Source organism: Onychomys torridus, chromosome 1, assembly GCF_903995425.1.
Source record: "Onychomys torridus chromosome 1, mOncTor1.1, whole genome shotgun sequence".
NCBI lineage: Eukaryota > Metazoa > Chordata > Mammalia > Rodentia > Cricetidae > Onychomys > Onychomys torridus.
This window is the reverse complement of record NC_050443.1, coordinates 46,944,556-47,077,228: the sequence shown is the minus strand read 5'-3', so window position 1 is coordinate 47,077,228 and position 132,673 is coordinate 46,944,556. Positions and strand designations below refer to the sequence as shown.

At 44.1% G+C, this 132,673-nt stretch overlaps 2 protein-coding genes across 7 annotated transcripts; one reads left to right on the top strand and one right to left on the bottom strand.

Moving 5' to 3' along the window:
- Window positions 1-10,987: 10,987 nt before the first annotated feature.
- Window positions 10,988-34,925, bottom strand: Lins1 (lines homolog 1). 6 transcript variants are annotated; one of them, XM_036175510.1, is made up of 10 exons: window positions 34,827-34,925; window positions 20,800-21,062; window positions 18,731-19,068; window positions 18,221-18,420; window positions 17,305-17,733; window positions 17,128-17,217; window positions 16,343-16,484; window positions 15,031-15,618; window positions 13,712-13,883; window positions 10,988-11,929 (listed from the first exon to the last, which is right to left on the bottom strand). In XM_036175510.1, exons 4-10 carry the CDS (start codon window positions 18,296-18,298, stop codon window positions 11,062-11,064), a joined length of 2,367 nt encoding a protein of 788 aa, XP_036031403.1. In that variant the 5' UTR covers window positions 18,299-18,420; window positions 18,731-19,068; window positions 20,800-21,062; window positions 34,827-34,925; the 3' UTR covers window positions 10,988-11,061. The 6 variants fall into 6 exon arrangements, with proteins under 6 accessions (XP_036031403.1, XP_036031416.1, XP_036031410.1 ...); XM_036175523.1 differs by lacking the exon at window positions 18,731-19,068 and having other exon boundaries at window positions 34,811-34,925; XM_036175517.1 differs by lacking the exon at window positions 18,731-19,068 and having other exon boundaries at window positions 18,221-18,431.
- A 343-nt stretch (window positions 34,926-35,268) lies between these two features.
- On the top strand, window positions 35,269-76,967 carry Asb7 (ankyrin repeat and SOCS box containing 7). Its single transcript, XM_036200974.1, has 6 exons — window positions 35,269-35,752; window positions 35,932-36,029; window positions 42,676-42,790; window positions 45,075-45,336; window positions 63,135-63,740; window positions 76,132-76,967. The coding sequence occupies exons 4-6, from the start codon at window positions 45,126-45,128 to the stop codon at window positions 76,269-76,271; spliced, it is 957 nt and encodes a 318-aa protein (XP_036056867.1). The 5' UTR covers window positions 35,269-35,752; window positions 35,932-36,029; window positions 42,676-42,790; window positions 45,075-45,125; the 3' UTR covers window positions 76,272-76,967.
- The last annotated feature ends 55,706 nt before the right edge of the window (window positions 76,968-132,673 follow it).

Sequence of the window (132,673 nt, the reverse complement as noted above, 5' to 3'; positions counted from 1 at the left end):
TGAGCAACATGAAAATGTGTTGAAGCTGGTATGCATCCCAAAGCCTTAGTTAGCCAAGATTTCTTTATTATGTGTGTGGATGTGTGTGTATAGGTACATGCGTGTGTGTGTGTGTGTGTGTGTGTGTGTGTGTGTGTGTGTGTGTGTGTGTGTGTGTATGTGTGTGTGTATGTGTATGTGTGTGTATGTGTGTGTGTGCGCACACACGTGCGCCCATGTGCGTGTGCAAGGAGAACAGAGGTCGGTGCTGGGTGTCTTCCTCAACCACTCTTTGTTGTGATTCCTGAGCCAGGGGGCCAAGGCCTTCCACTGAACCTAAAGTCCTGGGTTTGGGGATCCACCTGCCTTCACCTTCTCCGTTCTGGGATTATAGACACATACTACCATGCCTGGCTCTTCCGTGGGTGCTTAAGCTAGGCTAGGACTGGGGTTCTCAAGCTGCATGACCAACCGCCTTACTAATTGATCCATCTCCCAGCCCCCAGTAGCTATTTATATAGAAATAAACATGCACAGTCATCTCATTTACATCTGTCTTCAATAGATGGTAAAAACACATACACACCAAAGAATTCTTTAAAAATGTTTTTGATTTGTTATCAGTAAATATGTGATTTGTATACCTATTTTGTACACCTGTATATTCAGAATTGCATAAACATTTCTTGGGTGAAAAGGGGCTATGAGTAAAGAACTCTTAAGAAGTTTAAGAACCCTGGTCTATGAGAAAGAATAAGCTCCTTGTTGTTGTTTGAGTACTGGGGATTGCACATGCTAGATAAGCATTCTACCACTGAGGTACACCACCTGTCTCAAACATGGTTTGTTTTTGAAAACATATAAAAAAGGAATAATTTATTGCTGTGGGATGATCCTTCTGTTCTCTGTGAATATGCATTACTCTCATTGGCTGTAATAAAGCTGTTTGGCCTAGAGCAAAGCAGGATAAAGTTAGGCAGGACAATCAAACCAAGGACTGGGATGAAGAAGGGCAGAGTTGGGAGAGACTCAAGCCAGCTGCCCAAGAAACAAGATGCCAGAGGACTGGTAAAGCCACAGGTCATATGGCAATACATAGATTTATAGACATGGGTTAATTTAAAAGTAATAGCTAGTTAATACTAGGCCTGAGCTATTGGCCAAGCATTTTGTAATTAGTATAAGCTTTTGTGCATTTATTTGGGACCAGGAGGTCAGGACAGAAAAATTCTGCTTGCAATGTATACAGTTCAAAATAGTTAAATGTGTTTTCCCAAACTCCCACGGCTCCTTGGGTGTAAAGGCAGTGGGATTGGGGGAAGGGTGAAGTGCTCAGCTTTCGCTCATGCTAACAGCTCAGCCTTGGAGTAAGAGACAGCGTGTATTTGCAAAATGCTTCACTTTCGTCATTTTCCTCTTCAGGTAGCAAGCATGTCATTTACAACCAGAAACAAATTAGCAGTCTAGACACATGTAAAGATAGATAATAATTCAATGAAATATTTTTTGATTGTGCTTATAATATAAAATGGGTTTATTATATAAAAAGGGTTTATCAACTATTTCTCCTAAATGATCAGACCAGAGAAATCATACCAAGACATTTAGATTGAAGGTGGTAGGCTAGGGACATAGTTCAGTGTTAGAGTACTTGCCTAGCAGGCATAGGGCTGGAGGTTTAATATATAGTACTATAAATTCGTTAAATAGATAACTGTGATATAATGTACTGCAGAATCTCAACACTTCACCCTGGATTATCTTGAGGCCTTCTTTAGACACCACAGTGTCTCTCCCCTTCCTCCCAGCCCAAAGATGACTCACAACCCAAGCTGTACAGCTTGTATCCATCCATTATGTTAGGCTGGGTCTCCACCACCACCTGCTTTGCATGTCACTATTTCAAATGGCATGCTAGTGCACTTATGAAGGCAGCCTCCTACAGTAGGTGTGCCACCCCACTCATCTGTGACAACTGTGATGACCCATTGTCTCTGGAGGTGGCAGACTATTAAAGAATGAAATAAGCAACAATGTTTACTTGCTTTGGATATGGAATCTTGGTGACCCATCCAGGAACTCGGCGCTCTTTTTGAATCAGTTCCCTAACCTAAAACCAAAAAGGCAGGCTCTTTGGCTCATGCATACCCTTTAGAGTCTTGGGCTGTTGCGACCACTTTCAAACATCCCCCTGACTCAATTATTAATCTGCAATAGACGTCACCAACCAAGGGGAGAATGGTTTACACCTATCTTACCATCGCTGTGCACATAAAAGTGAGACACAGGAGGACATATGCCAAGACCTAAGATGTGGCTTAAGGGGAGCACTTGTCTGCAAGGTACAAACCCTTGAGTTCAATATCTAGTGTGTTCATCCCAAGAAAAAAATTAAATAGGTCAATCCAAGCAAAGACTACCACTTGAAAGCAGAAGTCAGCCAACCCACCAACAACTCACTAGGAAACCTTTAGTTTTATTATGCAGAAAAGCAGCAAAATGAGAAAAAAAAAAGTGAAGAAATGTTCTATACAAGTATTCATTTGTGGTTCATAGAAGGAATTAAACAAACAAAGATATCCAGAGAGTCAGAGACAGAGAAACCTGTCCTTTCTTGTAATTTATTGTATAACTTTTTAAAACCGTCCCTAGCAATCCCAAATGGGCTGGGCTTCAAGACAGAGTAAGACATTTAAACACGTAGCCACTCCAACAGTGCAGATACGTCCATCCGTCCATCCATCCATACATACATACGTATCTTTGTTAGGCTTGGTGCTACATTCCTGTAATCCCAGTATGTAGGAGTCACAGATTCAAGGACTATGAGTTCCAGGCCAGCCTAGACTACACAGTGAGGCAAGTTCCTGTCTCAATAAAATCAAACTAAACCAACCAAAAAATAAGTCACAGATAAGCCCATCAGCATTCTTAATTTACAGTGTTTTTCCTGCAACTCATACTTGGAACCCTACCACCTGATGCTCTCTTCTGGCCTTTGTGGACACAGGTACTTACATGGTATTCATACACACACACACACACACACACACACACACACACACACACACACACACACACACACCAATAAAAATAAATATTAAAAAAAACCCACCCCAACTACCCAACTTTCTCATGATGGAAAGGAAGTTGAGTACAGAGCACACACTGTTTTCAATGCTTCTGTTTAAACACCAGAGACCTAAAGTTTAAAAATAAAGCCAAATTCCTGCAAAGAAGAAACACAGGCAATCTACGGTCTTCATAAACATCCATTTCATCCCATATGGAAACTGGGCAACAGTTAAGTCCAATAACTTCATAAAGCCCAACATCAACTGCAAATTTCAACAGGGGCTATTGTTGGCTTTTATTGTACTTAAACAGTAAATACACCCATGGGAGCTTGGCAGTGATATGGGGAACACATGGCTTTAGTCATAAAGGCCTTGGTCTGAGTTCAGCTCCATCATCCTGAGAATCAGAACATTTAAAATTAGTTTGCTATTCTGATCTGACAATAGAATCAAGAAAGGTATTATTTTTCCCAGTGGAAGAGGGGAAGGAAGGATTGTAGGAGCCAGAGAGGTAAAGGACATCACAAGAAAAGCCACAGAATCAACTAACCAGGGCTCATAGGTGTGGTGGTATTATATTCCCCAAAATATTGTGCATCCTAATAAATTTATCTGGGATAAGAGAACAGAGTAGCTACTAGATATAGAGACCAGAAAATGGTGGCACACATGCCTTTAATCCTGTCACTTGGGAGGCAGAGATCCATCTGGATCTCTGTGAGTTTAAAGTCACAATGGAAACAGCCAGGCATGGTGACTCACGCCTTTAATCCCAAAAAGTGAGCCTTTAATCCCAAGAAGTGAGGGCAGACGGCAGAAAGGTATATAAGTCATGAGAACCAAGAACTAGGCTGGTTAAGTTTTTAGACTTTTGAGCAACAGTTCAGCTGAAATCCATTTGGATGAGGACTCAGAGGCTTCCAGTCTAAGGAAACAGGATCAGCTGAGGAACTGGTGAGGTGAGGAAGCTGTGACTTGTTCTGCTTCTTTGATCTTCCAGCATTCACCCTAATACCAGGCTTCAGGTTTGTTTTTATTAATAAGAAATGGTCTTATTAATAAATGTAAGAATCTTAAGTGTAAGATTCCTGCTACACATAGGGGCTCACAGAGACTGAACCAACAACCAGAGAGTCTGTGTGAGCCTGACCTAGGTCCTCTGCATATATGTTATGGTTGTGTAGCTTGGAGTTCTTGTGGGACTCCTAACAGTGAGAGTGGGGGTGTCTCTGAGTCTTTTGCTAGCTTTTGGGATCCTTTTCCACCTTCTGGGTTGCCTTGTCCAGCCTTAATATGAGGGCTTGTGTCTAGTCTTATTGCAACATGATATGCCATGTCATGTTTGGTTGATATCCCTGGGAGGTCAGCCCTTTTCTGAAGGGAAATGGAGGAGGAGTAGATTGGGAGAAGGGGGTTCGGGAGGAGGAACTGGGATGAGAGGAGAGAAGGGAGGGGAAACTGTGGTTGGGATGTAATCTAAGAGAGAAGATATACATACATACATACATACATACATACATACATACATACATACATACATACATGTTTCACTGGGTATGGCAGTGCATGCTTTTAATACCAGCACTTAGGAGAAGCACTAAATTTATATAATTAAAAAAAAAAAAAAGCCCGTGTGGGACATGGTGGTATATGCCTTTAATCCCAGCACTTGGGAGGCAGAGGAAGGAGGATCTCTGTGAGTTTGAGGTCAGCCTGGTCTACAAAGCAAGTTCCAAGACAGCCAGGACTGTTACAGAGAAAAACCCTGTTTTGAAGAACCATAAATAAATAAATAAATAAATAGATAGAGAGATAGATAGATAAATAAATAAATAAATAAATAAATAGTTTGCTATTCTGATCTATGACAATAGTCAAGAAAGGCATTTTTTTTCACCCAGCTCAATTTGCAAATGGCCATTTCTGTAAAGTGACTTCACATGCTGTCATGAATGAGGCCAGTCATAGCTCAATATGTGGGTCACATTTCAAAATACCTGTGTCTCACAGGCCTGATGAATGGAGCCCCAGTGGGTTGTGTCACACAATGTGGGGTATGGGCCCCAATCATCAGAGGAAGAGGTGGGAAGAAGGACGGCAAGGTAAAGTCAGTGACCAGGGTGATGTCAGCGGACTAGAATTTCCCTTTCAGTGACAGAGTTAAACTGTTTCAGATTTGGATGGCATGTTCCAAGCCTGTTATTCTAAGGTTGCTATTCAAGATTCCAGTATTCATTGGGTTGGGGATGTAGCTCAGTGGTAGAGCACTTGCCTAGCAAGCACAAGGCCCTGGGTTTGGTTCTTAGGTATGGGGGTAGGGGGCGATTCCAGTATTCAGATGACACAGAAAACACAAAAAAGTTGAAAAACACTGTTCTGTGTAGACTGCCCTGTATACTTGGGTCTCACTAAATTGGCTTCCTCAAATGTACCAATAACTTTAAATAATTTTGAACTAATTTTTAATCCTGTTTTTCCACCCCTACTCCTGTATATCTCCCATTTAGCCCTCCTTCTAAAGATTTTCGTGTCTTTTTTTGTGTATGTATGTGACCAATGACTTTAATTAGGTTTACTTAAGAGAATGAACAACTTATTAGTGGCTACACCACACACACACAAAAAAAATGTCTCCCTCTGCAGAAGCCAATAACCAGCTATCAAACCCTGGGGAAGGGATCTTGTGAGCCCCTCCTCCTAGTAAACATTAAACCAAGAATGTTTGTGTATTGAGTGTTTATGTGTCCTTGAATGCTCCTGTGACTATGGAGGTCAGAGATCAGCTTCAGACATCATTTTTGTCAGCTTTCCACCATATTGTTTGTGACATGGCCTCTCCCTGATCCTGGGGTTCTCCGATTCAGCTAGGCTGGCCAGAGAGTGAACCTCCGGGACCCTCCTATCTCTGTCTCCCAAGCGCTAGGGTTACAGGCTTGAACCATTATGCCTAGCTCTTCAGGTGAGTGCTGGGAATTGGACTCAGGCTCACATGCTTGCATGGCAAGCACCTGACTGAGCCTTCTCTCCACTATCCCAGGAGCTTCTTAGTGATCCAGACATCTAGCAGCCGGACTCTTCTTAGGCTCTTCATCCCTGCCCCTGAACTCCATGTGCAGTTCCTCCCGAAGCCCTCCCTGCCCAAGCTCTTGTTTCCCCTCCTTCCCTCCTACGTAGACCCTCCACACCCCTTTCTCTGTTGTCTCTGAGTGTCCTCAGGGCAAGCATATCTTCTACAAATGTCCTATCTGCATGTAAACAGCTCCCATACCTTGTTCTAATGGCGCTCTTCTGCTCCTCAGTAGAGGGGTTCATCTGCAGACCATCATCTTGTGCTGATGACAATGCCAAAAGTCATAGGTGAAACTGCAGCTCATTGTTTTCTTCACAGGAGTTATTCTTCATTTAATTAATCGTCATCATCATCATCATCATCATCATCACCACCATTACCACCACCTCCATTATCACCACCACCATCACCACTGCTATCACCATCATCACCACCTCTATCATCATCACCACCACCTCTATTATCACCACCACCATCACCCCCCCCCACCATCATCATCATCACCATCACCAGGACCATCACCACCACCACCACCACCACTACCATCATCACCACCACCTCTATCATCACCTCCACCCCCACTTCCATCATCATCACTACCACCACCACCACCACCATCATTACTCCCACCCCCCACCATCATCACCACCACCATCATCACCACCACCATCACCACCACTTCCATTATCACCCCCATCATCACCATCGCCACCATCACTACCACCTCCATCACCACCATCACAACCTCCACCATCACCAGCATCATCACCACCACCACCACAACCATCACCACCACCTCCATTATCACCACCACCACCACCATCATCAACCCCATCGTCATCACCACTAGCACTATTATCATCAGCAGCCCCAGCAGGGGAACAGCAGAGCCATGTATTAACTTGTTGCAGGTGGATCTTCTTGGCCATTGTTTAGACTTCATCTCCCAGTCCTAACACTTTTCCTGAATTCTTTAGCACTTTTCTTTCCCAGTTCTTTTTAGTCCCCTTTCTTCTGTGTCCAGAGGTCTCTTAGTGCTTTTTTTGCTGGCATAGACTCATTGTACATTATTCTAGTTTCATGAGGTTATTTTGTACATCTATATCGAATACTTTTACCCTATCCCCTTCCCTTTCTCATCTTTTCAAATTTGCACTCCATTTAGTTCAACTCTGAACCTCGAGAACCAGTCTTCAGATGGTAACAGTGTCTCTGCCCTGGTTTCCAATTTCTTTGCCCCTCTGCTTTTAAGATTTCAAGTTAAGATCCTATAGATTTCTCCTGAATTTTTCAGTTTCTGTTATTGTTTTAAAAGGATTTATTTTCTGCTACTTATCTTTAAGTGTCATGGTGCTTACACTTGGATGCTATTGCATCAACTTCCTCCTCATTTAATGTTGCATTAGCTTTGGCTTCCACTTTTGCTGTCACTCTTCCCAGGGGCCTGATGGTTGGGCTGTCCATGCCTGTGGGCGGGGTGCTTGCCTGCCCACTGGAATCTCTGTATGCGGGGAGAGGTTTCCCACTGTGGTGGAGGCCTTTCTTCTGGTGAGCGTCTCCACTGTCAATCTGTTCAGATACTCTTTCTGCCTTAGATTCCTCCAGAAAAGTCTCTTCTAGTTTCCTGCTTGAGTTACAGGTTCCTGGGAGTGGATGTGGAGACAAAAGCTGGGATGGAGAGAGTGGTTTTCAACACTAAGTAAGTCTTTGAGTGCAAGTGTTCCTCTGTCAGCCACACTCAGTGTCCTCCAGTTTAAAGCTACTCCCTCTAGAACACAAACCCCCACTCTGCTAGCAATGGTTAAAACAGTGTCTTAGAGTCATGGAATGACTGCCACAGAATTTACTTGCGTTTAGTCAAAAGCCTAGTCAGCTCTCCATTGCCTACAGAGACTACTCAAATTCCTCAGCTCAGCACCCGGGGTCATCTGACTTGAATGCAATTTTGTAGTCCTTATCACACCACCACCGCCACCCATACTCACAGCTACAGTAATTTGCATTTCCCCCACATCCATGACCCTGTGTCTCAAGGACAGGAAACTAATCACAGAGAGGCAGGAGAGGATGTTGGGACAAGATTACTGGATGCCTCCACTCAGCTCAGCCAACCACTTTTCCAGCCGGTGATCTTGCAAGTGACTTTATCTGCCAATCAGTACCCTCCATTACCTCTGGGAGATGAAGAGCACTTTGCCAAGGAGCTGGCACCCAGGGAGTGCACATAAGCTCCAAGTTCTGATTCTCTACACATCTGTCTTCCCCAGGACATTCCCCAGCTCCTGGGGAGGAATCTCCTCTCGTTTGTGGTGTCTATGAGGTGATAGTTGCTGGACACTGGGGATGATATAAAAAGAACTCAAAGGATGGAAAGAGTGTAAAGTGACAAATGCTATCTTAGGGAAGAGTCAAGTGCAGTGAACACAGGGCCAGCCAGAACGAGTGGTCCAGAACGACCACCGGGACAGTTCCCAGACCTCTCACCTGAGGCCCCTGCCAACAAAACAAAACCAAAACATGTAAGGGCAAGCAGCTGAGTGGGTAACAGTGAGTAGGGAGGCTGTTAATGAGCCTGGGCCTCACAAGGCTTTACACAGCCTGCTTGAACTCTATGCATTGCTGTGTGATCAGTGTACACCAAACTAATCAACCTAGCATGCTAGGTGTACTAGATAATTATGAGGCACCAAAGCAACTGTTACTAAAAATTACTGCAATGTGGCTACTTGGCAGTTGATTACATTTCCAGGGGCAGGCAAAAGGCTGCAGAAACAAAATGCTTTTTTGTTCTGTATGGTCCCGAAAATGATCTAAAATAGCCATGCTTTTGGTCTGAATGACTTTGTTAAATATACAGCAAGCAAAAAGAATAAATAGTGAGTAGCAGATAGATAGCACAACATCAACCAGACACTCAAAACATCCTGCAGAAACCACTGGAAATGCCCAACTAAGTGTACAAAGAAAAGTTAATGCCATCAAATCAGGGCCTATCAACATCCAGGAGAAACTGGGGAAGCTGAGCAGGAGTTCCTGAGTGAGAGTCCAGGCAGAATGTCTCCTTCAGTGAAGCTTCCAATCGAAAGAACAAAGAGCGATAATCTCAGCAAATCTGGGACTCAAAACAGCCAGCAGAGGCTGGAGAAGCTGGAGCAGTTGGCTGGTGTTCCCCACTGGGCCTTCACTCCATCACCCCACTTCAGACTGCTTTCCCACTGCAGGCACCTTTATACCATGGGACAAACCAGTTACCTCTGATGGAAATGGTTCACTTTCTGCTATTTTGCCCTCTTGACTGTTAGAGAGACCAGGCCATCTTCAGAGAAGAGATGTTTTGAGACAAACACGCTTAGGCTTGGGGATGGAGAGGTGGCAAACTTCTCATTGAGCTCATATACTACCTGACAGTAAATACATTTAGCTACTGAGCCATCTCCTAGCCCAATATATGTCATAAGAATTAAAGAGGCAAGTGGCACGGTGGTAGACACTGCCAGCATGCATCCTGGCCAGCAATGGCTCACTGCACTTTTGGACATCCGCACTTCTATATGACCGCTATCTTACCATCAACTTGTTTTGATTACTACAGGTAATCCAATATTTGCATCTTGTGTGTATGGTGCACGAGTATATAGGTGTATGCACCCGAGCACATGCACGTAGAGGCCAGAGCAGAGTATCTGGCCTCGTCCTCCAGCACTCGGTGCTTTTCTGCCTTGAGATAGGGTTTCTTCCTAAACTAGAAACTGACTCCTTGGCCAGGCAAACCAGCAACAAGGAGAAGTGTTCGATGTCGAGAATCAGGGCACTGTACATCAAAACTACAATAAGATAGTGTTACTCCAACTGGAAAGCTACGTTCAAAACACAAGGCAAAAATAACCAAAGTAACAAGCAGTGCACAGGATGCAGAAATGGAGATGGGATCCTGGGTAGGATGTGCAGGGGTAAAGTTGTGGGACATAAACAATGTGAAGGTCCCCCGAACTGAGAAGAAAAGGGCCATCCTCCAGCAACCCATTTACTGAGTAAACACCCAAGAGAAACTGGTAATATTTTGAGGAGCTAGACATACTAATCGTCACAATCACTGAATATTAGATACACATAGCAAATTACTAAAGCCCACAAATAAACAAAAATATGTCAATTAACCTTATTTTTGAGGTGTGACCTAATTCTCAGCTCAGCATGGCCTTGAATCCATCTGCTGCCTCCATCCTCTAAGTGCTGAGATTATAGGCACTGGGGAGGCCAAGGCAGAAGGATAGAAAGCTCAGGGCCACCCTGGGCTACATAGCAAGCTTGGGATACACACTGAGATCCCAGCTCACAAAGTTTTTCTCTTACACATCACTATATGTAAATATTCCAAAGAAATAAAACTGAACTGGGCTAGTGTCTCCCTCATTCATGTCCATCTGCAACCAGGGACTGTGGCCTTACTTGGAATATGAGGTCTCTGCAGGTGTAAAGATGAGGTCCTCCAGGATTCTGACAAAGTAGACAGACAGGAACAATGGACAATGCCACATGAAGCGGTCGCTGGAGTGACAGGGTTACAAGGCAAGGGGCATTCAGTACTGTGGTGACTATCAGAAGCAGCAAGGAGGACATCCAGCCTCCCTGGTATCTTGGTTTAGGCTTCTGGCCTCCATAGCTGAGAGGAGACATCTCACTTGTTTTAGGTTACGGAATATGCAGTCACCTGGCATGGCCAGTTCTGTGCAGTCTGAACCAGGATGGACTTCCAGCTGTGGCCCAGCTGCACCAGGTAACCTGTCATAGAATGAACCTTTCTCAGGCTGCTCCAGAAAGCAAAGACTCAGAAAACCATTTCGGCAGCTTTGGTTTGTTTTTATTTATCTCAGACATGCAATTTATATCAACAAAAACAAACCCTGAGGACAAATGCTGGGAGTCACCCCATGCTCACACTTTATCACACTTCACCTCCACCCCTTTCAACAACTTCAGAAGAGCTGCTGGGTTATAGGGGAAAAGGCTTTTCTCCTGCAAACGGTGGATAGCACCCTGGAGCTCCTTAAGGCATTTCGCTGTTCTAAACAACACTCCCACTTCCCAGACAGCCCCACTGGGAGCAACATCCCCTGCAGCAACGAAGGGAGGGCCAGACTCTTGGGGAAGCCTCAGGTGAGGCTCCCGGCGGCTAAGTTTGTTTTGATTCTTACGGGTCCTAGGCAAGCCTTGGATTTCCCTGCTCATTTCTTGACATAAAGGTGCCTGTTTGCTGCTTGCTAAATGCTGATTTGTGGCTTCTTCATCAGAATCTTCTGAGCTGCCATAATCTACCAGACTCAGTGGTGTCTGGGAAGGTGGGCCATGAGCTGGCACTCTGTGAGTTTCCCTGGGCATCACAAGCCGGCTGTGGGGTTCAGAGGAGGCACCAGAAGCCCAGGGGACCCGTGGGCAAGCATTTCTGAGGCCAACAGGAGAAGCCAGAGCATGAGGTACTGTGTGGCTACTGCTCCTGTCCTGGACAAGAGAGGAGACAGGACCTTGAGTATTTACTCCACGTTGTGATTCAGCTGCATCAAAAAACTTGCAGATGTACAGGAAATGACCCCAGTCTTTCTGCAGTAATTTTAAATATTTAACAAAATATTCAAGGAAACAGGTTTCGGAGGAAATCAAGAAGTCAAGAAGAACTGTAGAATCGAACACTATGTTCTTTAATAAGAACAAGAAAATACAGTGAGGATTACAGCCATTTCTATGTGTGTAGTGGATCCATGCTTCATTTTCTTGGGTCAGGCTTCCAGAAGCATCGTCCCCTCCTCTGAAAACACAGATAAGGGAGAGCTCAGAATGACAGGGCTTTACAGACAAGTTCTAGCACTCACTTACCATATTACTTTAAAAGGAAATCAAAATTGAACCTGCTTACAATCAACTAGTTTCAATTTTTGTCTGTACAAAAGATTCTGTCCTTTACTCAATATCAGAAGCCCTTCTCCTTGAGGGCAACTTATCCCATGTTTACAGTGGAGCTCAAGACCACCACATCAGGGATACATGTGACCCCCAACTGACCAATGAGAACATGGCCTCATGACCCAAGCGAGTTAATCCTATCTTCCCTGAGATATCTCTATGGCTAAGAAAATTTACGACCATAAGATTGATAAAAAGAAAGGATGAAGCTTCTGGTGGTCAGGCCTGAGAATTAATCAGCCTGTGAGATCATAAACAGGAAATAATGGCTGGCGTGATTTGAGAACACACAGACAGACACACAGAAAGACACACACACACACACAGAGACACACACCATATAGTCACACATGAACACAGAGAGACACAGACACACAAACAGAAAGACACACACACACTCCACACACAGCTATATCTGATGCCAATTTGATACCCTTAAAACTCTCAACTGGCTGGGTAGTGGTGGTATACATCTTTAATCTCAGCACTGGGGAGGCAGAGGCAGGCAGATCTCTTTGAGTTTGAGGCCAGCCTGGTCTATAGAGCGAGTTCCAGAACAGCCAAGGCTACACAGAGAAATCTTTTCTTGAAAAACAAAACAAAAGACAAAGAAAGACTCTCAACCTGGCCTCAAAAAATTCTATTTTTGCTTAAAATAGTTTGTGGTTTCTGTCATTTACAAATAAGAAAACCTGAAAAGGATGACATTTTTTAGGCATCTATGGCACAGAAACCTGCCTCTCTGGACACAGCCAACCAAAGCAGAGGCGGTGAGACTCTCAGGAAGTCGAGATGTAAGAAGGCAGTGCTGAGTGGATCAACGCATACTCTGGAGTTTTAGTCTAAGGCTGTATTTCACTATTTTTGAGCCTAACTCAAATCACATGCAGGAATTCTGTTTCTTGAGCAGAGCCTTTTGAAAACTGGCCCCAAACACTCACAGATGAAAAGCAGCCATTGCCAGCTGGGCCCTAACGTAATAGGCACAGGGCTGCAGTGCCAATCATTAGTGAGGAAGCCCTTCTCCTCCCAGGCCAAGGGAGAGGGAGAGGGAGAGGGAGCATGTACTTGAGGGTTTTAATGAAGCAGAGTAGAAATAAGGGGAGGGGTCATCGGTTGTCAGCCTCAGAAGCAATTCCTGATGCTGCTACAAGTACAAAGCAGAAACGGAAGTGGGCCCAAGTGTTCCAGCCATGGCCTCCCGAGAGAGCAGCCTGAGTGAGCCCCGCTGGTTATGTCCATTTGTATTCTCTCTGAAAAGGTGAAGGTCACCATCTAGGAGCTTGATTCAAACAAGTACGTCTTGGAGGTTTTAAGAAAAATGGTTCTTAACCATCAGCTGCAGTTCCAAGAAGGCACTGGCTTACTTTGACCCCCACAGGAAACACACTGGGGCCCAGGGGTTCTGGCCTTGCTTCATTCACTATCCCTGATCTGCTCATCCAGCCAGCGTCTCAGGATAAGGCAAAGAGCATCCATTTTCATGTAAGGCAGAGTTAAAATGGGAGGAGAGCACAAGATATTTCTGCCCAAGTAGAAAAGAAGTAACGCACGAGGTAGAGACACGTTTTCTGACATGTGTGTCTCCTGACTTGGAGGCAGTCCACGTTACTTGAAATACACAGACCTTGTCAACTGCAGGTAGATGCTCAGGGATGCTTTGGCGGCCTCCAGCATATCATCGTCCTGCTCTATAAAGACCCTGGACAGCCATTCACATGGGTTGTGTAATTGTAGAGAAGGCTGAAGGTGAGGCTTTAAGAAGGTCAGTAACTCTGCCATGAACTTCTGCAAGTCAACTTCAAACAACAGAAATTTCAAAGTGCAGGTAATGTTCATGAACACCCAAATAATATCTTGTCTGTATGCAAATTTGTAAGTGCATTTTCGTAATCCACACTTTGGGGTCCTAGAGCAGGGTTAGCTGTTTCACAAATGAAGAACTGAGAACAGCAATGTGACTCACGGAGGAGCCTTCACTTAAAATGTATAGTCAGGTGTCCATCTGCCAAAAAACTAGCTACAGTTTGTCTAAGAAATAAACAGGATTTCAGTATGAAAGCATGTTAACTGAGTGGGCAACAGTCTCCTTATTGGTAACCACAGCTTTCTGTTAGCTAGAGACTGCTCAGCCATAAAGAAAAATGGCTTCAAAACAACAGAAAAATCTTCCTTTAGCTTGTTAAAGAACTAAAAGAAAGTACCGCAAAAACCCAGACAAGATCTGGGAGTTTAAGGGCAACTCAAACTTCTGACTTATGTAACAGATGCCATCTAGTGTTATAAACTGTAATTGTGGTAATGAGAACATCTTAAAAATGATACCTAGGTCAGCCTGAGAGCTCACTCACTGAGGAGTCACACTTTCTTTGGAGCCACAGACTACTTGCTGCAGACAGCCACTGTTCCTCCTCTTCTAGTGAAATGGAAGACATATCCTCTCTAATACCCACACAGTCGCTCTCTCAGGCACTTTGAACTCTCTAATACCCACACAGTCGCTCTCTCAGGCACTTTGAACCTGGACTCCTCACCTTCAAGTTATGTGCGACAATCCCTTTATCAATAGAACTTCCTGTAGTAAGTAGTTTTAACAAAACTTCTAATTATCAGTAACGAACATACATAGTCACAGTACTTTTGTGAATAATATAATTAAGTATGAAGTGACTTCCATTTGCTTGGTAGTGACTCAAGGGCAATTATTTTTGAATTCATTATCCTAGGCATATTAATTGTACACAAAAAGCTGACAAGCTTCTTAAAATTCCAGTCCCCCACAGCCGCCCTCCCTTTGAAAAAGTATTTACTAAACTGAATCAAGAAAATATAACTAAATTAATGAAATGACACTAGCCTTCATGCTCAATAATCATGAGTCACTTTTCTTAAGTGAACAATTAATTGCATAGTACTTGGAATAAAAAGATGAGTCTGGAGAATTACCTTTCATTTCGGTTGCTGAGGAACAATTCTGGAACTTGATTTCTAAGGATTTCACTGTAATTAAGCTTGCTGCTCTCAGGGTCACGTGATCAGGCCCTGACCTGGGTTGGCATCCAGGTTGAACTTCATCCCCTCCAAAGCAGGACGGCTTTCCAGGCACAGACAATTCCTTCCACAACCCCAGATGCACAGCATGCAGAAGTGCATCGGCTAAGGCCAACGTGTCACTGTCCAGAAGATGGTCTGGTGACATCAGGGCAGGCACTGAACCACGGCAGAGGTCTTCCCCCATTTTACCAAGAAGGCACTTTTTGATGACTATGACCAATTTCCTTTTAACAAAAGCTGGAACAGGCCAGGCAAGACTATCTAGAGCATGGGGTTTCAAAAACAGCATCCTCTGGCTCCGAAAGTGCACTTTCAGGTGGATTCTGGAGGCTATGAGAAGTTCAAGCAGCTCTAGGAAGCACATCAGACTATTGACTATGTTAGAGGGATTCTGGAAGTTTACAAAATGCTGAGAGAATATGGAACTGTAGAACACTTCAAAAGTAATGTCAAAAGGCGTCAAGAGTTGCTTTAGAATTTCTGTAATTATAAAAATAGTAGTTATAAGCAACAGGAAAAACAAAAGCTTTCCTACAACAAAATTTTACAATTCAATTTGTATATATATCACTTTGTAAGATAAAAAATAGGTTTAAGAACAGTTACTTCTAATAAGACCAACTGAGCACACACAGATTAACATCTAATTATTAAAAGTTAACTTTTGCTTTATAAATATGGGCAGTATCACACTATATAAGAGATATTTAATGATTAAGTTTTAATTTTTTTCTAAAAAGGTAATCTTCAGTGCTGGGAGATAGTTCATACAGTAAAGTGCTTGCTGCACAAGCTTGAGGGCCTGGACTAGGATCCCTAGCACCCATGTAGAAGCCAGACAAAGCGGCTCACATCTGGAACCCCATCTGCGGAGGTAGAGATGGAGCTCACTGGCCAGCCAGCCTAGCCCAGCTGATGAGCTCTAGGTTCAGTGAGGGATCTTATCTCAACAAACAAGGTGGGAAGCAGTTGAGGAAGATGCCCAGCATTGACTTCTGCCCTCTACAAGCATACACACGAACACACATATCCACATGTGCATGTCCACACACCAAGGTTCTGTCCAATAAAAAATTCAGGGGAGAGATTTCTTGCATTTTTCCATACTTCAGGAGAGATGAGGAATAACATACATGTTATTCTTCATTATAAACACAATGCTCGTGAGAGAGTGATGGTCATTTATGGATAGTGTCATCTCTACCTGCTTGTCTTGAATGTGTATCTCTAAAGATTTCTTTTATGACAGCTGTAAGAATCCAGAGGCAATGTACTGCTTCACTGCTCCCAGAGGATTCAGAGAGATGCTTTTGGCAAAAAGTGATCCAGGGATTACTTAATGTCATCTATAAATAAAAAAAAAAAAAACCAAAAGGGTAGTTATAATTATTTTGTTTATAATTAAAAGTTACTTGCTATACAACACAATACTATGAAGTGTTGTTTACTTGAAAAAAGTATGGTAATACTTGACAAAACAAGGAACAAAAATATTCTAATATTTTTTAAGGCAGGAAAGTCAACATACCATAGACGTGAAGGATCAAAAAGAACCTTGAAAACATCCATGTTATTTATAAATGGTATAGTAATGTGTAAGTCTTTCTTTTTTTAATACTCTATTTTACTTTCCAAATATTCCACTTCCAAATAAACAACTTTCATATTTAAAGAGTTATTTTCAAAACAAGCAATTGGAGCACAAAGTCAATAGACGTTGGAGCTGTGTGTGTTTGCAAGCCCCTGTATATCACATGTGTGTGTGAGTACACCAGGCACCAGAGGCTGAAGCCAGGTGTCTGCTCAGTCACTTTCCTCTTTATTTTTTGAGATAGGATCTTATTTTATTATTATGCTTTTCAATTTGTGCATTATTGTGGGTGCAAGTATCTTAATTCAACTTTTTGAAGGAGTCAAATCAATGCCAATGAGCAGCAACTTTAAAACTGCAAGAAATAACTATGAAGATAGAAATCCGATTTATCCGACCTTCTCTCTCAGTTGGAAGTAGAGGAGCGATGAGAGGCACTTAGCAGCCATGTGAGATAACAACTTGCCAGAATTCTGGAGCATCCAGACCTAGAGCAAAACAGACACAGTTCATCACACTGCTGAAGCCTTAAACACCTTTAACTTCGTATCTAAATCATTTAAAAAGTTGTTTACCAATTTTGAATCGACTTCAGCTGACTGCAAAAGGACTTTAATCAGCTCTCTGTACCCCTCCTTTGCGTGGGTCTCAGTTTCAGCAGACAGCACTCGGCTCAGTATCACGTCGATCACTGTTAACTGAAGGAGCTTCACCTCCCAGGCTGCGCTCATCTCCAAGTGTCTCTTTGCACACTCCCGTGCTTCAGGAAGGGTGGTGGGCTCACTGGAGGATGGCCCATGCTGGCCTGGCACACCATCAAGTGTACCATTGACATTAGATGGAGCTAAAGAGGGAGTTGTATACCCAGCTTGTTCTGAGAGGTCTGGGTTGAGATAACAGATGTAACCATGGACATCATCTTCAAGGGTGGCTCCAAGAAGTACTTTCTTGTATAAATGGTCCAAAATATCTTGGACACTTTCCATTTTGATTCCAAAATGTATCTGTAAGAGAGTCAACAGCCCCAAGGTATAAATATTGAAGGCTTAGAAATACAATGACTCTCTAAGATGTTGCCTCAGTGAAGCCTGAAATAGAAAAAGTGATTTGTAATTCTGAGTGTTAAAGCTGCATTATAAGTGAAAGAACACCGTGTTCACTTAGTAAGTCTCAAGTTAGAGATGTTAGTTGCTGAACTCGTCAAATGAATATTATAGTAACACTTTGAAATCACAATGATGAAATGTATGTCTTATATGCAAATATAAGAGCATACAACTTTCTGTAGTGTTGTTTTGCTTTTGTTTGTTTTGGTGTGTGTGTGTGTGTGTGTGTGTGTGTGTGTGTGTGTGTGTATCTTACTAAGAGCTGAATCCCAGATCTTGGTCATGCGAAGCAAGTACTCTACCTCTGAGCTTGATCCCCAGCCCTGTCTTTTATTTTTTATTTTGGGATGAGGTCTCTATTAGCTGCCTATAGTGGTAAGCTCACCTTGATCTCACTCTGTAGCTCAGGGAGACCTTGAACTTGTGATCCTCCTGCCTCAGACAAGCAAGTCTCTGGGATCATGGGCTGGCATCACCAGGCCTAGCTGAAAAACACCAGCTTTCTTCTAACAGTTCTAGGTAGCTGCCTGTTTCCTCAGACTTGGTACTGTTGAAAGTGGAGCCAGACTCCTCTGTATGGGGGAGCTGCAAGAACACTGTAAGCTGGTAAGCAACCCCCACTCAACCCCACCTCACCCCACCCAAACCTCTACCCTCTCCCAGCCAAATGCTCCCAGTATCATCCATCAGATTCTGATGACTAGAAATGTCTGCAGACATTGTTAGATGTCCCAGTTCAAAAACACTGAGTTAAATCAAATTCTTTAACCTTCACTACAAGTTTGTCCACTTTAAATTGAGAAATACGTCTTCAGAGACAGTCAGATGCCTCAGAGGGTGAAAGCAATGTTACTTTTCTCCTGCTGCGATAAACCCCATGATGAAGGGAACTTACAGAAGAAAGTGTTTACAGTTCCAGAGGGTTAACAGCCCTTCACGGCAAGAAAGCTTGGCAGCAGGCTGCAGAAACGACAGCTGGAGCGGAAGCTGAGGGCTCACATGCTGAACCCCAAGCAGGAAGCGGAGAGCACACTCAAAATGGTGCAAGTCTTTACGCTCTCAGCGCTTGCTCCCAGTGACAGACTTCCTTCAACAGGGCTACACCTCCTAAACCTATGTGAACTCTGGACCAAGGATCCAAGCATCTGATGGACGGGCGGACAGAACGCGTTCGAAGAATCACAGGCATTTGCTACAGGTGCTACTGGCAAGCAAGGATTCAGTTCTCGGGTCCTACAGGTGGAAGGAGAGAACTGACTCCCACGGGTTGTTCTGTGACGTAATGTATGCATGCATACACACAAATAAATACAACAATAATAGAATGGTTGGGAAATGAAGCTCAGGAGTGGGGCATTTACTACGTATGGGTGAGGTCCTGGGTTCAATCCCCTCTTCTCCCCCCCACTGCCCATAAATAAATGAATATTCAGAAAATAACAAAACAAAACAAAGACATCACAAATACTCAGGGAACAGGCAAGACACAACTGACTGACAACAGCTGGGTGCTGGGGTGCTTCTCCTGGGGCCTGGCACAAAACTTCAACTGCACTTAGAACATGATTCATGGTGATTCAATACACACAGTACACCCTATGATAAATGTCTGTAGGTGGCCTGTTAAAAATTGAAAACTAGGGTTGGGGATTTAGCTCAGTGGTAGAGCACTTACCTAGCAAGCGCAAGGCCCTGGGTTCGATCCTCAGCTCAAAACAAAAACAAAAACAAAAACAAAATTGAAAACTACTAAAGAAAATCCACTGCTCCACCCCAGAAAAACACTGGATTAAAGGGAAGGGAAATCTGAGAAAGCAGACTAGGGGACCAAGTGGCCGTACCATAGCCCTCAAGGGATTGCTTATGGCTGGTTCACTGCAAACTGAAATGCCACGTGGCTTGGAAAGGTATGTACCATTCAGAGGCCATGACTGTTAAAATGAGGTCACAGCTGGCTGTCTAGTACATATGCAGCGATGCTTTGAAACACCTATACAGAGTCTACAAGGGAGGCAACTACCATGGAAAAGAAATATTTGGAGATGTCTAGTCAGGACATGGACATAAAGAAATTATTTCTTAGATGATCTCTACTGACAACTGGTACATTTTTTCTGCTGTTTAAAAAAAAAAAAATTATCCGCTGGGCAGTGGTGTCACACACCTTTAATCCCAGCACTTGGGGAGGCAGAGGCAAGCGGATCTTTGTGAGTTCGAGGCCAGCCTGGTCTATAGAGCAAGATCCAGGAAAGGTGCAAAGCTACACACAGAAACCATGTCTCAAAAAAAAAAAAAAAAAAAAATTATCCTTTTAGAAAAAGATGTAATAAAAAATCCAGCTGGGTGGTGGTGGCACTTGCCTTTAATCCCAGCACTTGGGAGGCAGAGGCAGGCGGATCTCTGTGAGTTCGAGGCCAGCCTGGGCTACAGAGTGAGTTCCAGGAAAGGCGCAAAGCTACACAGAGAAATCCTGTCTTGAAAAACCAATAAACAAACAAACAAACAAATAAATAAAACCTTGGGATCAAAAACCTTGGCCTCTTCCCAAAGCATGGTACATAAAGCAAAAATTGATATGTTAAACTTCGACAAAATTAAAATATTTTCTCTCTATAAAATTCCACCAAGAAGCTGAAAGATTGCTGGGGGACATAGCTCAGTGGTAGAGTCCTTGATCAACATGCATGAGGTTTGAGATTCAGTCCCGGTAGAGGGGAGAAAAGAAACAGAAAAGACAAGCTATCAAGCGTTAGGACCATAAAACTCTCAAAACTCAGGACTGACTAATGCTACAAGCCCTGCTTTGGAACGCCAGTTCTTCAAAGGCAACCAGATGGTTCTAACAACTGAGAGGTGACGCAAAGAAACTGACATTGAGTGTCACCAGATATGCAGAAGCAGGACCAGATCCCTAGCAGCCTCACCTCCCCTGCAAATGGGGAGCAGAAATTCACTGGTGCTCACCTGTCTTGGAATCTGCAGAAACTAGAGGAACAAATTAGATAAAGGTGGACACAGTAGCACGTGGACTGCGTAGCTGAAGGAGGACACTGCACAGAGCAGGGCACAGAAAGGTCTCGCATGGAGGCTGCTGCCCTTGGCTCCCAAGGTGTTGCCTAATCATGAGTGTAGAGCTGGGATTTGCTGCTTTGCAGGCACCATCATTTGCTCCTTGTGTCCACACCAGTCATCCTGGAATCCCCTCGCTGACTCACCAGTGCTGGGCTCTGGAGGACAGAACAGAAAAACAAGTCAACTGTGATACAGAGGAGAAGAGCTGGGCAGATGCTGGTTTTGATGTCAAAGATTCCCGAGGAATCCCAAGCAGGTTGCAAAGAGGTTTATTCTGCATACTTAAAAACCAAGGTTGCAAGCTGACCAGAAAAGGGGATTATCCTTGAGCAAGAAGCTTCAGGAAGCATTAGAGAAGCCCCCCTGGAGGTCAGCAGTACACACCAATGCCTCTTTCCTGGCTGTCACCCTTAGCTACTTTTACCTGAATCTTATCTGAGTCACTGAGAGTGTTCCTTAAACAGATAAAAACTATGGCTTTGGGATGAATCTCCCAACTGCACTTAGGTCAGTAATTACAGAAAAATGTCATCCAAGGTGAGGTAGTGTATATATATAACCCAGTGCTGTCATTTTTAAGTGTCCTCTCTACTCAGCTCCACAACAGGAAACAAACAAAACCATGCAAGAACAACAGAAATGACTATAGAGTACCACTCTCAGAACAGCTGCAGTGACTCCCAGACACCAAACGCTGGCGAAGGTGTGCAGAAACTAGATCCCGCGCAGAGAGCTACTCTGCAAATCAATCTGCAGTCTCTTAAAAAGCTCAACATCTAGTCACCAGATGACCCAGCAACTGTGAAGCTGGCATTTGTGCCAGAAAGATAAAGCCATTCACACAAACACTTGGACAAGATGTCCTTCATTGGGTGTGCGGTTAAACAAAGTGGCACAGCCACACCATGAAATACTTCTTCTCATCCACAACAAACACCCTACTGCTTCATGAGATGACTTAGATGCTCTCAAAGGGATAGTGCTGAGGGCAGAAGGCAACCTGGGAGGCCGGCCCGCATGTTAGTTCTGTTCCTGAGGAGCAAATAGAGACGCAAGTCAGCCGCTGGCTGAGGGCCTCACCTCCTTAGTAGGCGGGGCTATGAAGGATAACAGGAGGCGGGGCTATGAAGGATAACAGGAGGCGGGGCTATGAAGGATAACAGGTGTGGGTGCTAACAAATGGATAGGGGACAGTAAGTAACCTATATATGACAAAATCACACAGAGCTAAGCACACATTCAAATAAATGCATCCAGATAAAGAGGGAAATCTGAAGGAGGCTGGTGGGCTGTGTCGATCAAGATCCTGGGCTGTGAGAAATGAGGAAAAGGCTACATAGTGTCTTATTGTATTTTCCTCAAACTGCTTGTGAATCTACAATGACCTCAAAGTAAAAGAAGCTTTAAAAGAAACCCCAGTAATTTTAGCCAGTTAGGACAGCACATCCCTACAATCCCAGCTACTCAGGAGGCTGAGCCAGTAAGACTGAAAGTTCAAGTCCTGTCTTGGAAACTTAAGGCAGGAGAGGAGGGAAGACTGGAGACACAGCTTAGTGGTCGAATGCTTGCCCAATATCAACTTCCAGAACCACAAAAACAAACAAACAAGACTCCCCTCAATTTCATGCAGGGTTATAGTCTTTCCATATATATAGATTTTATTCACATCCACTAGATGCTATTAAAATCACATTAGGTTTTTTTTTTTTGTGTGTGTGTGTGTGGGGGGGGGGTTAGTATCTTAATTTGTAGCCCAGGATTTCCTTGAATGTATACTGAAAATGTTCTCTTAAAATATTTTTAGAAACTAACCGGGCATAGTGGTGCATGCTTTCAATCCTAGCATTTGGGAGGCAGAAGCAGGAGGATCTCTGTGAGTTCAAGGCTAGCCTGGTCTGTCCACACAGTTAAGTTTCAAACCAGTCAGAGCTACATAGTGAGACCCTATCTCAAAAACAGACAGACAGACAGACAGACAAACAAACAAACCTAGAAGCTGAGTGTGATGGTCATGTTTGTATCCCAGCACTTGAGGGTTTGGGGGATACACAGGAGGAAGAGGAGCACAGGAACACCCTTGGGTGCCAGTACGATGGCTCAGCTGGTCAGGGTGTATGCCATAAAGCCTAACGGCGAGAATCTGACCCCTGGAGCCCACATGGTGAAAAGAACCACCTCTCACAAGTTTCCTCTGATCCTCATATGTGCAAGGGTGTCCACACAATCAAATGAGTGTAAAAGGTCAGCCTGAGCTTTTACAACAGCCAGATCCTGTCTCTAAATAAATATCTTAAGCAGTAGTAACAATAACACATCTTTGGTACACAGTGAGTTTGAGGTCAGCCTGGGCTACAGAAGAACCTGATGCAAAAACAAACAAACGAACCAAAAAACCTAAACCAAACAACAAAGCAAAAAACCAACCCCAAAATTTCCATGATATAGATAGAACTTTGAAGCCTTTATAGCCAATATTATAAAAAGTAAAACATTGACTTTTTTTTTTTTTTTTACAAATATACTAGAGTTTGCCAAGAGATTCAGGATTAAGCCTCAGCTTAAGTCAACAACAGCTCAACTTCAGTGACTGCCCAAGCAGCTACATAGTTCAGATGCTGAAGTACTCCAAGCAAAAGCTGTCTTCCAGGATTCTGGTTCTGTCCCCATTGAGACATCACAAACTGTGAGTGAGTGGCACATAGGAATGACTTATCAAAATTAAGCAGGCCCAGCCCAGAGGGAACACCGACCAATCAGAACTACCCTCATTTGCATACCACACTCCACCTTCTTGAGGCAGGTTCTGTCCTTGCCCAGCTCACTGCTTCCTTGAAATGTTTGTAAGGCTATCTTTTTTTTTTACTCTGATATGGATTGGTGAATTCTTTTTACCATGCATGAATCTGACCCACATCACATTTGTCTGAATGGACTCTGGGCACATCAACGACCTGCTTCCATTCCTCATGATCCTTGGTAAGCTCCGTAAGTGCTTGGAGAGGGCCGACAGCCTCTACTTGGGACAACTCCCCAGTAGGACCAGGTTTCCATGTTCCAGGGCATGGTCCTCTGTTGTTGGGGGTGAGGGACTAGAGTTCCTCTGCGAGTCTTCTCTCTGCCTCGGACCCCTGAACAATTCCACTGAAGAATGAGGACAGCTGGAGATTCCTTGCTGGGACCAGTCCCTGTGGAACAAAGGCCTGCCTCCCTTCTCTCACACTCCACAGCTGTCTTCCACCTTTCAACATTAGATCTCTCCTCCTGTGGTATCCGACAGTCTCCAGCTAAGGACAAATCTGGTGGAACTGAAGGCTTGGGACAGAGTCTGTAAGGAAGGACTATTTTCTGTTTCTCCTCATTCCCTGTTCTCAGTGCTCAGTGCAGCAGGCCACGGCAGCTCTCCCTGGGTGACTCTGCATAGATTGTGGTGAATACTTCTGGAGGCCATACAGTTTCTCTTTCCTTCCTTTCTGCCTCTCCTGAGAATGACTCCATTCATCTGAGGAGTCTTCTGACGTCAGACTGTAGAACCTGGACCGGGTACCCAGTGTCCCTGAACTTTTAACTGTTGGGTCTAGTGCCCAGACATACTTTTAGTAAGTTAAATGTCCTCTTTGACATCTGCACCTCAGGTCCCTTGTGGACATCTTCTCAGGAAGTCCTTTAGTAAGGCAAGCTATCCCTTTTTGAAAGTGCACAACAAGTGTCTTGAACCTAAGGCCCTTTTCCCTGGAAGGGTGTCTGTTAGGGTAGGGAACTGATCTCCCCATCATGAGACAGTCACCTCCTCTCCCCTCAGATTCACCCCCAGGGGTGGAAGTGAGGGACATTTGGAAAAAAAAAAACTGGAGAAAATATTACTCCCCAGACTCTGAACCATTTGTGTCCCTTTGTCTCATGGCTTGGCCCTGGGACAAAGAGGCAAGGTCCCTAATCAGTCCTCCCAACTGCAGTGCTGGTCTTCTGTTTGCTTCGTTCTCTTACAACCTTTGGAAGTGATTTTGTGTTCACCATAGCCACACTATCACACCCCTTTCTCCAGCTCCAAATCTGTGACAAACCCACTGTGGGTGCCTGGCCAGGTTCTTAGGGTCCTTGGAAGGACAGCTGTCCACCTCATCCTACTGATCACTATCCACACCCACCTTCCCAGTAGCTCTCCCCCCATATCTGGAGGCCCCGACACTCTCTCCCTCTGGCACACCTACATGGGGGATACCTCCCACTGGACAGAATAAGCCTAATAGCTCTTCTGTGAGGTGCCAGCAGAGAACTGGAAACCATCCGGGTCTATGTGTTCTTTCCCACGCTTGACTCTACCCTCCCTGGAACTGAATGGCTCTTTTAATCAAGACCCCTCCACTTCAGTAAAGAATTTCATATACTATATAAACTGTCTCCTTGACTTAGTTAGGGCTTCTATTGCTGTGAAGAGACATCATCCATGACTACGGCAACTCTCATAAAGGAAAACATTTAATTGGGCCAGTGTGGGTCATGCCATCCTGGGAAGGAGATCCTGGGAAAGCAGTCTGAGCTACTGATAGGAAACCAAGCCAGGAAGTGCATTCCTCTGTGGCCTCTGCTTCACTTCCTACCTCCAGGATCCTGTCCTGACTTCTCTTCGTGATGGACTGCCAGGTGTTAAGTCTGAAATACCCTTTCCTCCCCAAGTTGCTTTTAGTCATGGTCTTTACCAGAGCAATAGAAACCATACTCAGGCACCACAGAAGCCCCTCCTGAGGAAGAAGCAGTTTCCAAACAGGCCATGGGTGGACTTACCCAGATAAGGCTCTAGAAAGGGAGTCATAAATACCTGTGCTCACGGGTAACAGAAGATATGAAAAAGGCCACAAGGAAACCTATTGACTCTATTAAATTGAAAGAAAGTCAGAGATCCACTGAGAACCAGTTTTGCTTCATTCCAGATTGGCCATGAGGACACAAACACATACTAACCTGGACAGAGAGTCCCAAAGGCCTTGCCATTCTCAATGCCCATTTCATCAGCCAAGCTTCCTTAGGTATCAGACAAAAACTTCAGGAACTAGACGGACCCCAATTCCCTTGTCCTACTTTACTAGATACAGCCTTTAAGATATCTACTGATTAGGGGGCACCTTCAAGGGCCAAGAAGGAAAGGCAGTGTGACAAGCAATAGGCCCAGTACACTAGAGCAGTCATAGACCATGCTGATACCAGGGCAGCCCTAGGTACCTTCCCGGCATAGTCCCATCCTGTATGCTAAAAGCCCAAGTTGATTAAAACTTTTTCTCCTGACTCACAGGAACCCTCACCAGGCTGTTACAACTGCTGCCATAGGATACATCATTTAAAACTATCAAAATCCATGTGCCTACCACCTTACCCATAACTGGAATTACAGGACACTGAAAAGGGGACTGACCTTCTCTTGCCCAGAAGGGGGAGAGGGGGTCATCTCAACAACACAAGTCCACAAGGCTCTCTGGCCAGAGGGACTGACCGTTGTCTTTGATTCTGTTCCTTTATTATAAGCCCACCATGGAAAGGAGCCATTTCAGCTTGACTGGTAAGAGTCCAGAGGCTGTACAGGCTCCCAGATTTTCTGTCTCTATGGAAGAGCCTTGAATGACAGTTTTGTTCTTGGGAGCTGGATCAGGGGCATGGTAGTATTTAATACAAGCTGCAGTTCTCCAGAGGCTAACTCTTTCTAACGCACCACAGACAGACTGGGCATTAGAATAGTTGTGAGCTGGAGTGCAGCTCAGTGGTGGGGCATGTGTCTAGTATGTGTGAGCTCCTGGGTTTCAGCCCCAGAAGCACCACTACCTGTCATTTTAGCATCAGAAGAATCTTGAATATGATCTAGACAATACTCTCAAATTCTAGCATCAGAATGCCCCAGGAGGCTTGCTAGAACATGGGCAATAATACCCCTCTACCTCAGATTCTGATTTTGTGGGTCTGGGAAGGCTCAAGAATTGTATCAAAGATGACACTAAAATTTTATGCTCAATTTATTTAATTTTACTGATAAGAAAGCTGAGTTCCCTAGATTGATATCACACTGTGCTAAGCATTTCCTAAAAATGGAACATCTTATTAATATTAAAAGTGGTGGTTTTCTACTCTTAGTTACTCAAGATTAAGCAGTCCTTCAGAAATCAAATCTTTCCTGGGAAAGATTCACCGCTCTTTACCACCCCATGTCCTGTTAAGGGTCCCTCATTTCAGCATCCTGTTTGCTGGGCCAGTGAGACCAGCATCTACAATGCAATTTCTCTACTCACCCTACCTTTCTTTCTGCCAGGTACAGCTGGACTATGGCTACAAGGATGTCACTGGGTGACATCTGGTCTATTGTGATCCTATCCATAATCGCCAGGTCCCTACACAGTTCCACTCAGAATGATGCCCATCATCCAGAGCACCAGCTACTCTTTTTCTCTACTACCAACTGCTTTAGAGGCTATACACGGCTTACAGGGCTGTGGTCATACATGGAAGACAGCATAAATAGTTAGGAGAAATTTCTAAGCCCCTGATTCTAGAGACCAACTAAATCATAGTTGCTACATTTGGGGTTGGGACTTCCTCCGATGAGTCACTATTTAAGCTGGGCAGTGGTGGCTCACGCCTTTAATCCCAGCACTCGGGAAGTAGAGCCAGGCAAATCTCTGTGAGTTCGAGGCCAGCCTGGTCTACAGAGTGAGATCCAGGACAGGCACCAAAACTACACAGAGAAACCCTGGCTCGAAAAACAAAATAAAACAAAACAAAAATTCTTTGAGTATTTAACCATTAACAACAACAACAAAACCATGTTGTTTTATATGTTAGACCCATCAGTGGTTTTTTTTTTATTCTTTTATGAATAAACGAAACAACACACACACACACACACACACACACACACACACACCACACACACAGGTGTGCACATACAAACATTTGTATGTGCCTGTGTCACGTGTTCAGGAGCCTGCAGAGGCCAGAAGAGAACATCAGATCTCATGGAGTTGGTGTTACAGGTAGTTGTAAAACCTCTAATGTGGGTAAGGAACCGAACTTGGGTCCTTTGAGGAGCACTGGGTGCACTTGAGGAGAAGAGGAGAAAGCTGGGGGTGGTGGTAGGGGTGTGCGTTTGTAACCCCAGCACCGGGGAGACAGAGATAGGAAGATTTCTGAGGTGCACTACCAGTCAGCCTAACTGCTGAGCTCCAAGCCAATGAAGGACCATGATTCAAATGAGGTTGTGATGTTTCTGATACCCAAGGTTGTCCTATAGTCTCCATGCACACAAGCACATGTATAAACCGACACATATGTAACCACATACACATGTATATACACACAGAGAGACACAGAGACACACCCCCCCCACAACAAACTGGCTTCTGTAGGCCACCTGCCTGAAAGATTACATGGGAATAGTCAAACAAACCTGGTTAGTTCCTGGGACCGCTTCACTGAGGACAGAAAGGCCATCATTTAAGATAGGGTGAGAAACCTCAGGACAAAGAAACAACAGCCCATGTTTTGCTCAGCAAGAATTGGAGCTCAGTGCAGTGGACCTGTGGCTTATCTGGTGAAGAAAGATCCTGGGGTTGCCTGCCTACTCTAGCCAGCAGTTTGCAGGAATAACAATATGCCTGACTTGGCACCCCATAGATGTGCTATCCCCATGAAGTCATCGCTTAAAAGCAAATCTAAGAACATGCAACCTTGTTTAAATTGCCTTTGGGTAATAAAAGACAGGTCTGGGTCCGAACAATCACAGAAACATGATTTTAAAGCAACAACTCAATGGACTTCAGAAGTAGGAAAACCATTTTACCGGTAATACAGTTAAGGGTGTAGAGGTTTCTCTACCACACCTGCATCAAGAAGTGCTACCTACTAAGGAGCACTGTGTTCCTCACACATCCCAGGCTGTAAGATTCTTAAGAGTGTCTCCTGATATCTGTAAATGATGGAAGAAGAAAAATCATTTCCTCTTATTTAAAGCCATATAATAATCCAGGCCAGAGAGAAGGCTTGGTGATTAAGAGCACTAGCTGCTCTTGCAGACCTGAGTTCAGTTCCCAGCACCTACAAGGTGCTCTATCTCCAGTTCGAGGGGATCTGACACCCTCTTCTGGTCTCAGCACCAACACAGAAGTGGTACACAGACATACACACAGACAAACACTCATTCCCATAAAACAGAAACAAATAGATCTTAGAAAGTAAAGTGCTATATTGAAACCCTAACTACCTACTTCACATCAAAGTGCAAAAACACTCCAGAAGAGTGGCTTCCACATCAGTGAGGTTAGAGCGCACCCAGAGGCTGTCTGCCTTTGCTGCATGTAGGACCCATTCACCTATTCGGTTATTACTTAAGAACTGGGCTAACATGATCCTGTATAAGAATATCACTTACACTGAAAAATAAGATAGGGCTTACTACTAGGAACTAGAAAGACCAATCATTAATTTTTATTTTTTAAAATAAAACTTAAATATATGCAGTTATTGTACAATGTTGACAAAATCTTGAAAGTTTAAAACACAGTAAATAATCAACATTAAAATATTTTGCCCACACTAATATTGTAAATAAAATGTCTTACTATTAATAAGCCAATGTATTGTAATACCAGTATCTCTTACACACAACACACACACACACACACACACACACACACACACACACACACACACACACACGAGAATGGGCTGGCAAGATGGCTTAGTGGATAAAGGGGCTTTCCTCCAAAGGCTGACAACCTGAGTTTGATCTCTGGGACCTACCAGGTAGAAGGTGAGAAGAACTGCTGAAAGTTGTCCTCTGACCTCCATGTGCGTGCATCCATACATTCAAAATAAACACATGTAAAAAAAAGGTTGCTTTTTTAAATTAAAAACTAACCATGCTACAGTAAGATTAAAATCATGAAATGAAATCAAGGTTTCTTGTTGAAATAAATTTACTATTTTTAAATTTTGAAAATATTTATAGTCTGATTTTTGGGGTCAGAAGTTTTATATTGTGTTTATATGCAAACACTGCCCTTATCCTCAAATAAACAAAATGGTAAATAGGTATTTGTATAGATGCTTAACTGCGGATATGCATGGAGTTGGCTAGTTTAAATTCACTTTTGTAATATAGAGCAAATTTTCTAACTATTTCTAAAATAAATTATAATATTATGCAATCTAAGGCTGGGGTGTAGCTCAGTGTCACAGCATCTGCCTAGCAGGCGTGAGTCCTTGGGTTTGATCCCCAACACTGGAAAAAAAAAAAAAAAAGCAACCTCCAACCACTCCAAGCTCCAAAGCTCAGCACTCTAAACAGCTTTGAAGTCAAAGAATTATAATGTAAGAATTAGCAAATCTGCTAGCTGAAGTCAATAAAGAATTTTGGGTTCTCCAGTAGCACACCCTGTGAGATTCTGGCTATCTGATGTTCCTCCTGTTATCTCTACATCTTTTGAAAAATTGCTGCAATTCATATGTGGGATTTTAACAGGCAGATGGCCGAGCTAGCCATGCGGAGAGAGCATGGTGACCCTCACAAGGGTGCTGCCAGACCTCCCTGTCCCCAAAGCAGCCGCATCTGGCTTGAGCTGTGAGTACTCTGCCACTGTAGGACAGTGTCTTCTCCATACCTTACGCACTGATTCCCCTTCTCTCTCTTGTCCCTTCTTCATGGAGTTTGAAACCATCTGATTCTATACTCAGCAAATGTCCCACAAACTAAATTGTAACGTACATCTGAACTATTAGAAAATAAAACTTAAACAAATGTAAAGATCTAATGGGTTTTTTCAATCAGTGATTCACTAATTAGGTAATGTCTCATTTAATGATTATTCTCTTATTCTTTCTTCCTTTTTTCTTTTTTGCTCTAACACTCAGGATTAACCCCAACGCTTTGCACATGCGAGGTAAGTACTCTACTCCTGAGCCAAACTCCAAACATCAACACATAAAGATGTAGAAAAGGCATTCTACAGTGGAGCTGTGCTCTATAAGCAGAAAAACAAAAGACAATCACTTCTGAGTCACTTTCTTTCTAGGAATGACAGGGGACATCCTTCCAAGTTGGCTCAAGTACACTGGATTCCAATGAATCCCTGCTGTACAGTTCTTGTGAGCTTTTCCTTTTTTATCATTATCTAAAAAAGTGGCTTATATTAAAGTTCAGTTTGATTACCTCTGCTTAGTACAACTGACTGTTCTGGTTTGGTCTAGCTGTTGGGCCTGATACGAAAGTCAAGGCCTCCAACAGGTTTCTTCCACATTATCATAAACAGTGACAAGCCACTGCAAGAACACCTGAGAAGCCTTGGACTAGATTATTGCTTGTAATTTTCAAATCCCATAACCCCAAGAGCACTGGAGACCTCACACAGGGCCTTATGGGGAATCCCTTCAGTTATAATCACTTTAGGCAGAAATGACTAAGCCTAGACTAACTTGTAAGTGGATTGGTGCTTTAAATGCATTGAAAGGTAAAGAGCTAGGCTAAAGGCAAGGTATTCTGGTCTCCAAACTGTCTGAGACAATCCTTTGTTTTTAGAGTAAATCACTGTAGAGAGAAAAGATTGAAACATGGCATTGATCGTCCTTGATATAGCTGGTTTCTAATTATACGCCAGGCATTCATTTTAAAGAGAAACTTCAGTGTTTGAAATTACAAGATGACTGACAGGGAGCATGAAGGATAAAACTGAGGCTAGAAAGGCTTTGGGAAACATGTGGAACCCTCCAGAATAGTTTGCTTCATTGTTGCTGGGCTTTTTTGGTTGCTTGTTTGTTGGAATTCTGAACCTGCTTGCAGAGTAGCACATATTCCTAGGAGTATACAGTTACATAGCTGTAGGTTCTATACAAGTTGATCTAATTAATAGTCAGAATGTGATTTAAAATGTCTCTTACTGGAAAAACAATCCATTTTCTAATCTAAGTAAAGGGTTATTAAAGATCCCCTCCTAAGCTGGCTAAATGGTCCAGTGGGTAAAGCACCTTGCTGCGAGGCCGGATGACGACCTGAGTTTGATCCTTGGAACCCACATATTGTAGAGAGAGAACATCCTTCAAGCTCCTACAGATGGGCAATCATCCTACTGATCTCCACAGGTAACCCGTACATGTACATCCCACACATACACAATAAACAGAGAAGTGTAAAAACATGTACAGAAGCTCTGAGAACCTGTATTTTCTGGAAAGCTTCCTACTGAAGGAGGGGAAGAAATCTGTGGGGCTCACCAAGGGAACTAGTAAGTTAATCATTAGCCCATATTGGCCACATGCCTTCATGCCTGGGATGCTACCTTGAAAACAAAGCCTTGCACTAACTACTCTTCCTTACAATCTTCATACACGCTTTCCACTTAAGATTTTATCACTCTGTCTCCTGGCCAAAGGGACAGATTCTCTAAAGGGATTGTAGGCCTGTGTCTGTTTTCCCATTTAAAAAAAAAAAAAAAAGTGCCTTCTTTTTCTAAAAACACACTGACTTTTGGCAAGGCAATCTGGGTTGCAGCTCCTTCTCCCTCTCTGGAAAGTCTGTCTCTATCACCCTCTCTGCATCCTCTTCCTCTCCTGGTGTCTCACTGTCAGGACCTCTGAGAGCTCGGCCCTCCCCAACCCCTCTCTCAGAGTAATTCCATGGACTTTTACGTCTTCAATTTTCCTTCTACAAGTTAGGGGTTAGCTCCTTTCTGGGGTGTGAACAGATACTCCTTGACTTATCATGGGGCTACATTCCAGTAAACACAGCATAAGCAGAACACCCACTTCTAACCTAACTTACTGACCACTCAACATTAGCTTACAGATGGGTAGACTTCATCTAATAGAAACCCATTTTATGACGAAGTACTGAATCTCCCATGTCCTTTATTAAGTACTGTACTACAAGGGAGAAACCATAGCTGTATGTGTATAGGAGACACAGTGAAGCCTGCTATAGACCTATATAGGGGATGTAAAAACACAATAACCAACAATACTGGAAACACAGTACACTCTAGAGCACTGGCTGTTTTCCCCAGTGATCCCTGGTGATCGTGCAGCTGCCTGGGAGCCATGGCTAGCCACCAATGCCCAGCATCTTATCGGATTGTATATCATTACTCCAAGAAACATTTACAATTCAAAATGTGGAGTTTGGCTTCCACTGAACACAAACAGTGAGTCTGTGTGTAAGTACTCACATGCCTCCTGCAGAACTCCACTTGGAGATCCCACAGGTACTCACACAGTAAACTCAACTCAACTCATTCCATGCCCTTCAAACTCACTTTTTTTCTCCCATACTCCTCCTCAGCTGAGTGTATGGAGTCCATATCAGTTACTTAGGGAGGCTAGAAGCCTTGCATTTTCAACCCTTTTTACTGCATTTCACCCTGCCCTCACCGACACTGCTTGAGTGAACCACTTCTAACCTTTCTCAGAGACAATGGATTGATTCCTAAGTAGTTTTACCTTGGCTCACCCTACATCCATCCACATCCTGAAAAAAACAAAAAACAAAAAAACAACAACCGATTTTTCTTAGGCTAATGTCCCAAACTCCAAAAACACATGGCCTAGCAGAGCCTTTAAGAGCTGCCTATTTGGATCTCTTTACTTCTATGCCCACAAACTAATTTGTAGGCTTTTTATGAGGTTCCCCAAAGACTCTACAATTGGAAAGTACTCAGGCTTTCACTAACCCCTCTCTGATGAAATCATATTCAGCAGTCTCCCAACTACTCTCACCTTTTAACTGAGAATCTAACTAGTCCCTAGAAACATCGTATATATTGAAGTCAGGAGGAGGCAGCCTGACCACGGTATTTATTTCACTGTATTGTCCTCAGATGTTTTTTTCAGCATTGGTCCTTCCGGACTCCCCACCCCTGATTATGGCCTTTCCTGGGAATGAGTGAACCTAGTTTGCCCACATAAGAGGTAATGCCTGTGGAAGACACCAAAGGAGTACTTTTGAATAAATGATTAACAGCCTCGAAGAACCAGAGGCCAATTGAACACTTTGACTCCCATCTGCAACAAAATATCTCAGTAGGTTAGAACATCTGCAGTGATCCAGTACCCCATAACAGCTCTTTCTACTGAGTGATCATTGCAAAACATAGTGACTATAATCCTTCTGGCATGACCAATAAAGTCCTGCAAAATCTGCAGCCTGCCCACACCCCGTAATCTCATTTCCATCTTTCTCCCTTTCACTCTGCTTCGGCCACAGAGCTTTCCTTCCATACCTCTAAATAGCAAAGCTAATTCCAGTACCAAAGGTTTTGTGCTGCTGAAAAACTCTACCTCCAACGCTCTTCCCTCAGATCTTTGTTGGGCTAGCTTTTTGTCTTCAAGTGCGCAAATGTCATTCTCTAGGAGACCTTGCCTACCAATCTAAAAGAGCCCATCACAGCCTACTTAAACAGGATCCCATTACTTTTTTTTCCTAATCATTTTGAGGTTTCATCTTTTCTTGTTAAGATAAAAGCAAAAGATGGCTCACAAAGTCTCCCCAACAACTAGAGCAGTAAACACTTGCTAAACGAATAAATGCACTTAAAACACGTATCCATGTGGCCACTTTGAATCCCCCGCCCCCGCTCGTTTCATTCACAGGAAACCGCGAGGACCGCTATCCTCGCAGGAGAGCCCTTGAATCCTCCCCGCGATCCCAAAGAGCGTGCTCCCTCTCCCAGGCTGGGCGAGGCGTCCGCAGCAGCCTGGAAGCTAACCGGGTCTCAGAGACCGACAGATGCACCCAGGACCCGCCGCTCGCTTCCAAGAAGCGCTGCGGAGCGGAGCGGAGCGGCGGCGAGTCAGGCCCTCCTCGCTTGCCCTCGGCCCTGCCGCCTCGCCCGTCGCCCAACCGGCCGCTCACACGCCGCCCCCCGCCGCCCAACTCAACCTGGGCTCGGGGATACCTGGCCGCCAGCCGGCCGGGCCGCGCCGCCATCACCCCTCCAGTCGCGTCCACAGCTGCGCCCTCCGGGCCACCGTACTCCGCGGCGGGCCTCGCCGGCCCCTCCCTCAGCGTGCGTAGAAGTCCTATTCGTAGTACAGTGTCTCTTAGCAACCGCTTCGAGTCTCCAGGCCGGGGGGGTGGAGCCTCGGAAACCCCCGCGGGGAAGCGGAGGGGCGAAGCGAGGGCGACCAATCGGAGACGAGTTCCAGCCCCTCCCGGCCCGCCTCCTCCAACTGTCGCGAATCCGCAGGCAGCTTTACGGCAGCCAGGGGGTGGGGGCCTCTGGGTGAGGAGAAGGAAGCAACCAACCAACCAAGTCGCCCCCACCCCCTACCCCCACCCCCACCCGCCGCGGATCTGGTTTACGGCTTGGAGCGCAGGCTCCAGTGCGGCCGCTGATTGGTCGCCGAAGGCTTGGTCCCATCCCAGTGACCCCAAAGTGCTGGAAGGAGGGGGCGGGGGTGGCCCAGTGCAAAGTGCATCCCGAAAGCCCCCTGTCGGGACACCCCGCTGCTGACACTTCGGACCCGGTACGATTTGGGGGTCTCCCTGTCCCCAGACCTCTGGAGTCCCTCGGTAGCTGGAAGCCTCCGGCCCGGCGCGCGGCAGACCCCTGGTCTGAGCCCCTGGACCGGGACTGCCCCCCCACCCCCAACCCGAGCGGGCACTTCCTCCCTGCACCCCTTCCCGGAGGTTGCTCCGAGGCCAAGACCGGCACCTCCAGCCGGATCGGCTATCTGGATGCTCTCTGGGCTGGGGCCGTGAAGCACCGAGGAGGATCAGGAACACGGTGTCCGGCCCTGCCTGGGGTGTTTCTTCAATGGAGAAGTTGGTGAATGTGGAGGAGGCTGAAAGGAGGGAGAGGAGCTGCAGCTGAGGAGACAGGTAAAGTCAATTACCTCTCCCCTGAGGGGAAGGGGCTGGCTGGGTGTGGGAGGAAGGAGAAACCCTGCTTTCGCCTGCCTGCCCTTGCCACTCGCCAGCCTTTCTTAGCTTCCCCCGGTCCTCAGAGCCCTCTCCTCGCCCCTGGGTCACTGCACCACTCATTGGTTTCTGTTTTCCAGGTTTGAGCTGGCTGGGGGACACTCGTGAGCAGAAGGGGTCTGCCCGCCCACCAGAGAAGCAGTAGGGAGAGTGCTTTGGCTCAGCATCCTCTCTAAAGGTAAAGACCAGACCTCCCCTCCCCCATTGTTTATTCCTGGCCCCTACCTCATTAAGCAATACTTTATTTTCAGGGTGGTTGCCTGGGAATGCAAGCTTTCCTGGACCTTAGTTTCCTAGCAAAAAGAGAAACACTGCCCTTGCCTGATCCTTAACATCTCTCAATAACTTCTCTACCCCAGAAGCATCTTCTGGTTCCCTTTCAGAATGTTTCCGTGTTTCGCATTATCTTTTGGTACACCGTGTCATTTACTCTGCTCTGAGGCTTTGAGACCTTTTTGTAGCTCCCCGCCTTCCTTATTCTCCTAGGAATTCCTCAATTCCATGTTAATTGCTTGTTAATTCTGAATGATGCTGCTTTTAATTAAACCACAATTTACTGTTTTCCCCATGTACGGTTTTCTCTCAGCCTCCAGCTGTAGAGTTACCTCACTGAGAATGCTTAGTGGCAGAAGGTGAACTGGAGGACCGAAACTTAGGGGTTTGAAGAAAAGAATTTGATTTGGTTTTCCTGGAAAAAGTGAATGTGTGTAGCTAAAGAATGGGAACTGTAAAAAAGCAATATTAGCCCCGGAAACAAAGTATATAGTTTACTCTTTGGGTTTTTGTGTGTGACAAAATGGATGGACACTAGAGTTGTTATAAAGTGATACTAATATTTGTTACATCGCTGGTGTTCTAAGTGAACTTACAAAATTTTACATTGTATCTCCTTGACAATAGCAGCATAGTCAGGAATTTTAAAACACAGTAGACTTTTGATGTGTTTAGCTATCTGGGACTTAGTTTTGGCAGTGGTCACTCTTGTTTTCTCATTTTAAAACCCTTACAGAGAATTTGCTAGATTGAAATGTAAGCACCTAGTTCATGTGGTTAGATTTCTGCTGCCTATTTTGTTGCTGCCTCTGAAAATGCCCTAAAGGTAAGTTTAGCATGGGAATGTAAAAAGAGAATACATACAAACGAGCACAGAGAGAGAAATTATGCAAAGGACAACACAGAGATTGCCTAATGAATAACTCACTACCACAACTAAAAAGTGTCTCATTTATTTTAGTAACTCAAATGTTTTTGGAACTTTAAGTAAAAAGAAGTATTTAAAATGGTAGACTTTTTACTTTAGATTTCCTGTCTTGCACACATACAAAAAATAATTCCTTTTGAGTCTACTGATCCTTAAGACATAACGATAATTTTAAGGAACTCTGAAGGCTTGGATATTTTTAAGACTTGAAATTAGATGCCAAAGAATGAAATTTAAAAGTAGTGTGTATTAGCTCCATGTGATGGGGCCCTCTCTGTAATTACTATACTTATTTTATTTGTTTGCTTTTTGAAACAGGGTTTCTCTGTGTAGCCCTTGCTGTCCTGGAACTCACTCTGTAGACCAGGCTGGCCCCGAACTCAGAGATCTGCCTGCCTCTACCTTCTTAGTGCCGGGATTAAAGTCATGCACCACCACTGCCTGGCTGTAATTGCTATTCTGTCATGGCTGAGGCAGGAGGATGGAGACTTTAAAGACAACCTGGGCTGGCTGCAGAGTGAGACATAGTTTGAAAGGACCTAGCGAAAGAAAGAAAGAAGGAGAAGAAAAACAAAAAACAACTAATATTCATCAGTGACAGTACTATGGAGAAAATTTAGGGTAGCATTCATATACATATATATGAGAATTAAGGAAAGGTCTCTCAAGTTAAAGGGTAGTTGATATTTAAATACAGAACTCAGGACTGGAGAGGTTCCACAGTTAAATATAGAACTCAGTAGTATGAGGCCTTCTGAGTACTTTATACTTTTCTTAAAAATGATAATAAAATATTTGAAGTATGTTTCAAACATAAAATGTAGTATATATTTTGTAGTCTAGCCTCCTCATTGGGGGGGGGGGTGGGATATTTTTAGAGTTGACCTTAGCATGCATTTGCTAGGGTTCCTAAGTGAGGGATATGTTTACCTGAGGTTATAAATGAGGAGCCCTAGTCACACTTGTAAAGATGGACATTCCTCTATCCTGGTTTCCAGCCAGGCCATTATTGCTGCTTAAATAATAGTACATATCTGCTCAGCTGGCAGTGGTTTTCCTAAGATTAAGGGATAAATATGCACGCGCGCGCGCGCACACACACACACACACACACACACACACTCACACATGGGAGTTTGTAGTAATTAGCATGGATGAGAATGTTTGCTCTAGGTTATGTCAAACATTTAAATTTATTTAATTTGGACATTTACTTAACAGCCAGCTAGACAGTGTATATTTCTATGTCTGGCAGTCAATATGGTATTCATTTTATTATGAGTGACATGGGGGTACTAATCTGAGTATTTGGTAACTGAATACAGATTTATATCACAAAAGAATAATTGAAGCTATGTAAGTGCTATATCTTTAGTATGTTATGACCACTTTTATCTCTAAAATGAAGGCATTAACAATTAATTCTATTAGATTATATGTGTGCATTATATATAAAATAAAAATATAATGTTTTATTTTGTTCATGTGTGTGTGTATGTGTGTGTGTGTGTGTGTAGTCTTTAGTTTGTTCATATTTGGTGTGTGGGTAGTCTTTGTTCACATGTCGCCGTAGTGATTCTATTCTTAGAATGGGTAAGTAGAGTCAGATCTAGTCTGTATACCTGAAACTGGGCCTTCAGTCTTTCATGCTCATGTGAATGCACTCCCTTGGTGTACTGTCTGGCAGACTTCTGAGACATTGACCTGGGGCTGCTGAGTTTGACTTGGCATGCCCGCATTAATAGGACGCATTGACAGAGCATCTCTAATACCTGTGGTACAAGCTTGGAGTTGGGTCTGGATGAATGATTCTAAACTTTTCTGTCACTTCATCTGCATTTTGTGAAAATCACTGGGTTTTCTCGTAGAACCTGTGTGAGTCCTAGGTAAGCTGTACTTGATAATAAATCTTGGTGTCCCACAGAGGTCCAGTCATTTGGAGGAAATCCGATATCTTTCTTTAGGGACATAAACACTATGGTATGTAGAGTGATCCTAAAATGACACCTGCTTTATTTTGGGCGTCAGGCCCTTGAGTGTGTAAGTGGAGCTCGGCAGGCTGCCTGTTGGCCATGTTGTGTCCTTTGATGGGACAGAATATATTTCTGTCGATGGCTTCCCTCTGGGGTCTGATGAGCCATTGGTGGATTTTTAGTTTTTGTCCTCAAAACCAATATCTTTGAAGCTGCTGATTTTCTTTCCCTATCTTGGTTTACTCTGCAAAGAAATGCACTTGTCCTTTCTTGAGTCAGCAACTATTACCTTAATTCTTGTTGGTTTGAGACCAGGAAACTGAGTTCCCACTTGTCTCACTTCATGAAAAGTTGCAGAAGCAGGCAGCAGGCCTGCAGTCCTACCACTTGGGAGGCTGAGGCAGGAGGATCCCAGGTTTCCAGCCAGCTTGCAATACCTGGGAGGCCTGGTGTCTCAGCCTAACAAAACCAAAAACCATGGAATAAAAGAATACTCAGAAGTCATTAATATCTCGTCTTGTGCCAAAGGAAATTATAGAGACATCAGATTTGTTGAAGGCTATGTATTCTTGGGCAAATTTCAAACATCCCTTGATTTGTGAGTATATTCTAATTCAGTCTGTTATCTCAGTATAGATTTTCTTTTCACTATGTGAGGACATTTTGATCTTAGCTGAATGGATTTCACTTGTCCACTTGTAAAGAAATTAGGCAGTAAAAGTTTGTAGTATTCACTGTGGTCAACTGTATAGAAGCTTAGAGACCTAGGTGTTATCTTTTGACTTTCTTACAGTAGAAAAAATGATTTAGCAAAATGTAAACATAGTATTAACATTAAGCAATAAAACTACTTTAAAAACTGATGCTTATTGGAAAAATGATTCATTTTGACACTCCCAAAGTCTTCCATATTTATTTATTATTTACCTGTTTTTTTCTCCTGAAACCTAGAATGTACTTTCTAGAGGTGAGTCTGGAATCAGTAGTTGCTGGAGTCCACAACCATCATTAATTTAAGAGAACCTCCCATTGAATATGTATTATTTAGAACATTGCTCTTCTGTCATGAGTCCTGTTTTATAGGTGATTTATTTCTGTGAGCCATGAGAATTTTGAACTTGTGTTCCCTGCAGAAAGCTAGGCTTTCCCACCTGTGGCTTTTCTTGACGGATTTTTTTATAGGCTGCTGAAGTTGTATTTGTTTTTAAGGTCCATGGTGCTTTCCCCCCATCTATATATACCTGAGTGCCCATAAAATAACACCAAGAGAAAATTAATTACTAGTTGGATACCTCAGCCTTTGGAGCTACTTTGATAATAAATCATTGCCCTTTATAATTCACAATGGTGCAAACAACAGAGATCACATGTACATGGTACACCATGTGTGTGTTCTCCTCTGTGATGCAGCACATGTATGTAAGGAGTGACTTTTCAGTTTAAAATCTGTCATGATTTATAGTCCTTGGTATTATCAGAAAAAAAATTCTAAAATATCTAATATTTTTAAAACTTATTTTAAGGGGTTCTTGGAGAAATGGCTCATTATTTAAGAATTATTCTCTTACAGAGAACCCAGGTTCAGTTCTCAACCTCAGAGTTACTCACAACTGCCTATAACTCCAGTTCCAGGGTATCTGAAGCCTTCTTCTAGTCTCCTCAAGCACCAAGCATGCATGTGGTGTACATACTTACATACATGCAGACAGACAGACAGACAGACAGACACATACACACACAAAATTAAAAATCTTTTTTAAAATATCATTTTAAATGTACAGGACTATCTATTTTAGGAAGTCTTGAGCTGTGCTGAGAACACATCAGGCACTTGCTAGCCATCTATTTGTCCCATTAAAGTCACTTACAGGGAACTGTACATTTTTATCTTTCTTGCAAGGAGAAATAATTTGATCCTTTTATTTTTTAACACCCAGCCTTTCTGTGATATTATGCATAAATACGATTTCATGCTTTCTTCAATACCTACCTCCCATGTTTCCTCTCTGTCATACCCAACTGTCTCCGTGAAAGTGGTGATGGGCATTTGGAGGCCAGTGAGAATCTGCAAGGACTCGTAAGGCTTGAAGCATGCTGGGACATTTTTATGTCTCTAGGGAGACGGAATACTGAAGACACACTTGGAAATAGGGTGTTTGATAACATTTATTCTTTTTGGTTTTCATTTTTAGAAATTAAGTTTGTTCTTTGGCAATTTCATACCTGTATATATTGCCTTCTGTCTGCTCTCTCTGCCCACCTCTCCTCTCCCTACCACCTCCTTGCCTGCCGGTTTTGTCCCCCACCTTGATTTTAACCAGGATTGTCTGTGTGACCTCAGCCAGGATTGTAGCAATCCACTGGACCCTGGTGGCTTAGTGCTGGGTACGCTTCTTAACATGTAGATGCCATCAGAGTGAAAAGTAATCAGTGGTCTCTGCTTGTCGAGAGCCTGATGCTGCGCTGGCTTTCCCCTGGCTTTCTTTGAGCACTTCCTTGCCTTCAGGCACTGTAAGATGCTCCAGGCTCACCCTGGAGACTTCCTGCCTCAGTCTTCACCCATTTCTGCAAGGCTTGTTCTGTGGTATTTGTACTTTGCTTTGAAGGAGTTGTTCTGACCATGTCTACTGCGTTTATTTGGGAATAATAGGCACAGGTTGCACTCAGGTTTTAGTTCTATGTGCATGCAAACATTTAACTGTCCCAAAAGACTCCAGGCGAGGACAAATAAAACATGAAGAGAACAAAAACAACTGCCACTAGTCCCCTCACATGTCAGGTTGGCAGATGGCCTGTCCCTCTCCTTGTCTGAAAGTTCAAGTGATAAAGGCTCAGCAGCCACCACCCCCCAGCAGGGGTGGCAGGTCTCCCAATAGGCTAATTCCTAGAGTGGTCTCCTTGTGATGTTGTGGAGAGTCTGATGTCCTTAACGTGAATGGAATGTACAGAACTGGGATTCAGTGGGTATGGAGAAAGAGTCTTTTAATTACGTAGAGAGAAAGAGGTTGGGTTTTTATTTTATCTTATTTTATTTATTTATTTATTTTTTTTAAGAATTAATATGGAGAAGCTAGCAAAAACTCTGGCTAGTTAATTGTTTTAAGTAGCTTGTTGTATGCCGTAAATGTTATTGACTGGATGCCTTTAAGGCCTGTGAAGAGCCACCATTCAAAGGCATAATCTCCTTTTACTTATCATGGTTTACATTTGGTCCTGGGCAGCTGCTGTATTGAATGCACACATTTTTCCTTTTAGTCCTGTTTAAAAAGAGCAGGTGACTGATGGTGTCCTTAAAAAGTAATTGAAAGGAAGCAGGCCTGAAGATACATTCTCAGTAGAAAAGACAAGACCCTCAGCTTGCATCCAGATTCCAAATGTGTGATTTGTTATTTTCCTTATTTACTCCTTTTCAAGCAGCTGGGGGGTGGGGGGAGAAGGGGACAGAATGCCAAAAATAAATCATACTTGATTGCTTCTTGGAGATTGTTGTAAGTAGCAAGATCATTTTCTCCCAAACCTTCTCTGAGTTCTGTCGTCTTGTTATAAACTCCTGAAACAAAGTCATCAAAAAGTAGAACGCACAGATAGATAGCTGTGGTTCTTCACTGGTTTAGAAAACTTCCCGTGATTGTTATTTGATTTGTCTTTAGGTGAAGAATTGCTTTGAGGCCTGGACACACTGGGAACCCCTTCCCCATGATGCTGCTTGGACACAATGGTCATTAGGCAACCTGTGTACCAAGAGAAGAGGCATTCTTCTGTAAGGTAAGGTGACGCAGGGCCAGCAGTCCCCTGTGCTATTTTGAGGAAAACACCATCTAACTGTTACTTTCGCCTTGAACACGGCTCGTGAGTTGGGTGAGGCTGCAGCTTCAGTAATAGAGGATATGCTTAGAGGCTTAAGGCTCTAGGTTTAGGCTCTAGCATGAATGGAATAGAGTTGAGCAGAAATGAATGAGTAAAATTGTAACATAAAGAATAAACTAATGTATCTACAGTGCAGCAGGCACGGAAAGAAAAACCTCAGTTTATTTGTTTCAGTCTTTTTCCTACATAGCAGACCTCTTTCAAGTGCCAAGATAATCTCCTATTTAAAAACACTCTTTGGGAGCTGGGGAAAGGGCTTAGTGGGTAAAGTGCTTGAGCGCAGGAGTGAAGACTGAAGTGTGGATCCCCATTGACTCACATAAAAGCTGAGCATGGAAATGCACACTTGTAACTCCAGCACCAGAGTGCAGAGACAAGGAGGATCATGGCGGCTAGATAGCCAGCCAGGCTAGCAGAAATGGTGGGGTCAAGGTTTGGTGGTGGACCCTGTCTCAAAAAATACGGTGGAGAACTGTAGAGAAGACACCCTAAGTGTGTGCGTATGCACATGTACCCACAGAACTCACTCAGAGCCAATGTGGTGGCACACACCTGCAATCTCAACGCTCGGGGGAGGATCAAGATCTCAGGGCTAGCCTAGGCTACATAGCAAGTTGGGAGGGCAACCTGAGCTCAATGAGACTGACTCAAAAACAATAGTAAAGTAAAAACAATTTCAAAAGCATTCTGTTAAAGATGATGGTCTGAGTAGACAGTAAGAGCTTCCATTAACCTATTCTGGTGAGTTTCGGTATTGTCTCTCATAGCTCTGAAACTAATATGAAACCTATTCTGAAAGGTATTTTTTATGTTAAATTTCTAAGCCAAGAGACTGAATTTCAAGGAAGTAATTAAGTGAAGAAAGAAAAGGAAACTTCCTTATTAAGAGAACAGATTATCAAGAAATTTTCCATTTCCCAATTTTCTTTGAGGAAACAGCTATTTGAGGTAATAGCTTGATATTTTTAAATTACATCACTTAGTGATACTGCTGAGACTGTAATGATGTCACTTTTATGTGTAAAAGCACATCAGATGTTTGTGGTCTGAACCTGTGTTGGTTCCACCAAGCTAGGTGGTAGCAAAATTATCCTGAGATGTCTAACCTACATATGAGAACAGAATATTTTCAGAGGGCTTTATCACATTTTTTTCATTCAAGCAAATTTACTTAGAGAATTGGACGATAGTAACCAGGAGGTTAGGCTAATTGCCTCTTTCAAATCAGCCCAGTTGGAATGTCTTCCCAGGAGCTTGTCAGTCTAGGTGTCTGTGTGTATTTGATGGTTGGAAGCACACAGACAGGCCTGTACCCCCACATGAGAAGTAACCGTTTTACTTTGGACTCCCCTGTGTATCTGGGTGAGCTCATACATGACCTACAGAGGCTGTGGAATCCTCAGCACTGTTGTTCACTCAAGTCATTTTATCTTGTGGTTAACCAGCAGACCATTTATCATGCTACTTTGAGTGTTTATAAAGTAAAACTTGTGGTACAGAAATTAGAAAAATGTTCCAAAAGAATGGGACAGCAAAAGAGGGGACAGAGCATCATGTTCAAAGAGCCTGAGATGGGAAAACCAAGAAAAAGGGACGCGCACGCGTGCACACACATGTACACGTGTACGTACATATGATCTATTTTACTCTAGCTTAGTTTGCTCAGCCTGCTTCGCCCTTTTAACTGCATCAACAATAAGATACTGTTGGACTACTTCAGACACTCAGCCTTTCTTTTTCCTCGTCATAGGCTTTAGTCTATGGGCTGTTTTTTCTAACTTGTGATAGAATCTTTGAGTAGTTTGTGACTTAAATCTGGATGGTGCGTCATAGAAATCAGACTCTCCAAGACTGATACCACTCTGGCCCTGCCATCTTAATCTCTGGATGCCACCTCTATTTTGCCTCACATAGAGCCATCATGGTCAAATGTAGTTTCAAGTTTTCGGAAGAGAATTTTTCTGTTAATTCAGGGATTTCTGTGTGGCTTTCTCTTTCAATTAATTTGTGTCCTTAATGCAACTATTGAAAGTTTTGGTCTTAGGAGATGCATGTTAGCCAGGAATATGGCTGCCATTAATTACTGTACTGATTTAGGAAGTGAACATTCCTGTGGTAGTCAGTGGGCACAGTGTGAAGAGCCACATATTCTAAATGTCACATGTTCTACCTTTCCTGAAAGGCTGACCCCTTTGACCTAATGACTGGTTGGTGAAAAGTGGACTCTGCTAGGATGTTACACCACCACTGTCGGAGGAACCCTGAGCTCCAGGAAGAATTGCAGATTCAGGCTGCAGTAGCTGCCGGGGATGTTCACACAGTACGGAAGATGCTGGAACAAGGCTATTCCCCAAATGGCCGGGATGCCAACGGCTGGACCTTGCTCCATTTCTCTGCAGCAAGAGGAAAGGAGAGATGTGTTCGGGTGTTTCTAGAACATGGAGGTGAGTTTACTAGATGCAAGGAGAAACTTGTGATAATATGTTGAGTTGACAGTGCATCCATGCATGCTTACATTCACTTGCGTTAATGTTCAGTATCTTTTTTTCCCTCTTTGCAAAGATTTTTGTGAACTAAACACTGAGTTTCGTTTCAAACCAGATTACCGAGTGAGCTTTACCCTGGCATGTGTGATTTCTGCAGGGAGGCAAGCTAACCCAGGTTTTCAACTCAGAGCCTTTATTGGAGCTGGTAGCGGGTTTCAGAAGCAAAACTGGCTTCTACCACTGGGAGTTGCCCAGGTTCCCCCTTGTGGAAATTGCTCAAGCAGAGGAACCTAGCACAGGTCCTGTGAAACATCTCAGCCTCCCCGTGCCTTAGACTATAGATGTACTTCCCTTTCCTCCTGTCCCTTGGAGCTCTTGCCTTTTCCAGAACTTACAGGGGATTAAGAACACCAGAAGAGGGCTGCTTCTCTGAGGGTTTCTGTAGACATGCATGGTCAGTGACTACATTTGCCATTTGGTAGATCTGCTTCAGAAAACTGGCCGTTTCTACAAGGCTTGGAAACTAATGCCCTCCATTGACTCCTCTCCAGTGAATTTCAACTTCATTCTTACCCCGGCAATAGGAGGCGGAGGGGGTGTGTGTCCATTTATAGACATCATTTGTGTCTACACTGTCTATATATTAGGGTGCAAAACAGCTTGTCTGGGCTCTTCTAGGCCGTCAGCAGTGCTTTGTTTCATTCCGAGAGTGTGCTATGGGATGTGCACTAGCTAAAAGACTGGCCAGGCTTGCTTGCCTTCTGAAGCACAGGAAAGGTTAGACGTTCCACAGCTCTCACGTCCGCCATATGAATTAGTGACTGTACAAATGCTAAGGCTCCGAGCCTAGGCTGACTGCAGGGGAAGGCTAAATCCAAGTCACAGAGTAGTCATGTGTCCCAGCGGTCCACAATAGGAATGATATGCCCCAGCTCATTGACTGTGGACAGAGTCCAGAAGTTCACGGGCCTGTGCCCACTCGTGGCCATCCTCCATGTCATTTCACCTTCTAACTTACAGACCTCAGTTCTGCAGTTAATGAAGGGGGGTGTAAGTGGAATGCCTGAACAAAGAGGATCAGAACGAATTCTGCCCATACTTGGTAAAATTAAGACTAAGATCATAACTCATATTTGCTTATTTTACCTAGTTCTGTGCCTTCCAGCTCTGTCACGCTTGCTTAATACAGAATAAGTTCACATAGTCAGTTAATGCATGGATACTATCTCCTTAAAACAAAGCACATCCTCAGATACATTACACACAGGAGCCAAACCCTGCTTGACCTACCCAGCTCCTGCGTGCCACTACTCAGAAGTGTCCCTGGCATGAGTGACTCTGGGTGCTGAGCCCTCTAGCTACTTCTTAACACACTTGTAGAAATTGCCGTTCCATGTAGGTTTGTTGGTGGTGGTTGTTTTTTGTTTTTTTGTTTTTTGTTTTTTTCTTTTTTTTTTTTTTTTTTTTTTTTTTTTTTTCGAGACAGGGTTTCTCTGTAGCTTTGGAGCCTATCCTGGACTAGCTCTGTAGACCAGGCTGGCCTCAAACTCACAAAGATCCACCTGCCTCTGCCTCCTGAGTGCTGGGATTACAGGCGTGCGCCGCCACCACCGCCTGGCCCATGTTGTTTTTAAACTAAACCGAATACTGACTTACTGCTCTGCTACAGTTGTTTTTCACTTAACTTCATGGAACATTTTTTTTTTCTTAACTCTGAGGTCTGCTGTTGTAATGTGTGGATGTGATATGACATGGAAAACATGTCATAGCTGTGACTGTGTGCCAGCTGGACTTTTTCTTTAAGTCAATGGGTGATGAGGGTTAAAAGGAAAAGCTAATGATGAGTCGGATTTAACTTGTAGGCTGCAGCTCCTAAACCTCTCTCTCTCTCCTCCACCCCTCAGATGACAATTTACAAGGTCGAGGGGGGCTGTGTGGTGGAGTGTGTATCTAGTATATCCGAAGCCTAGAGTTCAAGACTTCAAGTCTTAACACTGCACAGAAAGAAAAGTGTGTATGTGCATGTGCACGTGTGTGTGTTTGAGTGTGTGTTTGTGTGTATGTGACAAACTGCAGTTCATGAACCCACACTGCACAGTGTATTGCAATTTAGTGCATTTGTGGAGTTGGGTGTCCAGCACCACAATTAATCTCTAACGTAATTGTTCCTAGACAGTGATTCTCTTAGTAATGCATTGAGATTTACCCTGCTCCCTTCAGTGTAGTATTCGTTCATATAAATGTGCTACCATTGGGTTATACTTTCAACTTTGTTCCTTTTAGTTTGTTCAGAAAGCGTGACATTGGCTCAGCAGACTTTTGAGAAGGTAGTACATAGTACACCTGCTTAAAACCCAGATTAGTGTGCCCTGGGCTGTGCAGGGAGGTGGCCACTAACTGCTCTTGACTACCAGACTCCCCTCCGAAGCCGTGGCCTTCACTGGCTCCTGCTGCCGCTGAAGAAATAGCCTGTGCACCGAGCCCAGCGGCCCCCAGCCCTTCCTTCTAGCCCACTCCTCTTTTCAATGCTCTCTTGACTAACTGGACTTTTGTCACAGAACAGCTTTGCCATGATGGTTCCCTGTCAGTGCCCAGTTCAGCCTCAGATTCCACTGTTCAGGTAGGATTGATTGACACTTAACTCCAGTTGTGGGACATTTGAAGTTTGAATTTTTCTGCTAGGGCCAGTATTGCAGGGAACGTCCTTGATTGTTTTTTTGTTTTGTTTTGTTTTGTTTTGTTTTGTTTTTCTTTTTTTAACCTTTGTCAGAGTTTTTTTTTCCCTTAATTCCTAGACGTACTTGCCAAATCAAACAGTATTTTATGAATGCTGACACACTGCCCTCCAAAGAGCCTGCAGTTGCCTATGCCCTCCCTGCCTGGGTGTGACAGTGGCCAGTCTCCACTTGGCCCAGCAGCATATTGCCAGATGGCTGGCTCTTCCTTGTGTGACATGTTTGCCCCCTCCCAAGATGTCATAGGAGTATCAAACTGACAAGACTGAGCTCGTCAGGCTCATCCTCACTTTTGGCTTGTTCAGGTGCCCTCCTTTGTCAGTTCCAGGTAGAAACCTTTTCCCAGCTTGAGGGGATTCCACGTTCCTATTGCCCTCACTATAAACTGGGCACATTCTGTTTTGCCTTTGCCTGGCTTGTGTCTCTTGGGCCTTGGTTAGTAAATACTTCATCCTGCAGGGTCATTATTTGCCTGCATTTTCTTCTCAAGATTTTGTGGCACTTGGATCCCCAGTCTGCCCAGAATTGGCATTCGTGCATGAGAGAGATGTATTGGTACAATATCACCGCTCTTCCCCCCAAGGTTGTCTAAACTTCCCTTCTTTCCTCATGACATTGCTGGGTCACACACAGGGGTTTAACATTTGTGCTTCTACTTCTGAGTTCTTATTTAGTGCTCAGGACCAGGGTGATGCTGTTTGTATTGTTCTATTAGAACATTGCTGCAGTCAAAAGACATTTGGAGAATGCACCCCCCGCTGCAAATTATAAACGAGTTTGAAAAGGTTAGTTAAGAAGGAAATGCATAACTCCCCACCCCCTTGGCCATGGTCATGCAGGAGGCTTCGATACATATGCACATCCTCCATGTAGTGTCCCGGCACACTGTAAATGGCCCTGCCTAGGAGTGCCATGCAGAAAGGCTACAGACTGTGTTAGGCACCTGTGTCCTCACCTGTGATGTGGCCAGTTGCTTGATCTTCTGAATTTTTTCTTCTCTGATTAACTGTCTCTTTTCTTCACTTCTTTTCATGAAGCCGCTGTGCCACCCCTCAGCAGGGAAACCTCTTTCCTCATCAGGACTGTGGATCGATTTCCTTCACCACCACATTATATTGCCCTGTCCCAACCCAGTCTCCAAATAATGAGACACTTCTAAGTAGAAGTGGAAATTAAATGCAGTAGGGGCTTCTTATTTCCCTGCACAAAATCTTCTCAGTCCGTCATGTGCTCAGCACAGCAGTAGATCCTCTGATCCCTGCAGCTGCAGCTGCAGCTCTGTGCAGCAGCCCTTCCCCCTTCTGGGGGGTCTCTGAGCTCGGAGGTGTAGTCACAGAGGTCATTGCAAAGCTCCTCCCACCATGGTCTCCTTTACTTTGCATGTACCTGCTTCCATTTTAAGTCTTCTGAGCACTTCTCGGGGCTACCCCCTCCTTCCAGTTGACTAGGTTAGGCGAGAACTTCATTTTTGCCCATTTGATGCCGCTGGGCCCTGGATGATGCTCTTTCTCCCCGGTGGGATACTGTCCCCTGGACCTTATTGCTGCCCCAGTCATAAGCATGCTGAAGGGCTTTAGCTTCCTGTTCAATGTCTGCAGCTTTAGTTCACCTGAAGGTGCCTGAAGGCAGAACCACATACATGTTTGTTCCCCGTGAGAAAGAGAGCAGACACTGGTAATCCAAAATGATTGGTTCCTAACCTTGTGAGGGAAAACTGATCTTGGAAAGAAGTTTAAAAAGGTGGGACCATCACTGGGTCAGGGTCAGGAGCTGCCTAAGTCATGACGCTGCTCTTCCAGAGTCATCAGCTAGAGGAGGGAGGGAGGACTTGGAAGGAGCGAGGCAGTCCACTTGGCCCTCTGCATCCCTTCCCTTCTCTGCTGACTCTGGGGGAGGGACAGGGCTCTGAGGCGGGTGAGGTGGCTGTTTGGCTCCTGAGAAAGCACTCACTCATATTCAGAAAATGCTGCTGAGCACCTAGCCTATGCAGGCCCTGCTTTGGGCATGGCCGCAGTGGTAACTGTCTGCTGTTTCCCGGCCCAGCAGCTGGATGGGTCGGTAGCAATGTTCCCTGTCACTGAGGATGTATTTCAAGTTCTTAAGAGGGTGATGCGTTTAGCTTACCCATTGGAAAGTAAGGCACAGAAGCCAAAGCAATTCAGATACCCCCGTCTTCCACCATGATGACAGCGGAGCTAGGCTTCAAACCATTGTCTACACTGGTTCTGGATTGCCTAGAAAAGAAGCTAGGCATTTCCAAGAGAGTGAAGTGCCATGTGTAACAAGGCCCCTCTGTGTGTGAGGTGTGAGAGTCCAGGATCTCTCCAGAATGCAGGGCTTGGGTGGGGTTCTTAAAAGGTGTGAAGCAGGAAGGGCTGGAAACTTGGTGGAGTGGAATATTCTACATGTGTGGGACATCAACCGTGGGGGTTTGAAGGAAAGGAGCATGTGTGATTTTAAGGACTGAAATAGTTGAGTCTGATTGGAGCATGCCCACCCGTGTAGGGATGTTGGGGAGCCATCAGAGGCTTGCTAGGGAGAGGCTTGCTAGGAGAAGTGGACAGGGCTGTAGGAAGTTCTCTGGTTACCGTTTCTGAGTTTATCAGAAAGGCCTAAGACCTAAGGCAAGAAGGGCAGGTGGGCTAGGCAGTGAGAAAACTCAAAAGCAACTGCAGTTTTCCGTTAAGAGTAAGCGAGAACTGTCACCACTTACTAGGAGAAAGGGACAGCCAGATGGAAGATGAGAAAGAAGACAGGAATCTAAGCCACTTACATAGCCAGAAATTGTTTATTTAAACATTCACACATGAAGGGATACAATGAAAAAATACAGTTCTTCCTATCAAGTCCACACAGCCACGTGGTAATGCCAGCCAATGAATGATCGATCCCACAGAGCTAGCAAGCTCAGGACCTAGAGTGACATAACCCCGGGAAGAAGCCTGCTGGGAAACAGCTGTGCTGCTGCCACGAGAGAGATCCAAGTTTGCATAAACGGCATCAAAGCTGTGGTTGAGTTGTGTAACACAAAATTGGGGTGTGGGCACATGGCCCCCACTCTCTAGTTTAACTAAGCCTGTGCTATCTGCAGTATGAGAGGCTGTTGCATTTCAGTGAAACTAGACAGACTGAATCCTTAGTTTTAGAACTGGCCACCATCTAAGTGCGTAGTAGCCACACGAGCTGAGTGGCAGAGCGTGAGTAAGGGACGTTTTGTTGCCTTACATACTGCTTCAAAAGAGTGAAAACTTCGACTTTTCAAGTGTCTAAAAACTTGACATTTTCAACACAAATAGCTCTATATTATCATACCTCTGTACAAATTCTGGAAGTTGGGCCAGTGAGATAGCCCAGCAGTAAAGACACTTGCATACAAGCTGTCAGCCGAGTCCAGCCCTCAGAACCCATGCAAACGTGTAGGTAGAGAAGTTACTCCACAGAGTTGCCCTCTGACCCCCACATTTGGCAGGGGTATGTACATGGCAACAGTAATAGTCAATAAAGATGTGGTAGTCTTCCTAAGAAGGTAGCAAGCTCTTGGATTAAGAGTCTCTTACAGAGGCCGGGTGCCCTCAGGAGAGCAGGCAGTGTCCTCTGGGTAGACACATGGAAATAAGTGAGAGAGCAGGTAGCATTACACACGGGGTGCAGCTCTGTAGAAACGAAAGGGTTTGCGATAGTCCCAGGCATAGTACAAATAAACAAAGGATGGATGTGGGATTTGTGGAAACACTTTCGGAAAGGAACTTGATAGTGTATATTAGGGCCTTCAAAGTGGTAGATGCTTTTGCCCAGTAAACCTATTAAACTTGGTTGTATAATAACTAAGGTTTATTATAAAGGTAGAGTCTTAAAAGCAGGAAATATTTTCTACATAAAAATGCCACACTTCTTTCTCTCTCTCATTTGTCTTTGTTTGTTTGTTTGTTTTTGTTTTTGTTTATTTCATCATTGGCAATGGCATAAAACAAAAATGTTTAGACTTACTATTTGGCTTTGGTGTGGTGTGTGTGTGTGTGTGTGTGTGTGTGTGTGTCCCCATCTGTCTGTCTGTGTCTGATAGCACAGGGTAAGGAGGTTATATTAAAATAGTTTTTAAGTTACCAGATAAACCTACAGTGAAAGTAGGAATGAAGTAAAGGAAAAACAGAACCTCCCCACCCAACCTCCTCCAGAGCCTGGTCAGTCTCCCTGACCCTTCCCACCCATACTTCATCCCCAGCCTGTCAGATCCAGTCTGAGTACTATATCCAGTGGCCCAGCCTGGTCTGCGCCCCACCCCCCCCCCCCCCCGTCTGTGCCATAACCAATTTCTAGTCTTCTTCAGGACCTTACCTACCTAATCCCCAATCCAAAGCCCACACCACATCCAGCCTTTCCACCCAGCCAGATCTACTACCCCCACACTCCAGGCTGGACCAGGAGGTACATCTTGAACACCACCCCAGTCCCTTCTGTCCACTCAAGCCATTTCCAGCCTCTAGACCCAACCTGTGTGTACATCTGCTCTTCTTCCCCAACCTGCTCTGTCCATCAAACTTACAAGTCCATATGCCCAGATCTCATCACAAAAACATCAACAATGGAAGATCAGGTCAGTATCTTCTCTCCTCAGCCGACCAGTCCTATCGAAGTGTTTGCCAATGAGAATTACCTAGATGAACACCAGGACACAGAATTTAAAAGAATATTCATAAACTTCATCAAAGAATTCAAATATTTTTAAAAGCTACAAACAGCACACTGAAATCAAGGAAAAAGACCTTAAGGAAAATAAATACCTGAATGACACCCAGGAAAACACAAACGTAAAGCTGATGGAAATGATGAGTACAATCCAGGACTGGAGGACAGAATTCAGTAAGGAGTTAGAAACACTGAGGAGGACTCAGGCCGAAATGATGATAGAATTGAATAACCTGAACAACTCAACAAGAAAACCCTGAGGAAAGCTTACAAGCAGAGTGACACAAGCAGATGATACCGTATCAGGACTTGGGGACAAAGCAGAGGATCTAGACGGAATGTGCAAGGAGTATGACAAATTCAAACAAACAGAATACCAGAAAAGGAGCATACAGGAAACGTGGGACACCATGAAAAAAAACAACAAGCCTTTGAATTGTAGGCATAGGTGAGGGAGAAAACCTTCAACAAGGTCATAAAAGAAAATGTCTCCAAAGTAAAGAAGACACACCCATATGGATACAAGAAGCTCACAATTCTTTACAAATTAAAAAAAGATTGAATCCTATCTGATCAAAATCCTTGTGTCTTATCTGATCAAAATGTAGTAAGACTGACAGCAAACAGGTCTAGAAAATGTATAAACTCGTGGAGATTAAACCCCTTATTACTGGATGATGGAAGTGTCAAAGAAGAAATCAAGAAAAACACAAGTATCTGCAACTAAATGAAAACAAAAACACAGCCCAGCAAAGTTTCTGGGCACATTCAAAGCAGCCCTGCAGGGAAACTTATGGTTCTGTGTGCCTACATCAAAATCATCTGGGTACAAATAAATGACTTAATGATGCAACTCAAAAGTCTGGGAAAACAAAAATAAACTGAATCCAAACCCAGTCAACATCAAGAAATAATAGGAATCAGAACAGAAATCAGTGAAATGGAAGCAAAAAAAAAAAAATGTGTAAAGAATCAACTTATCTAAGAGTTGGTTCTTTGAGAAAATAATGGAAAATCTAAAAGAAATGGATTTCTAGATTCAATCAAACCACCAAAATTAAACCAAGAAGACACCTATAACAAATGGGATTGTAATAGTAATAAAAAGCCTTCTAGCTTAAAACAAACAAACAAATAAAACCAAAGCCAGATGTATTCACTGCAGAATTCTACCAGACATTCAAAGAAGATCTGCATCCAATCCTTCTTGAAATATTCAAAAGATAGAGGAGCACTCCCAAACTCCTTCTATGAAGCCAGTGTCACTCCAGTGCTAAAACCAGGTAAAGATGCAACAAAAGCAACTTCAGGCCCATATCCCTGATGAACATAGTCTCACTAAAGCTCAGTGAGATACTTGATAACAGAGTACAGACACACGGCAAATGTTATCCTCCATGACCAAGTTGGCTTTATGCTGAATGCAAGGATGGCTCAGCATGAGCCAGGTTAATAAACATGATAAACTACATAAATGAACTTAAAAATCACATGATCATCTCAATAGACACAAAAGTGCTTTTGGCAAAATCCAACATGCTTTTTTTATGAAAGTCCTAGAGAATGTAGGGCTAGAGGGAACACACCTCAACATAATAAATCTATATACAAGAAACCCACAGCAAACAACATCCTAAATGGAGAAAAGTGTGAAGCAATCCCAGGGAAGTCAAGAATAAGACGTGGGTGCCCCATTCTCACACTTTTTCAACATGTGCAGAGTCCTAACTGGAGCAGTTATGCAAGAAAAGGAAAGAAAGGGGCACAAATAGAGAGTCAAAGTATCCCTATTGTAGATGGCATGATACTACATATAAGAGATCCTAAAAATTCTACCAGAAAATTTCTAGAAATGATGAATAAATTCAGCAATGAAGCAGAATACGGAATCATTTACACAAATTAGTAGCTTTTCCATATACCAGCAGTAAACATAAAGAGCTCATGGATACACTTCCATTCACAATAGTCTGAAAGAAAATAAGACATCTAGGAATAAACCTTAACCAAGGAAGTGAAAAGCCTCTAACAGTGAAAGCTGTAAAGCTCTGAAGAGATAGAAAGGCTAGAAAATTGAAAGAACGTCCAAGTTCATGCATCAGTGAAACTAATATTGTAAAAATGCCTTTAACAAAAAAGCTTTTCAGATTCAATGCAATCCCAATGAAAATCCCCATTTCATTCTTTGCAGAAATAGAAAAAAAAAACTACCCTAAAGTTTATATGGAATTATATAGCCTAAACAATCCAGAAAAATGTACAGTCAATTATCATCCCAGATCTTAAGATTATATTACAGAGCCATAGTAATAAAAACAGTGTGGTACTGGCACAAAAACAGACATGGAAACTGATGGAATAAAATCACAGACCTCTATGATTAGTATATGTAACTTCAGACATTTAATATTTGACAAAGATGTCAAAAACATATACAGGAGAAGCGATGTTGAGGAAACTGGGTGTCCATATGCAGAAAGGTTAAATTAGGCCTATATCTATTGTCCTACACAAAATCTAGCTCCAGGTGGATCAAAGATCTAAACACTGAACTAGCTATAATACCCTACATGATACAGGTATAAGAAAAGGTTTTCTGAATAGCATTCCATTTGTCTAATAACAAAGGTCAACAATTGACATGCAAGATTTTATAAAACTAAAAAGTTCTGCACAGCTAAAGAAACAGTCAACTGGCTGGACACAGTGCCACAAGCACTTGTGAGGCCAGCCTGGTCTACAGAGAGTTTTAGGACAGCCAGGGCTGTTATCCTGAGAAACCCTATCTTGAAAAACAAAACAAACAAACAAAAGTGAAGAAACAGTCAACCAGGTGAATAGGAAGCCTGCAGAATGGGAAAGAATCTTTGCTAGCTATACTTCTGACAGAGGATTAATACCCAGAATATACAAAAAACTCACAAAATTAAAAAAAAAAAAATCAAGCCTATTTGAAAAATGTGCCTGCGGCTTGGAGTTCTCAAAGGAAGAAAAATATGGCTAAGAAATCAAAAGTGTTGACTGTCCGTAGCAGTTAGGGAACTGTTGATCAGAGTGACTTGGAGGTTTCATCTTAGCCCAGTCAGAATGGCCAAGGTCAACAAAACAACTGACAACAGGCGCTGGAGGAGAGGCCGGGAAGAGAACCTCCCTCACCATTGGCGGGATTACAACTGGTGCAGCCATCATGCAAGTCAGTGTGGAGAATCCTTTAAAGCTAAAACTAAAGCCACCATATGACCCAGCTGTACCAGTCCTTGGCACATGCCCAAAAGACTGGACATCCTACTCTATACATACTTGCTCAGCCATGTTCAGCGCTGCACTATTCACAATAGCCAGGAAATGGAAACACATAAATGTCCTTTAACCCATGAATGGATAATGAAAATATGGTAGTAAATATACCCTATGGAATGCTATTCATATGTAAAGAAAATTGACATCATGAACATTGTAGGTAAATGAATGAAACTAAAAAAGTTCTTTTTGAGTGAGGTAACCCAGACTCAGAAAGACAATGTCACATGTTCTCTGTTATTGGAGGCTCCTACCACCAAATCTACAGATGTGCATATAGATCCTGTAATAAATGCAGAAACCAAGAAAGTGAATTGGGGAATTGGGAGTATAGAGGCACGTTACAGAGGAGAATAGCAGGAGACAAATGATTTGAATAGGGAAAAGGGGGCTCTACATAGGGGAAGAGAGATAAATACAGAAGAAGGATGGTAAAATAACAAGTCTATAAAAGTCATAATGAATCATGCTATTAACTATCTACCTAAAAAATAAAAAAAAACTAATACATAAAGGTCTGTGTATTAATATGCATAGATATTTTGACTGAAATTTACTCATCTGGGCTAACAGTACTCTTTTCACAACACCAGGCATGAGAAGCCCTCTTTTGAGTTGTTGGTCAGGGTTGTCCAAGAGACACTCAAAACACCACAGCTGTTGCTATTACCCTTGGTTGCTCCCCAGAGGGAAGTCTTATTGATGAAGAAGACACCATGTACTTCAGACCCAGTGCCCAGAAGCCCTGATCTGGAACTGACCCAAAAGCCTCCTCTCTAAGGACTAGCTCTCATGGTACCAGAAGGTATCATGCAAGTCTCTAAAGGAAGGAAGCAACCAACAGTCCTTATCCTGCTATGATGCCTATGAACCACAACAACCAGCATGGTGTGAGAACCCTAGGCGCAGTAGTGGTACCCGGACCTTGGTGGTAACCAACAGCTCTCTAAATGGTCTTAAGACCCTCTCAACAAAGAGGAAGCTCGTGCCTGGTTCTGGAAACCTAGCCAACTAGCTAGGCCTAGTGAACTTACGATCTTGGAGGAGAACCTACAACTGCCGCTTTACTAGTCCAGCACGGCTCTAAACAGCACTCTTAAACATTGTCCTCATACCCACAGGCGAGTGTAAGCTAGTCCTCACCCCTCATCAAGAACTTCTCTTGCAACAGACAAGTTGGGGACCCCACTTCGAATGGCTACATCTCCAATGTAACTCCCCCTCCTATGGCTTAGCGAGTCTTGAACAGGGGCTGAAAGATTCCAAGAGCCAGAGGGTCAGGAGTTTGCTGTAAGACTGTATCTCTTAGTGGCATCAGAAGTCATACCTTCAAATGTCACCAACATGAGCTAAACAAGGCCAGCAGTAGACATGCCAAAGTGGACAACAAAACCACCAGGCCTCAACCCTGCACGAAGAGCTCCAGGTAACCAAGGAATGCTGAGGTTGGGAGAAGTCGCCTTCCCCAGGGATGAGCACACCAATAGGTTGTCCACTACCAAATGGTCAGCCCTGAGCACACACATACAAGTAACATGACATAGACTGAGCAGGTTATACTTAGAAATATCCATGTAGTTAATGCATTAAGAAACATTAATGGGGAAAAAAGAGGCCGTGAATTTGAAAGAGAGCAAGGAGGGTAAATGGGAGAGTTTGGAGGAAGGATAGGGACAGAGAAAATGACATGATTGCACTAAAAATAAAAGATACTTTAAAAAGAGAAAAAGAAAAAACAGTGTAATAGAAAGGGAGCAAGTTGATGGAGCTGAAAGAAAAAAAAGTAATTCTTTGAAAAGATCAATTAAATTGAAAAATCTGTAGCCAGACTGAAAACGAGAAAAGACAACCCGTTTCAGGACTGGGTAACAGACACTGCCCCGATCCTATAGATGTTAAAAAACAAAAAATAAGCCGGGCAGTGTTGGCGCACGCCTTTAATCCCAGCACTCGGGAGGCAGAGCCAGGCGGATCTCTGTGAGTTCGAGGCCAGCCTGGTCTCCAAAGCGAGTTCCACGAAAGGCACAAAGCTACACAGAGAAACCCTGTCTCAAAAAAACAAAACAAAACAAAATAAAAAACCACCACCAACAAAAAACAAGACACAGAATACCATGAGCTTCTTGTCATGGAGAAGAATCCCATTCCTTGAAAGACACAAATTGCAGAACTAACACATAGGAAAGGAATGATTTCATCATTGTAGAGTTGAAAAATTAAGTTCCTCATTAAATGTCTACCAAGAAAGCTACGGGCCCAGCCGGCGTTGCTCTTGTTTTCGTGTATTCCTGAGACAAATAGTAATCCAGCACACATTCTTTAGAGGAGGCAGTGCTTCCCAGTTCATGGTGCAGTACACTGTGCATCTCCTGCTGCACAACCAAAGACACAGGCGGAAAAGAAACTGCCGAGCAATAGCCTTTATGACAGCAGACACAAAGAGCCTACCTGAATACTAACTAAAATGGTCCAGCAGTAGCATTTTAAAAAGGATGGTACAGTGTGGCTATGTGGTATGTATGTCAGGATTCAAGGCTTGTTCAGCATCCACAAACCTTCAAATTGTTTGACGGGTTAATAGGATCAAAGATAAGTGCCAGAGGATCACTTCAGAGCCCGTGACAGTGCTGCCCATTCAGGGCGACTGAGCAAGCCAGAAGGCAACTCAACCTGAGCAAAGGGACAGAAGCTGCAGCTTTCTTTGTACCAGCTGAACTGAATGCTTCTCTTCTAAACACCTTTAGAAGGGTGTGCATGCTTTTGCTATTTTGATACAGCATTCTCCTGGAGGTTCTAGCCACTGGAGTAAAAGAACAGCAAACTAATTGGAAAGGAACAAGTCAAACTTGGCCAGCAAAATGGCTGAGCAGGTAAAAGCCCTTGCTGTATAAGCCTGATGATCTGAATTTGATCCCTGAAAGGAAAAAATGGACTTCTGAAAGTTGGCCTCCAGAGGCATACCTGGGCATATGTGTCCCCCAATATCACACACACTAATAATAACAAAAGGTTAAGTAAAACTATCTTCATTGTATGTAATATGTCTACAAGTGTGTGTGTGTGTGTGTGTGTGTGTGTGTGTCGGGGTGTGCATGTAGCCATCAGAGGCAAGCTACAGGTGTCTGTTTTCCTCCTCAATGGGACCTGAGAATAGAATGCAGGTCACTGGGCTCTTGTCACAAGCACCTTCATCTGATGAACCATCACTGCCCCCATCCTCCCTGTTTTGTAAAGAAAGTGTTTTTACAAATGCTGCCAAAACACGTGGACAGCTATATGGCAAATGATGACCTTTGATCTTACTTTATACCATACACAAATATTAACTGGTAGTAGATCATTGACCTAAATGTAAGGGTTTAAAGTACAAAATATCTAGAAAAAAAGAAAATGTGTCATGTGGTGTTGGGCAAAGTTTTCTTCAGCAGAACAAAATTCTAGTGAATGCTTAAAAGAAGACAGTGATCATAGATGGAGTCAAGAACAAAGAGCTGAGTGCAGATCAGTGGTAGAGTGCTTGCTCTATTTCAGTCTGTAGCATTGCAAACACAAATCAGTAAATAAGCCTACTCCATTTGATTCATCTGCAGAACACACAAAGAATTTCTACAACTCCACAATCAGACAGCTCAGCAAAAATGAGCAAACACTGTGACAGATAACTCACAAAGAAGGTGTACAAGTAAGCCAGCCCCCTAGTCACCTGGAATGTAAAGGAACAGGACAGGGAGTCATCACTTACTCTTTTAATGAGCAAAGTTAAAAGTGGTGGTGACACAGATGGGGGCATCCGCAGCTGTGGTACATGGCTGGCGAGGACAGAGGGCAGGGCAGTCGTGGGCAGCCGCTGGCAGCTGCTTAGGAAGTTAAACAGTAGCTAGCCTCAGTCCGCAGTTCTTTCCTGTTACAAAGCAAAATGAAAATGGAGAGGAATGTGATAGCGTCGTTCAGATAGCCTCAGATGAGTGAGCCCTGCTTGCACATGGGTAGAAGTGGTATCCGAGAATCTCAGAAGCAGCATGCTAAGTGAAGTGAGACAGTCACAGGGATCTGCAGATGACCCTTTGTTGTGACATCCTAAGAGAAGCAAAGCTTTGTCTTTATTGTCTAGTGGGTTGCCTGGGTCCCAGAATCTAGGTAGGAAATTGGTTGTAAAGAGACATGAAGGAACTCTGAGGTGACAAAATATTCTGAATTTTAACTGCCTTTTAGTTAACATGACTTTGTACCAGTTCTTGGAGCTTATCAGTCTGTACTTAATGAACAGTTTCCACTTCCACTTGACAAAGCTCTTAGAAAACAAGCCACATGTGGCATAGTATGTTCCTTTGTTTTAAATGTGTTGTGTTTCTGTGTGTGTAGATTAGATTATGCTACTGATTGTTTAAAATGGTCTCACTTGTGGGTGAAGTATCTGGTAAGGAGACAGAAGAAGCTTGGGGGCTGTTATTTTATTTGTTTGTTTATTTATTTTGGTTTTTTGAGACAAGGTTTCTCTGTGTAGCTCTGGTTGTCCTGGAACTCACTCTGTATGTAAACCAGGCTGACCTTGAGCTCAGAGATCCACCTGCCTCTGCCTCTGGGGTATTAGGATTAAAGGCATGTGCCACCTCTAAGCAGGGTTGTTATTTTAAAGCACTCAGGGAAGTCACTGATAAAGAGAACTTGTACAGATACTGTTAAAGAAAGTCAGGAAAATTCAGCCAAGTGGATTTCACACGTCTACTGAACTTGCCATTGTTCTGTATCTACAATGCTCACTGGCATTGCAAGTGAGCTCTTCTGTTGTGTTCACTGACCCTGACCCTTTAGTACATCTCATGTGCTGTTATCTCACCCTGTTACTTTTTCTTAAGGACAGTAGCTACAGTTTGTATGCATTTTTGTAGCTCTTGGTCCTGTGCTTTGCTCTCAAGATGCAGTCAGTTAGTTGGTTTGAATGCTTTTGGCTGAGATGAGTCGGGTCACTGCTCTGTGTGTTAATCTGTGTTTTCTTAATTCAGTTTAGCATTAGAATGTAAATGGAACTTTACATAGACCCACAGTGAAAACCAGCCATGCAGGAGCAACTTTGTGTAACAGCATTTTAGCCTGACTTGTCAAATAGAACAACTGTAGGGTGTGAGGATGCTGGCACCCTTAAGATAGATAGCCCTGGTGGACGAAAGGTGGGAGAGGCTTCACTGACAGATCAAGAGGGATTATCTGGAAACAGGTGACTGAAGAGAAGTGTGGTCATTCATCTCTCCTGCCTATCTTCATTTCGTCTGTTCTACTTATGTGTTCATTTATTTCTAAATCTTTACTTGTGTGTGTGTGTGTGGAGAGAGAGAGAGAGAGAGAGAGAGAGAGAGAGAGAGAGAGAGAGAGAGAGAGAGAGAGAGAGAGAGAGAATGGTTTTATGTGCATGCATGTAGAGTCCAGGAGAGGGTGTTGTATGCCCTGAATCTGAAGAAGCAGGTGTTTGTGAGCTGCCTGCTGTGGGTGCTGGGAATTGAACTCAGGTTCTCTGAGAGAACAGCAAGAACTCTTAACACTTCATCTATTTTAGATATGAGCAAGGATCTGTAAGACCCATCAGTTTGGTCTGGGAGCTCAGTCACCTGCCAAAGTGTAAGCGGACTAGTGCATGTTCAGCCTCTTCCAGTAGGTGGCAGCAGAGGGCTTTGCTTCTGTGTTCTAGCCTGTCTTGAGGGTTACATAGTCCTAGGTACTGAATATTCTTTTAGTTAAGGTTGATGCCTATTTTTTTTTTTTTTTTAGACAGATCAAAGTGATACCGTGGTGGTTAGCTGTCACTTTACATCAGATATTATGAGGAGCTAAAATAATAGTTTACTTTGTATAGGTTTTATTTGCTAACAACTCTTTAACTGCAATTTTCACCCACTACAGTATTATTAATATTTCAACATATCATTTTCTGCCTCACAGCCTCTTATAGAGAACCCAGCTGTTATAGTCTGGAACTAAATAAGATCTTATTAAGTAGTACATAAGCATTTCATCATGTAGCTTTGGGGGCATTCTGTATCTGTGAAAAACATTCACAGATTTTTCCTTTTGTAAACAAACTCAAGGCTGAGTTGCACAAGAAGCATTGTAATGCTTGTAGTTAGGTCGAGGTGGTTTTTCTTCCTCGTTGCTTTACTTGCTTCCAGGAAGCAGTGTCTGTACTGTGGGGAAGCAACTCTCCTCTCTGTCCAACTCCTGCTCAGGGATGGCAGTGTGATGTGAACTACAAGGTCCTGGCTTTGAGAAGGCCTGAGCGGCCAGTAAAGTCTGTAGCCGGAAGAGTCGCTTAGCAGATCATTCTTACAAGGTTTTCTCCCCGGGAATCTGTTCGTTCAGGAGAGAGCTTTAAAACTGTTTTGTTTTGTTTTAAAACAATGTAGTCCTGAGGTTTCTTCCTTTTTTTTTTTTTTTTTTTTTAACATAAAGTGCTTGCTAATTCTTATAAACTTGCAGACCATCTATAGCCAGGTGAGGAGTCCTGTCTTATCCACACACACATGCTTCATCATGGTCATGTCGCTCACATGTGTCTCACCTGCCTCTTTCATGGGGCACAGGGACTATGTCCGACTCTTTGCCTGCACCCTCACCCCAACCCTATGAAACTCTAAAACAAGTCTGGCCAGACACTAATTCAGAGCAGCGGATTGCTACACACGCTTCTCCTTAAGGAAGCCAAGAAGCAGTACAAGAACAAATAGAGCAGATAGCTGAAAACAGGAGAAATATGGACTTAGGCTGTGATGAGAGCACCGAGCAGACCTCACTTCACTCAGCAGCAGGGGTGAGGTAACACTATTGCTCTTATCCCCCTCCTTCTGCTGACTCGGGCTGGACAACTTCCTACTAAAATGCATTTGCCACTGAGATCCAACTTCTGCTACCCTGGGGAAAGTCCTCGGGCTTATTCATAGTGTTTAACCCTCCATAGTCTGTGATAACTGGCTGGACCATACTCTGCCCTCATAGAGTTGCTTTGTCTCAGCAGCCACTGATGTTTTCATTTTGGTTTAACCCTAGCTGATCCTACGGTTAAGGACTTAATCGGAGGCTTCACCGCTCTGCATTACGCAGCCATGCATGGCCGGGCCCGGATTGCACGCCTGATGTTAGAGTCTGAATACAGGAGTGACATTATTAATGCAAAAAGCAATGATGGCTGGACTCCTCTCCACGTGGCTGCCCACTACGGTAGGGACTCATTCGTCCGGCTCCTTCTGGAGTTCAAGGCTGAGGTCGACCCACTTAGTGATAAAGGTACAACGCCCCTTCAGCTCGCCATCATCCGAGAGAGATCAAGCTGTGTGAAAATCCTCCTGGACCACAATGCCAACATCGACATTCAGAATGGATTCCTGCTGCGCTATGCTGTAATCAAAAGCAATCACTCTTACTGCCGCATGTTTCTTCAGAGAGGGGCAGACACAAACTTGGGGCGCCTAGAAGACGGACAGACTCCTTTGCACTTGTCTGCCCTCCGTGATGACGTGCTCTGTGCACGGATGTTGTATAACTATGGAGCAGACACGAACACAAGGAACTATGAAGGTCAGACCCCACTGGCCGTTTCAATAAGTATTTCAGGAAGTAGTCGGCCGTGTTTGGATTTCTTACAAGAAGTCACAAGTATGTAACATAATTACTACTCTTATTGCATCTTTTCCTCTTAATTCGCACCTTCTGAATTGCTTGAGATATTTCTGTAATACGAGATGACTAGACATTAATCATTCTTAGAAGTCCTGCTTGGTAAGTAATACTCATTCATCCAAAACCCAGTTGTGTTCCTGAAAGTGGACAGTAAAGTTTAGAGGAAAAGACAGACCTTTTTTAGGATGAACAAATTTGGATGTTAGAGGAAGGTAGTTCCCACCGCTCCAAACAGTAGTCTGTCTAATACCGTGTGCAATTCAGGTTGAGGAGTTAGAAGGAGATTGGGGGTCTAGATCCCTTAGCTATAGAGATGGTCTAGATCTTGCACTTTATCACTAAGTTCCAGTGAAAGGAATGCCCTCTACCTTATTTAGATTCCCTAGTAATGGAGGTTAAGGACACTAGAAATGGTTGTGAGAAAACTGAGAAATTAGGCCACACAGCTTCCATGGATGCCTGCCCAGTTTCCGAGAGATACTTTCTTTACACCTCCAAGTGTCTGGTTCGTCTAACGCAGGGTAATGGTGTCCACATTGCTTTCTGGGGGCGGTGTCAGTTTGTGTGGCCCTTGTTAGCTTTTCTTGCCGTGCTCCCCTACTGGCCAAGTGTATGCACCAGAGGCTAGTGTGTGAGCCAAGAAGCTGAGGGCTGTGAGCACCATTCATTTACTCTGCTGGACTGTCCAGTGCCCAGCTGCCTTCCCCCCACAATCTTGGTTACAGAAGAAAGGCCAGCATCTGATTATGTGGCATTTATGAGAGGCCAATTTTAGTTTTGAGTTTTTAAGTTTGGAAGCCAGGGGGCGGTGCCAGTAAACAAAAAGGACGTAGAGCCTGGAGTCCATGGAGGTGTGTCGAATGACAAGTTGGCATGGTTGTGAGGACAGCGGCAGAATCCTACGGAGATGAACTGCCCTTCCCCTATGGAAAGCCAGGCTAGAACTGGGTAGAGTTTGTAGGATTACACCACATGGACACCATTGGGTGTGTGGACCTGTGGGGCAGGGTTCCAGCTCTCTGAAGAGGAAAGCAGGTTATGGAAGTGCTTACACCTAAGGGAAAAGGTGGATCGATTTATACAAAAGACAAACAAGGGCAAGCTGTGGAAAGAGGGTTGAAGTGGTGGTACCATTTATAACTTTCTGAAAATATCTAAGTATAGTGTAACCTGAGGGGATGGCGAGCTACTAATGGAACCCACCAGAGAACTGGTTATAATTTAGTTGATTTTCTTATCATCTTCCCTCACAGTGTAAAGTTCTCTAGATACTCGATAACTACAGACTACAGAGTTGTTCAGAGCATTGAATATGTTTAAAAACGTATTTATTTCCACTCAGTGTGGATGGGTGTTTTGCCTACCTATATGTCTGTGCCTCATGTGTGTATAGTATCCAAGGAAGCCAGAAGAGGGCATTGGGTCTGAGAGTTAAAGGAGATTGTTAGCTGTCATGAGGATGCTGGGAACTGAACCCAGGTCCTCTACAAGAGCTGTGCTGCTGAGCCAGAATGTAAAATCTTCCGAGAAAGACAGAAATATCATGAGAGGGCTTAACCTCGGGTAGTGACTAACAAGGACTTTGATATTAAAAGATGAGATTTTAACTAATTCATGCCTGGTATTTCATTCACAGAGAAACTGTAGTATTGGCAATGGCCCATCTAGAAATACTCACGTGTGGATTACAGACTAGATGACTGGGCACAAGCCTCTGTGCTACACCAGCCGCTCCCGCATCCGGGAAGTGGAAGTGTCGGAAGAGATATGGTGGTGCACACCTGTAATCCTAGCACTCGGGGAGGCTGAGACAAGGGACTTTGGGTTCGAGGCCAGCCTGGCTGTGTTAGAATGGGCGACAGTCACAAGAATCTGACTCCAGAAAGCAAAACAAAGAGCTGGTGACCTGCAGTCGTCTGTGCTTACAGTCTGGAAAGCAGCTAGAGTGCAGTATCTGAAGGGGGCTGGCCGCCTCTGCATTTGGTTGATAAAATTACCTCGGGGCCTTTGCTTGTGAATGTGTCCCCTTGGGTAAGAGAGGGCCATGTTCAGAAGACAAAGCAGAGTCAAAGTTGGGGCCAGGCAGGGGAGTCAGGACTTTTCTGGGGCATCTGACCTCCTGGTCCTCACTCATTTTATCACATCCATATCTGCCCTGTGTGGGAACTCAGCTCTGCAGAACTGCTGCTTCATTAGAACATCAGTCAGGATTTCCCTCGCTCTAATGCTTTTGTTAGGCTGAAATGAATAATCATAGTTACTCTAAGTTCTCTGGCTTACCGTAATTACAACATCTGTGTCACATCGAAGTCTGGTTCTGACGCTAGCTCTGCCTCTCTGGCTGCTTTTCTCTTTATCCTGCCTAGCGTGCTATGTAACTTCTATTTTTAAGTTGAAGCTAGGCATGATGTGGAGAACAGCAAGAACTCAGGTGATAGTGAATGCCCCTACCACCACCTGTTTTTCTGTTTTGTCCCTTTTGAGACCATCTTGGCTTTATAGCTCTGCCTGGTCTGTGACTTGCTGTGTAGACCAGGCTGTCTGCAAACCTGCAACGAATTCCTCTGCCTATGCCTTCCTAGTGCTGGGGTTATATGTGTGAGCCAGCATGCCCCACTTCTAATAGTCTTCATGTAAGGCTTCCTATAATCTGGCTAGGCATGGGGTTGTGTTGATATCACTACAGATAGCTGGATGCACAGAGTTCTCCAGTGCTCTTGTCTCTCCCTCACTGCACACCCACCCTCTCTCTTGACTCTTCCTCAGTCCGTCGGCTATAGCCCACTGTTACTGCACTGGAACCTGTGGGTGTAGTTGTAAGGTGTGGTGGTAGGCCACCCCTCTAATCTTCTGGTTCAGTTGCAGGTTTTTAAGTGGGCCTGTGTCCCCAGGCAGGAATCATCATGTGTTTTCCCTTAGGTAGGCTTTTTCCTCCAGTCCTGTAATGTAAGGGAGGAAGGCCAAGCCTGAGAAGGGTCTGTTCCCTGGGTGAGCCTTTTCCTTTGGAGAGCAGCCTTAGTTATGGAGCGGCTTGGGGTGCCAGTTGTGCATACCCTTCCCTGCCATAGCCATCAGGGTCTTTATTGGTCTTCACCTTGAGGACCTGGCAGGGCTTCCTCAGACTGGCTCTTGATGTTCTGACCATCCATGGTCTCCAGTGTTTCTGTTTGTGGGCCTGCTGGCTTCTGCTCAGGTAAGCATGGGTCAGAATCAGTGCTCAGGGTCTATCTTAATCTCCAGAGCTTTTGATAAAAGTGCTCTGCTTGCCTGCAGCTTCAGTCTTTTTGATAGCTCCAAGGTAATTACGTCTTAGTTTTTAAAGTTGTGCAAGTTTGTCTTCTTTCAAGAACTCAGGAGTGATGATGTCTAAGCTCTACACATGCTAGGGTTGTAATGGGACAGCCATCTGGTTCTATCATTATTTTTCATTTGAAGTGTGAAAGCATCCTCGCTGTGGTTCTTTGAGCTGAGGAGGGTTTCGCACACAGGGTCAGAAGCTCCTTTCTCTTCGTCATCACAGACCCTCAGCTGTGTCCATATCACATGCTGTTAAGCCAGCAAAATGGGGTGGTGCAGAGTGCCACAAATGACTTAACCTACTTACCTTGGGCAAGAGCTTCAGCCCCTAGCTCCACCCCACAGAGCTTGGTACCGTCCTCGAAAAATGGGGGGAACTGGACCCAACTCTTGCCAGCACCTACTACTTTTAAAGGCAATGGTTTTCTATTACTTGGGAAAGAAGGAGGGAGGGAGGGAGGGAGGGAGGGAGGGAGGGAGGGAGGGAGGGAAGGAAAAGAGATGAAGGGGAGGAGGAGAGAGAGGGAAGGAGGCAGGGAAAGAGGATTGTGTAGAACTGATTTTGTTTATTTGTTGTTTTATTCCCATGGCCTTAGGTGGCCATGAGGTTCAGTTGCATAGCTGTAGCACTTGCTCTTTACACTGTGGTGACCTTGGGGCTGGGGATGTATGAGCTCTGGAGGAAAACTGCTTCCAGGTTAGCATGACAGACAGACTGCCTGGCTGTGTGGTGCTGATAATGACTGTTTTCTTCATTGCCAGGCAACTTCAGTCATGAGTATTCCAACCCGTTTCCAAGTCTGTGACAAAGCAGTAAACATAACTGAATTAAACCTTGTCCCTTTGTGCACATACCTTTTAAATGCTGCGCAGACGGAAATGGCTGAGTGGAGGAGAAGTGACAGGTTGGTTTGAGCTGCACCAGTAGCTTTTTTCATGGAGATCCCTTTTTCCTTGAAAGAGTGACTGACAGTCACAGTATTCCATTTAATCATGGGCACTTAGCAGGCAGTTTCTTGGAAATGACCACTGTATTGATGACCAGGCAGATCTTAAGCTTTGAAAAGAGTGGTTTTGAAAACTTGTATTTACCATTGTGAAAGTCCTATTATATAATGATTTTTTTTTCTGAGATCAGTAGAAATATTAAGAAAAGAAAAGTAGGTTGTTTTTTTTTTTTTGTATCATATAATGAAATTGGCTAACAATTTGAAGACAAGCATATCCTAGTATGCCATGTATTTCTGATAACTAGTTTACATTACTCTGTGTATGGGTAAATGGTCCACTAAAAAAAATAATAATAAAAAAAAAAAATAAATTTCAAGACAGGGTTTCTCTGTATAGCTTTGTGCCTTTCCTGGAACTCACTCTGTAGCCCAGGCTGACCTTAAACTCAGAGATCCACCTGCTTCTGCCTCCTGAGTGCTGGGATTAAAGGTGTGCACCAGCAGTCCACCAAAATGTTAAGATATACCAATGGACTATAATCTAAAAGTACAAACATCATCAGTGTGTTTTCAGATTCTGTATCACAGCTGTCAGGGCTGGGGAGATGGCTCAGTTGGTAGTGTTTGCCAAGGAGGCATGAAGACATCATTTGAATACCCAGCACCACATACAAAGCTGGACATGGTAGCATGTTTTTGTAACCCCAGCACTGGGGGAATGAAGGCAGGAGGGTCTCTGGGGCCTTCTGGCCAGCTTCCAGCCAGTTGGTGAGCTTCAGGTTCTGTGAGGGACCCTGTCTCAAAAAATAAAGTGAGGGAGCAATTGAGGAAGATAGTGTTTAATGCTGGCCTCCACACACACATGCTCCTACATATGTATGCAACACACACACACACACACACACACACACACACACACACACACACACACACCAAAATTAAAAAGAAAAAAGTCCCTTATCCCATTTTAAGAGAGTTTCATGGAGTATCCCAGGTTGTCTGGAAAAGGCTATTCTAAGTATTCCTTGCTTTCTTTGTAACATATCTGAGTGAAGAAACTAGCTCAGTCTTTCTCCACTTTCCTGATGCTGTGACCCTTTAATACAGCTTCTCTTGTGGTGACCTCCAACGATAAAATTAGTTCATTGCTACTTCATAACTGTAATTTTGTTACTGTTACAGATCATAATGCAAATTTCTGTGTTTTTGATGGTCTTAGGAGACCCATGTGAAAGGGTTGTGTCATGACCCCACAGGTTGAGAATGCTGAGCTAGACTTCTTTGGTCCTTTAGTCAGGATATCACATAGACTGAAATAAGAATAGACAGAAGGCAGACATCAAGAGACATTTGCAGGAAAGGAGAAACGGGGGCACAGCCTCCTTGTTTCAGAAAATGACACCGATTTTTGTTTGTTTTCATAAAAATTATTTCGCTGATGAACTGATCACTGCTATTTTTAAACAAGAAAAAAAAGAAGTGGAAACCAAGCAATGTGTAGTTTCCACATTTTCAGTGCTAAGGATCAAAGTCAAGGCCATGGCATACTAGGTAATCGATCATTCTGCCACAAGCTATATTTCCAACCTTACATTCAGGGTTTGTTAGGGGCACCCTATCAGCCTGGTGTTTTAGAATGTGAAGAATCCTTAATGTATTTTTGGTTGAAGTTAAAATCTGTGGGTAAGCTGAGAGCTTGCCTCCTGCTTGCCTGTTTATGGCTCAGGATCTAGAGAGGTCCCTTACTCCTGGACGTTGCTTAGAAAATTGTGGCTTTGCTGACTTGGGACAAATGGTTCCTATCAGTTGGGGATTTTAGTTCCTTGGATCCTGGGGGCAGTTTTCAGAGACTGGTCATGCATAGAGCATGTCAGAAATGCCAGGTCCTCAAGTAAATCCACCATCCACCTTGCTGGTGTGGGCTGCTCCTAGCACGCTTATGTACAACATCTTTTATTCTTCAGCTCTGGGCTAGACTATTCTTAGGTTGGTTGAGTTTATTAAGTTTATGTTTAATATCCTGAGCTATCTGAGCTGAGGCAGTGCCATGTGTTCCAGAAACACCATTCAAAGACTAGAATCACCAATCAGTATGCATTCAGGGCTATATAAATGGTAGGCTTTGGTGGATTTTGATTTGTGTGTTTTAAGGAATTGAATAGCTCATAATGCTAAAAGGAAAAGTTGAAGTAGCTGGGAATTGAGTTGTGTAAACTCTTTCACAGGAGACTTAATCTGTCAAGTACTTAAGATATTTGCTTGCTGGAACAGTAATCACAGATGTTTAAAAAAATACTATTTTATAAATATCGAAGGAACCAGAAATATGTTTTTGTTTCGATTTCAGTAATGGTCAAGTACTATGTTACTTAAAAAACAAAAAAACTAAAGTACTATGTTTACAGAAATAAGATTTGAAACTAAAAGTTTAAAAAAAAGGGAAAAAAATAAAAACCTGAGGGTGTGTGTGTGTGTGTGTGTGTGTGTGTGTGTGTGTGTGTGTGTGTGTGTGTAGGGGGTGTGTGGTTCAGTGGTCCTGCATTGGAGTACATGCTTAGTGTGTGTAAGGCCCTGGGCTCAATCCCTGGCACCACCAACATACACAAGCAACAAACCTTTAAAAACTACAGGCTCCTCTGTTTTTCTAAATTTTAAGGAAGTGAAACAGGCTGTGACTTTCTCAGCTAAATCCAGCACAGGGATTTGTGAGCTGATTTACCCCCCAAATGACGAGGGTGTCCACAGCCCTGGCCTACTGTGCCCCTTCCCAGTGCCTCCATTGTTACTTTGTGGGGTGACTCTCTCTATGAAGAAATCCATGCAACACATTTTAACCAAGGATTTTAGGGTTTTTTCCTAATGAGTTGGAGTTTTTTTGCCAGACCATCGGCATTAGACTCTTACAGGGGTTTTTATTTCTAACTTATTAAAAACTGTTTCAGAAAACAACAGTACAGTCTTGGCATTCGGATTTTTAAGTTCTTTGACATAGCAAACATCTTTTTAATACATCAGTTTATTCTAACTAACCAGAAAGTACCTTATTCTGTACCTTCTTGTAGTGTTTTTAGTCCCTACTTTTAATGTTGGCATCTATAGATGTCTTGACATTTGTGAGTAAATCATGTATGATTTTTGCTTGACTTTGTAACTTGTCTGTCACAATGACAAAAGACCATGACCAAGGCAATTTATAGAAGAAAGGGTTTATTTGGGCTATGGTTCCAGAGGACGAAAGTCCATGATGGCAGAGCAAAGGCATGGGGGCAGAAGCCACGAGCGCCAGGCAGAGAGAGCACACTAGGAACGGCAGGAGCCTTTAAACTCTGCAAACCCATCCCCAGTGATGTATTTCCTCCAGCAAGCCCACACCTCCTAAGCCACCCTAAAGAGCACCACCAACTGGAGACAAGCATGTGTATGCTCAGAATTATGGGGGATGTCTCATTCAGAGGACGAGTGCCCAGCTGCCCAAGGAGAAATGTAACCAGTGGACTTATGTGAGAAAGCTGATACTGTGTCTATTTGAAGTGTAAGTGAATACTGTGGTTGTTACTTTAAGGGAGCTAGAACCTGCCACTGGACCTATAAAGTAAGAGTTGTTTACCCCACTTTCTACCTAGTCCTGGTGAGAAGACTTCAGAAGCAAAAGACTAATGTATGATTGGCCAGACATGGTGGCACTTGAAATCCTAGCACTTGAAAGGCAAAGGCAAGTGGATCTCTGTGAATTGTAGACCAGCCTGATACATACAGTAAGTTCCAGGCTGGCTGGGGCTAGATAGTGAGACCCTGTCTTTAAAAAAAAAAAAAAAGTATGCTTATGGTAGAATTTTAAAATAGCAATTAAACAGAAAGATTAGGAGATCATTCTGGATGCTTATGGAGTTGGAGAGGTTCTTTAGGGATTGACAGACTGAAGCAATCCAAAGGAGGGGCTCCCTCCCCTCCCCCCTCTGTGTCACTGTCTGCCACCACAAAGAAGCCCAAGACTCGTCTCTTCGTGGTTTGCCTTTGACTGGTTGAAACATGAGTCTTTGTCTACCTTTATGAATATGAGTAAGTTTTAAAGATTTATTTTTAATTATGTATGGGTGTTGATGTACATGGGCACAGGTGTCCACAGAGACTGAAGGCATTGATCGGATCCTCTGGAACTGGAGTGACAGATAGTTTGTGAGCAGTCGACATGGGTGCTGGAATCAGGTCCTCTAGAAGACAGCCATCTTTCCAGGCCTCGGGTCCAGATACCTTGATCCCAAGAAAGAAATCAGGTCTCCCTCATAAAAAGCCACAAGGGGAGGTGCTTTGGGACAGTTAATTTTCTAAGTTATACCCTTGCCCAGGCTTTTTATTTACACTAAACTGGGCCCTTCAGAAGCAGATTTCCTATTCTGTGCCAACCTGGTTATTAGTAATGACAGGCCTCTCCACAGCCTGGCAAGGTTAACCCTTTGAACTCTTGTGTAAGCCCACTGTGCTTCATTAGTCTGAACACCTTGTAGTTCTTGCTGCATCCCCCGGTGTTTATAATTCCATAAATTACAGTCTGTGAGGAGCTGTCCCTCCAGCTTGCCTGTTACAAGCCCACAGTGGAGCAGCACTTACTCGTTTCCCATGATGCCTGGTGGGTGGGATAAGCATTTCTGCTGACCCTCACCCCCATTCTTTTTCTTCCTTCCCCTCTGCTCCTCTTCTCTTTTTTGTCCCTCTATTCTTTGGACACTGCACTGCTAAGTGTGTAGTAGGTGCTCAGGAAATGCTTTTATGTGGTCTGTTAACAAGAGATAAAAACTCAACCTTTTATCATAATCTTCTGGTCCCAAGATGCTGTCCCTGAAGAAAGACTCCCAAGATGTCTGTGGAGAACAGTAATGCTGAGCTGCCCTTCTGCCCGCTGTATTTAGCCTGCTGTTGAATCTGCATGCTGACAAGCAGGCGAGATTCCAGTTTATTTCCTGGTGTGAGCAGAGGGGGCTCGTCTCCAGCCCTTTGGGGTCATATGGGCGATGTCTTAGAGGACACTCCACAGTTGCCCAGCTCCTCCATGCTAGTGGGTACTACTTGTCCCTTCTAACCATCTTCATACCAGGGAGATGAAGACCACCTTCCAAGGATGGCCTTCTAGTTTCCTGAAAATGAGCAGAAATATCCCTTAACTAATGCTTTTAGAATTGAGTTTCCAGTTTGCATTGTACTGTTCTGAACACTTTGTCACAGTGAATGTTTTTAATTCTTATAAAACCTTTGAGGTGGGTGCTATTAGGAGCAAACTAAGGCAGCAGGCTAAATACCTAGATCATGTGGGTGGTGAGTAGTAGAGCCAGGAGCCTGTGTATTCTGCCTCCAGGACTATTGAGTTTAACTACCACAATATGCCCTTATCACTCAAGGCAGTTCTGTACTCAGGAGTTACATATGACTAAAATATCTTTAAAAGGCCATATTCTTCCAAAATATTAAAGGGTGTTGTACATGGCATGTTGCTTAAGCAAAAAGAAAAATAACAAACTGAGAAAAACATTCCAATATACTTAGGTCTAGGACTTCACTGAGGAGCATTCCAGAATGTGCAGGCCCGGATGGTGGTGGCTGAGCTCCCAGTGGCCACAGCGCTAACCCACTAGCCACTGAGTGAGTGAGCTATTTTGCAATAGAATCCCTAGTCAAGCTGCTCCCGAAACACTGCATGGAGCAAACAAATAACATAATGGAGTGTTGTCTTTAAGGTCAAATGTCAGGGGAACTCAGTTAAGATGAAAATGTGATGAAGAACCTGACCATGTCTTTTCGATGAAGGGCTGCTTTGCATCAGCCTGGAAAATAGAGGACATGTGAACTGTCTAGAGACAGACCAGTATGTGCGTGTGCCACTTGCTTGCATGTGTCCTTCTGCGTACACATGCAGTGACTCCTAGGAGACTGCGAGGGTGGTACTCTTGGAAAGCAGTGTGTTCATCCAGGCCTTTGCGGAGCCAAGCCTTCAGTCTCTTATTTCCCTTCCTCTTTTGGGATGCTGGGAATGGAACCTGGAGCCTTGCACTCACTAGGGAAGTGCTGTCCTGCTGAGCACCAGTGTCAACCTGGAGGGCTAAGTCTTATGGAGCTCTTTTCACTGAGGAGGAGTGAGCTACTTTTGCACCAGCACTCTAAAAGCAATGCAAGCAAGAGATAAAGTACTCAGAAGAGTGGTGCTTATGCAGGTACGTCCGAGACCATCCTTGGGCGGTCAGAGTGATCTCACAGCAGCAGCATGGAGCTCTCAGCCCTCTCCACGTCCCTGCTCTCCTGAGACTATATGGTGTGGTGTTTTTTAGTTTCAACAGACTAAATGCAAATGTGCCCAAGAAATGTTCAGCTATCCTCTAGAAAGCTGGGCATTGGAAAGCGTGACAGACTGTGGGGGTGGGGGTGGGCGGGTGCTATTTCCTGTTCACCATTTTGTTTCATTTTGGAAAATGGGGTTTTCATCATAAGTTGTTCATTTTAATGTGCAATAAATGAATTAACATGTATTTATAAAATTTCTGTTGTAGCTTCAGATGTGGTTATCGCCATCGATACTGCCCACATCAAAAGTTCTTTCATATCCTCAGTAATTTTTGAAAGCATAATGGGATTTGAGACTAAGTGTTTGATAGCCACTGAAATATGCTGTCTCCTTGACTTCAGAAGTTGTTACTTAATCTCTCGGAGACTGCAGTAAAATGGAGTGCTGCTTCGTCTACCCCACTTGTAAAAGGATTCCAGGACTCCATACATTCAGGAGCTTCTGCTGTCCATGGAGCAGCAGGCATTGGATACGGGATAGCCCTCTCACATGTTAGTCCTGTGTGACTCCAGACACCTACTGAGGCGTTGTTAGAGAAGTGTTCCTTGGGTCAGTATGATCAGTATTGTTAAGGCATAAAAACAAAGTTGTTGAGAGAAACAGAACTGGATCTCATCGCTTTTGTTTTGGTCAGTGACAACAGTGGTTACTTGCCAGTGATCAGGGTATGGATTATGAAGTAAGCGAGAGATACAGACTAGCTTAAGCTGCCTTTCAAACTCCTGTGCTGCTGGACCACCCAGCCCTCATCCCTTATCCAGGGTCTGCTCTGCCCTGGTGACAGTGGCCAGGCAGGCAGACATCATTGCAGAGCACCATAGAGGTGGTGCTATGTTGAGGCTCCAGCATCTCAGCCTTGGAGTCGAAACAGGCCACCTTAGCGAGCATCACATTCAGCCCGTGCTTTTCTTGTGAAGAGACTGAGGCCCAGAGAAACTATTTCCGCACAGATACTCACCCTCGTATTAGAGTCTCATCAGGACAGACCCACAATTCCTTAATTTATAGTAGAAGGATACCCAGGCTTGGAATCAAAAAGACTGTCCTTAGAATTATTCTACGCTACAATTGGTTGTCCCAACAGCGGCCAGTATACTCAAATCTCTCCTCCTGAGGACTTATTTGTAAAGCAGAGATGGAGGCATTTACCTGGTAGTTGCTTGTTGATCCATAGTGACTCAGTTACCTGACATAGGCCACTTAGAAGAAGAGAGGTTTTGTTTGTTTGTTTGTTTGTTTGTTTTTAGAGACAGGGTTTCTCATTGTCATTTTGGTGCCTGTCCTGGATCTCACTCTGTAGCCCAGGCTGGCCTCCAACTCACAGAGATCCATCTGCATCTGCCTCCAGAGTGCTGGGATTAAAGGTGTGTACCACTTCCACCCGGTTTGAAGAGAGATTCTTTTGGACTACAGTTTGGGAGGGCTCGGTCCACAGTTGACAGCTGTCATGTGTTTGGGCAGGAAGTCATGGAGGCTGTTCCTGTCACAGTAGATAGAGAAGGGGGAACAAGACAGGACACAATCCAGGGATAATAAACTCCCAATGCCCCACTCCAGGTAACTTGTAGCCTCTAACTAGGTCCTACCTCCTGGAGCTTCCATAACACTCGCCAAAACAGTGCACAAAGCATTCTGATCACGTGCCTGACAGGGTCATTCCATACTCAGACTGTTATGCTACCATCTTGTAAAAGGTTTTGGAAAAGACCAGTGGATGAGACACCACATGAACTTTGTAACATTTTCTTTTTTCTTTTCTTTCTTTTTTTTTTTTTTTTTGTCATTTTAGGACAACCCAGAACCCTGCAGGACCTGTGCCGAATTAAAATTCGACAGTGTATAGGCCTTCAAAACCTGAAGCTGCTTGATGAACTACCAATTGCCAAGGTCATGAAAGACTACTTAAAACACAAATTTGATGATATCTGATATACCTGGACTGTGAGCAAGATTAAGAGTTATTCCAGACACTTAAAAGGCTCTGGGCCTTGCACAAAGTATATCCTATGCAATTTCTGATTTGCTGTGAAGTCAGAAGGCAGGTATACACTTTTAGGGTTTTGTTTGTTTGGTTTTCTTTTAGGGGAGGGATTTTTATATATATATATGAACACACACACCACGCTTGAAGGTCTTAATTTGGTTTCTTGGTCCAAGTCTGTGAGGTCCAAGCCTTTCTATACAATACTGCATTTAGAAAAACTGTTTTTCCTAAATGTACCAACATAGGCAGGTTCAAAGCGGAGAACTCTCCCTCTTGAGCTCTGGTTTCATTGGTGAACAAGGTACTAGAAACCAGTAGAACATTGTTAAGTTTGGAGGTCTCAGGCTCACCTAGTAGATCCTGGGTGACGCTGGAAAATTTCCTGCAAAGAAACTTACAGAAATGCTATCACCTCATTCATTTTTAACGAGTACAGATGAGCTGTTTAAAAATTCTTTTTTTCCCTTCTAATTAATGTAGCTTTCCAATGGGAAAAAAACCCAGTACCTCTGCTTCCTTTTGGTGTGCGCTATTTTTAAATTATTTTTTTTTTAAACTGTAGGACACTACCCTGAGACAATGTGTTTCAACTCCTCTCTCTCTTGTTGAATTGTGCTTTTAAAACAAAATGAATGGGGAAAGGAATTCACTTTTTAAAGCCAGTGTATTCTGTTTTTAAAAACCGCGCCTCTTGGGCGGCTCTCTCTTGGCATAGTCTCTCGGTTGGTCTCTCAGTCCCTCTCGGCCGGCCAGCTTCCTCGTGCCCCTCAGAGCAGGAACCACCACTTCTGTTCCCACTGCAGACCCACTGTGTGTCACCTCCATTCCACTTTAAGCGTTGCATTTTATTTCACTTTAAGGAACAAATTTCATATCCTGGTGATAATCCCACATTCTTGCTAAACCATTTTATTTTAATGATTAAATAATTTGGGGTGGTTTCATGGTGTTTTTTTGTTTGTTTGTTTTGTTTTGTTTTGTTTCCTTCCTGGTAATATGTATACATACATATTTTAAGGGTAAAATCTCTAACGGGCACTCTTGTGATCCTGGCAAATTGCTAATATGCTAATTAAATATTTCCTGTCTGTTTTGAAGGTAGGTACAGTAAAGCTCTTCAAGACAAATATTTTATTTTCTGGGTTGAGTGGGCATGTGTGTACAAGATAAACCCAGGTGTGGTGAAGGATCAGTAGCAAGGGAGAAGGGTCTGTAGGCGCTAGGCATCAGGGACGTGTCCTCAGACACATGCTCACTGCTTCACTGTCTTTATGTTAGTTTGAGGAGAGCCTTTTCAAGTGCCCCATATCATTCTTAGTGCCCTGACAAATCTTTTAAATATTTATAACTGTTAATAAATTTACTATCCGAAGTTTACAAGGTAAGGGCTTCTCCTTTCTTGTCGGAATTACCAGTTTGGGGGCATGGAGCATAAAACTCTTTCACCCCACAGTGTGATTAAGCAGAAATTCATCTTCACCAAGTGCAGGCCTGCAGTGCTGTTTTCTCAAGCCCAGAGTTTGTCGTCTTGGCTGCCAAGTAGCTGTGACATCCGAACATGGAATCTGTGTGTGCCTAGATGGCGTACAGATGCCTGAACAGGCAGCGTGGGCAAGAAAGATGATTCAGGGGCTCACTTCTGAGGCCCATGGACGCCTTGGGCAAGCTCGGGAGCACATAGCCAGAATCCTAGCTGATCCTGAGCAGCTGGGAACCCAGTGGACAGGGAGAGGTGTTTGTTGAGACCTTGTCGGAAAGGTTATCTCCAAGGAGCTTCCCCTGTGCAGACAGCTGTGTGCTCATTCTTTATCCAGGGTCCAGGTCAAGGCTGAAGACCCATTAACAGCCTGAGGGACACAACGTGACCAGTTACCTGAGTGTATTTAGAACCCCAAGTCCAGCCTGGGAAGTGGTGAGAGGGAGCGTGGAGTGTGTACTCCGAGCTACCCTGTTCGTGTCCCAGTTGCACAGGGCTCATATGTGTGAGTTAACTTGTTCACTAAGTTAGAAATGACATTCACTCCCCAGCCATTCAGAGGGCTCTGAACTAAGCCTCTGAGACTGAGTCAGGGAATCACAAGTGAGAAGACCATAGTAAGGCAAATTCTTTGTTCTGTGTGCTGCTTGACTTCAGAAATAAAAATTATGAGCTCTCTTCCTGGAATTGAGAATTCTATTTAATGAAGAAGTGTATAATTCCATTATTTATTGTTTGAGGTTTGATTTATCTGGAAGCTTAAAAGAATGTTCTTTGTTTATTAATTGAATCCCAGTTGTATACTGTATCTTATGGTGACTGAAAGGCCAAACAGTTGCTTATGTGGCTGTGATGACATGTAGGTCTGCACTTGAATTTGATTATCAGAGAAGCGTTCTGTGGCCATGAGGAGAGAAAAACAAGCATCCTCAGAAACTCAGCCTATTGGCTATTCCAAAATGTTGACTCCAAATTCGCCACTGATTCTTTTGTGTTTCTTTTGAAATGTATTATTTAAGCCTATTCCTAAAACTTTATAAAATGCATTTGGCAAATACACCAAAGAAACCAGCTCATAAAAGATTATGATCATTAATGAACTGCAAACCTCATCTTTTGCAAACAAGGGTGTTTCTTTGTAAATATTTGTGTTTATAAATGTACAGCAGAGTAAGAGTGGTTTTCTAGATTATTTAATTCCCATATTTCTAAACTATTTACTACAGAATAACCCAGGCTCATTTAGTTTGGATGACTGGGTGGTTTTTTAAATTCATTATCAGTCATCCTTGGAGCAATGTTTTGCTGGAGAAGTCAGCATTCTGGCAGTGGCAGGAGTCACTTTTGGAGCATAAGAGAGTCTAGCATGACCTGTCAGACTCACGCCCTCGTAAGGCACAAGAGAGTGTAGCTTCATGAGCAGAGTGGACCATGAGCAGAGTGGACCATACGAAAGCGCTTCTAACTTCCCTACTGAATTACTCGTTAGCCCAGGATGGGATGGGGACAAGGCCGTTTGCCCACAAATTTAGCTTTCATGTAACTCCCAGTGTGTTGTATCATAATATATTCTGTTCTTTCTTTGTAATGTAAGTTTTGCTTTGGGTCAATTTGAATTAAAAAAAAAAATCTTAAATCTGGTTTAAAAAAAAAAAAACATACTGGATTCGTGTTTTCTTTCTACTGTGCCTTAACTTGTTAACAACTCCAGGTGTTTGGTAAAATGAAATAAAGCTGTATTCTTCTTCAGCACGTTAGGTCACCGGTGACTGGGTAAGAAAATAATTTCCAAAACAGCTCCACATTTCAAGACATTTTTAATCCTCATTTTTATTTGTTTACTCTTTAGTGTTTTATTACAGCTATTTATTTTCTACTTATTTTGTTTGTGGAGGTCAGAGGGCAACCTGCAGGAGCCTGTTCTCTCCTACTATGTGGGTGGGAAGGGTGGAGGGGTCGAGGGGGTGGGGAGGTGGGGGGGCCCTCAGGCTTGGCTGCAAAGCCCTTAATCTGTTAAGCTTCTTACTGCTCCTGTCCCCTTTTAAAGCCCATTCTGTGACTGCAAACCGGAAAACGACTTGGCCTTGATGGTGTCCATCCAGCATGAAGGCTTCCTGAGTTAGATTCATTATCTGCCACATTTTGACCAGGAAGACAGGCTCATTAGCTACTTCTCTGTTGGAGTGTTGCAACATTCCAACCAAGGCAGCTTCGAGAAGGAGGGTTTATGTAGGCTATGGTGCCAGAGGGATAAAAGTCCATTGTGGAGGGCAGTCATCAGGCATGGTGGCTGGAGCCGCAAGCTGAGAGCTCACATCTTGACCCACAAGCAGGAAGCTGAGAGAGAGAACAGGGAGTAGGTCAAGTCCTCGAAGCTCACTAAAGCCCACCTCCAGCAAGGCCACACCTCACTCCCAGGCTTCTCCAAACAGCACCACTGCCTGGGGACCGAGTGTTGATAAACTAGAGAAAATCTTTTCATTCAAACCCCTACAGTGGGTACAGGCCACGGCACACTAAGGAGAAAAGCAAGTGCAGGCCGAGCAGAGCTGAGGTAGTTTGTTAGCCTGCAGGAGATAGCGGCACAGCCTGGAGTTCGAACTTCTCTATGTAGCAGAAGCACAGCTTGGTTTGGGAGAGCCCTCTAACTCCCAATGATGGCGAGCTAGGGGGAAGGAAAGAGACTGTTGAAGAACCTCATGGGGGACAGTGATGTGCTGGGATTACAACTTTGCTGCATGCTTCTCCGAGGTTTGGTGCAGATCACAGCCAAGACTGGCCCATTTGAAATCCTTTATAATGGCTCCCAAGGGAGTTTGAATTTGAAAAATCGCTGCACTGGCTGGGAGTCTCGGAGTCATTCCTCTTCTGATATGATGTAAGGAGTGTGTTGTTTTCTCAGCTGGAAGATTACAAACGTGGCTTACTAGCTGTTGATAGAGCATACCATCTGCTTGATAAAAGAAGTATTTCCACACCCATGTAGTTGGATGTCCAAGATGAAAGAACGGCTCTGTGTCACCTCCTCTATTTCTGTAACTTCCTGCAGCCCTGGGTTCCCCAAGGAGCAGGAATGATACTTCATGCATTTTGATGCTTTTGAGACAGTGTCTCACTGTGTGGCCCAGGCTAGCCTCTAACTCATCCTCCTCCTGCCTTAACCTCCTGAGTGCAGGGTTAAAGAAGCAAGCTACCCTGCCTGACTTCAATCTTAGTATTGGCTTTCAAAACTAGTTGAGACTTTCTAAGCATCCTCTGCTAGATCCTGGGGTTATAGGACAGCTGCTGTAGACTCCTGCCATACCACCTGCTGCTGCTTTATTCTTGCCAGTACTATGAGGTCATTACCTGCCTGGTAAGTGTTAAGTAACCAAAAGGTCAGCCAATGTAGGGTGCCAACTGGATCAAACAATGTCCGGTATATCTCTGGTTTCATGTTGCAGACTATTATATTCTATATTAGATATGTCCCAGAGGAGTTCTCATTCTCTAGGGACAAGTCATCATCTTCACAGACCAGAACACATCCGAAAAAGCTGAGGTTTGGTCAAGAATGCTCTACAAGAGAATGTCAGTGCAGTGCTAAACCCCTGAACCCCAATGCTGCGACTGGCTGGCTTGTTTGGTCTCTTTCAGTCTAAGTGAGGATCTTTCACTAAGTGCCTAGATATCATTTATTCAAGTGTGTGTGTGTGTGTGTGTGTGTGTGTGTGTGTGTGTGTGTGTATGTTTGCTATATGCATCTTAAAGCAGAACAAGTTTTCAGTCCTGAAGGTGTATGTGTGTGTATATATATGACATTAGAAGTAGATGATCTGACAGTTAGGAGCCTGAGAAGGCTCAGCAGCTAAGAGTACTGCTTACTGCAGAGAACCCGGATTCAGTTCCTAGCACCCACATGGTGGCTCACAGCTATCTATAATTCCAGTTCCAAGGGGATGTGATGCCCTCTTCTGACATCCTCAGATACCAGACATTCGATTGTTGCACATACATACATGTAGGCAAGCACTCCTGAAATATTTTTTAAATCCTTAAAGCTCTAAAAATTATTTTTCTGTTGTAAATCATGAGCTTCAGAAAACTAGTAGGCATTTGTTGTTTTTCCTTTTACTGAAAGTGGATTTTTCCCCTCACATAATGTATCCTGATTACAACTTCATGTCCCTCTGCTCCTCCCACTTTCTCCTCCCCTCTCATCTGGATCCATCCCCTTTCTGTCTCTAAGTAGAAAACCAACAGGCCTCTAAGGGATAATAATAAAATAAAATTTAGTAAGACATAAAACAAACTACTACATAAATTGAAAAACACACACACACACACACACACACACACACACACACAGAAGAAGAGCCCAAGAGAAAGTACAGTAACCCAAGACCCACTCCTTCTCACACTTGGAAATCCCATAAAAACATTACATTGGAAGCCCAATGAGCCCCATGTATGCCCTGTGCATGCTGTCTCAGTCTCTGAGTTTATAGGAGCTTGGATTGTGTGGATTTAGAGGGCCTTGTTTCCTGGTGTCCTCTGTCCCCTCTGGCTCTTAGACTCCTTCTGCAGGGCTCCCTGATCCCTGAGGAGAGAGATTTGATGGAGATAGCTCATTTCGGGCTGAGTGTTCCAAGGTCTCTCATTCTCTGCATAATGTCTGGCTGTGGGTCTCTGTATTTTCTCCCATCTGCTGCAGGAGGAAGCTTCTCTGATGGTGGCTGAGCAAGACACTATTGAGTATGGCAGAACATCATTAGGAGTCATTTTATTGCTACAATTTTGTTTTTAGCCATCGGGGAAATGCAAATCAAAACTACTCTGAGATTTCATTCTACACCCACCAAGGTCATTAAAAGAAAAACAGCTCATATTGGTGAGGATGTGGAGTAAGGGAAACACTCATCCATTGCTGGTGGGAGGGTAAACTTGTATTGCTATTACAGAAATCAGTGTGGCGATTCCTCAGGAAGATGGCAATTGGATCTCCCTCAAGATCCAGTTATACCACACTTGAGCATATATCCTCAAGATCATATATACCACACTTGAGCATATATCCAAAGAAAGCTTCATCCTACCACAGAGACACTTGCTCAGCCATGTTCATTGCTGCTCTGTTGATAATAGTCAGAAACTGGAAACAACTTAGATGCCCCCAAAAGAAAAACAGATAAAGAAAATGTGACACATCTATACAATGAAGTATTACTCAGCCATTTTTTTAAAACAATGAAATCATTAAATTCACAGGTAAGTGAATGGAACTAGGAAAAAAATCACTCTCGATGAGGTATCCCAGATCCAGAAAGATAAATATGGTATGTATTTGCTTATATGTGGGTGTAGCTGTTAAGTCAATGATAACCAAGCTACAATTTATAGACCCACAGAGGAAAGGGAAAAGCCGGGCGGCGGCGGTGGTGTATACCTTAAATCCCAGCACTTAGGAGGCAGAGGCAGGTGGATCTCTGTGAGTTCGAGGCCAGCCTGGTCTCCAAAGCGAGTTCCAGGAAAGGCGAAAAGCTACACAGAGAAACCCTGTCTTGAAGAAGAAAAAAAAAAAAAATAGAGTAAGGAACTGTGTAGGCACGGATAGCTTTCCCCTAGGAAAGAGAGTACAGAGAGTTGTGGATTGGGGAGGCAGTGGCATAGGAGGACCGAGTGAGGAGGGGAAGAGGGGGATAGAAGGAACACAGGGAGAGACAGGTGAAATTACAGCACATTTGCAGGGTAATAGGGAAACCTAATACAGTAGAAGCTTCCCAAAATAGAGACATGAAGGAGATCTAACTGAAATTCCCAAGTAATTAGGAAGACAGAGCTCCAACTGGCCATTTCTTATCACCAAATAAAGCTTCCAACCCTTGGGTTGGGTTACATCTAATTGAGTTTTTGGCCAAAGGGGTCCCACAGGAATCCCCAAACTACCCAGGCTGTGGCCAAGACTATAGGTTGCTGTCTACAAACTCACAGCAAGGCCCCCTTGCTGTAGACAGCACCTACACACGTCACTGAAGGTTGTTTACTCAGGTGAAGTTGAGCTGGTGCCGTCACCCCTGTGTTCTGGTGTTTTTGTTACAGATGGGTACTCTGCATGCTACCAAAAGATTGCCGTAAACTCAAGCCAACCACAAACTCTTGGATCAGCAATGGTGTCCTGCCTACAAGATATGCTAGTGCAGTGGTGGTGCAAAGCTTGTGAGAGTCACCAGTGAATATCAGAGTTGACTTAAGGCCCACTCCATGAAATGGAACCCATACCAGACACTGCCTGGGTGACCAAGAACCTGAGACTAGATAGCTCAGGGACTAAGGTAAAGCCAAATACTACCGTTCTATTTTGGGGGGGGGGGGAAGTATAGTCATTTGTAGTTATCATAAATAATATTAAATCTTGGTTTATTCTAGGATTCAAAAATCCCATTGGAAATGTGTGTGTTGTGCACAAGTGTGTCGGCAGATATACTCATCCATGCAGGTCAGAGATTGGCATTAGGATGTCCTCTATCACCAGCCACCTTGTTTTTTTGAGACAGCATCTCTCCTTAAACCTTGAGTTTGAAGTTTGGCTAGACTGGCTAGCCAGCAAGCCCCTGGGACCCACTTGTCTGTGCCTCTTGAGAGGCTGGGTTCCAGTTGCAAGCCATCGCATATGGGTATTTATGTGGGTGTTTTCCCCCTTTTCTTGGGGAACCTTTAATATAAATATAGTTTAAGTCATGTTGAGAACAGTGAAGTGAGTCACTTCTCAAGGAAACCAAGTCTTACAGATCAGATGGGGTGGCTGTGTGTGGCGGTAGATTCCTTTTAGGTTGAGAAATTGGTTTGTGTCATGAGTGGACTTAACCTCAACTGATACGGTGGTGATGCAGCTGTAGCGTGCCTATTTTATCTGGCAAACCCAGTCCTCTTTGTCCCGCTGTTCTTCTTGACCTCCTGGGGCTTTCCTTCCGCTGGTAGTTCTGTGGGTCAGGTTGTAGCTTGGTTTTCTTCGCCTTTCCCAGAATAAAGAGCGCTTGGAGACTATGGAATTACTGTACATGGCTCTTACAGATGTGGCTAGAGCAGCAGTTCTCAACCCGTGGGTCATGACCCCTTGGCAAACCTCTATCTCCAAAAATATTTACATTACAGTTCATAACAGTAGCAAAATTACAGTTAAGAAGTAACAGGGAAAATAACTTCATGGTTGGAGGTCACCACAACATGAGGGACTGTATTAAAGGGTCGCAGCATTAGGAAGGTTTAGATAGAGCAAGCAATTCTAGATTTCCTGCTCAGTCCCAGGCACTCAATCCCAGTCCTGGTGAATTACATGCTGTCGGCAAGGAACAGACTCACCCTGAGCAAACTGCACTAGGGTTGTTTGTGAAGCCCTAACCTGCTTGCTTCCCCTCCCTTACCAAAGTAAAACTACAACTCGGCTTCGTTTGGAAAGAATGACTAGGAAGTGTCGGGGGATGCAGCTGTCTTCCATCTTGAATGCACACAAGAACAGATTACATTTCTTCCTGTCTGACTAGCGATGCTTATAAGAAATCATTTTCTCTGAGTCAAAGAGCTTCTTGACACCCAGCTCCCTGGGTTTACCTGCCTGGCGTTCCATTTTCAAGTGTTTTATTTAGCTGTGGTGGTCTTCAGTGTTTTTTAGCCCATGCCTATTTTTCAGTACTATAAAAAAAACAAACAGGACCAAGTAGGTGACAGTATCCACATTTTTCTCTCCAAATCTCAGGTGGATTTAGTCCTGCTTCCTGTCAGTATTGGCTTGGTTCTTCCTCCAGGCCCCAGCCTCGTGTTTGTTCCTTCCTCTGCCGTAGTTCAGACAGTAGGCCTCCTGGTGACGGTGAATTTCCTCAGAGCCCCCTGAAGCCTGGCTGCAGTGATGTCGTCACTAGTACCCTCTCTGAGTTTCCCGAGCACTTCGGCTCTCTGAAGCAGGCAGGGTCCAATCTATGCCTGTCCAGCTCAGAGCGTCCCTCTGGGTTCTCAGGTTGTCTGGGGTGTCTTCACAGGTTCTAGTGCCCTGGGTTCTCAAGACAGCTGAATGAGGATTTCAGTGGAACCCTGTACGGTATTGCCTCTTGAGTTCTTTCCATTTTTTTTTTTTTTTTTTGGTTTGTGCACAGATGGGATGTAGGGTGTGTGTGTGTGTGTGTGTGTGTGTGTGTGTGTGTGTGTGTGAGAGAGAGAGAGAGAGAGAGAGAGAGAGAGAGAGAGAGAGAGAGAGAGAGAGGCTCTGCCTGCAATACGGACAAGGTGAATAGTTATGAATTACAATTCTGTAGCTCTGGCTTCTCATTTTTACCACAGGTAGAACGTAAGATCTGGCCTCCCAACCTTTCAGTTATCAGTTTTCTGCAAATTACTGGGGCTTTGACTTTGCCCATGCCAGTTCTTTGCTGTGGGGCTTTGACTTTGCCCATGCCAGTTCTTTGCTGTGGAGTAGGGCCTAGCCACTGTTCTGAGAGCAAGAGAAGAGCGGCGTGTGTGTTGGTGCGAGCTTCTAGAGCTTAAGGTTTCATCTGCACCCTCCCTTGATCAAAACCATACGAGATGCCTGTGGGTCTGGCCCTCTTCGTGCCTATTCTTAGACTTTTAAAATTGTATTTTAGCCAGATGTTGTGGCACACACCTTTAACCCCAGTACTTGAGAGACAGAGACAGACAGATCTCTGTGATTTCAAGGCTAGCCTGGTCTACATCGCAAGTTCTAGAGTTCTAGGCCAGCTAAAGCTGCATAAGATCCTATCTAAAAAACAAAACAAAACAATAAAATCCTTTTAATTTTTTTCTTGTAAACCATGTAAATGCCTAGTGCTGGGATAACCAGAGCTACCACTTTGGGGCAGGGGAATCCTAACTGTGTGTGCCCCTTGCCAGCCTGTGAGCCTGGCAGTGAGAATTACTGACTGTTGTTATATAGTTTTGTGGGGTAGAGGAACCCCAACTGTGCATGCCCCTTGTCAGCCTGTGAGCCTGGCAGTGAGAATTACTGACTGTTGTTATAGTTTTGTTGTACACTGTCTTTTCAGGGTGATTTAGATAATGGAATCTAGGGGCTTCTACGAAGAGGCCTGTGACTTGCAGTCTGCCCCCATTTTTTCTTCTGTTAGCTCTCACGACAGCTGATAAATTGATGCACCCCCAGCCTTCTATCATGTGCTACAGTCTGAAGGCCTGCAGGTGTGTAGTCATTTGGGCTCAGACATGCTAGAAAAGGGAGACCAAGAAGATGGTGAAGATGATGATGAAGAGGTTACTGATTCTTAGTTCACAAGGCACTTGCTGGTTCTGAGTCCCCATCCTGCTTGACACAGGGCCCCTACTCAGGATGGCAGTCAGGGCTGCCTTGGGCCATTTCTTCAAGGTCTTCCTGCTTTAGTCAGACCACACTTGGCCTTCAACTTCCCATCTCCTGGCCCAAGCTGTGGCTTTGGGAAAGTACCAGCAGGAGGGATTGCTCTGAAGTTCTTTATAAATGGGAAACCCATTTGCTTTGTCTCCGCCTGTCATGCCCGAAGCTTCTAGAAGACAAGGTTAAGCCAGCAGTGGGCCTTGCTGCCCAGCAGCTAGAACAACCCTGAATATTGTCACTGTCAGAAGGAGGTATCTTGTGAATCAGGAGTAAGCATGGCTCTGCTGTAGCCCTGGCAGCAGGTAAGAGCCAGAGGGAACCAGAATCTGACATACTATACATTCATTCTCAGACCTCCTTACCTCCTCCCTGTGAGGTTGTTTGATTATCTCCACAGAGGAAGCTGAGGCCAGACCCCTGTTCCCCCCTCACCAAACTGCCATCTTGCCAGAAAAGCTTCAGCAAGCTTCTGAGCTGACCTTGCTCACCCTGACCAGGGCTCTCATAGATATGTTCCATGACACATGTCCCCGACTACCTTGTTCTTGTGTGTGCTTGTGCTCCACAGGACCCTGAACACACACACACACACACACACACACACACACACACACACACACACTCACACACTCACACTCTCACACTCACACACACACACCCCACCCCTGGGGGAGGTTGAGCATGGATGGCCTTTCCTAAGAAGAGGATCTGTGGGTTGCCAGGCCATCAGAGGAGTCCAGAGCCCTAGGAGTGTTGAGATGCAGCACATTTGAGTGACCCCACCACCACCACCATAGCTCTCCAGCATCTCTTCAGCCTCCTCGGGGATCTAGTTCTGCCTGTGTTCCACTGAGGTGATCGATGAAAGTGGGCTGCACACTATCTCCTGCCACTGGGGCCTCAGTGTCCCCCACCAGGCTGACACTCAGGCTTGGGTTACACAGGGCATGCTTGCTTCCCACGCCCCCTACGTAAGCATTGCCTGTGATAATGGACTCAGATAGAACAGATCCTTTGGGCTCAGGTTGTAAAGGTCTCAGTCCCTGATGGGTTGATCCTGTTGTTATGGGCCTGTGGCAGAGCACATCATGGTGGGAGCAAAATCACCCAGGCATGGGAATCAGAATGGAGAGATGGAGGCCAAGGTCTTCCAGTTCCCTTTGAAGAGACATTCCACTAGGTTCTACCTCCTGCACACACCCTACCTCAGAGCGCACCGTGCTGGGGCCGTCAGGAACCACTTCAGACTTAACTATCAGCACTCAGACAGCTTTGTTCTCATCTCCCCAGCGAATTTTCCCGAGTCCTATCTTAAACACAAAGGTCTTAGGATACGGAAAGAGTATATAAGTTCACAGACGCCTCAGAATCTCCCGCTGCAGTCTGGCGGGGAGGAGGGAACCCTGAGACTTGAAGAGGTTGGAGGGCTTGTCCACATGCCCTGCCAAGGGTCTGGTGATGACCCCTGGCTGGATTCTGCTGTCCAGTAGTGCCATCTGTCTACTGCACCCTAGCTCGTCTCTGCCCTGTTTTCTTGCGATCCTGTGTGATAACAGTCTTTCTCTACAGAAGGCTTTCAGAGAAGCAATAGTACAGCAAAGTGTCCAGGGTGAGCAGCTGATGCTGCTTTTTGAGGGGCTCACCGGGACCTCTGTGGGGCCGGTAGTGTAACTACCATGAAGCTCTAGGGGCCTATGGACCGGCAGGTGGGAACGTTGACAATGAGTTCACACATTCAGCTGGTTGCTTCATCCCTGAGCCAGGCTGGCTCCCCTGGGTGATTAATTCCCCATTGCATCCTCTTCTGGACACCTTTATGCATTAAGATAAAAGGACTGGTCTATAGGCTCCAGTGTGGAACATCTAAACCCTGTATTATACAAGGGCCCTCGTGACTCCTTTGAGAATTCATAGAAACACTCGCAGAGCCTGTAATTAAGTAACTTTGGCTAGCTTCATGGAAACGCTTGATGTTTAGGAAGCTATTAGGGTGTTTAAAAAAAAAAAAGAGCTCTACCCTGAGATTAACTGATACCATTGCTTCCTGCACCATTTAATAATTGTTTTCAATTAAAACGTGCTTTAATCACCTTCTGTTTTAATGGGAAGTCATAAAATGCCTGCTTAGCAGAAGCCTGTCTTTGTGGGATTCCTAGGTTCACACTTGATTCAAATCAGAGTATATCCCCTGGAAATGGTAGATAAGAATCCTCAAGACAAGTTGCACTTTCAGGGTAAATGGGAGATCGTGTTGTCTCCTGACAGTTGTTCACCAGATTCTAAGAGGCTGTAGGAAGGGTCCAGCTGAGGCTTGATTGCTCACACAGGACATAGGTTTTGAGTGTTTGTGCTGAAGGACAGGATAGGGACGGCATTTAGAGGAACCTGACTAATGGACAAGAGATCTGGGTTGGCTAAGTAGGATGGGAAGAGCCATACATGGCTAGTCAAGGGACTTCCATTTCCAAGTTCCAAGTGGAGTGTGGATTGTACACAGGGATGCAGGTGAGCAAGCCACAGAATCCCATGGCGAAATATTAAAATATTGCTGGTGGCTGCCTCTAGTCGTAGAGCAGATATTGCAGAAAAACCCGATTAATCTGTCTTTGTTGATTTAGGTTGTGTTTTGTTCTGTCAATGGTAGGGACCAAATCTGGTACCTTGTGCTTGCTAGGCAAGGGCTCTAGCACTGAGCTACAGCCCAGTGCATATTTGAGTTCTCAAGGTGATATAGGTACCAATGGCCCAGGGCTTGTACGTAGAATCAGTGCATTAGGGAATTTGGACTTTTACATAGTGAAGAGGAAAGACAAGAAGCCAAGTCCAGTGATCTCTAAGAAACAGAGAAACTGTCTATCTCCATGCTTGCCCATGAGGTATATATAGGCAGTAGGATTTTCAGGGATTCCCAGAGCCCACATGTAAAGTGAGCCTCCTTATTTTATGCACCAGGCTAGAATAGTTCTGTGTGTTATGTTAACAAAGACTACAGATCTCTGCTGCCACATTACAAGCTGACTCCATGTCTAGACCTTTGTGTCTCCAATTATCTCTTGCAGCTACTTAATAAATTGGGCACAGACAAAACTAGTACCAATATAGTCCTGTTCTCCTTGTTCTTTAGTCTAGTGTAGTCACTTGTAAATAAATATGTGTGCCAGACATTAATAATGACAGCCCTAGCCTGCTTGGTGGGGGGAGGAGACTCTCACTGCCTCAGCCAGCATGGGCCCAGGTTCTGCCCAGGAGGCAGGCTGCCAACGGTGTGTCTCTAGGAGGGAAACATTGACAGTGTTGTTCCCAATGCTGGTAGCAGATGGGAAACACCTTGCCTCATTCACCTGGCTAAAGCCAATGCAGTCAGAGGGAACCACAGCACCCAACATCCTGGCCCAACCCCTGGAGGCACCTGGGGTTCATGGGGACTAGCTCAGTATTTCCTGCTTTATACCACAGAGCAGCTGTGTGGTATGTATAGCCTGAACTACTGTCACTGGTTGTTGAGGAAGCCCCTCTCTGGAACCAACAAGAACCTCTGTGTGAACTCTGCCTGCTGAAATGAAGACCCTTTCCTTACACAGATCCAACTGCTTGCTGTTTGTTTGTTTTTTAAAAACCACGTGTTTAATGTGTGCAAGCTGATGAGTTGATCATTCTCACTTGAAAGTGGGAAAACCAGGCTGGAGAGATGGCCCAATGATTAAGAGCACTGACTGCTCTTCCAGAGGTCCTGAGTTCAACTCCCAGCAACCACATGGTGGCTCACAACCACTTGTAGTGAGATCTGGTGCCCTCTTCTGGCCTGCAGGGACACATGCAGGCAAAATACTGTATACATAATAAATTAATAAATCTTTTAAAAATATAAAAGAAAAAAGAAAGTGGGAAAACCTTGAATGAAAGAAGATGTCCAAAATCTCTTTTCAAAATCTACCACATATAACTCAGGGCCTAGGCCCAGCTTGTTCTGAATCCTGACCATGTGTCTCTTAGGGCAGGATGCACCAGCTCCTCCCAGACAGCAGATGCAATTGGAAGAATTGTGTGGGAGAAGAGGGTCAGACATCGTACATTAAACAAGAGTAAATATTTAGGGTCTTTGAATCTCTAGGATGTCAATAGTCATATCTCCTAACCCCTGTCTCTCCTAACATACACAAGGGACATTTTCCTAAAGGGAGATACAGTCTAATTCCTGACCTGCTGGTTGAGAATCACAATTTCTGGCCTGTTACAGTACTGAGTGTATGTATCTATTTGGGTTTGGGAGTTCAAAGTCATGGCTGTCTGGACTATTTTGTGAGTCTTCACTTTAACATTACCCTGTTCTAGTTTGCTCCCTCATACTTTGATTGACACCATAGCCAAAAGCAACTTGGCAGGAGAGGGTTTTACTTCGGTTTACAACGTACAGTCCCTCATTGAAGGAAATCAAGACAGGAGCTTGAAGCAGAAACCAGGGAGGAACATGCTTACTGGATTTACTCTCCCAAGGCTCGCTCAAGCCTGCTTCCTTATGCAATTCGGGACCTCTTGCCTAGGAGGGCATCACCCATAGTGGGCTGGGCCCTCCTACACCAAACATCAGTCAAGGATATGACATACAAACATGGGTCAATCTGATGGAGGCAAATTCCTCAGTTGAGGGTCCCTCTGTCAAGTTGAGAAGAAGGAACCAGAACACCCCCAAATGAAAATCTGTGACTGTGATAAAATAGCAGAGTGAACAGCATGAAAAGAGGAATTATGTATTTGCTCACGGTTTCAGAGGTTTTGTGGTGGGGAGGGTGTGGCATAGGCAGCTGTTTACCTCATGCTAGACAGGAAGCAGAGACTGGAGTATTCAACAAGATATGGATGCAAGGATATACCCTCAGTGACCTACTTCCTCCAACTAGATCTTACCCACTATTGCTTGCAGAAACTCCCAAAATAACACTATATTTGGAAAGCAAGCATTGAACACATGAGGCTGGAGATGCACTCTACACTCACCAGGGCAGTCCTCTTACCTACTTGATTGTACATGTTGTGTGGACGGGGCCTATTTCCCCTTCAGTTTTCAGTCTGGGCACAGAGCACAGCATGTTACAAATATCCAGGCCTTACTAGATATTTCCTCGACTCTGGTTTATTCATTAGGTTGCTCAATTACCGGGCGAGATTCCTATCTCCTTCCACACAGTTATAGCCCTTGTGCTACAGCTCATCCTGAAAGAGGAGTGTGATCGGGAACCAGCCTTCTGAGTGTCAGGCCCTACCAGCAAAGAAGACAAATCAAAGGGGACCAGTTCCAGCAAACTCACAGAGCTACCCCACTTTCTGATTCCTCTGATGAAGACGGAAAGGGTCCGTGACATGGGTGTCCTAGGTCTTGAGGTTAAAATCCAGCTTTGCTGGTGACTGGTAAGTCGGAGGAGACTCTAAGAACTCTGTGACCAACCTTGTGCTGTATGATTCTAACATTGCAGAGAAGCCAGAAGGCAAGCGGACAGGCACCCAGGACCAGAGTGCAAGCTGTGAGCATCTGGTCAGCCGTGTCTGTTAACAGCCCCCCAACCCATGTGCTGACCCTATTACAATGGCTTATTAGAGGCAGTTTGTGCAAACACTGGAGTCCGTGCTCCAGGGCCCCTGTGGCTCTGGCAGAGGGTTTAGCACCAGAAAGCCTCACTTTGTAAAAGTGCAGCAGCTGTGATAAATAAGCTTAAGCCTTGGTAACCACTTTTTCACTTTCACCAATTACCTTGGGCTGCTTTGTGACAGGAGTTAATACCGAGTATGGATTTCCAAGGAGCCTCATTTTCCTTGTCTAATTAAATTAAATACTTGAAAGCTGATTCACACACTGATTCTCTCCCTGTTTAGTCACCTGAAAATTACAGGGCCTTTTAAGAGTCCAAGTCACCTGACTTGCCCCCTCAGCCTTTGGGGTCAGAGCCCTTACCCAGGACACCCCTGCCAGCGTCCCACCCACCAACTTTTGTGTGCAACTGTCCTTGGAAGGGGTTCTCAGATGAACACTGCCTGGGACCATTTAGGGAGGCCATGCCTTGTTAGTTTTCTACCTGAACAAAAATCCATTCCGTATGTCTTGGTCTCCAGTTCCAAAAAATTACAATTTTTGATGTCTGTTGACTTAGAATTTTTCTAAGTTGACATTAATTATATTTCAGAAGTTTCATGTTTTGATGTATAGACACATACATTATCAGTCCAAACCAGGGTTAGCATATTATCTCCTCAAACACTTAGTATTTCTTTATGATGAAATCTTTCAAAGATCTCACTTTTTTTGAAATACATAGGGCATGCTTATATCTGTAGCATTGGGACGGCGCAGTTTCCTGTTCCTCTCTGGATACAGCCAAGCATCCTGTTCCCAAGTTTTTAGTATCCCCCACGTGCAGCAGGTGCATTCAGAGTGAGACCCCCAAAGGCCAGTCACATCCTGACCCATTATTTTCGTTGTAAAGTGATCTCAGAATTCTCTAGCGTTGCATTCACAGAATCAGCCTCGGCCATCTCCTTCCATGGCACTAACCTGGATTATTGAGCAGCCACAAGATGCTAGCAAATTCTTTTTGTGGTGTCAACAGGATGCTGAGATTAGAAACGTGCAGTTCTTTAATTTCTTTCTGCCTTCTGCTTTGTGTTTGTTAAAATAAGCACAGGTGCATTAGAATGTGTGCTGTGCTCCACACAGCCATTTCCTTAAATGCAGGAGGCTTCGGGAGTGTCTGGGAGCCTGGGTCATAGTGTTGTGTGTAATATGCTGGCCACCCCTCGGCACCTGAGGCATCATTAACTGCAAAGGAACTTGGTCTTGGGCAGCTTTCATGACCAACACTCCTGCTTCACCCCCAGGCCACCCTTCCAGATGTGTGTATCATTGTATGCGTCTTTAGAGAAGTCTATTTTGTTTCTAAATGAGGACATGCCCTTAAAATGTAATTAGTGTGCATGCACTTTAAGGGAAATATGCAGCCCCTCACACCATCCCCGCCCAATGATCCAAATGTGTGGCTCCTTCCTGCTTTCCCCTGTGCATTTAATTTTCTAGAAATGCACTCTCTGTCTCTCTGTCTCCTCTGTCTCTCTGTCTCCTCTCTGTCTCTCTCTTTCTCTCTGCAGCCTATTTGTCTCCACCCACAGAAACTTTTCAATTACTATGTCCAGAGGTATCTAATTCTTATTGTGGCTAATAGCAGTCCACATTCACATTTCCATTCTGGCTAGAATCCTCTCTATCTGGTCTATCTACCTAGTCTATCAATCTATCTGTCTATCAATCAATCATCTGCCCATCCATCAATCCACCCACCCATCCATCCATCTACCTACCTACCTATCCGTCCATCTATCCATAAAGTACCTTCCAGAAACCAGAAGCTTCTCTGGGACCAAAGATCCCAGAGCAGAAATGAGTTCCACGTATTACTCTTTTCTTGCTAATTTCTTTCTGGAATCTAAATAATCCAACCTGCTTCCTAATAATCAAAGGCTTTTATTTATCAGGATGAAATTTGCTTGTTATGCATTTGCTCATCATCCGTCTACATTAAGATAGAAACCGAGAGGACCCGGGGCATCGCCTCTTCTCTTTACTGATGTATCCTCAGCATTCAAACAGTTTTTGCCCACTCTAGCAGCTCAAAAACAGTTCTTCTTCACACAGCTATGGTGGGCACACCTAGACTCCCAGCACTCTGAGTCGAAGGGGGGACAATTGAAAGTTCAGAGATAGCCTAAACAACAAAGCAGGATTTTGTCTCATTAAAGTAAATAGACAAAGGAAAGACAATAAAAGAATTTCTAAAAAACAAACAAAAGTGTTTTCTAATGGGCTGGAGATGGTTTGGCCTTGAAGTGCACATGTGTTCTTATAGTGGGGTTTGATCCCAGCACCTATATGGAAGCTCAGAACTATCTGTAACTCCAGTTCCAAGGGATCCAATATCCTCTTCTGACCTTGGCTGGCATCACATATCCATGCAGGCAAAACTCTCACACACATACAATTTTAAAAATTTTTAAAAGTTGGCAGACTTCCCTGGATGGTGAGAAAACATGGGCCTGCCTGTATGGTGCTGGGTGGTTAGGCACTATTATGGTGAGCAAATATATGGTGGGGTATGGGACATAGAGACAGACAGACGGATAGATAGATAGATAGATAGATAGATAGATAGATACATACATACATACATACATACATACATACATACATACATACAAAATGGTTCATGTCCTGTGGAGAGAGGCAGACTTGAAGAGGTGAAGGCAGTGAGGAATGGGCTGAGGTGGGTGGCCTGCTTGCCTGGGCTGCTGCCAAGGCCCATGTCTTGAGTCCTGCTGCAGCCATGGCCTGTGTTGATGCCCATGGCTCCTGTTACCACCTAAGGCTAAGAGGGCTGCACAGAGTTGTTCCTGCCCTTCGCTGGCTACAACACTAGTGAGAACTGACCCTGCCCCTCATCTCCTGCAGCACTTGAGAGAGCTAGGCCCTAAGAATTTGAGTGTGGGAGATCTGGTCCCATACCTCATCTGCCATATGGTGGAGTGAGCAAGGGAGAGATGCCTCCAACCCCTTGCCACCTATGACAGGTGGGAGACCTGGTCCTGCCCCTCACCAGCTGCAGCACTTGGGAGGGCAGGTCCTGCACCACACCTTGGCAGTACAGTAAAGCTGACTTTGTTGTCAGGAGATGCAGGTGAGCTGCCCCAAAGGGTGTGAGCATGGGAGAGCTGGCCCTGTTGTAGAATAGAATATTTGTTTAACTATGTAAAGATGTGTTGCATTTGTTTGTGTTGCAGAATAATTGCTTAACTATGTTAAGATGTGTTGTTTTGTTCATGCTAAATTTAACTATGTAAAGATGTTTTGTTTTTGCTGCATTTAACTATGTAAAGATGTGTTGCTGTTTTATCTTGCCTGCCTAAGTTACCTGATTTATCTAATAAAAAACTGAATAGCTAATAGCTAGGCAGAGGAGGGATAGGCAGGGCTGGTGGGCAGAGAGAAAAGGGGAACCAACCAGCTTGCCAGGGCCCAGCCAGCAGGGGACCAGCCAGCTGAGGACCAGACAGACAGACAGACATGGAGGAAGCAGGAAAGCAGAATAGACAGTATGTGGACCAGGTAAATGAGCATTGGGGTCAGCGCATAGATGAATAGAAATGGATTAATTTCAGTTTAAAAAAAAAGCCAGCTAGAAACAAGTCTAAGCTAAGGCCGAGCATTTATAATAAATAATAAGCATCTGGGAGATACTGCCAGCCACTGCCGCCATGACAAGCGAGATGTAAGATTAAGATACATCATGTTTGACCAGCCAAGACCCCCTGAAAGGTCTCCCATGACACCATGGCCCAGATGATCCAACATCCACAATGGTTTCAAGGCAACTGGCTCAGAAGATACACCCTCGCGGACTACTCCATAATCCTAAAATTTTCTTTGTGTCCCCATAAGATACAGCACCCCCCTCCAGCAGGAAGTAGTAAGAAAATCTACACCCAAATTCCCAAATATATCAAGCTAGCTTTGGAGATGGAATTGGCTAACTCCATCTCTAAGCCCAGGCATATTGGTTAAAATAAAATAAGGTTAAGAGATTCTTGTGTCCCAAATCAAAAGAGCCTCTGATGTGGGACAGAGAAAATCCAATATTTTTATTTAAATCAGGTTGATTATAAATGCGATCTCTTTCTAAAGAAGAAAAAGGGATATGATATAGATATGATAGGATAAAAGGGTAAATTGCTGAACCTACTTTTAAAGAGCAACAACTTGTTTAAAATATTTTACATTGGTATGGATTTTAGTTTATTGATACAAACTTAAAGTTAATTTTGTTATACTTGTATATATTTCTACTCTTGTTTAAGGTATTATGTTTGTAGAGCTCATTTAAAATTGTAATGAATAATTAAAAAATAGGTTAATAATTAGTCATCTATGATAATCATACTTGTAGCCATGTTATTTAAGTCTTCTAGGTATACATAGATACATTTCAGATAGATAGGTAATCTTCAAATACTTCAAAGACCTACAGAATATGTCATTTAAAATATTTTTAAAAATTTAGACTTTCTGGACAGTAAGACATGTCTGCTCCTGGCAGCACCGATTTACTTCAGAGAGGAGAATGGGCATTGAAGACACTTCATATGGAGTGTCTTTATCTTCACCTTGGCAAAAATAGCCATTTGGGCAAGAAACTGTTCTTGCCTGGACTGCTTGATCGACTGGACATGCAGGACCCATAGAAAGGTGACCACTGAACTTTGCTTGACAAAATGGTCCTTCAGGTTCCTGCTTTGCAGAGGAAACTGCCAGACATTCTACAGGACACTAAAAAAAAGTGACCAAGAGACAGATGCCCCAGCTTTACAAAGGAACATTAGGTGACTGTCCAGGCTGCCAGCTGTCTCTGTCTACCCTGCAAGACTCCTGAAAGTTGCTTGCATCCTTCTCCCATTTCTCAGGTAATATTATATCCTTCTGAAGTCTTTGATGTGGTTGAAACTAGATAGTTACAATTTTCCTTAGTTATGATAAAAGATAAGTTAGATATAAAAACCTTAAACTCACAAATATAAGATAGATAGGATATCTTCCTTAATATTGTAACTGTAATTCTTGGTTAATAATTGTTTTGTTACGTGTAATTTTACTATGTAAAAGTTAAAGGCTTCCTTTAAAAAAAAAAAAAAAGGGGAAGTGCAAAAAAAAAAAAAAACATAATAAGCCTCTATGGCATGATTTGGAAGCTGGCTGGTGGGACAGAGAAAGCCTAATGCATGGCCCCACTACTCTTGTGTTGTGCCTCTGCATGAATGAGGAAGAGATGCCCCCTACTTGCCCCTCACCACCTGTGGCAGGAAGGAGACCTGGCCCCTGGGTGATGAAAGTGGAAGAGCCAAACTCTCCCTTCACCAGTTGCAGCATTTGGGAGAACAGGCCCTGCACCTCAACCTGGGCAGCACAGTAGAGCTGACCCTGTTGGTGGGGGCACAGGTGAGCTGACCCTGATGGCACACAAGTGGGAGAGTTGGCCCCATACCCCTCATCTGTCATCATGCCCTCCCTACCACGTTCAATGGTCTGCTCCCCCATCCCTTACCACCTATGGCAGGTGGAGGAGCTGGCCCTGAGGTCATGAGAACAGGAGAGCTGTCCCTGTACCTCACCTGCTTCAGTACTTGGGAGAGCTGTCCCTGCACCTCACCTGGGCAACACAATAGAGCTGGCCCTGGTGGCTTAGGTGTGGGTGAGTCAGCCCTGAGGATGTGAAAGCAGGAGAACTGCCCCCCCCCTTAGTTCCTTGCTGCATAGGCTGAAGTAGCTGGGGCTATGTTGGAGAGCTCACTCACCCTGGTGGTGAGGATGGGGGAGAGTAGGTGGGCTGACCAACTCTGAAACTACCCAGGCCCAGAACCAGGGCTGAGTTGGCCCACCCTCAACATCCACTCCATCTATGACCAGCTAGGGCCCATGAATGGGCTGGTCCCACAGATCCAAAGCTGCAGGAGCTCCACAATACAGGGCAACAATAGAATATCCAAAAGGAGTTCCAGTGAGGGTCCAGTATTGATAGTGTAGCAGAAACCAGAGGCCTTGGACCAGACCAATGACTCTTTGCAATGAACACTTGCAAGTAAAGATGTATGGACTAAAGGGTTACTGCATGACTCACTGTGTCACACTACAACTTCTATGATGAAACTTTTTGATTTTTTTTCTCTTCCTTTCTCTTAAATTTTATTTTATTTCAGAGGGAGGTTGCAAGGACGGAGGGTAGATATGAAGGGATGGGGAAATGAATGGGATTGAGATGTATGATGTAAAAGCCACAAAAAATAAATAAAACATTAAAAAATTTTTAAGCCACATAATAATGCTGTTTATCTATGCATAGCTAAGTGGACAGATGAATTAATTGATAGGCAGAATGGATGACTGGAGAGGTGGATGAACAGCTGCTTTCCATAAAAGCAGCTGTAGAAGAACTAGAGTTCTTCACTGGTATCTGAGTTGTTTTTTTTTTCCTTACTCTCTCGTTCTTTGAGAGGCCCACTACCCAGCTCCCAAATAAATACACTCATGGAGGCTTATTCTTTGTTATGAATGCTCAGCCTTAGCTTGGCTTGTTTCTAGCCAGCTGTTAACTTAAATTGTCCCATCTACCTTTTGCCTCTGGGCTTTAACTTTATATTATATGTCTTTCTTTACTTCTTACTCTGTGGCTTGCTGTGTAGCTGGGTGGCTGGCCTCTGGAGTCCTCCTCCTCTCACACCTAGATCTCTCTCTCCAGATTTCTCCTATTTATTCTCTCTACCTGCCAGGCCTGCCCATCCTTTCTCTTGCCTTGCTATTGGTCATTCAGCTCTTTATTAGCCCAATCAAGTGTTTTAGACAGGCAAAGTAACATAGCTTCACAGAATTAAACAAATGCAACATAAAAGAATGCAACACATCTTTGCATCCTTAAACAAATGTTCCATAGCATAAACAAATGTCACACATCTTAAAATAATATTCCACAACAGGTGTCCTTGGTTGTGTTTCTTTAAACTTCCAGCTCAACCTGAACTGCTTTAGACAATTCAGTGGAAGCATGACTTACTCTTACCATTTGTATACTTACACAGTTATATCTATACCTGTATTTTGTTAGTTTTGACTCTATCCACAAGGAAGTCAGTCATGTCCTGAGCCTTTCAGTGTCCCTGCCTCCTCTGCCCTAGCCTTCTGGCCTCCAGAGACCTTACTCAGATTCACCAGCTTTGGGCTTGGACCCCTCTTTCACCCCAAGCTGTCTCCCAGCACCAGCATCAGTTCTGTCCAGTTATGTCCATCAGTTCTGTCTGGTTCAATCTTGACTTGCAAGTTGTTCAGTGCTTGGAATAATGCCTGTCCTTCATGGGCATGATCGTGTTCTAGTCCACTTTTCAAAAGAACCACTCAGCTTTGACATTTAAAAACAGGTATTATGGGTCCTGGCCATGTCCTGGAGTAGATAGCTGGACATTTCATTGTCCAGGCTCTGTGGAACCGTTAGGCTGTTTGAGGTGGATTCAAGTTGACTCCCTGGAACTCACAAAACCAATCATCAGTGTTGGATGGAGAGACCCAGCAATTTGTTAGGTGGGGAAAAAGTAGGGCTGTCATTGGTGAGCCAGGTGCAGGGTCCCAGCATGTCTCAGACTGAATCTAAATCCCAGCACCAAATGTATTTTTAAACCAGCAGGGAAGGAGTCAAGCCATACAAAAGGGCCCACGTGGGAGGTTTATTGAGGGGATGGGAGAGAAGGGGCAAAGAAGGGGCATAGAAGAGAGCAGAGACCAGTCCCTGGGAACAAGAGTGAAGGAAGAGAAAGAGAGATAACTGCTTTTTCAAGTATGTTTGAGAACGTGTCACCCAGACACCTAGGAGATTAAGGATAACACTGAAGATCACTGACCTCTATTTAGTAACAGTAGCATGCCTGCTAAACATTTTCATTCTCACAATCCTATTCATGCTAGAGCAGTACCTACTTCTCAGGAGTGGCTCTGTGTAACATTTTTTTGGCCTCCTAAAATTCATTTAGCCCACTTCGAAGATACCTCAAAATTTGTGAGTCTGAATGTAGCCATTATGAGACCATTAGTTCTGCTCCTTGTGAGCTGCCTGTTTTTCCTTTATGGTTCTTAGTTGTTCTTTTGTAGAGCTGCCAGCTTAAGTCTTGCTGGGATCAAGAATAATGGGCCTTGGCGGTTCGTGTTCCTGGAGTTGTGTCCATGCCAATGGATACCCACATGCTCCAGAAGAGAATTTGACATCACTGCTGCTGTTGTTGATGTTATAACAGTGACGACCACTGCTACTACTGTTTCTGGGATTGCCATTTCATAACTGGTTACTACAGCTAGCCCAGTGGAGACCCTGGCAGCCAAAGTAGCTACCACAGTTAACTAATTTTTCATTCTATTGGGCATGACAAATTTAAATCAATAGTTATATACATTTCGATTAGCTTTGAAAGTTATAAATTTACAAACTCAAGTTCCATTTGCTCTTGGGATACCATCTTACAAAGACTCCAATTTGCAGTAAGGCTCATTAAGGAAGGGAATGGCTCAGCTGCCTTTAGCCTACCGGCTATGGGTGGGTTAAGACTTCTGTTGGTCTTTTCTATATCGAACACACAGATTGCAAGCCCAGCGCCACTTAGAGATCTTTGGCAACAGTTAACTCTGCAGCTCTCACACGATTGAGCCTAGATGATAATGAGTATTCAGAGACAGGTAATGCCTGGGAGGCGCTCACCAACCTAACACAGAACGCCTGTGTGGCCTGGACAGGTGTCTCCATGATGGGTAAGGTGACCTGCTGACCTCCCACACAACCTAAGTCAGAAGCTCATTTATTTAGTAAAAGGAGGGGGGGCTGTATGTCCCTGGCCCCCGTTTTGGGTAACTGTTGCCTTGCTTGCTGACCTTGACCTTGATATCCTCCCTATGCCAATTCCCTGTGAGATTCCACCCTCCTGAATGATTAAGGGAAGCTCCTTGTCTGTGTATCCAGCATATTGGGCATTAACAGCTTAGATGCAAGATTGTAAAACATCAGGAGAGGGGTGGGGATTTAGCTCAATGGTAGAGCGCTTGCCTAGCAAGCCCAAGGCCTGGGTTTCGGTCCTCAGCTCTAAACAAAAACAAAAACAAAAACAAAAAACAAAAAAAACATCAGAAGCGAACTTCTGCCCTCCAGGGTTCTCCCATCGTGCTGTAAGCCTGTATTTAAGACCTCCTCCCTCTTTCAATAAATGGCATTTAGCATTCAAGAAGAAGAAGGAGGAGGAGGAGGAGGAGGAGGAGGAAGAGGAGGAGGAGGAGGGGGGATCAAGATCATGATGGGGAAACCCACAGAGACAGCTGACTGGTGCTTTTTGGAGCTCACTGACTCTGGACTGACAGCTCGGGAATCTGCATGGGACTGAACTAGGCCCGCTGAATGTGGGCGACAGTTGTGTGGCTTGATCTGTTTGTGGGGTCCCTGGCAGCAGGACCAGGACTTATCCCAGGTGTATGAACTGGCTTCTTGGAGCCCATTCCCTGCGGTGGGATACCTTGCTCAGCCTTGATACAATGGAAGGGGCTAGGCTCTCCTTCAACTTGGTATTCCAGACTTTGTTGACTACCATGGGAGGCCTTACCCACTCTGAGGAGTAGATGGGGGTAGAGTGGGAGGGAGGTGAGGAGGTGGGAGAAGGGGAGGGAGAGGGAACTGGGGTTGATATGTAAAATGAAAAAAAAATTAATAAATAAATATATTTAAATTTAAAAAACAGGTATTATATGCTACCACTCCACTCAGAACCCACTGATTGTTTCTGACTCACCCAATCTGAAGTGATTATACTTGTGTCAAAACCCTTTCTGACCCATAGAGTAACCCATATTACTAGAGTACTCTCAGCTCATGAGTTCCCATAGACATAGTGCACTTCTGCCCTGACACCTCTGTACTCTCTGTTCCTCTGCCAGACCACTGCTCCCATGCATAATAATTCACCCTTGCTTGCTTGTTCAAGCTCAGCCCTGAGGGCACCTTCCCAGAGAGCTTGTCCCCTGACTAACCTGCCTAAAGTTGGACTCTCTGCTTCCAAGCTTCTTATGTTTTACATACTTTCCCACCATATTTGGTGAGTGTGTGTGTGTGTGTGTGTGTGTGTGTGTGTGTGTGTATGTGTCTACCTGGAGTGTAGCAGATCTTCTGTATATATGACTATGCTAGCTAGTTCTATGTCAAATTGACACAAGGGTCATCTGGGAAGAAGGAATCTTAACTGAGGAAATACTTTCATCGGATTGCCTATAGGCAAGTTTTTAGGGCATTTTTTTTTTTTTATTAGTGAGATATTCCAGCAAATGTTTCCTCAGGGTCAGTACACAAAGCTGTGGTCCAGAGAGGGCTGGGGCTGCATCTCATGCTGGCAACTAAACTTGGTAATGTCTAAGAGTTATTTAGATCCTGGTTTCAAAGGCAAGGAGGGCTCATGGAGAGCCATTGATACTTGGCCCCGTGAGAGGCCACAGGGGTGGACCTGTGAATGTGTGACCTCAGCTGAGGATTGACAGCTCTCAGGGAGAAGGTGAAGCTTGATACCATGTGACTGGACTTAAGTCCCTCCAGAGAGCCTGAGAAAGGCTATTGGTGAAGGTGATGGGAGCCGGGGCATGAAGGTGCAGGCCAGTTGTAGCAGAGACCATGTACAACCACAGAACAGGTACAAGAACAGCAGCAGCTGTGGAGCAGAGCTGGCCTGGGCTCTGGTATGCACTGTATGGGCGGCCTTGATGTGCACTGTATGGGCAGCTCTGGTATGCACTGTATGGGAAGCCAAGCCCTGTGGAGCTCAGACCGCTGTAGGTCCCAACACTCTGACACTGTTGGACTTCAGCTTTGCTTTGTCGTGACTGTAACCATGCTGTGGTTCTTCCCTCCTGGAGTGAGGAAGCATTTAACTTATGTTTAATTTCACAGAAGCCTGCAATGAAAAGACTTTGGAACGTCAGAGAAACTTTGGATATTTTCAAAAGACTTTAGGGTGTTTGAGATATGTTGAATGTTTTAAAGAGGCTGAACTTTTTTTTAAAGCATTTGAATTTTATAAATACTGGGACTTCTTTCCTTTTTGGTTTTTTGAGACAGAGTTTCTCTGTGTAGTTTTGGTTTCTGTCCTAGATCTTTCTCTGTAGGCCAGGCTGGCCCCAAACTCACAGAGATCCGCCTGGCTCTGCCTCTTGAGTGCTGGGATTACCTCCCAGCAAGACTGGGACTTCTTAAAGTTCAGAATGTATTTTATATTATGATATTGATGTTAACAGGACATCTTAGGGATAACAAGAAAGAAGAGGTTATGGTATAACTGTTTGTGTGTCTAGTTGGCAAGGGGTCAGTTGTGTTAGATAGTTTTATGTCAAGTTGACAAGCTAGGATGGTTTGAGAAGAAGGAATCTGAAGTGAGAAAATGCTTCCATCCAAATGCCTGTAGGCAAATATATGGGAGTGTTTTCTTGATTAATCATCAGCTCACTATGGGGCCACCCTGAACTGGTGGTCCTGGGTACTATAAGAAAGCAGGCTGAGCAAGCTATGGGGAACCAAGCCAGTAAACAGCTCCCCTCCATGGCCTCTGCCTTAGTTCCTGTCTCCAGGTTCCTGTCTTGAGTTCCTGTCCTGACTTTCTTCAGTGATAGATTGAAGGAATGTGTTATGGGACTGTAAACTTAAAACAACCTTTTTTCCTTCACAAGTTGCTTTTGGTCATGGTGTTTTATCACATAAATAGAAACCCTAAATAAGACAATGACATGTATATATGTTACATATATATCTAAAGAACATCTCTTATCTATCAGGATAGCTATCAACTGTCCCTCTGTATCCACCATATACATTTGTAGAAAGATAAACAAGACAGCCACCTATCTGCTGTCTATCATTTGCTTCTCTATCACCTTTCATCTCTCTGTAGCTACTCTGTCATCCATCAGTGTCTACATCTGTTTTTTCCTATCTGTGTCTACTCTCTGGTTATCTAACTGTTTATCTATGTTGTTGTCTTGGCTTAGTTTCTATTGCTGTGATATAACACCACGACTACATGCAATCTGGGGAAGAAAGAGTTTCTTCCATCTTATAACTCTCAGGCCACACTCCATTCCTGAGGGAAGTTTGGGCTTCAGCTCCAGTCAAGAACTGAAGCAGAAGCCATGGAGGAATGCTGCTTACTAGCTTGCTCCTCATAGCTTCCTTGACTTGCTTTCTTACACCTTCCAGTACCACCTTTCCAGGGGTGGTAATGCTGTCAGTGGGCTGGACCCTCCCACATTAATTGTTAATCAAGAAAACGCACCACAGAGTTGCCTAGAGGCAAGTTTGATGGAGGCGTTTTCTCAGTTGAAATCCCCCTTCCCAAATGACTAGCTTATGTCAAGTGAACATAAAACTAAGCAACACAGCTGTCTATTCTGTTTCCGTCATCTCCCATCTACTTTCCTGTGCATATCTGTTCAGCTCTCTCTCTATTTTCTATGCCTAACTTATAACAGGCCCCCAGTAAGTATATGTGGATGGATAGACAGGTCAACAGAAACATCCTAGAAAGAAAGCAGTTCTTTCCTTCAGCACTCACAGGGATGAAGACTGACACGAGAATTCTGTCCCATCATCACCACAAGCTAGCACAGGGAGCAGGCAGTGTCTTCTTTTACTTGACTTGTGAGTTCTCTCACTGGTCCGTACATGGCCCCCTTCCGCTTCACTTTTTCATTTATTAAGAGGACGTCATATGCACAAAGCTGCTACACGATCCAAGCCGGCACACAGAGAGTCACACTTGTGCCCCTCGCCTGCTCCAGAGATGTCGGCCATGCTGTGAATGTTGACTATATCACCCTCCTGTCTTCCTTGCTCAGGCCCAGGTACATGCTGGCGCCATTTTCTCCACTCTGTTTCTTCAGACAACAAAGTAACGGAGCGAATGGACTCAAATTAGAATAAACTTTCCCAAAATTCTGAAATGTTACTTTCAGTTCAAAAATCCTTCTATTTATTTTATTCTCTTTGTATTTTCTTTCCCTGCCTTGAACTATGAAATCCATGCACAGTGAATAGCTTCACAGAGTTCCGATAACTTAAGATTTTCACATCATCACTTCCTCTCCATATGTACACAAACATACCTTTTCTGTTCGACTTTATTTACAGGACTGGGGATCTGGGGATCCAACCCAGGCCTTGTGTTTGCTAGATGAGCACTCTACCACTGAAGTGCATCCTCACCCATCCTGTGTCATTTAAACGTCATAGATATCATGAGCCTTCATTCTGATCAAAGAACAAAGACATTCTTCAACCTAGCTACAGCGCCAATATCAATCCTAAGAAAATAATGGTAATTTCATTATCTAATATATAGCCCATATTTAAATTTCTCCAGCTGGATTAAAACTGTCTATTTCTTTTTTGTTTTTATGGTATTAATACTGTTTTGATATTGTTAATCAAACCAGGTTCTAGTTTCAATGTGCTTATCGGGCACAGTTCTGTTCCTTTGATCTCTTGTGTCCTAAGACAGGACCCCCTTACCTCCCCTGCCAAAAAATACTTAGGGGTCTTTTGAAGAGTCTAGAAGAGCTGTCTTGGAGAATGTCCCCCATTCTGGGCTTGTTTATTCCTGGTGAATTTAGCTTGCTCCTTTCTCTTCACTACTTCCTGTGAATGAGAGGCTAGTGTCGGCAAAGCTGACTGGATGAAGCATTCTTGGCAAGCGTGCTTCTTAGCAGATACATTGTACAACAGTACACATTAAGAGTTCTGTCTCTAAAGGCAATTGACATCAGACAGCTCCAGACTTCCAGAACGATTGCTAATATAGTTGAGTGTTAAACAGGCGAGGGTCATTTCTGCCCCCAGGAAGGCCCTAATGGGGAAAACATCTGGCCCATTTGCAGAGTCTGGGAACTGCTGCGTCCCTTCCAGGAACTAAGGGTGGGGCAAAGCACGGTGGCACAGTGTCTGATTCACGGTTTCCTGCTTCAGTTGGAGTGAGGGGAAGCTGCAGAGTCCCCTGGAGAGGCCAAAGAGTTTGAGTGAAGGATCTTATTCTTTTCTTCCTCCCTCCCTCCCTGCTTCTTTGTCTGCCCTCCCCCTCCCCCTCCCTCTCTCCCCTCAGGCCAACAATTCAATAACAAAGTTAATAGATGGCCCAAGCTGGCTGGTTGACAGAGTGGAAGCTGACAAGACACACTTGAAAATTCCTTCCCTGAGCTTTTCCGTGCTGCGACACAGCTTTGTTTGTGTCACGCGTAAGCACATGTGTGCACGTGCACACATACACACTCCTCACAGAGAAATGAATGGGACATGGAGCACTGATGATGATCAGTTTGGCTCTGTGTTCTCCCCTAACCAACATGGCCATTTCCAGGTGACATTTTAATGTTGTTTCTTTCCTGCAGAGCAGTGGTTCTCAACATGTGGGTCGTGACCCCCAGAGGGGTCCCATATCAGATGTTGATGCTGTGACTCAGAACAGTACCAAAATTACATTTGGGAAGTAGCAATGTAACAATTTTGTGATTGGGGTCACCACAACATGAGGAACTATATTAGGGGGTTGCAGCATTAGGAAAGTTGAGAACTGCTGCTATAAAGGCTCCAGACTGAAGAAAGCCTTCTCTACTGAAGCTCAGAGTTGTCAGAATCTCAAAGAAAAAAACATGGGCATGAGGCAGCTGGGAGCTCTCTTGGAAGTTGTGAGGACCACTTTTGGCTCTGCCTCTATCTTAACAGGGTGGCCCTTGTTTCCTCATCGGGTCCTAACAACCTAGAAACTGATTGTGGAAACTGCAGTGCTGTGCAGGGGCATTGACAATGAACACTTTTACTTTCTGTTTCGTTTAACTCTAGAAGGAAACTGAGGCACATAGAGGCTCAAAATCATACCAGAATCAGTGGAGGTGGGATGGTGGGCCATCTGTCATAGCTGTTCTCAGGGACCTCTTTGCAGAAAGAACACTATTTTAGTCCTCTGGATATCACTTAGCTGTTCATCTGTGATCCAGGTGTGGGGTTCAAGGTGCTGGCCATCCCGGTTTGGTTTTGAAGGAAGTTAACAATTTCTGCCTCAGACCAGGATGTGAGGTTTCTGGTCAACTTTCACATCACTCCCAGAGCTGGGTGTGGCCTTTGGGTCAGTGCCAGCAGGGTCAAGGATAACCGCTAGAAAGCTCATCTGCCAAGCTACCTCCAGCACTAGCAAAGGATCCTCCAAGCTCTTCTTCCCTGACACACCTGACTGAAACTAGGAGGCCATATTGAAGTGTCCTAGAGGGATCCTTCCACCCACCTTTGCCCTTCCCTGCCCTCACCAAGAAAAACTAGTCATTGTGATCCAGTGGCAGCAAGCAGGATTGAGACATGTCCAAGCAGCCAGACAACTCCAGCCTGGGTGGAGTATTCATGTCATGTTATGCTTTGAATATTCCCACCAGAATTCCTGATTAATTGCTGTTTGTGTCAGTTCAAGGAAGTGGGACCTTTGAGAAATGATTAGTCCTGGAGGCTTCACCCTCATGTATGGGTCAGTGCATTTCCTGTGGCACAAGGAGTAGGTAGACTTTTCAGTCCTGCCAGCCAATTCCCAAATAACCACACAGAGACTTAATATTAATTATAAATGCTTGGCTGATAGCTTAGGCTTGTTTCTAGCCAGCTCTTACAACTTAAATTAACCAATTTCTATTCATCTATATGCTACCCTGAGGCTTGTTTACCTCATCTATGAAATTCCCATGTTGCTTCTTCTGCTTCTGGCGCACAACTCTCAGACTCCTCCCCTTTTTCTTCCCAGCATCATCTTAGTCTAGTTCTCCCACCTAACCTTCCTGCCCAGTTGTAGACCTGTCAGCTTCTTTATTAATCCAATCACAGTTACACATATTCACACAATGTAAAAGAATATTCCACATTTCCCCCTTTTTGTCTAATTAAAAAGGAAGGTTTTAACTTTAACATAGTAAAATTATATACAACAAAAACAGTTATCAAGTAAGAATTACAGTTATAATATCCAGTCCATTTGTATTTGGCAAATTTAGAGAAAATATTCAATTATTTACCTTATCCTTGTGAGTCTAAAGTTTTATACCTAATTTACCTTTTTATCATAACTAAGGAAAACTTTAAGTCTAATTATTTAGTCTTTAACTCCATCAAAAACCCTGAAAGGGAGTAATGTTACCTAATGACAAGGACATCTGGCTTCCTGGAGAATCGCCCAAAGTTCTTCTAAAACGTTGGGACATCCAAATTTGGCCTAAAGGACTAATATATATGACAGACATTTTTGAGAAGCAGGGAGTTTTGAAGGACTGTCCTACCTTGTCTTGGCAAAGTTTGGCAGTTGCTTACTTTTGCATCCTGCTGATCCAGTTTGGACAGCAAAATGTCAGAAATTGAGGCAAGGGCAGTTTCTTCATCCAAATGGCTAGCTTTTGCCATAAAGAAAGCAAACTCCATATGGAGGTTCTTCAATGCCCATCAACCTTTGAAGTAGATTGGTGCTGTCAGGAGCAGACTTGTCTCACTGTCGTGAAAAGCCTTAGGTTATTAAACATATTAAATGCCATATTCTATAGGTTTTTTTAAGTGTTTGAAGACAATCTATCAAATATATCTGTTTAACCTTGAAAACATACCTAATATGACTATAAGTTTGATTATGATAGATGACTATTCATCTGTATTTCTTAATTATATATTACATTTTAAATGAGCTGCATAAATACCCCAAACAAGAGTAGAAACATATAACAAAATTAACTCTAAATGTGTTTCAATATATCAAGATTCATACCAATGTAAAATAATTTCAGATTAATAGTTGTTTTTTGAATTAAAGAATATTCAATAATCTACCCTTTTCCCCTATCATTCCTATATCATATCCCCATTTTTTCCTTTAGAAAGAGATCTTTGAATTTAACTCTTTCATTGGTATTGAGAGCCACTGGTAGTGAAATTCCATGAAAGTATACAGCAGTAACAAATAGTGTTCAGAAGGTCAACCTATCAGAACCAAGGGTTCTGTTAGAGGAAACCATCATGCAAGGCATTATGGAATTACTGTCTTTTGAATGAATTGGCTGTCTCTTGTTGTAAACTTCTTGTGCAATAACAGCCATGAGTCTCCCCATTTACCATGCACTTCCATGTTACGTGTACATGTAATCTCACAATTGCATCTCAATCTTGGGCACAACTTTCCCCATATATTTGGGGTAATTGGACAACTGTCCCCAGCTGTGTTTATCTTTCATTAACATATATCTGGCTAGGGCCATTCTCCAGACAAAAGTATTTCAGCAAAGATACCTTTTTCCAAGGACAAAACTGCATATAGCTAAACATCAGCTCATCTCACTCACAGATAGAGAAAAGAACCACTAATAATTAAATCCTCAACCCCTTACCTTCACCCTGGATTATTTACACAAGACTCTAATTTAAGAGATTTACTGCTCACATTCCTGGGATAATGTTTTAACCACTTGCTAGATACTGAGTTACTCCCCACTGACCCAGGGAGAATGCCTCCAGGCCAGGCAGGCAATAGATGCCAAGCTTCTTTCTTATGCAAATTAAGTTTTTATTCCTCCTCAGCCAGGTGCTATTCCTAGATTTTCTCCTCAGCAATTACTCTGGGTGAAAGCGCTTTTACTAACCAAATACTACACACTCTGACACAGGTTGCTTAGCCATCTAACATTTGTCCCCTTCCTATCAGAAAGCAGCTGCAGCTGGGACAAGCAGGAAAAGTGGCGCCATAGACAGTTTACTCTCTTGTGACTTACTGACTCCTAACATTTTACCTAGCCATTTCTAGATTATAGTTTGAGCACACAAATTCCCTAATTGATCGTAGCCTTTAGTTGGCCCTACCAGAGAACTCCCTTTAGTCCCTCCCCTTTTGGGTTGTAATTGGAAGCTGACAATTAATTGCTTTATGAGTGGGTCCTTATCACCTCTCTCTGAGACCCTGAAAACTTCAAGCCTCACATTGCTTTACTGAATTACTGTGTGGGTATATATACTGGGAGAAGAGGATGGATGGAGAAGAACAAAGATGAGGACGGAAATGGAAAGAACTAGGTACAATGATGAGAGAACAGCAGGAGGGACTGAGAGCAGGAGGGACCAAGAGGAGCTAAGTAAGAGAGCAGAAAAGAAACTGTACAGATAGAATCACCATAGAAGAATAAAGTGAATGGACTAAAGAACTCAGTTTGTTTAGATTCATTGAATATCCCTCAGATTAGAATCCTCAGCTGGTTGGTAGACTCTTCCGCAGACCCTGGAAGCAAACAATATAGGCTGGACCTATTATTGTTTGAGTTAATTTAGCCTTCTTTTTTAATATGACCAATAACAACTTGTAACTAACCACCACCCCCAAACAATGACAAACATTTATAATCCATTGAATAACCAAAATCTACACATACCCCATCTTTTGGGAATGTGGGCATTGTTATTTAGACTACTTAGTCAAGACATTTAAAAAAAATATATATGGGTTGGTTTAACCCAGCAGTTTTCATAATCCAATGTATCTTAGCAGCTGTTGATCCTTCATTAGCAATCAGAAATCTAAAGATAACATAATAATATGCAGAATCCAGAATCTCTGTGTATTTCTCAGCTTTATGTGGCATATTTTTTAAATTTTACTTTACTCTTTTTTAGGACATTATTATTTTTAAACCATTTTTTAATCTATGACTGTATATGTCTCTTTTCTCTCTCAAGACTAAGTATATTTTTAAACACAATGTAACCTGTTTAGAGGTTTTTGTCCCATCTGGATCTGTCTTTACTGAGCATTTGCATTGTTCTTTGAATGCATGAGACTAATCTTAAATGCTATGTTAATTGCTGGCATAACTCAGCTTTGTGTATGTATTGGTGCATAGCATTAGCATCTGGCTTCTATCCCCTTCATTCCCTGGGAGCTTAGCCTCATGGTGGAGATACTGGTAGGGGCCATGTTTACTGGGAAGTTGTTGGGTACATGCTGTCACCAAGTAGCATGCTACCTCTGCTCATAACCCTACCTAATTGTTTTGTAGCAAGGCCTTTTAAAAGAGCTGCACTTGTGTTTGCCACCAACACTGAGCCAAGGAAGTCACCCATTAAAGGAGCTGTGCTTCTGTTTATTACTAGTATCAAGCCTACCTGACAAAAGGTGATTATCAGGAAGCCATGTTTGACTACATTTTTGTGTGCTTAGAATCTTTTTTCAAGCTTTTGTTAGGTCTTATGTGGAAATTCCAACCCCACATTGGAATGACATTTGTAGGTGGACTTTTCTGTCCTGCCAGCCAGTTCCCAAATAACCACACAAAGACTTAATATTAATTATAAATGCTCAACCAATAGCTTAGGCTTGTCTCCATCCAGCTCTTACAACTTAAACTAACCCATTTCTATTAGTCTATGTGCTGCCCCAGGCTTGTTTACCTCATCTATGAACTTCACATGCGGCTTCTTCCAAGTCTGGCACACAACTCTGAGACTCCTCCCTTTATTCTTCCCAGCATCCTCTTGGGCTGGTTCTCCCACCTAACCTTATCCTGCCTAGCTATAAGCCAGTCAGCTTCTTTATTGACACAATTACAGTGACACATATTCACACAGTGTAAAGGAATATTCCACACGGGGATTGCTGGATTGCTATCAAGCTCTTACATGAATGTTCTCTCACATCATGTTCTCTGCCAGGGAGTGGGGTAGGGGGTCCTTACTGGAAATCAGCACTTAGTTATTGAACTTTTCAGTCTTTAGATCTGTAAGCCGTAAGTGACTTTTTAAAATAAATTACCTAGTCTAGACTAGGTCACACCTGTAGGTGATCTGTTCAGATGTTAGGCATGCTACTTAGAACTTGTGTCTGGATTCTACTGTTGATGCAGTCTGACCAGGATTCCACTCAGCTCAGTACCATGGGGTTCTGTTGCAAAGTGTCTTCGCTATAGACTAGAGGAATTCTTCCTGTTAGGTTTTAGAGTATAGTTCTGTGACACTTGCTTTGGGTTCACCAAGGGTTTAGGGCCTCCTACCTGCTGGCTCATAGGGGATCTTTTAAAATGACATATCATTGCTGCTGTAGTCGTGTTCCCAAAGATGAGGGTTTTCCCAGTGTCTTTCCTCCCCTGATGCTATCTAATCGAACCTTTGTCTCTGCTCCACCCCCTTCTCTCTTTAAAATGTCTGCTGCTGGGAGGACAATGTGGATTTTCTCAGGGTCTCTGTCTTGAATGTGGCTTTTATTGTTCACTGTCCTTGAGAGGCGGGGATTGTCAAGATTACACCAAATCCTTTGGAAAGTAGCCTAATTATTCTGTTCTGCCTTAAAAAGTTTTGTATTTTACTTTACAATCAGACTAGAGATTTTTGAGCTGTACTTTTCATGAACCCTCCCTCCACACCTTACATGGGACTGCCTCATTTCTCTGGTGTGTGAGTTCCTTCAAACTGATTTTTTTCCCCTGAATTCAACAGCTGAACTTCCATCTTTCATATACTATTATTCAGTTTTTCACACTTTAATATATCTAGAGCAGGTAGTAACTTACAATTGACAGTGTCTTAGAGTCTCTAATGTGTGGTAACCAACCCACCCTGTTTTCCCATGCCAGGTTTGTATCCTGACATTGTTTCTAGGGTGAAGTTCACCTTCTTTGTGGGTCCATGAACCCTGTTCACTTCTCTTGCCATCTCAGCTATTTCCCCAGCTATGAACCCAGCTCTCTCGACACTAACTGCTTCTGTCACCTGAGTGTGGCCTGTGCCAACACTCCATTTAGACTATCCCTTCTAGAAGTTGAACCCTGCACATTTTTGAGGTCTTAGCTGAAGAGTTCACCTCTTCTCAGATGAACTTTCTCTAGCTACCCGACCCAGACAAGGTAGGCAACACTTTTATGCCCTATGTCATATTTTGTGGGATCTCTACTCCTACAGAGCTGTAAGTTTCATTAGTGTAGGGACCTTAATTCATCAAGCACCTGTAGGGGGTGTGGGGGGTGTATGGTGAGGTATATGTGAGTATGTAGTGTATTGTGTGTAAGGTATGCATGTGAGTGTATGGGTGTGTGCACCCATGCTCATAAATGTAGAGGTCAGAGCAGAATGTGCAGTGTCTTCCTCTATCTATCTCCACCATATTCTCTTGAGGTAGAATCTCCCAATGAACCACAAATATGTTGTTTTAGCTAGGCTACCTCCATCCTACTAATGCTGGGGTTATAGATACATATAGTCATGCCTGACTAGGCTATCTTCATCATCCTAATGCTGGGGTTATGGATACATGTGGCCATGACTGACTATGCTACCTCCACCTAATGGTGAAGTTATAGATACATGTGACTGTGCCTAACTTTTTATGTGAGTGTTAGGGATTCAAATACAGAGGTTCTCATGTTTGCAGAACAAGGGCTCCTACCCACTGAACCATCTCCCTACCTGCTCACCTGGTTCTTTTGTTTGTTTGTTTTTGTTTTTCTCTATGTAGCTTTGCACCTTTCCTAGAACTCACTCTGTAGCCTCAAACTCACAGAGGCCTGTCTCTGCCTCCTGAGTGCTGGGATTAAAGGCATGTGCCACCATGGCCTGGCCCTCACCTGGTTTTTAATGCAGACATCATAGAAGGATGGATAAACATTACAACCTTGGTGAAAACATTCAATTGCCTAGAATCCCTCACACAACAGATTAGAGGCAGAGAAGAAAATGATAACCAGGAGGTAGGGGTGAGGACAGTGTCAGGCACAAAGAATGATGTTCCACTTTCTTCCTCACTACTGTTGCTTATGTAACACACATTCCCCACTTCACAAGCTGTGTGTTGTGCCCATTCAGAATGTCCTCTGTAAGTTACTTTCAAATTGAGAAATTGGACATCTGTGCTACAAATCTTGCATGTGGAAGAGATACTGAGAGTTTTCCTAAGGTGCAAACCTTATGTTTGACTCAAGGCATTCAAACACCCACTTTGCCTTCAAGAATTGATTCAGTGTCTCCTTGTGGTGGGAGGTAGACCAGAAGCCTTGGGAAATTTCCAGCTGGAATTCCAGCCATGGAAGACACAAATTCAGTCTTGTGTTGGTCGCTTTCCGGACCTGACAAGAAGCAACTTGATTTAACTGTGAAATGACTCCCATTGGCTCATGAGCTTGAACACTTGGTCCCCAAACAATGGTGCTTGCTTGGGAAGGTAACAGGACCTTGAGAAGATGGAGCCTTGTGGGAGGAAATACGTCACTAGGGATGGGACCTTCATGGTTATAGCTTGGCCCTACTTCAGTTCTCTCTTTGCTTCTAGAATGCCAGTGCCCCTTGACAAAGTGTAAAGCAGTGGTGATTGCTCAACAGGCAGCTGTCTTCCATGTATCATGTGAGGAACCTGGCTCTTCCATGTTACATCTTGGCTATCCCATGGGCCCTTTGTCCTGTTCATTCTCCAGCTGGTGAGTGGAATGAAGACTCTAGACAAGTCAGTCACATCTGCTTCTTAAGGTCCTCAGTCCAAGTGATGCTCAGAGTGTCTGCTTATATCCCACTAGCTTGAGACAGCCTCCCTAGTGCTGGGATCAAAGGTGTGACCACCACTTCCTGGCTCTGTTTCTCTTTTAGACCGGATCAATACTGTGTAGCCTAGGCTGGCCATGAACTCACAGAGAATCATCTGCCTCTGCCTCCCAAGTGCTGGGATTAAAGGTGTCTGCCACTACTGCCTGGCCTCTATGGCTAACTAGTGGTTGGCTTTGCCCTCTGATCTCTAGGCAAGCCTTATTTGTTAGATCACACACAAAATATCACCATAGAAGGCTGCTATACAAGGAGGCATTTTCTGGGGGATAAAGAGACCATCACTCCCTAGTCAGGGAGATGTATTGGCTGCAGCAGCTCAGGGTGGGCAAGAACATGGCTTCTATTGCATGAGGCATATAGGCTGTCTCTTGGCTCCAGTACTCTGGGCTAGCACCTCTGTTCCAGGGAACAGACTTATCCTATAGACCCCTGGGTAGAAATAGTAGCTACCTAAGGAGACATAGGTCATTAAAGAATGGCAGTCACAGAAGACTCAAGTGTAATTCTGATTAGGAACTCCAGAGCTTTAAACACAGTTTTTTGGGGGCCAGGTCAACCTAGAAGTCAGAGGGTCCTCAACAATATCTCTACGAGTCCTCTTCAGGAAACAGCTGGGCCTGTAAGGAACTGAAACCTGGATTTAGTAGGACATAGATGGGTTGAGGATTCTCACAGTGTGATTGTCACAGCTGCTCCATTGTCCTCCCTGGAGAGTAGCGTGGATATTCTCTCTCACAGATTCTCTAAAAAAGGACTCCTATGGAGCAGGTGAAGATGGTTCTGGATTTGGATGTTGCAACTAAGTGTAATGCTAACAACTTTGGGAATTCAGATTTGTGGTTTAGATTTCAGTCCATCTATGTATTTCAGGAGTAGAGCCAATGACTGACATTTGTCCATTCAGCTCCTTGGATGTGCAAAAGACATCATGTCAGATTAGTCACTAAACAAGAACTATATAAACTCAATGTGTTAGTTAGGCTTTCTACTGCTGTGATGAGACACCACAACCATGACAATTTTTATAAAGGGAAACATTTAATTGAGGTGGCTTACAGTTCAGAGGTTTCATCCATTATCAACATGGCAGGACATGGTAGCATGCAGGTCGACATGGTGCTAAAGAAGTAGCTGAGAGTCCTACATCTTGATCCGCAGACAGCAGGAAAGGAATGGGGAGTAGCTTGAGCATAGGAGACTCAAGCCCACATCCACAGTGACACACTTCCTCTAACAAGGTCACACCCACTCCAACAAGGCCAGACCTCCTAACAATACCGCTCCCTTTGGAGGCCATTTTCTTCCAAACCACCACACTCAAGAAAGAAATGATGGAGGCATGAGTAAAATGGTGAGGCAGCCCCAAGGGGAGGGACTCTTTCAGAAAACTGGTTTTAAAAATCGAATATTTATTTAAGGTTATGGCTAGCTCTTAGATCTTCTTCCTAGGGAGAAAAGTTCAAATTTAGGTACTCAGTGTGACTTTCAAGAGAAAAAAAAAAAAGGTATTTACATCCTACACACATACAGACACGCATACACAGAGAGCCAAAAATAATGTAATATGTAAGGCTGAAAATCTGAGTGGGAGAAAAACTTAATTATGATGGTTAAGTGGGCAAACATGTGTTCTGCCAAAGCTTAAGCAATGCTCTAATCGTCCGAGTGAGTTTCTCAGGCAGATCCAGTGCAAAGCTCCCTCGATTGTAAGCAAAGGAGTGGACGTTTCACTGGAGCCAGGGAGCCAGAGACCTCAGGATGGAGTGAAAGGGTGCCAGAAAGGAAGAACTGGAAGGACCAGGGCAGAAACTGCTTCCATAAGTCCAGCCAAAGAAACCGGGAGCAGACGCAGTGGTCAGGGAGGCTCACACCACTCAGCCTGGGGTTCAAGCAGGGAGAGGGACTTCCAGGAAAGGCATTTACCCAGCCTGCTGCCTTGCTGTTCCCAGTGAAGAAAGTAGTCGGATTCCCACCAGGGACTTCCAACTTTCCCCACAAGCCAGGAAGCCTGACAAGAGTGTCTACCAGGGTTGACACTGTCCAGCTGATATCACACCGGCAGCGAGCAAGAATATGGGAGAGACGGGGAATATCTGGGAAGTTAGGGAGATCCCTAGGGTGTGAGGGGCTGGGGCCTTCTCAAGTTATTGTCCTCCCAGAATAAATAGGGCAGACCCCAAACCAGCAAAGAATCTGACCAGCAGGGCAGCCCCCACTTTTAGTGGGCTAGTATTGTGGGGTCGCCTCAGGGATCCAGGGCCTAACTCAGCCTTTGCTATGAGCACCAACTGCAGCTCTGAGAAAGGACAGATCTTTGCATGCTCTCTGAACAGTTCTCACTTTGTTCTTTGGCTCAGAGTCTAGGCCTGAGCAGGCCAGAGCCCCACAACCCTTGGCATCATCCCGCTAGGAACTGCCGTCTGAAACCAGGAAACCTTAGCAAATCCCCTTTACACTTCCCAGCCAGCCTCTAAGGCAGTGGCTCTCAACCTTCCTACTGCTGCGGCCTTTAATACAGTTCCTCATGCTGTGGTGACTCCAACCATACAATTATTTTCATTGCTGCTTCATAACTGTGATTTCGCTACTGTTATGAATTATAATATAAATACCTGTGTTTTCTGGCTGTCTTAGGCAACCTCTGTGCAAAGGTCATTCAATTCCAGTGGGGTCACAATCCACAGGTTGAGAACCACTTTTGGGCTCCAAGAAAAGTGAATGGAGCTCCTTTGGCTCCCTGCCTCTCATGGGGAGAGGGTCCCTGCTGGGGAGTCTGTAGCTAGCTTTGTTAGGGAGCAGCTGAAATGCCTTATTTGGCCTCGGTGACACTGGGGCCATAGAGACTCGAGTGGGTCCTGAGGCTGAGGATATTCTTCCCAGTCAGAGGTCAAATGCAAATCTGCCTGTGTTGCTAACATCAGATGAGGGTTTGCAGTGAGTGGACCTGCCTGAGGAGTGAGGTGGGACACAATTCCCTGGTGGAGGTGGTCCTCAGTGTGCAGGCAGCACCCTGTGGTCCCCAAAGGCACTGTAAAGAGGAGGAACAGATTCACACCTTCTCTTTTCCCTCTCCTATTCTGACTGTGACCTGGGGGAAAGATACTGAGTACCGCAGACCCAGGCTGGAGTCTCTCTGTAGACCTGTCTCGATCTGTGACCTTCAGCCTAACGTTTACAGGTCATGGTCTCACCTGTGTCAGGGCAACACATTCATTCTCTGCTCTTTTGGTCATATGCCAGGCTGCATTTTCTGGCCTTCTTCATTAAGGCATTAGAACTGGTAAGTGACAAGGAGTCATGGGGGCAGAGTACATGGGTCACTGCTGAGCAAAATCAATGCATTGGTTGTTTTTCTCCCCCACAATTCCTTTGAACAAGTCATGGAACATGAAGATTTGGTGCGGGCGAGCCACAAATTCACACACAGGCATAAACACCAGTTATTGGGTGGAACCTAAGTGGGACCGCCCCTAAACTGAGCACTGCTGGATTGTCCTAGCTGGTCAGTAGATATAATAGAATATTATATATTATAGATATAGATATAATAATTGGAGGACTGAGAGTAGGATAGGATCCTACTCAGGATGTGTACACAGGATGCCTTAAGCCTGAGATTCTCCTGCCTCAACTTCCTAAGTCATGGGATTCTAGGTATGCTCCATCAGTGCCTGAAAGTCCTTGAGAAAGATGGCCCTGGGAAGGTTGGTCTCCACAAAACAGGTGTTTCACCAGGGAAAAGCCAGGAGCTACGAATGTGCCCTGCTTTTATAATTAGACCATTCCCATCAGTCCCTGGGCCCCTGGCATTGGCATGTGAACCTGTACCTCCTCAGTGTGTGGATCAAATGCCAGCCGCTTCATCAGAGACATCTCAAGTCAGGCTCTGTGGCATGGCTTCAGTTCCTTTCAGATTCATTGTAAACTGTGTGCCTACAGGGGATTTTCAGTGGAACACGGTATATTGCTTTATTGCATTCCAAAACCTCCATATTTTTAAAAGCAAGTAGATGAGGAGTTAATGAATTCTGGGGAAGATGGATTTTGGTCAACAGTGCTTAAAAACAGAAAGATAATCTTTGCCAGTTGTTTCTGTGACAGTCTGTGGGAAACCAATTCTAGTCACTTGATTAACAGGATTGTTACTTTCCTTGGAGTGCTCGGTCCAAACCCTCCCTTGTTACCACTTTCCCTAGCCAACTGGAGTTTTCCTCCAAATGCCTTCAGGTGCCACTCTAGTTTGGGAAGGTGGCCAGTGCCAGGATTTACGAATAAACATGACAGCTCCAAGCCTCCAAAGGGCCACGCCAGGACAGCCCATGAGTCTTCCCTCCTTTCCATTTTGTTTGGTGGAATTTTTTTATTGATTTTTGTCCATATCTTATTTTATCTGGTACCACATTTCTAAAGAGGATTTGAAATATCTGTTTTTGCCATAATGCAGGGTCATGAATGCTTTGTGTGATGTACAAATGTCATTTCACTAAAATGTTCAAGCAGGGCCCAAGATGCTCAGGAACCAGTTAAAATGCAATGATCTCATTTACTTGAGTGAATCCAGAGATATGTTCCCAGATACTTCACCAATGACAGTCCTCAGTGAATGGGTCTGTTCTCTGCGTTGGAAACAGTACCCCTTTCCAGAATCGGTACTTTGGTTAAATGATTGGGATAATTCCTTTGGGATTTAGTGGCCTTAGGGCCACTATCATCAAGTTGCTTCTTTGTCAATGCCAATCTAGACCATATTGGTAAGTTGGGACTGTTTATTGCTGTGACTTTTTTCTTTCTAATTGTTACAGTGTTATAGATGACTGTATAATACATTTTAACTATTTTCTGGTTTGTTAAGGTCTCTGTGCTGCAATAAAACCTGAGTAGAAGATAGCAGAGTAGAGGGCTTACAGAAAGCCTCCAATTGATCCTTGACAGGGATGCTTGTCTGTGCCAGCTGGACCTAGCTAGAGAAGGGCATGTGTTTTTCCTCACTGAAACCTGGCTTCTCCAGTTCCTAGGGAGGAGGGCTGAGTTTGGTCCCTGCCAGCCCTTTTCTCTGCAACATTCATGAGCTTAGGGCTCTCATTGAGACCCTGCTTTGTGGGGTGTTCCACCTGTAGGCTCACATGTAGACCTTTTAGCAACTTTCCTGAGACCCTTAGGCTCAAGGCCATTATAGCTACTTCCCACTTAGAGAAGAGGAACCCTGGGTGATCCTGGCCAATCTCACCCTCCTTCTTTGTCTGAACAGCAGGCTTTACCTTGAGGAAGGAGAGAAGCAAACAGCATTGTGGCTTCTTGATTCTGGTTTGGGGACATTGGTGCCTCTGATCCCATAGCCCTGATGGAGTTGCCCATGTATGCCCTGGCATTGGGAGCAGAGCCAGAGGAGACACAAGGAGAGGGTCCAGGGAGTTCATTTACAGACAAGAGTCAAGAGCAGGGCTTACAGAAGTTCTCAACCTGTGGGTCGCAACCCCTTTGGGGATCAAATGATCCTTTCACATGGGTCACCTAAGCCCATCAGAAAGCACAGGTATTTACATTACAATTATAGCTATGACATAGCAATGAAAATAATTTTATGGTTGGGGGTCACCACAACATGAGGAACTTAAAGGGTTAATTAAAGGGTCACAGTGTTAGGGAGGTTGAGAACCACTTAGCAGATCCTAAGCCTGGAGGCATAAACAGTGTCTGAGCAGATGGAAGCCTTCAGTGGATCTGGGGTAACTCTAGAGTGCTGGATATCCTCAAGAGGACTTTTGTGGATGGTGGATGAAAAGTCTGCCATAGAAAGGGTTGGCAGAAAAATGAACAGCATGAACATTTTAAATACTTGCCAGTTGTGTAGGTGAGACTATTGCGTTTCTAACTGGATCATCACACTCATTGAATTAGCTTGTGTAGACCAATCAGTGAGCAGGTCAGAAGACATATGACCATAGCAACCATGGGAGAGACTCAGAACCCTCTGGCAACTCTGTAGCAGAACTAGGGCTAGATCTAAGATCCAGTCATCTCTCACTTCTGTCCCTTGCTCCTTCAAGTAGCATGGCCCAGACTACTCTGTTGGGTCATTGTCCTGGGTCTGGTTGGGCCTCTTCTTTGTCTTGTCTTCAAATGCAGCAAATCTAAGGCCTTGGATGTAAACTATTTCTCTAGGGCATCTAGAATAATCTTGCCTTTGTTTTCTGCCACTATACTAGAACACCACAGGCTGGGCAGTTTATAAAGAAAACACATTTGTTTCTGTAGTCTTAGAGATGGGGGAGTCCAAGACAAAGGCACCAGCATCTGGTGGGGGCGTCCTTGCTACCTCATCTGATGGCAGAGGTGCAGTATGATGGAAAACAAAGGTGACAATCCCCTAATAACTAGCTTACCCCATGACAGTTTCTGTAGCTGAATTAAAACAATAAAATCTCTGCCTGCGCAGCTCCTGTCTAGAATAAAGGAAACTTTCACTATTTTACAGAGTCTTAGCAGGGTAAACATCAACTCCACAAGGGCTTATTGGATATGAACCCTACTGGAAAGGAGTCTTTTTAATGGCTTCAGTGGAGCTATGACCACACGCTAGATAACATTGAAAACTTTACCTGCCTCATAGCATTGGACTCTCACAGAACCTTCTAGGGCAGGTGCCACCACCACGGTTACTTTAAAGGGGAGGACCGGCTGGAGGAAGTGGTTCTCCATCTTTAATGTGGGTAAAGTGGTAGCATGAGTTTAAATGTAGGTCTGTGTGATATCAGCTTCCGTGTCCTTCCTGTCTGCTCACTAGTCTGTGTCCTTCCTGTCTGCTCACTAGTTCCATGTCCTTTGTGTCTGCTCACTAGTTCCATGTCCTTTGTGTCTGCTCACTAGTTCCATGTCCTTCGTGTCTGCTCACTAGTCTGTGTCCTTCCTGTCTGCTCACTAGTTCTGTGTCCTTCCTGTCTGCTCACTAGTTCCGTGTCCTTCCTGTCTGCTCACTAGTCTGTGTCCTTCCTGTCTGCTCACTAGTTCTGTGTCCTTCCTGTCTGCTCACTAGTTCCATGTCCTTCCTGTCTGCTCACTAGTTCCGTGTCCTTCCTGTCTGCTCACTAGTTCCGTGTCCTTTGTGTCTGCTCACTAGTCTGTGTCCTTCCTGTCTGCTCACTAGTTCCATGTCCTTCCTGTCTGCTCACTAGTTCCGTATCCTTCCTGTCTGCTCACTAGTTCCGTGTCCTTCCTGTCTGCTCACTAGTTCCATGTCCTTCCTGTCTGCTCACTAGTTCTGTGTCCTTCCTGTCTGCTCACTAGTTCCGTGTCCTTTGTGTCTGCTCACTAGTTCCATGTCCTTCCTGTCTGCTCACTAGTTCTGTATCCTTCCTGTCTGCTCACTAGTTCTGTGTCCTTCCTGTCTGCTCACTAGTTCTGTGTCCTTCCTGTCTGCTCACTAGTCTGTATCCTTCCTGTCTGCTAACTAGTCTGTATCCTTCCTGTCTGCTCACTAGTCTGTGTCCTTCCTGTCTGCTCACTAGTTCTGTATCCTTCCTGTCTGCTCACTAGTTCTGTGTCCTTCCTGTCTGCTCACTAGTTCCATGTCCTTCCTGTCTGCTCACTAGTTCTGTATCCTTCCTGTCTGCTCACTAGTTCTGTATCCTTCCTATCTGCTCACTAGTTCCATGTCCTTCCTGTCTGCTCACTAGTTCCGTGTCCTTCCTGTCTGCTCACTAGTTCCATGTCCTTCCTGTCTGCTCACTAGTTCTGTATCCTTCCTGTCTGCTCACTAGTTCTGTATCCTTCCTGTCTGCTCACTAGTTCTGTATCCTTTGTGTCTGCTCACTAGTTCCATGTCCTTCCTGCCTGCTCACTAGTTCTGTGTCCTTCCTGTCTGCTCACTAGTTCTGTATCCTTCCTGTCTGCTCACTAGTTCTGTATCCTTCCTATCTGCTCACTAGTTCCATGTCCTTCCTGTCTGCTCACTAGTTCCGTGTCCTTCCTGTCTGCTCACTAGTTCCATGTCCTTCCTGTCTGCTCACTAGTTCTGTATCCTTCCTGTCTGCTCACTAGTTCTGTATCCTTCCTGTCTGCTCACTAGTTCCATGTCCTTCCTGTCTGCTCACTAGTTCCGTGTCCTTCCTGTCTGCTCACTAGTTCCGTGTCCTTTGTGTCTGCTCACTAGTTCCATGTCCTTCGTGTCTGCTCACTAGCCTCTCACGTCGACAGTGGCTTGAGGTTAGAGATGGCTTGAGATGCACCTCCAGAAACCAGGTCTTCACAAGATTGGACACAGAGAACTGGGGGGTGGGGGAGGGAACCACCAGGTAGGGTGGCATCAAGAATCACATGTCACAGCCCTGATGGGTGGAGAATGATCAAGACTGGCTAGAATCAAATGGCATTCCTCAGCAGGATAGTGCTGGCACTGAGGTGAGGTGGCAGTCAGCGTGTGGGATTGTCTTGGTACCCAGAGGGTGATTCTCACACCTGGACCATGCCCACTAAATGCCAGCTGCCACCTCCATCCTTGTGTCAACTCTAATGCTTGCACGCACTTCTAAACACCCTCTAGGGCATCCTGGGCTCAGAACCAGAGGAGAAAAATGAGCATTGAGAGTCCAGTTGGACTGTTAATGGGATTAGATTAAGGAGGGCCTTGAAAACCAGACAAACAAGTCTGGCCTGGAGCCTGGAAACAATGAGAAGCCACGGAAGGTTGATGAGCAAGGAAGAGTGTGTGGTGGGAAGGGCTACTAGAAAAGGGGAGAGCCAGACACTGTAGACAGCAGACTCAAGGTGGCTGAGAATCCCCGTGAGTCATCTACTGTTTATCGCCTGTGGTCAGTCTTGTGTTCCTGGGAGAAATAACCCAGTACCACCAGCAGCAGAAGGGGATGGAGCTCCCTTACCAAGCCTTAAAGGAACCAGGGGCACTGCTCAGGTCACAGAATTAGTCCATTTTCTGTAGTAAAGATACTTGAGTCTGGGTAGTGTATAAAGAAAAGAAGTTTATGTAGACCATTTTGACTGCTGGATGTCTAAACAGTAGGGTGTCAGCTCTGGCCAGGGCCTCTCTGGCTCTCTCACAGCATGACAAATAACAACATGGTGCCAGCTCAGGAGAGAGGAAGAGATCCATTCTAGGACCAAGGACCTGTGGTAATTACACTAACCCTTCTGGAAAGCATGCTTTCCAAGATCTAAGACCTTCCCACCAGGCCCCAGCTCTGAACTGTCCGATGATCTGTTAATATCCCCATAGTGGAAAGAAGCACGCTTTCAGGATATGTGTCCCAACCATATGTCCACCGTAGCAGTGGGGCATGGAGACCACCTATGCAAAAGATCTCGTCCTCTGATATCGCAAACAGGAAGGAAGGGAGGAAGAGGGGAAGAGATGACTCAGGGACTTGCCGACAACTGTTTCCTTTGTTTTTAAGTCCGGTTTATTTAAGCTGTCTTGGAGCCTCCATCTCTTTATCCAAGAGGTCATTAAACTTTATCTTGTAAACTTCACTGCAGGGCTAACTTGCAAACAGGGAACATACTGTACCAGCTATTGGTCCTTGAGCAGACATCTCAAGGAGCTCAGTCCCCACTCCTAGCTCTCTGTGAAGCCTTAGCTCTGGGGTTGGGACACATTTAGGCAGAGAACCATATAGGCTTGTGGGGTGGAGAAGGAAGCTCTCTGAGTACCACAGGTGAAATATCTGGGGCAGTCTGTGTCTGTATGGGTCTCAGATGGGAAGAGCTCTATGGGGACTACTGGGCATCACTCTTTGGGCTGAAAAAAATGCTGCAGTTTGCACCCCAGTTATCAGACAGCGTCAAGAATGATGTGTAGCTTTGTTTATAAGGAAGAGAGCCAACCCTTGAGAAAATTCCCAGAACAATGATTGTAACTCATGACAAGATGCAGTATGGGAAGTTTTTCTGGCTCCTTGGCTTTGGTTGTTGATAGAGGACTGTGTGGGATTTTCTTTCTTATCCTCTGAGGAAGCTGCACATTGTTACCGAAATACTGACAGAGAGAGAGAGAGAGAGAGAGAGAGAGAGAGAGAGAGAGAGAGAGAGAAGGAAAGAAAGAAAGAAAGAAGAGAGAGAGAGAGAGAAAGAAAGAAAGAAAGAAAGGAAAGAGAGAGAGAGAGAGAGAGAGAGAGGGCAGAAACAAAGTTATTAGTTCACGGCTCTTTGGGGAGGACTGGAGGGATTCTAACTCAAGAACACCCTCCACGCCCTGTCAGCCGGATGCAGGCCATTGCCTCCCATCCAGACTGGGGACTGATCGTGAAGTGCCTTATCACATTGGCATTGGATTTACACTCCAGGGAGGGGTGGGGTAGATCTTGTTTAGTATAATTTTTAAATTTCTTATGTCTTTCTAACACCCGCAGTGATATGAATGCAGAACAAATTTTGTTATGGATTTATTAAGGAGCGCTATCCTGACACATAGTCCGAGCTCTCGCCAGTTCTGGAAAGTTTTGGCCGTTGTCCCTTCAAATATTGACTTTATTAGGTTCTCCTCCCTCCTCTGCCTCTCACTGAATGTATGCTGAACTTTTTAATCCAAACTCTACTCTGTAGCTGTTCAACTCTTTTATATTGGATAGTTTGTTGTTGTGTTTAAATCTCTGCTTCATTCTGTATGATTTCTGGGGGCCCACCTTTCCATTCCCAAATTCTTTCTTCAACTTTTTCTTTGTAAAACTTGTTGACTGAGTTACAAATTTTTGATTATGATTTTTTTTTATTTCCTAGAAATTCCATTTGGCTCTATCAAGTTTCCTGGGTCACTTTCATAGTCTAGTATTCCCAGAAAACATTTTTAAAAAGCTTCCAATGCCGTTCCACGTTTTGGGTGGCAGTGTGGCTCAGTGATACAGCTCTTGTTCTGCAGAGTATCACAGCAGTTTCTGTTACGTTCCTGATTTGGGTGGGAGGTGATGACTGCTTACTCACTAAGATTCTGAGGGCATAGATCCTTAGGCTAGTGTTAGTCATCCTGTCATCACTGTGGGGGGGGGGAAGGGGGGTAGCACCCGAGATCAACAGCTGAAGGGAATGAGGCTTTGTTTTTGCTCATAGTTTCAGAGATTATAGTCTAGTTGGTTGGAACCATTTTTCTGGAACTTGCTCACTTCATGGCAGCCAAGAGAGAGAAGGAGAGAGAGAGAGAGAGAAAATGAATGATATGCCCAATATTATCCAACAACCCATCAATGGGTTCATCCATAGATTAGATCAGAGTCCTTGTGATCTACTCACCTCTCATGGGTTGGATCCTGAGGACCAAGTCTTCACAGCATGAACCTTCTTGGGGAGAGTTTATATCCAAACTATAACAAGTCTCCTGAAGTGATGCTGGATAGTCACTCGTACATCTCACTTAGAACTCTTGCCCACTCTCTTCCTATTGGAGACCAAAATGCAAATCTGTTGGATACTCGGGGTGGGGTGGGGCCTCAAAGGCCATGTCAGGACAGATCTGACCTCTCAGGTGAGTTGGGTAGGGTCCTTCTTTCTCCTACAGTTTTGGCCTACTAGATCCTTGGGTTAAATTATTGTTGATGCCCCCCCCCACTTTTACTATCCAAAGGCAAATTAATAAATCAAAAATTTTGCCAGCTTTCTGGGGGATTTTCAAAAAATGCTCCTGTCTTATCTGTCACAGCTAAGTCAGTAAACCAAGAGTTGCCTCAAATGATGTACCTTCTGAATTCCCAGAGATGGAGTCTACCTCTTAGCTTTCCCTGGTGGTGACATGGGATCCTCTCCTACATCATCTTGGGTGAGCACAGTTTCTCACCTTTGCTCTCTGGGATTAGTCATTTGTGTTTTGTTTTGTTTTTTACTTTTCTGACAAGTAAAGAGAGTGGCCGTCTCTTTCTCTCCATCTCTCTTTTACCTATAGCAAGGGATGAATCAGAAAAGAGAAAAGCTGTGAGGGGCAGCACCCAAGTGAGCAAGAAGACCCAACACAGAGATGTTTCTAGCAACCCCAATGAACAGAAGCACAGGAGAGCAGCCCTGTTGCTTCTCAGAACAGTTGATCCCATTTGGACCAGGAAAATACATGGCCACAGGAAAAGAACCTCAAAAAAACAAACAAACAACAAAAATAAAAACAAAGAAGATTGACAGTTGATACATGTGCTTAAATGCTTTGAGCATGGTCTGTTCTCGGAGGTCTTGATGAATAAGCAAACCAAACAATACATACCCATACTCAGAATGAGGAAAACAAAAAGATTATAGCCATTCTCAATTCCAGAAAAAAGAAAAGCTGAACAGCAAATGAAAACTGTGTAGTCATCAAGTGGAAGGTTTGGCTACGATACTGGTTATACAGGCATGACTAAGTGATTATAAAAATTGTTTTAACATGAAAAAATCATGTTAAGAGAAATAGAATATGCACATGGGTGGGGGATAGTATAAGAGAACTAAATTCTTATTGTAGGAGGTCAGTACACAACGTTTAAAGCTAAAATAAATAAAAAGAAACAGTCTAAGCATATAATAACATGGGCACATAGTATTTGAGGGCTGGGGGGTATAATTCAGGGCTTAGGAGTACTTGAGGCACAACCCTGAGCATCTTCGATACAACCAACTGGGTGTGGTCTGTGTGCCCCACTGAAAAGCATGAGGTCTCAGTTCAAGGACAGATCCTGCTTCAAATGAGTAAGTCATCCTCTGCAAGCACACACAGAAGAGCATGTACACACGCGCACACACACACGTACCACAGACTCTCTCCCACACATACACAGAAGAAGTGTAGTATTGTGAGATGGTCAGAAGAAATAGCCAAAATGGGTCCAAGTGGCTACATCTGAGGGTTCTGAATCAAAGCTGAGTGTGGCAGAAGTCAGGCATGTCTGGCTGGAGTGTGGCTCAGAGCTCAGCAGTAGAGCGCTCCTTTGCCTTGTAGGTACAGGCCCTGGGATCACTAAGTTCACAGCAAGTGAGCATAGCAAAACTGTGCTGTTATAACTGTGTCTATTTATTATTATCTTCTTAAAGGCTTCACTTTTATTACTAAGATAAAAAAGTAAACGTATAAAATACTTGAAATAGAGCCACTTCCTGAGACTCAGAGACCAGCCCCCAGCTCCCATCTGCCCCAGAACTCCCATCTGAACCAGAGGTGAGTGCCTGGGGTTATAGTCAAAGAGGCAACCACCCCTGGGTCGCACCACTGGGCACCATCCTGGGAGGACCAGCCCAATTTGGCCCCAGTTTCTAGCCAATTGGTGGGCCCTGTGGGAAGGCTCCCCGTTTCCAAGACCGCAGGCAGACCATGCAGTCTCCACACCCTGCCCCCACACCCATTTGCCTGAGACCCCAGCCACTTCCTGAGACTCAGAGACCAGCCCCCAGATCCCATCCACCCTGGAACTCCCATCTGGACCACAGACACCCTGCGGTGGACACAACAACCTCAATGCCTTGCCCCCACACCCATCTGCTGGAGACCCCAGCCACTTCCAGAGACTTAGAGACCATTGTCCTGCATTCCATGCTGCCCCGGAACTCCCATCTGGACCAGAGAGCCCCCAGCTACCATCTACCCTGGAACTCCCATCTGGACCAGAGCTTCCATCCTGTCCCGGAACTCCCATCTGGACAAGAGGAGCTCCCATCTGGACAAGATAAGGAGACCCCAGGGACTTCCTGAGACTCAGAGTTCAGACCCCCAGCTCCTATCCAGCAAGCACTCTCATCTGGACCAGAGCTCCCATCTGGCCCAGAGCTTCCATCTGGACCAGAGAGAGGCTCCCTAAATCTGTCAGCTCTGTCTGGACCAAGTACACTGATAAGACCAAGAACGAACCCACAAGGAGATGGGCAGACATCAAGGCAGAAGTACAAAATAAAGACCAATACAGCATCACCAGAACCTAGACCTTCTCCAACAGCTAGACCTGAATATCATGGAATGGAAGAAGAAGAAGAAGAAGAAGAAGAAGAAGAAGAAGAAGAAGAAGAAGAAGAAGAAGAAGAAGGAAAAGAAGAAGAAGAAGAAGAAGAAGAAGAAGAAGAAGAAGAAGAAGAAGAAGAAGAAAACAACCTTATAAGTAACATCATGAAGAGGCTAGAGCCTTATATAGAAGAAATCAAAAATAAAGTGAAGGAACAGACAAACAAAAAATGGGAAGAATGCTATAAAAAACTAGAGGAAAGAACAATTAAAGCAGAAGAAAACAATAAGTCCCTGAAAGAAAATCATGAAAAAGCAAGGGAAACAGTCCAAGACCTGAAGAGGAAAATAGAAAAAATGAAGAAGACAGTAGCAGAAGGAATGCTGGAAATAGAAAATCTGAGCAAACAAACAGGAACTTCAGATGCAAGTATAACCAACAGAATGCAAGAGATGGAAGAGAGGATCTCTGGTGTTGAAGATACGGTAGAAGAAATAGATTCATCAGTCAAAGAAAACACTAAAACCAACAAAGTCATGACCTAAAATGTCCAAGAAATTTGGGACACCATGAAAAGACCAAACCTACATACGAATAATAGGGATAGAGGAAGGAGAAGAATACCAACTCAAAGGCACAGAAAATAAATTTAACAAGATCATAGAAGAAAACTTTCCCACTTTAAAGAATGAAATGCCTATGAAGATACAAGAAGCCTATAGAACACAAAACAGACTAGACCCCGAAAAAAAAAGTCCCCTTGCCACAAAATAATTAAACAACTAAATGTATAGAATAAAGAAATAATATTAAGGGCAGCAAAGGAAAAAGGCCAAGTGACTTATAAAGGCAAACCCATCAGAATAACACCCGATTTCTCAATGGAGACTTTGAAAGCCAGAAGGACCTGGACAGATATAATGCAGACACTAAGAGACCATGGATGCCAGCCTAGACTAATATACCCAGGAAAACTTTCAATTATCATAGATGGAGTGAACAAGACCTTCCAAGACAAAGCCAGATTTAAACAATACTTTTCCACAAACCCAGCCCTACAGAAATCACTAGAAGGAAAATTCCAACCTAAGGAAGGCAGATACACCCATGAAAACACAGGCAATAGATAACACCACAGCAGTAAACCCCAAAGAAGAGAAGTACACACACACTACCACCAAAAAATAAAAATAATAACAGGAATGAACAATCACTGGTCATTAATATCCCTTAATATCAATGGACTTAATTCACCTATAAAAAGACACAGACTAACAGAATGGATACGAAAACAGGACCCATCTTTCTGCTGCATACAAGAAACACACCTCAAATTCAAAGACAGACACCTCCTAAGAATAAAAGGCTGGGAAAAGACTTTCCAATCAAATGGTCTTAAGAAGCAAGCTGGTGTAGCTGTCCTAATATCCAGCAAAATAGACTTCAAACTAAAATCAATCAAAAGAGATGATGAAGGACATTACATACTCATCCAGGAAAGATCCACCAACTCTCCTCCACTGCTGGTGGGAATGCAAGCTTGTACAGCCACTTTGGAAATCAATATGGCGCTTCCTTAGAAAATATGGAATCAATCTCCCCCAAGACCCAGATGTAGCACTCTTGGGCATATACCCAAGGAATGCTCAATCATACCACAAGAGCATTTGCTCAGCTATGTTCATATCAGCATTGTTTGTAATAGCCAGAACCTGGAAACAACCTAGATGTCCTTCAACTGAAGAATGGATAAAGAAAATATGGTACATATACACAATGGAGTACTACTCAGCAGAGAAAAACAATGACATCATAATGTTTGCAGGCAAATGGATGGATCTAGAAAAAATCATCCTGAGTGAGGTAACTCAGAATCAGAAGGACAAACATGGTATGTACTCACTCATAGGAGGATACTAGGTGTAAAACAAAGATGACTAGACTGCTACACAACCCCAGGGAGGCTACCTAGAAAACGGGACCCTAGGAAAGACACAGGGATCATCCAATGACAGAGAAACAGATGAGATCTACATGAACAACCTGGACGACAGTGGGAGTAATAAAGGGCAAGGTTCGAGGGAAAGAAAGCTTAGGGAGCAGGAGATCCCAGCTGGATCAAGAACAGAAAGGGAGAACAAGGAATAACAGACCATGATAAATGAAGACCACAGGAATAGGCAGAGTGCTGTAGAGGTCCCCAGAAATCCACAATGATACATCCTCTGTAGACTGCTGGCAATGGTCGAGAGAAAGCCTGATCTGACCTAGTCTGGTGATAAGATGGCCATACACCCTAACAGTTGAGCGGGAATTCTCATCCAATAACTGATGGAAGTGGATGCAGAGATCCTGAGCCAGGCCCCAGGTGGAGCTCCATGTGTCCAATTGTCAAAAAAGAGGAGGGACTGTAAGAGCATGAATTGTTGAGCCCAAGAGTGGAAAAAGCACAGGGACAAATAGCCAAACGAATGGAAGCACATGAATTATGAACCAAAGGCTGTGGAGCCCCCGGCTGGATCAGGCCCTCTGGATAAGTGAGACAATTGAATAGCTTGAACTGTTTGGGAGGCATCTAGGCTGTGGGTCCAGGACCTGTCCTTAGTGCATGAGCTGGCTGTTTGAAACCTTGGGCTTACACAGGGACACTTTGCTCAGCCTGGAAGGAGGGGACTGGACCTGCCTGTACTGAATCCACCAGGTTTAAATGAATCCCCAGAGGAGTCTTGGCCCTGGAGGAGATGGGAATGGAGGGGAGGGGATAGGGGGAAGGTGGGGGTGAGTGCGGGAGGGGGAGGACAGGGGAACCCATGGCTGATGTGTAAAATTAAAACACAAATATAATAATAATAAAAAAAGAAAGGGCACTCTCAAAAAAAATACTTGAAGTAAATGCAAAGTTATCTTGGTCCACAACTGTCATGGTTGGTTGCATGTCTTGAAAGCTCCCCAAACTGAGTATTAATTAGGATCAAAAAATTTTAGCAAGTTGGCTAGGCACAAGGTAAGTAAAGAAAAACGAAGTGATTTTCTTTATACTAACACATGAAATGGAAAGAGAAGGAAAACAGAAAAGTCCTATTTATGCCAGTGAAGAGAATTCCACCACATTCATGTTCATAAGCCCAGCGAAAATAGTATAGTGCTGATTAGAGAAATTTAAATAACTTTATTAAAAGAAAGTATAATGATGTTAAGAGACATGTGAAAACAAATCTGTGGGCTGGAGAGATGGCTCAGCCTTTAAGAGCACTGGCTGTTCCTGCAGAGGACCCCAGTAAGAGTCCCAGCACCCACATGGCAGCTCATAACAGGCTGTGACTCCAGTAGCAGGGAATCAGACATCCTCTCCTGGCCTCTGAGGGCACCGGGTACATACATGGTACACAGACACACCTAC

What these genes read in the sequence shown, in the direction of transcription:
- Lins1 (XM_036175523.1), bottom strand. Translation starts at nt 18,298, where the DNA reads ATGATCCCAGAGACTTGCTTGTCTGAGGCAGGAGGATCACAAGTTCAA. An exon ending in ACTTCCAACTGAGAGAGAAG is followed by an intron (nt 16,485 to 17,127) that starts GTCGGATAAATC and finishes TTTTATTTATAG; the next exon opens with ATGACATTAAGTAATCCCTG. An exon ending in TACACATTCAAGACAAGCAG is followed by an intron (nt 15,619 to 16,342) that starts GTAGAGATGACA and finishes TTATAATTACAG; the next exon opens with AAATTCTAAAGCAACTCTTG.
- Asb7 (XM_036200974.1), top strand. Translation starts at nt 45,126, where the DNA reads ATGTTACACCACCACTGTCGGAGGAACCCTGAGCTCCAGGAAGAATTG. An exon ending in GGTGTTTCTAGAACATGGAG is followed by an intron (nt 45,337 to 63,134) that starts GTGAGTTTACTA and finishes GTTTAACCCTAG; the next exon opens with CTGATCCTACGGTTAAGGAC. An exon ending in TTTCTTACAAGAAGTCACAA is followed by an intron (nt 63,741 to 76,131) that starts GTATGTAACATA and finishes TTGTCATTTTAG; the next exon opens with GACAACCCAGAACCCTGCAG.